The 144179-nt window shown below is 22.3% G+C and overlaps 12 protein-coding genes across 14 annotated transcripts in view; 7 read left to right on the forward strand and 5 right to left on the reverse strand.

Annotated features, from left to right (window-relative positions):
• Positions 1-4741: 4741 nt before the first annotated feature.
• On the reverse strand, positions 4742-6181 carry LOC129614649 (coiled-coil domain-containing protein 130 homolog). Its single transcript, XM_055529378.1, has 3 exons — positions 6046-6181; positions 5446-5960; positions 4742-5366 (listed from the first exon to the last, which is right to left on the reverse strand). The coding sequence occupies exons 1-3, from the start codon at positions 6101-6103 to the stop codon at positions 4836-4838; spliced, it is 1104 nt and encodes a 367-aa protein (XP_055385353.1). The 5' UTR covers positions 6104-6181; the 3' UTR covers positions 4742-4835.
• A 913-nt stretch (positions 6182-7094) lies between these two features.
• Positions 7095-10761, forward strand: LOC129614627 (methionine--tRNA ligase, cytoplasmic). Its single transcript, XM_055529348.1, has 7 exons — positions 7095-7279; positions 7343-7620; positions 7692-8164; positions 8230-8433; positions 8493-9749; positions 9821-10247; positions 10318-10761. Exons 1-7 carry the CDS (start codon positions 7177-7179, stop codon positions 10462-10464), a joined length of 2889 nt encoding a protein of 962 aa, XP_055385323.1. The 5' UTR covers positions 7095-7176; the 3' UTR covers positions 10465-10761.
• Positions 10762-15270: 4509 nt separating this feature from the next.
• LOC129614659 (uncharacterized) lies at positions 15271-51828 on the reverse strand. 2 transcript variants are annotated; one of them, XM_055529390.1, is made up of 13 exons: positions 51691-51828; positions 33993-34621; positions 32729-33894; positions 31577-32652; positions 30806-31106; positions 30575-30718; positions 30280-30514; positions 27567-29176; positions 26698-27027; positions 26353-26559; positions 25926-26213; positions 16772-17500; positions 15271-16652 (listed from the first exon to the last, which is right to left on the reverse strand). In XM_055529390.1, the coding sequence occupies exons 2-13, from the start codon at positions 34255-34257 to the stop codon at positions 16425-16427; spliced, it is 6579 nt and encodes a 2192-aa protein (XP_055385365.1). In that variant the 5' UTR covers positions 34258-34621; positions 51691-51828; the 3' UTR covers positions 15271-16424. The 2 variants fall into 2 exon arrangements, with proteins under 2 accessions (XP_055385365.1, XP_055385364.1); XM_055529389.1 differs by having other exon boundaries at positions 30806-31118.
• A 32572-nt stretch (positions 51829-84400) lies between these two features.
• LOC129614644 (protein seele) lies at positions 84401-85502 on the forward strand. Its single transcript, XM_055529374.1, has 3 exons — positions 84401-84608; positions 84792-85111; positions 85187-85502. The coding sequence occupies exons 1-3, from the start codon at positions 84497-84499 to the stop codon at positions 85346-85348; spliced, it is 594 nt and encodes a 197-aa protein (XP_055385349.1). The 5' UTR covers positions 84401-84496; the 3' UTR covers positions 85349-85502.
• Positions 85503-85518: 16 nt separating this feature from the next.
• Positions 85519-86507, reverse strand: LOC129614645 (cytochrome c oxidase subunit 7C, mitochondrial-like). The gene is made up of 3 exons (XM_055529375.1): positions 86315-86507; positions 86139-86258; positions 85519-85620 (listed from the first exon to the last, which is right to left on the reverse strand). Exons 1-2 carry the CDS (start codon positions 86399-86401, stop codon positions 86142-86144), a joined length of 204 nt encoding a protein of 67 aa, XP_055385350.1. The 5' UTR covers positions 86402-86507; the 3' UTR covers positions 85519-85620; positions 86139-86141.
• Positions 86508-87005: 498 nt separating this feature from the next.
• LOC129614621 (probable methylcrotonoyl-CoA carboxylase beta chain, mitochondrial) lies at positions 87006-89331 on the forward strand. Its single transcript, XM_055529338.1, has 7 exons — positions 87006-87193; positions 87270-87322; positions 87382-87496; positions 87546-87631; positions 87685-88434; positions 88490-88758; positions 88817-89331. The coding sequence occupies exons 1-7, from the start codon at positions 87062-87064 to the stop codon at positions 89155-89157; spliced, it is 1746 nt and encodes a 581-aa protein (XP_055385313.1). The 5' UTR covers positions 87006-87061; the 3' UTR covers positions 89158-89331.
• LOC129614619 (H(+)/Cl(-) exchange transporter 7) lies at positions 89249-93211 on the reverse strand. The gene is made up of 10 exons (XM_055529337.1): positions 92615-93211; positions 92384-92494; positions 92094-92292; positions 91763-92016; positions 90833-91702; positions 90699-90774; positions 90313-90623; positions 89798-89956; positions 89648-89734; positions 89249-89587 (listed from the first exon to the last, which is right to left on the reverse strand). The coding sequence occupies exons 1-10, from the start codon at positions 92729-92731 to the stop codon at positions 89459-89461; spliced, it is 2313 nt and encodes a 770-aa protein (XP_055385312.1). The 5' UTR covers positions 92732-93211; the 3' UTR covers positions 89249-89458.
• Positions 93212-95977: 2766 nt separating this feature from the next.
• LOC129614657 (heat shock protein 27-like) lies at positions 95978-96747 on the forward strand. Its single transcript, XM_055529387.1, has one exon. The coding sequence runs from the start codon at positions 96028-96030 to the stop codon at positions 96589-96591; it is 564 nt and encodes a 187-aa protein (XP_055385362.1). The 5' UTR covers positions 95978-96027; the 3' UTR covers positions 96592-96747.
• A 2861-nt stretch (positions 96748-99608) lies between these two features.
• Positions 99609-100337, reverse strand: LOC129614658 (heat shock protein 27-like). Its single transcript, XM_055529388.1, has one exon. It carries the CDS (start codon positions 100278-100280, stop codon positions 99726-99728), a length of 555 nt encoding a protein of 184 aa, XP_055385363.1. The 5' UTR covers positions 100281-100337; the 3' UTR covers positions 99609-99725.
• A 3525-nt stretch (positions 100338-103862) lies between these two features.
• On the forward strand, positions 103863-108736 carry LOC129614656 (PX domain-containing protein kinase-like protein). 2 transcript variants are annotated; one of them, XM_055529385.1, is made up of 8 exons: positions 103863-104163; positions 104832-105117; positions 106276-106768; positions 106831-107009; positions 107069-107308; positions 107386-107603; positions 107691-107988; positions 108091-108736. In XM_055529385.1, exons 1-8 carry the CDS (start codon positions 104062-104064, stop codon positions 108264-108266), a joined length of 1992 nt encoding a protein of 663 aa, XP_055385360.1. In that variant the 5' UTR covers positions 103863-104061; the 3' UTR covers positions 108267-108736. The 2 variants fall into 2 exon arrangements, with proteins under 2 accessions (XP_055385360.1, XP_055385361.1); XM_055529386.1 differs by lacking the exon at positions 103863-104163 and adding an exon at positions 104461-104582 and having other exon boundaries at positions 108091-108729.
• A 16361-nt stretch (positions 108737-125097) lies between these two features.
• On the forward strand, positions 125098-133485 carry LOC129614655 (dynein light chain Tctex-type 5-B). Its single transcript, XM_055529384.1, has 4 exons — positions 125098-125432; positions 129046-129078; positions 131183-131385; positions 133320-133485. Exons 1-4 carry the CDS (start codon positions 125343-125345, stop codon positions 133483-133485), a joined length of 492 nt encoding a protein of 163 aa, XP_055385359.1. The 5' UTR covers positions 125098-125342.
• Positions 133486-143890: 10405 nt separating this feature from the next.
• Positions 143891-144179, forward strand: part of LOC129614618 (protein hu-li tai shao) — a 2848-nt gene continuing 2559 nt past the window's right edge. The window contains exon 1 of the mRNA XM_055529336.1: positions 143891-144179. This exon is cut by the window's right edge and continues 2559 nt beyond it. The gene's annotated coding sequence lies outside the window, so the exon portion shown is untranslated.

The following is a 144179-nucleotide window of genomic DNA, read 5'->3' on the forward strand; positions in this document are numbered from 1 at the left end:
TGCAAGAATGTTAACTAACTATACTATTTTAATTGTTGTGATTTTCTTTTAATATTCACAAAATATTTTTTTCTTATTTTATTTCATTATTTTAATTATTTTGATTAAATATACAATTTTTTTTAATGTATGAAAGTTATTCACTGCTTTAATACCGTAAAAATTTTATCGTAATATCGTAAATATATCGTATATCGTAAATTTTTTTTTCTATTATTATTAAAAATAATTATTTAATTCTAAAGAATCAACTATTGTGAATCTACTATTTTAAAAACAAAATTTTAAATATTTTATTTTTGTATTCTTTATAATTTCACGTATAATTTCCAAGTTGAGAATAAAATTCTAATTTTACGTTCTTAGGAATCAAGTTTTTTTAATTGCACATTCATATTTTGTTATACTTAAGTTTCAATCATACATTTATAATATATTTTAATGAAAAATATTATGTTAATTAACATAGAATTGGAAAAATTTATAAATTTTTTTCTTAAATTATTTTTCTGATTTCTAAATATATTTAAAATAAAAAAAAAATTATTTTATTATTACGCGATATTAAAAAAAAAAACATTATTTTCACATATTTTATTTCAAAAAATATTAAAAAATTTTCAATATTTAAAATTATTTTTGCATAAAATTTAATATTTTTAATTAGAATGCATAAAAATTTTTAGTTAAGTTTCAATTAAAAATAAATAAAATTAAAAAATATTCGAGTTATTTTCTTAAATTTTTTTTTCAAAATTATTTTAATTTTTTTTTAAATTAATTACTTTAATTATTAAATACAATTTATTTTATTATATATAGATATTCCAAAATATTTAATTATTATTTTTTTGCTATTAATTTTATTGAAATTTCCCAATAAATAATTAAAAAGCAAAAAAAATAATAAATTTTCAAATTATTTAATCAATATAATTATTGTGCTATTCACTCTATATTTTGTTGTTGCTGTAATTTAATTCCAAATTAAATATATTAAAAATAATCCCGTGTTCAATTCAAAACTCATATAAGCCACGATCGTAACTAAAAAATAATTTTAAAAAGAAATTCAAGTTATTCAGTTTTTTTTTTCTTTCCCTTTTTGTTTTGTTATTTTTTTTTTTATTAAAACATAAGAAATAATACTTATTATTAAACAGGCTTTTTTAAACACTCAACTCAGGTGAAATTGATCCATCCGCCATACTTTTGAGTATAATTTTTTTTTTCTCTATAAATGTTTACCTGTATATATTTCTATAATAAAATACAAACGCACATATTATTTTAGGTTGATTATTGCACAAAACGAAGAAATCTTAAAGAAGAAATAATAATAATAATAAAAAATAAAAACAATAAGAAAAAAAAATATAATTTTCTACTCATAAAATAAGAAATAACACAATAAATAAATACTTTTGTATTTAATTGTACTCAAAAAGAAATGAGAGGAAATTGTTTGTAAAAAAAAAAACTTTTTACTCAAGAGATTTAAAAAAAAAATTGAATACTCAAGTTTAGATTAAAGAAAGAAATTGAGAAAAGAAAACAATAGATTAGGAGAAAAATGTCTGTAAAGAGAATTTGGTAATATAATATGGTTATGGTTAATAATACAAGAGCGTGTTCGTTTTAATAGTCATTGTAGTATATGTACTCTTATTTGCATGCAAATGTTTGACATTTATCTCAATTTAGTTTTCATAGTCTACAATTTTTTGAATATAATTACCGTCTTGTTTTACATATTCTTTTTGCTGCAAATTAAAGTAATATTTATGGTTTTTTTTTCTTTAATTTTAATTAATCAGAGGGAAATTTGTATTATTCAGCTTTAATATTTCGGCAATTATATATTTAAAAATAAAGGTTATACTGTAAAGGTATAATGTGTTATATTTAAAACATACAATTAAATTATTTAGTAATAATTTAAAATATGTACTTGATTTCAAATCTAAAATCAGTAAATTCAGACCAACTTTAAATTCTATAAATAAATAAAATTCTCTATATATAATAAATTTCATATTCTATAACTATTTATTTTAAAAAAGGACTTTTATAAAGCAGATTTAAAAGCTCAACTTATCGGTCGTATTTATTATCGTAAGCTCATATTTAGGCTCATATTAACCTATATATATTGTTATACTAAAAATAAATAAAAACCAAAAATTAATAATTATCAAATATAAAAACACACCTAAAAACAAATATTTTATAATATAAAAATTTTAAATGAAAGTTGTAAAATTTTTTTTTTTGTTAATCAGGAAATAAAATTGTAATCATTGGACTAATAACTTTCAATTTTATTTTTATAATATTTTTTTTTTTAAACATTTTTACTCCATTTATAAGTTTAGTGTATCTCTTCATATATATATATGTATACCTACAAATTATGTGTATGCAAATATAATTTTTTAATAACATATAATTTAATTTCCAATATGTTAATTAAATTTCAAATAAAGAGAATAAATGGTCTGATTTAAAAACTCGATACAATTAATCCACTTCTTGCAAATTAAATAACTTGTATATACTTGTACACTCTTATACATATATAAGATAGACGACATAATTTTGCATATGTTTACAAGCTAATCTCTTTAGTATCATATACATATATGTATGAAATATGTGCATTAATTATAGAGTAGATGTAGACAGAAGCTTTATATACTATAATAGTAAATCAAATTCTATTATACTATATAATAGTAATTTAAACTTCATCATCATTCATTAATACAATCGAGATGTTAAAAAAATATATTAATTTTATTTTATTTCACTTTTGAAAGATTACTGAAAAATAAACGTAATGAAATTTTACAATAACAGAAAAAAAAAAAAATTAAAACATTTATATAAACATTTATTTTTTTTTTTATTATTTTTTAACAATTCAGTACGACATACATGTTAAAAGATATGAATATTAACGTGCGACTCTTATAATTACATTCTTTTATTTTTTAAGACTTTCACTTTTTGACCAGACATAAATTTGTTTCAGATCTTTAAACATATGTACACACACTAGTACTATAATTATAATATGTACATCTACTATAATATTATATATTATATATATATATATATATATATATATATTTTAATAATATTAGCATTTAAAATAATGTGATTCAAAAGATAAGAAATCTATTAGAGTAATCAAAATTAAATACAATTGATAATATAAATTTTCGAAATTCATTGATATTTTCTTCGGTTCATAGACTATTTTATATGAATCGAATTATGCTATATAGTTAAGAATATTACATGTATATTACATGAATATTACATGGCAAGATGTAATGGAATGAGACTTAGAACAAAATTATTATCTATATAAATAGAAGCAGAGAAGATCATGAAAATTTTAACAACATCTCGCTAAAGAGATGTTGCAGTACATGGTTACCCCAATCTAAATCTCAGTCATTTTGCTATAAATTTCTTCATCAAAAATAAAATCGAAAAAAAGGATTTCTCACAAACAATAATAATTTTTCTTAGATGATAGTTTAGTTATAATTTCTTTCTTTAATTCGGAAACTCCATAACATATGGTCTTTTATAATTGAAACAAGAAAATTAATAATTAAAAAATATCTAACAAGTTTCAGAGCACGTATTCAACATAATATATTTATAACCTGTACGTGTACATTATATATAACATAAACATTTACTAAACAAAAAAAAAGACTAAAATTAAAGAAAAATTGGATAGCTATATGTATGTATATGAAATCATTTGATTTATTGTCGCCGGATGAAAATTGTTTGTTATCTTCAGTTTTGATGCCAGTTTTTCTTCTCTAATATGGAATTTTTCTTTAACATAAATTATTTTTTTTATTCGTTTTCATATTGAAAACTGGAAACTATAATTTAAATTTTATTTATTTATTACTTACTTGTTGCATTTTTTTCTTTTCTTCTTTTACAAAAATAAATTTGTATCTTACTTTCAACTGAAGAATTAAGATATATGTACATATTTTTATATTAATTTAATTACACATAAAATCATACAAACCTGACATATTTAATTTAAGCTAACAAATAATTAAAATAGAAAATATAAACAATGTTGCATATCATATTTAATTAAAATCACATGAAGAGGGTGATTTTTCACAATTATTATGTATATTAAATTGTTATAATAATTGAAAGTAAAAGTAAGTATATATTCAGCATGTTTGTAAATATATTTCAATGTCTATTTGAATAAATATTAAAACTGGATAAAGTATAAAACAAGTTCCAATGATTTAAGTTCTTCTCTTAAATCTTTTGTTAAAATAAATAGTTAATATAAATGTTTGTACTTTTACATTTATTTTATGATATCAGAAATTTATCTCTTTAATTACGTTCAGTTTACATAAGGAAAACTTTTATATTTTATTTTGTTTTAATCATTTTATACGCACTTTTCTTGAACAGACTAGATTCTAAAAATTCTAGTGAATTTTTCATTGTCCCTGCTATATTTTGATTCTAAATAAGACTTTTATTAATTTCAACAATTGTAAAAAAGTAAAAGAATTGTAAAAGGTTCTTTTATTTACAGACATAGAAAGTTTCTTAATATCACCAATTAAAGTTTTTAAACAAACACAAAATGAAATCATTTCATAATAAAAACTATTATTCCTAAAATTGTTCCAACAAAAAAAAAATACAGTCAATCAATTTGTTTACAATTTATATTTTTAATTATACTTTTGTTATCAGAAATATTTATCATAATTTTCTAATATAAAAATACAGTAACAAACAAATAGGAAGAACTTCAAGAACTATGAATTACTTTCCTCTGAACTAGAATAATCACATACTAAAGCCAAACTTTTCGCTTCAAAATTTTCTTTTGATAAATCTTTTGCTTTTTCTTTATTTATTTTTTCTTTTATTTCATTTGTTTCTACATCATTTTGATGCTCCAAATTATTCTGTTTATCCTCTTTATCTTCTTTTACAGTATCTTCTATTGTTTGACCATTTGTATTAATAACTTCATCAGGCAACGATTCATCATTAGTTCTTTTTCTCTTAATTCCAAGTTCGGATATACTTAGTTTATTACTAATCAATTTGTGCCTTTTTAATCCACCAAAAGTTGTTATTGTAGCACTAGGTAATGCAGGTTTTGTTAATATATCCAAACGTTTGACTTCATCGTTTTCTTGTGCTGATCTAGTTTGTAATTTCATAAGTGCTGCTATTCTTTTATCTTGGTCATTTTCTGGTAACAAATCAATTTCTAAGCTACTCTTTTTTAAGAGTGCATCATCTTTCTCTTGTTGTAATTTTATATCTTTCTTTTTACTCTAAAAATAAGACAAAATATGTATTTAAATATCGATATATGTATGTTAATTTTAAATAAAAGCAAATTTAAAATATTACCCTAAAATCTGCACGTAATTTACAATTCAAATCATAATTGTCATACCAAACATCTAAATTTCTATCATATAATTTAACTAGTTCTGGTTTTGATTTTTCAGCTTTTTGTTGATCCTTTATTTGATGTTCTAATTTAAACATAGGATCATCAACTAATTTCTTTTGCAATTCTTTGGTTTCTGGTACAATTTGCTCATTTGAGTGAGGATCCCAACGATTTTCTTGTCGTCTAGCTCCGGAAACAATCACATAATCAAGATTAGCTGGATCAGTCTTTATTTCGAAATGGTTATCGCATAAATGGCATTTCATCCGAAACTGATAAATTGGTGTAGAATAGTAGTTACCAATTCTTGTTTTTTCGGCATTATACCTAACACCCATTCCAATATGATTATTGCATCCCTCGCACCATATATTATATGGCATTTCAAAACGTATTATTATAATCCCTAAATGGATTTTTCGGGCCCGCTCTCTCAAGGCATGAGTGCCCAAAAATTTATTAAGTCCACCTAAAAATGATAAATTGAAAGCAATTTATGTAAACTTAATCTCGTAATTTTATGATGAATATACATTAATCAGATACATAACTACCTTTTTTCGGATCATAATCCGGCGGATAATATTTATTTGTTCCTTTTCTTTCACCCATTTTCAAAGAATTTCACTACTGCACAGGAATACTAACTACTTCCAAAAATATTATCATCAAAGCCAATTATAAATAAACATTACTTTTACTTAAACTGACAGACTGACAGCAACACTGACAACTAATTTAGAGTGGGTATCATAAATTTGGAGTAAATATCTGTTTGTTGAAAAAATTTGGTATGATTTCGAAAATTGAAGCTAGAAGTAATTAGACGTTACATTTTGATCGTAATTTTATGCTTTATTTTGTATATACAATAGATAAATACAAATTAAGGGCTTCAGTCCTGAATCAGCTGGAAGCTGTAATCAGCTTGTAAAAATTTATAAAACATTTATGCTTCTTTAGATATAATTGCATGTGCACGCTATTTAATATAAACTTGTGAAACGCAAATAAGGAATCAAATAATCTCATAATCATAAGCTCTAAGTCACGCAGTTACATTTATAAAGCATCGCTAAATTCATTTTAAATAATTTAGAGACATGCGTTAATGACACAGTAATTTTAACTTTTTTTTTCTTAATTTGTATGGACGTATTGATGCGTAAGAACGCAGGCACACAAGCAATTTTCAGTTTTGCAAATATTTGATTGCTTATTTTTATTCCATAGATTCCATTTTCATTCCTTCAAGCGCTAACACATGTAACTGTATTATCGAAATTCGCAAGCAGTTAAGCAAACAAACCGTTTTAATGGTATTTATTACAAATTGATTGCAATTTTTGGTTAACGCAATCGATTTGATTTGAAGCAATATAGCTTAGAAGTTAAGCGCAACAATTGCAAAATTTGGGTTTTGCATTATTCTGGCGTCAAACTGCATCGAAAAATCAATTTCGAAATTCCGTAAACTTTTTAAGCCAACTGTCAAATTATTACATATTTTGTTTTTTGTTCCGTTTCATTTCAACTTTATATTTTAGATAAACGTCAAAAATCAAAACATTTTTGATTGATTAATTTTTATAACCAAGTGAAGAGAGCTTGTGTTCTGAAAAATTATCTTGAATTGTTTAATATTGCCACGTTATCTGCATAACAAATTGAAAACAAGGAACAGCATGATTATTTATACAAATGAAGGTAATCCATTTGGATTAAAACTGCTGTTATTAGTGAAATTTGCAGGAAAGGAAGCTGTACTCAAAAAAGTTAACCTTAACGGTAAGGCAATCTAACACATTTCAAGGATATATTCCAATCAAGTATTTTAATATTTTTGGGTAGATCCAGCTATAAATGCAGTTAAACAGTTGCCTATATTAGAATTAGATTCAGGCAAGCAATTATTTTCTACTGATGCTGCGGCAAGATTTTTGTTCCCAAAAGAAGGAAATACCGATTTGCGTAATCAGTGGCTTGAGTGGTCCACAATATTATTAGCACCAGCTTTAGCACATAATATGGGCGTAGGACATAGAGCAGATCCAAATGCTTTGCCATTATTAAACTTCTTGGTTAAAAAATTGGACGACCGCCTCCAAGAATCTCCTTTTCTAGCTGGGGTATACTTAGAATAAAAAATATACAATACCTAAGTATATAAAAAACAATCTCAAATTCAAATCTATTGTAGGAAAAAATAACATCTGCTGATTTATCAGTGTGGAGTTTACTAGCACCAGATGGGACTTTAAAAAATGCCCAAAATATTGATAATTTAATTAATTGGTATCGAAAAATTAAAACAATGAAAGAAGTTGAAGAAATTTTAAAAATTCAACCGTTAAATGAGTTATCGTTTGGCTCACTAAAAGATTCTAATAAATTTGGTGGTTTACATCATATTGTACTGCCTCATATTGATGATCAGTCTTCAATTTTGGCGGAAACTAATAGAATAACAGAGACAATTTCTAATGAGGAATTTGAAATTGCAAAAGATTCATTTATATTTGTTGATAAACCAGAAACAAAAGAACCTAGAACTGTTTTACCCAAGAAAAACGAAAGAAATGTGCTAATTACGTCAGCCTTACCATATGTGAATAATGTACCACATCTGGGAAACATTATTGGATGCGTACTTTCAGCAGATATTTTTGCGAGGTGCTTTATTTCATATTGAAATGCATTAATCACAAAAAAATATGTACATTTAAAATAAATTACAGATATTCGCGCCTTTGCGGGTATAATACTTTATACATCTGCGGTACTGACGAATATGGTACTGCAACAGAAAATAAAGCCCTCGCGGAAAATTTAACCCCAAAAGAAATTTGCGATAAATACTTTGAGTTACACAATGCAATATATAGGTGGTTTGGAATTGGCTTTGATTATTTTGGAAGAACAACAACCAAGGAACAAACCGAGTAAATTTTTAAATACATAAATATTTACAAAATTTTCTTAATTTGCTATTTTGTTTTAGAGTTGTTCAAAATGCATTTGAAGAAATCAATCGTGCAGGATTTATACAGAGAGAGAGTGTAGAGCAACTTTTATGTCAAAAATGTGATCGCTTTTTAGCTGATCGTTTTGTTGAAGGGACCTGTCCTCATCCTGGATGTGGATATGAAGATGCACGAGGAGATCAATGTGACAAATGCGGTAAATTAGTCAATGCCACAGAGTTAATTCGTCCACGATGCAAAGTTTGTAATACTACGCCGGTTATAAAACTGTCAGAACAGTTATTCTTGGATTTGCCTAAAATCGAACCAAAATTGCATGATTGGGTTGAAATAAGTGACGTTGGCTGGACCCATAATGCTAAAGTAATAACTAGATCTTGGCTTAAGGAGGGGCTAAAGCCACGTTGTATAACAAGAGATTTAAAATGGGGAATCCCAGTTCCGTTAAAAGGTTTTGAATCAAAAGTTTTTTATGTATGGTTCGATGCACCATATGGTTATGTGTCTATAACTAAGCGTTATACAAAAGAATATTTGCAATGGTGGCAGCCAAATAATGATGTCAAGGTTGAATTATTTCAATTCATGGCAAAAGACAACGTTCCCTTTCATTCTGTAATGTTCCCAGCTAGTTTGTTGGCTATTGACAAAGGACATACTCTTGTTTCTCATATAATGGCAACCGAATATTTAAATTATGAAGATGGCAAATTTAGTAAAAGTCGTGGTATTGGTGTATTTGGAAACGATGCTCAAGATACAGGAATACCAGCAGATATATGGCGTTTCTACTTGGCTTGTGCAAGACCTGAAGGACAAGATTCCAGTTTTAGTTGGAATGATCTAGGGGCAAGAAACAATTCAGATTTACTAAATAATTTAGGAAACTTTGTAAATAGGGCTGCGGTATTTTGTGAGAAAAATTTTAATTCACAAATTCCCCAAATGAATTTAACTAACGAAGAAATTCAATTATTGGCCTTAGTAAATCGAGAAATAAAAGGCTATGTACATTCTTTAGAAAAAGCAAGGCTCAGAGATGGAATTAGACATATATTATCAGTTTCAAGACATGGTAATCAATATATGCAGTCCCAACAACCTTGGGTATTAATAAAAGGCACGGATGATCAAAAAAGTAGAGCAGCAACTATCATTGGAATATGTTGCAATTTATCTGCAACTTTAGGAGCATTATTGTTTCCATATATGCCCAATACAGCGAGAACTATCTTTGATCAACTAAATGTTAAACAATGGCACATTGAACCGGAGTAAGATTTGTTTGATTTTGTTTTATTGAATCTTTAAAAAAATTAATTCATGAAATTTTTATAAATTTTAGTTCACCAGTTCAAAGAATGATTCTGCGACCTGGACATAAAATTGGTAAACCAGCTCCCCTTTTTGCCAAAATTGAACAAACCCGTATTGACGAATTAAAAAAGAAATTTGGAGGTGTTCAAACTAGTGAAAATAATTCAATACAAAAATCTGAAAAGACTAAAATGCAATTCACTACAATTGCTGAAGCCGAAGAGGCAATTAAAATTCAAGGGGATAAAGTAAGAACTTTAAAAACCAATAAAGTTGAAAAGGCTGTATGGCAACCGGAAGTAGACATTTTATTAGAATTGAAAAAACAATTGGCTGTTATGCAGCAATCACAGGTTTCAAATGGAATAGCTCCTCAAAGTAAACCGTCAACAACAGATAAACCTTCGGTTTCTGCTGATAAAGTGAAAGAATTGGAAGAAAAAATTGCCAAACAAGTAAGAATCAAAGTTTTGTATTAGAATTCTATACATACTAAAATTTTATATTTGGTTTTTATTTATTAAGGGTGAAAAAGTACGTGAACTTAAAGCCGCGGGTGATGCCTCCGTTTGGAAGCCGGAAGTTGAAATTTTACTTGCATTTAAAAAAGAATTATCAACATTAACTGGTGTTCCAGAACCAGCTACTGGTAAAAGCAAAAAGAAGAAATGATGTCCAATTAAGTGTGTCTCAACTCTGTGGACACCAAATTACTAAAAACCGAAAGAAGAAACATTAAATCAATCATGAAATCATTTCTCATCGTAATTACATAATTCATTCAACGCAATATGAAAAATATTTATATAATGAAATTTTGCTAAGCATTAAATATTTTTAATATTTATTATTTGATTTAAAAATATGCATATGTATTAAAAATCGCAATGTTTTCTTTTTAATATAAAACAAAAACTTCTTGTTAAGGTTAAATTATTTAAAATCAAAAAAAGCATATAAAATTTAAAAAAAAATATATGGTACATGTAGCGATGCAGTTAAATGTTTTATTTTTAGATTAGAAATCAAAAAATTTCAATTTTAATTTCAAAAAACAAGAGAATTACAAGCTTATATCAAAAATATCAAAAAACTTTAACAAAATTTTTTTTTACGAAAGGAGTACAAAAGCCTATTACGAAATTTCTCAACTGCCGACTTTGAAAGCTTGTTTGCTTTGAGTTAATTGCTTTAAGATGCTTAATAGAAGAAAGTTCTAGTTACGAGAATAATTTCCATACTTTTAAGAAGGGAACTTGAACATACATTTTGCTTATTAAAAAATATAAAAAGATATTAAAAATCTGAAAAAGTAAACTAATTAGTTCCTGTAGATCTATATAATGATACAAAAAAAGTTCTAGTAAAAGTTTAACTTAGAACTTTAAATGCACGTCTGAATTATCAAAAAACCCATTACATCACGCATTACAACTTAAATTTCAAAATCTATTTCTAATAGTATAGTTTTTTCTTTAAAAATTTCAACACTTCTACTATTTTATAATAGTTTCAGTTTTCTTTTTTTGTTTTTCTTAATTTTTATTTTTCCTAAAATAGAATTTTCAACTATTTAACCGAAATGAATAAATTTTTTTTTTGCTAACAAAATTTTGATTAATTAACAAATGAACACAATATTGAAAATTCAAAATAGCAAAAATTTTTATACAACTGTCAAAAACATAATGCGTATGTATATCACATTATTGTTTTGCAGTATTGCGTTTATGAAAATCGCTAGTTTTGTTAAATGTAATTATACTTTCTTTTAAATTTTTCCATTATATTGCGAATCGATCCATGACGCCACAAGATATATTGATAAATATGTATGTGTATAATATACAAATTCCAATATTCTCATAATTTAGCAAAATGGATTGGGAAATGTTAGGATAACTCTAAAAATCTTTGTTAGTGTTAAGAATCTTTAAAGTCAACTTTCTCTTGAGTTAAAATTCTTTGAGTACTTTCATTGTTGCTATATTAAGTACCTTTTTATTTCATGAATTCTATTTGAAATTAAATTTTTTCTATACCAAATAAATAAAATAATTTCTTTTTTTTTTTAAGTTTTAAGAAAAATATTCCAATTGGTAAGACAAAAAAAAAAGAAGCCTGTATTATCATTATCACAAAAAAAATCAATTAAAGAAATGATGAATAAAAAACTTCCTTTCCAAAAATCCAAGAATTAATGGTGGTAGCTCACAAAATTCTGAATGCTAAAAACAATGATGACCTCATATTTAATAAAATAATTTACTAAAAGAAATTCTAATTTTAAAATATTTATATATATTGGAAATTAAATTAATAAAACAATAAAATTTTATTATTTTTAAATATATATATATATATTTCTAAAAATTGTTTTTCTTTTTCACAAATTGATACTTTTTTTTTTTCATATTTTTTCAATTAAAAATTGTTTTTTTTTTTTTTTTGTTTTTTTTTTTCTTTAGAAATTGTTTACAACAAAATTTATTATTTTTTCTTTTTTAATCTTAGAACTTTTTTGTTTTTTTTTTTTTTGTTTTAATTAATTATCATATCTAATATTTAAAACTAAAAAAATTTATAATTATTTATAATAAGATATAAAATTAAAAAACATAAACGCTTAAAAATTATAATGAAGTTTTAATTTTTTTTGTTTTTTATTTTTTTTTTTTTTAATTTTTCGTATTTACTTTACCTTTTTTTCTCATATGTATATAAAATTTCAATTAATAATAATTTCAATATATTTTAATAATGTTTTTTTTTTTTTTAAACATAATTGCTTAAAAACTTAAAATTTTAAAAATGTATTTTGTGAATTAGAGCAAAATAAAAATAAAAATAAATGAGAAATTTTAAATTTTATTTTTTTTTTTTTTAAATAATAAAACTAAAAATACAAAAATGCAACACAAATAAATTATTAAAAATTTTTTTGTTTTCATCTTTCAATTTTTTCTTTCTCTTTGTTTTTTGTTAATTCTAGTTTTGTGTTTTAAATTTTTTTTTGTATTAAAACAAATTAGTGAATAGAAAAAAAAAAAAAAAACGTAAATTGTTTATAATTAAATATTATTTTTATTAAATTTCCAACTTTCTTAAAAATTATGCGCACTTATTTACAACAGAATTTTTGATTTTATTTTTTGTTTTTTTGTTTTATTTATGAGTTTTTTTTTTTTCATTTTTTATTTATATATTTTATTTTATTATTATTTCATTTATAATGCAATATTAATTACTAAATATATATAAGCATATATACATGTATGTATACATATATTCTTATATATATATATATATATTTTTAAATGAATATATGTATGTAGATATATAAATAATTTACACTCTGGAATTACTAATTAAATTTTTTGTAAATAAGAATTAATATGAAAAAGGAGACTATAATTTATTTACAACAATAGTATGTATGTTTTTTTGTGTTTTTGTTTTTTTTTTTTTTTTACCATTTTAAATAACTACCTTTGTCTTAACTATGCCTAAAAATATCTAAAATAAGTTATGAAGAGTTTTATATACATATATATATATACATATATGAATTTTATGTTTATTTATATATACATATATATATATATGTATATATATACATATACTTATTGACACATATATGTATGGATATAAGTATATTGAGATACTTTTGATAACTCTTAATTATTAATTTGTAAAAATATTAAATTTTTTTTTTTTTTTTTTAGTTTTTGTGTAGTATAAAATTACAATTTTGCAGAAACAATTAGAATTATAATGAATTTTAATATATAAATTCTATTTTTTATATATAAAATATATATATATTTTTTTTTTTTGTATAAGAACTGAAGAACAAGACATTAATTTTTAGAGCAATATTGAAATTAAAAATAAATTTTTAAACAAATTAAAAAGTAACCATGACAATAATACAAAACTTAATGAAAAAAAAAAAAAATAATTAAATATTTTTTTTTGATAATAATTTATACATGAGAATAATATTAATAATAATAGAACTTTATGCAAATATATTTATTATTATATCACATTTCTTTTTCATGTTTTTGTTTTTTCTAAATGTATTTTATTATTTCTTATTTATATATTTTACAATATATATATATTGAATATATTTAAAGACTACATTTTAAATTTAGCACTTTTATTATAATTTAACCATATTAATATGATTTTATTACTTAATAATAAATAACTTTTCCTTAATTTTTTAATACCAAAAAAAAAAAAAACAAACAAAAATTTTTTATATGTAAGATAATTTTGTACGTTGTGAATTTTTTTTTTTTTTTTTGAAATAAAAATATGATATATAATTTAATTTGTATTATTTATTGAAATAATTTTCTTTGTTTTTTAACAAAATTGTAAAACAAAAAAATAAACAAGTCAATTTTATTAAATTCCATTTTAAATGAAATTATAAAATTTATTGTGTTACAACGAGTAACCAAATTGAAAAAGTTGAATACGAAAATTCTAGTAATTAAATTTTTATTGAAGAATTTTAATAATTTTGAGAATAGAAATTTTTAAACTGAGCTTGAAATTTTAATTTTATTATAATTATAATTTTATAACAATTATTACAAAACAATATCGAGTAGCTTGGTTTATTAAATATTTTCAAATTTTACAACCAAAAGTAATTAGTTGTAAAATAAATAAGCTATATCAAACGATTTATATTAAAAAGATTATTAAAAGAATTCCAATAAAATAGTAAAGAAATAATATTTTTATATAAATCTTAAAAACTTCTGTGAAATGGAGTAAACAATTTTTTTTTTAAATAATTTCTAAATTCTTCTTTTAATAATTTCTAAATAAATTTATTCTTGATATTAAATTTAAGATTTTTAATTAATATTTTTCAATTAGAATAATTTTAATAATTTAAATAAATATTTTTGAAGAAAATTACATGTATAAGTTAATAAAACATGAAATAATTTCTTTAAAATTTATAATGAAAATAAATTATAAAATTAGTATTATCTTAAAAATTTATTTTTTAAAGTTATAAATATGATTTTCGCCGCATAAATTTAGTTACATTTTTTATTTATTTATTTATTATTTTCGTTTCATTTTGAATCAAATTTAATATAATATAATTTTTTATTTACATGAAATTATTTCTTTTTATATACATTATAGATACAAAAATGTACATATAAGTTAAGTGATATTGTAATGGTTACATTTAAATTAATTTTTGGTAAAATTTTTAAATTATTTTTAAAAAATTTTAATATAAATATTACCATGAATTTTATGAATTAACATTAAATTAAAATAAAATATTAAGTTATAAATTTTCCTAAATAAATATATAAAACATATATAATTTTTACTTTGATAATTTAATATTAATTTGTGATCTGGCAATTTATTTTGAGAATTATTCTTAATTTCGGAATTTTAATGTTACAGGAATTTACGAAGAGTTCGATTAAAACAAGTTTTTATATTAACAACACTGTCTAAAATGATTATTTAAAAAATCTTTTATTTTTAATATGAAAACAACAAAGTGAATAAAATTTATGCTTTACAATTATATTATATTATTATTTTTTTTTTATTTATCGTTTCTACAAAATTGTAATATATATGTATGTAATTAATAGATTAAAATATTAATTTTTAATTTCAAATATGGCTACTTATTTAAAATATCTACATTTTAATTAATTTCATTAAATATTCTAAGAAAATTTTACATGAAAATTTTTATTGTAAAAACTAAAATAAAAAGCAATTTATTGACAATAATATTAACTTATTTTTAAATTGAAAGTATTAGCAACCTCTCGCATAATAATTGCATATTGTTACATTCTTGCAACAAAATAATTTTACAATTAAATTTTAATTCTTTTTTTTTTTTTCTTATTTCTGGTCACTTATATGTATTAATTTATTTTAAATTGAAGTAATCATTGTACAATTAAAAATCATATTTACTATACGCTCTATCTCTCATAGTCGTTTATTTCACGTACATGATACTTACGGCTTAAATATAAATTAAAAAAGAAACAATTCTGGCAAATCAAAATAATAAAAATAATTTATATGAAATTTTAAAATATTCTTTTTTTTTTTGTTTTACCTTAATTATTATTAACATAAGATAAATTTAATTTAACATAAAAATTTTATGCCACGGAATTTCTTTCTTATGAAACTATTAAAAAGCAAAATTTTTTTCTTCTTATTTATTTAGTAGATACTGTAATAGTTTTGTAATGGGTATAATACCCTAATTACTACCATTTCTATCAAAACAAAGAAGTATATTATTTTAATTTTTTCACTTTTTTTTTTGTTTTTGTGTGTTTTTTTCGTTATTGTATTACACATTTCTTAAAATTTAAATGTTAAAATAAAAAATTACATTCTTATTTTTACTTATGAATGAAGGAGAAAAAACAAAATGAACATTTAACAGGATTTAAGAAAAAAATTTTTTTAAAATTTTTATTTATTCAATTTTTATGTTTCATTTATTTTCGTCCTAAGGTATTTCTAGAAATTGTAATATAATTTTTTGGATTTTTATTTTTACATTGTTTTTTTGTTTTCTCTTTTATTTTATTTTAATACTAACTTTCAATTCGTTCAACTTTATATCTATTAAATTTTTTGTAAGGTGTTCTTCTTAGATCATTTTCTTGAAAAATTTTAGTAACATTATTCGCTAAATCAGGACAACGACCAACTAACCAATCATTACAACGATGTCTTTGCTGTTCAGTAACATTCTTTTCCAACCATTTTGCAACAAATGCATTAAAACGTTTTTGCATCCTATATGTTACGGTTGCATGTGTCTACAAAAGTATAAAAAAAATTAATAAATGGTAAATAAATTAATATAATTTAAACATTTATTATATCACTATTATAATTAAATGGTATTAAATAAATAAAATGCCCAACTTAAACATACCTGTTTTGCTTTTTTCAATGAGTTCTTTTTATATAAAGTAACATCTTTATTCATTACAAAGAACATTTTGTACGATAATTGATTAATTTTAACTTCTTCCCGATCATTAACTATATATTGTTCATTATGACCATGACAAGTACCAATTCTTTCTGGTAATCGTCTATTCCAAAATGGATCATCGATTGCAGCAAGGTTTATTGCTGAATTTTGTTGAACACTAGAATTTATTGGTAATATTACATTACCTCCTTTATTACCATTATTATTATTGTTATTATTATTATTGTTATTATTTTTATTATTATTATTATTATTGCTATTATTACTACTACTATTAATTAAATTTATATTTGATCCATTATTATTTGATATTGTCATATTACTATTACCACCCATCATTGTTGAATTGGGTATCGTAATACTTGATGTTGGTGTTATCGTTTGTTGTTGATGTTGTACTATAGTAGAATTTAATCGATTAATTTTTGTATCACTTATAACATTTACTGTTCCAGATGACACTAATCGGGATGATGAATGTTGTTCAGTTGATGTTATTGTTGTTGAGTTTGCCATCGAGCTCGTTGTAATTAACGAATTAACTGATTGATTTATATTTTGATTTCCCATTAAATTTGTAATTGCAGTCGATGATTTTGAATAACGACTATTAAATTGTCGAATATTACGTTGTAAAAAAAGTGGTTTCCGCGGAATCGACATATTCTAAAATTTTCCAAGAAAATAAAAAATGAACATAAATTTTAATTAGGTTTTATATTGCATATATTATATTAAATAAAATTATGTAAAACTAAAATTAACAAACATTTAGGAAGGAAAATTGAGTTAAAATGTCAAATTAAAGCATGAACATAAAATATAAATTAATTATGAAGAATCTAAATACAAATACAAATTAGAAAATTTGAGAGAAAAATGAGCGTTTTTTTTTTATTAAATTATATTCAGATTATTAATTAAAATATTTAAAATTACACCAATGTTTTCAACAAAAAAAAAAGTGCATGGTTCATGATTATATTAATTTCGGTCAAAAATAATTATTCAATAGCACATTTTTCTGCCAAATGTAACAAGAGTTTTCTAAATATTCAGATAACGCTTAATTTTATCTAGTCTTGCAAAATTGCAACAATAGAAATTCTAAAAAAAAAGAAAACATTAAAAAAAATAATTTGCTGTTAAGAAAAACCAGTTTTTTATAATAAAATTAAGCGTTTTCTGATTAAACATTGAAGATGAATCAAACGTACAAACATTACGAAAGACAAATTCAAAAAATTAAAAACATATTATATGTAATCCCACACATTTAACTTAAAAATACATGAAATAAAAAATAATTTTACTTATTTTATTAATTCTTAATCTATTTAATTTTCATTGTAATATATATTAGTTATATTGATATCTATAACTAACTTTGATATTGATATATATATATTTAGCAATAATAAATTTCAATACGCCAAGAATAATATTAATTTTAATTTTCTGACAAAATTATTTTATTTAAATTAGATATTATTAAAATTTTTTTTTTTACTAAAATTGCCTCAAATTAATTTTGTTTGATTACGTTTCAATTAAAAATTGATTCGTAAGTGTTTTTATTTCAAATAAATTGCTATATTTTTATTAAATCAGAAATTGAATACAATTCGTCGCTAATTATTTTTAGTTAAAAATATATATATATAAAAATACTACATTATTTGAAAAATATAATCAATAGAAATATGTATAATAATGAAGAGATGACCATAAGATGACCATTATATTGAAAATATGAAATTATTTATTTTAAAATTCAAATTCAATTTGTTTAAATATTGCAGAATATAGAATAATTACAAAGTAAAAATTAATTGAAATAATTTTCTATAAATTATTATTATTTTTTAATATTATATCGAAAAATTATTGATTCGCTATTCAAGGCATAAAAGATTATTAAACAGTATCCATATTTGGAAATAAAATCGAAATTTTATATGAAAACAAACTCTTCTGATTTTTTTTTGAAGTGATAAAAATTCTAATATTATGATTATTCTGATATTAAAATTAATCTTGTATTGATATGAGTAATAAATTTAAGATTTTTTAATTTTCTACAGAAGAATTAATTTTAATATAAAAATAAATGTTATTAATTTTAATATTTTAACATATTTCAGTTATTTATTTAGTTTTATTTTTTTTTTAATATTATTTTTTTTTATTTTTTGTACCAGGTCAATAAAATTTATTGATACAGAAATTTTGAAAGTAATTGATCTTAATTTAAAAAAGAAAAAAGTATAATATATTATCTATAACAAATACTCATATGTATATACATATATAAATAATAAAGAATTAAATTATATAAAAAATAATTATAAATATTATATTTTGTATATACATATGTATATTTAAAATTTAATTTATTGTATTTCATAATTATATTCTTAATACTAATTGTTTGAACGAAAAAAAAAATCAAATTTTCTTAATTACAGAAATTAAAAATAAATCAATAATTTTTTTTTTTTCAAATTTAAATTACTATTTTTTCAAAATTCTTATAATTAAAAGTAAATTTCCAATCACTTTTTTAATTTAATAGAAAAGAATAACTACATATAGATTAAACTAATTAAAAAATTAAATAAAATTAAAAAAAATATTAAGTAATAAAAAAAATAATGTTGCTACATACAATGGAATGATTTTAAAATTTTGTAAATTTTTTTAAAAAAAATTATAATAAAAAACATTTATCATGTTAAAACTTTAAATAAGTTTTATAGTATCTATCACCTATAATCTATTGCATATATCATTGGTTGAAATGATGGAATATTATTCAAAAATTTTTTAATTTTTAGAATAAAATGATTAATTTGGAAATTAGAAATTCTATAATGAAAGCTTCCATAATTTTAAATAATGTTACTATTTGCCACAAGTGACCTTTCAAAATGAATATAATAGGTGTATAAATTTGAAAATCTTATAGAAAATTTCAATTATAAATAAAATCAATAATAATTATTATTTTCATATTTTTTTGATATCTTTTATTATTGACTTAAAAATTTCACTGTATTAATATACAATCCGTTAATTTAATTACAATTCATAATCTAAATTGTACATTAACACTATGTATTATTGCAATTTATTAAGTCATATTATTATAAAAAAAATTGTATAGTGATAGTTAGCTATCAAAATTACTTGTTTCAACAATATTATTATTGACATTTTACTTAAACTGCTATTTATCACATTTATGTGTCATATAATTATTAAATTATATTAATTAGCTTTAATATAAAACTATAAAATAAATATAAAAAATTAAAATTTATTATTTTTAAATATTTAACATGATAAATGAAATATTGATGAAAATTACTATACAAATATTATATAAATTTATTATTAAAATTATCCCATTATACGTGTATATAACCTAAAATTAAAATTAAAATTAAAATTAATATTAAAATTGAAATAATAATAATAATAATAATAATAACAATAATAATGATAAATTATTCTAATTTAAAAGCTTATTTCATAATTTTAAATAATAAATTTTCAACAGTACTTAAAAATTAAAAAATAAAAAAATTTGTTCTCAAAAATTAGTAAGAATAAGAAAATCTTAAGTAAATATATTTTTAAATTAATGAATAGTAAACAATAGAAAATGTTTTATAAAAAAGAACGACTAAAATTGCAATTAGATTTTTTTTTTTTTTTTATAAATTAACGTTATATTTTTTATTTTTTTTTTTTTTGTGTGAAATAATATTATGGACGAAATTTAAACTTACCTTTTTAAGGGCATTTATTTTTTTATATCTTATTATAGTTTATTGTAATATTATTGTTTCAATAAGTCCGATATTCCGATATATAAATTTTTTTTTTTTTTTAATTCAATAGACAAATTCAATAGATAAAAAAAACTAATTTTGAAAATGATTGAAAATAAACAAAATGAGAAAAAATAAAACATAAAATTTTAAAAAAGGACGAAAAAAAAAAAAAGAATGTTAACGAGTCCAGCAACTTCTGTCTTTAAAGTAAATAAATGAGTTTAATAGGAAATTATATAAAAAATTTTACCTAAAATTACAAAAACAAAAAAAAAACAGAGAAATTAAAAATTGAATTTTATTCTTATTTAATTTTTGTTTTTTTTTTTTTTTTATTCAAAAACAGAATAACAAGAAAATAAAGAAAGAAAAAATCATAAAAAACAAATTATTTTAATCATAAAAAAAAAAGGAATAGAAAAGAATTATTTTAAATTAAAACTGATTTGATTTCTCTTAATAAATATTGAATATTTTTAAATAGCGATTGCAGACAGGTGATTGATTCTTTTTTTTTGTTGATTTTATATTAATTTATGTATCTATATAAATTATTCACATATATATATATTAATATTTTCTTTTCGAATGAATTTAAGATGAAATACCACGAACGCTTGATGTTGTTTGATTTTTATTTGTTTTGGATTTTTTACAATTTTTTGGGATATTCAACAACAACCCTCGAACCTGTGGACAAAAATTACAAAAAAAAAAAAACATTTGTTTTTCTTGTGTCACAAAAAACATTTGCAATTTTTAAAAATAAATAAATAAAAAATCTTTTAACTTTTTTTTTTTTCTTCTCTAAAGATAATTGGGAATTATAAAATATATTAAAAAAAAAAAAAAAAGAAATTTTAATTAAAAATAAGTATAACATTTCCTCCCAGTTATTATTAAAATAACTATATAGTTATCATATCATATACATATATATATTTTTTTTAATATTAAAAAAAAATACATACACAATGTAATTTAAAAGAAAAAACAACTTATTATTATGTGTTTAAGTTCTAGAAAAAATGTTATTTTATTTTAAATTTATTAAAAAAATAATTATTCTGATCTTTAGTATATAAGATATATATATAAAAAATAAAAGCTTAATTAGTTGTGATGGATAAAACTCAAATCATTTTCGAAGGGAATCAAGGAATCTCTTCTTTATTAAACAAATATTTTATTAATTTTTTTTTCACAGGGAATTTTTTTCTACCAACCGTTTTTTTATTTTCTATTTATTTAGAAAATAATATTTTCACTAGCGAGATTTTTATAATAGTAATCCTTAAAGAACGATAATTATTATGATTGTTAATATTTAATTGATTATTAAATGTTAAAACTATAGACAAATATATGAAAATGGTTTCTTTTTAAATTCGCTCTTCAAGATTTTTCAAATAATATAACATATTTTCAGTTATGCAAGTAAAATAGATTGAATATAAAATAAGGTGAAAATATGCCGAACCCTTTCATTCTGTGCAAAACTAAATTTTTGTATAAAAAGAAATTTAATATTAAATTTATTGGAATCATTAATGAAATCGAATAAAATCTATAGTAATTATTAATGAAATCGTATTTATATAATATTTACAATTATTATTAATCGATATTTTTTATGTTTACAATTATATTTAAATATTGATCCTTTACTAAAAAATTAAATTGTTATTAATTTCTGTTTTTGAATTTATTTCGAAACGCAAACTTATGTTTTTTCTTTAATATTTAAATGTATGTATTATTTTTTCTTTATTGTTATTTTTTTTTCAATTTGTAGATCTAAATTTAAAATAAATGTTTAAATTGAAGAAACATATTGAAAAATTCTATTCTATAACTACTTTTTATTTTATAAAAAATTGAACTTTATTTTGATTGAAAACTGACTACTATTTTAAATTTTATTGATTAATTTTTAGCAGTGAATGGAATAATTTAAGGAGAAATATCATAAATTTTAAATCCTATGATATCATTAATTTATGTTATCGAGAAAGCAATTGAATATTAACTATTTGTCGAATTTTGTTTTTCTCCTTAATAAAATGTATGCGTATGGAATAAAAAAGGATAATTAAACGAGGATAGTCACAAATTATATAACATCTTTTCATAAAACTAAATCAAAAATTAAGTCGTATTTCCTAGTCGGAAGGATATTTATTATATACACGATAGTATTCAAAATATTATTTAGCTACTACCACAAAATGACTAAAAATATTAAAAATAAAAAATAATAACAAAAAAATTAAAATAGTAGATAAGTAAAAAATTAAAATAACTAAAATTTACTTAAAATAATAATAGAAATTACCATTAAAAAACATATGAATGCAAATATCAGTCATTAATTTTTTTAAACAATTTTTATTTATTCTAATAGTTATTTTCTACTACATATACATATTTTTGTTTTTCATTTTAAAATTAATAATAGAATTTTGAGGAAACTATCTTAGTTATATTTTAATTTTGTTTTTACTCTATTTAATGTATTTGTTTTCCTTTTTTTTTTATAATTTTGATTATTTCTTTATTTAATTCTTTTTATATCTAGTTATTTATCAACTATATTAATGTTTTGAAATAAAAACTTAATGTAGAAAATGCATTTTACTAATTACTATATTACAATTAGATTGCGATTTAATTAAAATAGATAATAAAATTATAATTCAAATATTTTTTTCTCTTATTCTAAAAAATTGTATTGGTAAAATATACACAAGCAAAATTAAAATTGTAACAAGAATATTAAAAAAAAAACTTTTTGAGGGATAACATTTTTATTACAAATGTAGTATAAAAGAAAAAATATATTATTTGCAATTTATAAATAAATAAACCAATCAGATTCTTGTAATCAAAACTATATTAGATTGAGTAAGTTTAAAAAAAATTCAACCATAGGAAATGGTCTTATTTTTTTCACAAATAATATTAACAATAATATAGAAATTGTGTAAATTTTATATACATGCACACATTTCATAAATATGTGTGTAGAAAATTGTATAATCAGTAGAATACATAATAATATAGTAGTTATTATTTTAAAATTATTTAGAAAAAATTAATAAGAGCCCTACAAAAATATTAACGAGATTTAACAAGAAAAATAATTACGTTTTCATTTGTCATTTAATTTACATTTTAAATTTGACCTGGCGCTGTTTTACATATTTAAGCTATTATTCGGAATTTAATTTTAGAATTAAAAATTATTTTTGATTTTGACTAATTACAAATTATAAATATCAATTGAATCAGTAACGATATATATCACGAACTATTCAATGACCTAAATTATATTTTAAAAGAACAAAAAAAAAATTTTAATTTATCCCTCAAAAATTTATTTATTTAATTAAAAAAAAGAAACAAGTGAAAAAAATAATCTTAGAATATCTCTTTGAAATAAAATTTACATCCTGTGCATTTTTACTTATATTTTTTTATAGATAAAAAAATATAAACAATATTCTTTAATAATATAAATTTATATTAATGAATCGTATGGAATACTATTAGTTAAAAAAAAATTATTCTATAATAATGATTTTTTTATTTAATAAAATATTAAAAATAGCATGACCTTTTTAAAAAATAATGCGATATTAATTTTTCAAATTGAATAATAAAACTTAATTAATTTAAAAACAATATTTTCTTATTACTTATTCAATTAAAAATAAAACTATACAATACTTCTTAGTTTTGTTTTATCTAAAACAAAAAAAAAAGGACATATATTTTTTTTCTTTTTAGAAACTTAAAAAAATTTTTTTTATTATAATTTAACTATACAAATATGAATTAAAAATAATAAAAAAATTTTAAATAAAAATTAAAAAGTAATTATTAAATTAAAAATTGTTACAAATATTTAAATAATATTTTGTTTGTTTTTTTTTTTCTCTTTGTAAATATTTATCGCAAGTTAATTGCTTTAAGATTTACTTTATTAAACATTTATAAATTTATTTTAATAAATCTTTATTATTTTTAATATTTTACACATTTGTTTTGACCTGGTACTTTATAATGAAAAAAAAAAAAAAAATAATTTAAAAAATAAAAAAGAAAAATTGACAGGGAAAGATAGAAAAGCTGTTAGTTTTTGTTGTTATTAAAATGAAATAAATAAAATGCTTATTTCTTGTTTTTTTTTTTTGCTTAGTTTTAATTCTTCAGTAAAAATAATAATGAAAATAAAATATTTAACAGAACTTCAACAAATTTATAAAAATAAAATTAAAAAATTTAAGAAAATTAAAAAGTAATTAGCTATTGTAGAGCATTTCGTGCTAATAGACTAAATAATATTCGAGTAATTATCTGCGATATAAAAAAAACAACTTATTAATTATGAGCATTTTATTTCTAAAAGTGAAAAATTTTCATTATCTATGTTATGCAAAATTAGCACATTAAAAAATTAAAAAATGTGCAAAAAATTTTGCGAAATGTAGGTTATTTAAAATAATCCGAAATTTAAGAAAGTTTATAAAATTAAGAGAATATTTTGACAATATTATAGTAGTACTCTTTATCATAAAAATAAATTATAAAAAAAAGTTTACAAAACGTTTAATGAATATAAGTATGTGTTACTTAAAAAAAAATAAATTTAAATTTTTAACTATACAATAATAAAAAAAAAAAAAGCACAGTAAAATTAATAACACCGAAATACGTTTTTGAATCGAACTAGTCAAGAAAAAAATCATAGAAAAATAGATTGGTTTTTGTTATAAAACCCAATTCTCATTGGATCTAGATTAAAAAAATTAAGAAAAAAACTAAGCATCATTTTACTATTCTTTGTCTGAAATTTTATAATATTGCATATTGTTTATTTTATTGTTATTATTATTATTTTAACAAAACTAACAAATAAAAAAATTATTTCAAAAAAAAAAATTTTTATGTATGCTTAGGAAATTTTAAAATTTATATAATAAGAATTAAACAAAATAAAAATAATAATTATAATGTAAAAGGCAATGAAAATGCAAAATTAAAATAATGAAATTTTTTTAACTCAAATATTAATGACAATAAATATAAAAAATATCAAAAAAAAAATTAGAAAACTTAAGACCAAAATGATAAACTTAATTCCTTAATTAAATTATTATTATATACATATATATGTATGTGCATAACCGCACATACCTGTATATAAGTACATACATTTACTATATTTACAAAATTTTTTATTTACTTACCATATCATCATCTAATTTTTCTGTCTTTATTTCAACATTATCAACATCAGCCCCATTATTTCCATTTCCAGATTTATTTACATTTTGATTAATTGCGGTATTATTGGTAGTATTATTACTATTATTGTTATGATTATTACCATTATTTGAATTTGTATTGCTGCTTGATGCTGGATTTGTCATTCTATCAACTACTTTCGCCCATGTCTGACTATTTGCTACATTTTTTTCATTTTCATCATTTTCGGTGTCAAGTAACTCGATTGTGACACGACAATCAATTTTATACTAAAATAAAAAAAAAATAGTAATATTAAAAACGATTTAAAATTTAGTGTATTGAATTGAAGAATTTTCTTCTATTCAATATTATTGATTCTTGTTCCAAGAATCAAAAATGCAAAAATAAAAATTTTAAAAAACTTACAATATAAACTTTGAAACAGTTTTCATCTTGTAAACTTGTTTCAGCTTTTCTTTGATATGCTAGTTCAGCTGCAATACGTTTATTTGCTGTCCTGCAAAGACCACCAGCGCCACCTTTTCTTTGCTCACAATGAAATAATTCTACGCATTCTAATGCACCACGTTCTGTAACACAATGTTGAAGTTGCCGTACAGCATTTGATACCACCTAAAATCAAACATTTTTTATAAATATACACATATATACATATATATAAACTGTAATATAATAGAAATTTAATTTTGTTTTTATTTATATTTTAAAATAATTATTTTTAATACATATTTCGTAAATTAAATTCCTTACCCTATCTAATGTAAATGATATATATGCGTGTATACCAAACATTTCCCTTAATGAATCCTCATACGTATTTGAATCCATATTACCATCAAGAACATTCTTTAACATATCCAAAAATGTTGGATAATAATCTTCAACTTGTATTTCACTTTTTGGTTTCAGTCTTAAAGCAGTTGCTGTACTTTCACGACGATTTGTCTTATATTTCTCCTCTTCAGCCGCTAAAATTTGTGTTCGTTCATACATTGTACGCAGTCTTTCGCACAAAATAGCATGTAATCGCAGGAACAAGTACCAATTATTATTCACGAAAAATAAAGTGTAAGCTTCGTCCTAATGAATAAAACATTACGAGAAAAAAAAAATGTTAATGAAAATTTGTAGAAAAAAAAATTTTTTTATATTATTTTTATGATTTTTACCAAGTATGCTGATAATAAAATGAAATGCTGACAACATTGAGTGTTGTAGACAAATAAATAAAATTGTAAGTATAAAATTTTTTATAACAAAACTAAAATTTTGCCAAAATATAATTTTAGCTAAGTTAGCATTTATAACTAGTTCATCGTAAAAATGTCAGAATAACGTTTAGATCATCTAAATAATAATTTTGCGTAAGAGAGAACAAAAGAAAAACAAAGCAATTATTTGTCATTATACGAATTAATATATATGGATGTATATGTATGTATGTATATGAAGTGCATATATATACATATATAATACATATATATATATATGAATATATATATAAACAATTACTGTAATCACTTAATCAGCATTATGATAGTTATATAAACAATTTACATTTTTTTGTAGTTTTAAATTTTTTATTAAATTTTTTTTTTTTAAATTTTTATAAAACTTACAGTATGTTTACTAACTGCATGAGCTGGAAGCGGTGTTGAATCTGTTTCATTTTCTAATTTTATATCAATTTTATTTGATGTTAAATCACATTTATTATTACAATTACTGCTATTATTATTTCCCATTGCTATTGAATTCGTTGAAGTTGGTACAATATTATTATTATTACTAATAATATTACTATTATTGCTATTGCTATTATTACCACAATTATTAAAATCAACATCAGTAGTTAAATCCGATATACTTTCACTCTTTATCACTTTATTATCACTAGTGGAATTCATTTTTCCACTGTTATTATTACTACTATTAGCACTATTGTTATCGTTATTATTGTTATTGATATTTATGATGCGACTATCATCGCGATTATTATTATTCACATTGCTATTACTATTATTATTATTACTATCATTTCCACTGTTATTAATATTATTTCCATTGTTACTATTACTATTATTCATAATATTATTACTATTATAATTATTATCTATCATATTACTTATAATATTACTGTTGTTATCCTGATTATTACTTATATTGTTATTACTATTGCTATTATTAATGCCGCAAATTTTATTATTGCTATTGTTATTATCACTATTATTATTATTATTGGAGCTATTATTACTAATATTGTTATTATCATTAATGTTATTATTAGGGTTATTAATATTATCATTATTAATACCAATACTGTTATTAGTATTATTATTACTATTACCGCTATTTATAATAGTGCGGTAAGTATTACTATTATTACTAGCATCGTTACTTATGTTGTTATTATTATTATTATCGTTGTTAACATTATTACGATTACCACTGTTGTGATCATTATTGTTTCTATTATAATTATTACTGATAGTAGCATTGTTATTACTATTGTTGCTAGGGTCATTATTCATACCAGCACTATTACTTCCACAAATATAGTTATTTGGATTATTATTACTTATATTTTTATTTTCATTATTATTGTTACTAGTATCGTTATTATTACCGGATATATTAATATTTGTATTAATTATACTACTATTAGTTTCTTTATTCTTAAAATTGTTACTATTGTTGTCATTATTATTAATTGTATTACTATTAATATTATTATTACTATTAATATTATCAGTTATTATATTTGAAATAGTACTACTAGTGATTTTATTACTCGATAATAAATTACTGGAATTATTTCCAGATGATGAAATTATTGTAGAGCCAGATGTTGTAATTACTGTTGTTAACGACATTTTGTTATCATTATTGCCTCGTACTATATTAATTTCGCTGCCGTTGTTCTTTACAATACTACAAGGATTTATTGCCAACCCGTTTGCACTATTTTCATTTTTAATTTGGGAAAATTGAGTAGCTGTTCCACCAGTTGAGAAAGGCGTAGTTATTGAATTTGGTTCTCTCGGAGAATTCCTTCCAATATTAGTACTACTATTACTTATAATGTTACCACCACTGTCCCTTAAATCCTCAGTTTTTATAGAGGCCGACGATATTTTAAGCGATGACGAATTTGATTTTGTTTTTGTTGAATCTGAATCTGATGGGTCAACATCCATAGCTTCCTTGTCATCTATTAAAAATGGGAATACTTTTGTTTTCAGAATTGGAAAGAAATAAAAAACCAAAAGTTAAAGAAAACAGAGCAAGAAAACAATACAAACAACGTGTTATTATGACCAGGAATTTGTGAAAGGAATAAGGAAAATAGGTTTTTTTTAAATTAAAAGTAAAAAACAAATGGTAATGATAACAAAGAAAGAAAACACACGTCTAAGTTAACATTTTAAAATATTTTTTTTTTTCAAATTTAAAATTTAATGATTAATAAGCATTCATTTGACTTTAAATTTAAGTTATCATGCTCAAAAGTTATAAATTCAAACTGATAATAAATATGCAAGTTGTTTACAAAGTTTTTCTTAGTACAGTAAGAAAAAAAATGTTTTTTGAATAATTGAGAATTATAATTATTGAAATTGTTCATTATTTAATTATTTAAATGTGATTTGTGTATTAATATAACAAATATTATTACAGATCATAAAAATTGAAATAGACACCTTTTTGTAAATAATATATGAAAGTTGTAAGTTTAAATAAGTCAAAATCTTTTCATAATTTTTTGCAGTAAATCTACACAATTGAAATTTTGCACAATTTTTATTTCATTTTGCAAGGCAAAAAATTTGTGTATACAAAAATACCTAATAAACAATTTAAGATTTTAATTGAGTTCAACCAACTGTAAAGAATTTTCTGAGGAATTAATTATTAAATTCGAGTTTAAAAAGTGAAAAATAATAACTTTAAAGGGATTGGAAGTACTGGTGGTGTATACTTAGATTCTGGTATGTACACGGCCTTAATGTAGTTTGAACTTAAGTTAACACATTGAATTAAAAAAATAATTTGTGCATAATTTTTGTTTCTTACAAATACTTAGTATAATAAAGACTTTTCGCTACAACCAAACTATGTGGGAAAGTATCAACTCATATTTACAATCTTAACCTTTTTCAGTATAAAATATTTACAAAAAAGAAAAACTATTTAAACTACATTTTTCATTCATACGTTTTCGAAAAAAAAATTTACTTCTTACTCAATGTGATTAGTTTATTTTCATTAAAAATCAACCGTAAGATTTCGAAAAAAAAATTATTACAATAATAAAATAACTTTGGATCTTACCATCATCCTTTTCATCGTCACTTAATGGCTGTCGATTTGAGAAAAATAAATCTGGCACAAACTGTCTTAATATATGCTTGATTTTTGTTTTTTCTTGCTTTTGAATACCAGTTTGTCTTTTAACATGATGAATCAACAAATTTGCTGCATCATCTAATATTGTTTTATCTTTATATGGCAAAATTAAATGTGGTCCAACAATTGGCTCCGATGACTCTTCATTTTGCTCATGACGCTAAAAGTAATTTTTTTAAAATGATTATATATTAATTTTTAATTGATAACTCGTACTAACCTCATCATATAACGTTTCGATTTCATTGAATAAACTTTTAGAGCGTAAAGCTTTAATATCATTTGGCTTAAAATTGATAGCTTGATGGTCCAATGATTTTAAGTAATACTTTTCATTTTGCTCTCGCCATTGTTTATTGAAATTCTAAACACATAAAAAATTAAAAAAAAGATTAATAAATTTCGTCAAGTATTTTACAATTTCATCAATAATATAAATTATTTAGTTTACCTTCTGAGCCTCACGCCATTCTTCTTCTTTTGCTTTCAAACGTCTTAAAACTACTGGAACTGCTACAACAGGGTTCTTTTTAAGACCCTGAATAATTTCATTTGCTTTGTCACCATAAATACGTCTTAATGAGCGTTGATGAATAGTTGGTGAGCTACCACCAAGGCAATCATCTAATCTAAATCGTTGAACTTCTTCTGGAGACATACGCGACAATTTTTTTTGTACACCTTCTAATACGCGTATTGTTGAACTATTTGTTTCAATTACAACGTCTAACTCAAAACGCTCGTCTTCAGTCCTGTGAATGGCCCTTGTTTTAGATAATGTTTTTGGTTGTGATTTGAACAATAACAAAAAATGAAACAAAACAAAAGGAAGGAAAAGAAATAGACAAAGCTAAAGGCTGGCAATCAAATTCTTTTTTCTCTTTGTTAAATATTTAGTTTTAGTATTTTTGTTAATACATTTGCGTTTAGAAAAAAAATCAACAATTTTTGAACATTTACGTAGTGAGAGATGCCTATACAAAAGTTATGGTTTAATTTAATAGGTAAAATTGCAAATTTATAAATTTCTAAAACAGTTTCCAGTTAAAGAGTTAAAATATTTTTTACTATAAAAAAAGGAAACTTCTTTTTTTAAACTTTTCCAATAATTAATAATTAACAACATTTTTGTAAAAATAATGAAACAAAATATTTAACAAAAACAAAAACAACTTTAGTAAAAACCAATTCCATTGTCCAAATTGGTTACCATCATATTTACCTATATATGATTTCTTCGAATTGGGTTTTCCTTGATGTGACAAATGTAGAATCTTCACTTGCCCATGTTGGAAATGAAACCCATGTGTCATTTAAAACTTCACGGCATAACTGTGTTCTACCAGAGCATTTCTTAGGTTCTGTTGTTTTAGGAAGCGCACAATAACTAGCTCCCAAACGTTTACAAGATGATAAATCTATTTCTTGAGCCAATTCCCCACCTTGGTTACGGTCTTGTCGTTGGGCTGCATTTAAAGGTATTCCTTCTGGTGCTGTAGCTGGTCCTAAAAATTCTTGGAACCATCTATTCAATTCTGGGAACTTACTTAAAAATGGAGAAACCAATAACTGCAATTCGGATTTTGAAATTATTTCTTGGTTGAATAACGTAAGACATCGTAAGAAATTGTCATAAACTTCTGGACTACGCAAAGCTTTACGAACTTTATCAAAAAATGCGGCATCTGCTAATGTACCATATCGAGAAGCTTCTAAAAACGTCACATCTCTGCTGATTGGTTTATGACGTTTTGTTGGTGGCGCACCACTCTCATCAGGTCTTCGTGATGATATATGAGTGCTAACTAACATTCCGCTATAGCTTGGAGATTTCTTAGATTGTGATAAATTATGACCAGTAAACTTATTATTATTTTGTCGTTCTTTTTCTCTTGGCATATGATAGTCTTTATCATAGTGATCACGATCCATTCGAGACATATTATTTTGATTATTGTTATACGGCTTCATCGGCCCAGGTGCACCAGCAGGAGGTCCATGGGGTATGGTTCCACCTGGAATTTGAGAGGACATAATTTTTTTATGGTCATTGTGCGCTTTGTTCATATATTGAGTTGTTGAATGATTAGTCGCATCTGGAAGAAATTGTCCAAATTCACGTAATAAATCTTCTTGTTGATCAAATAATTTGGCAACTTGAGTATACACTTCAGCTTCCGTCAAAGTTTTTGGCTGTTGAATGTTAGCTCCCTCTTTTAAAACCTTTTGTTCTTTTTGATAAGTGTGTAGAATCTCCAGAAAGCGTTTATATTTTTCAGGTTGATTTTGAAATCGATTCTAAAAAATAATAAGAAATTAATTCATCTAATTAACAATATAATACTAATATTTTATTAGTAAACATCGTTTTTACCTTAATTTTATTGACATAGGTTATTGCGTGATTGAATTCCACTGGTTGATTTTGTTGGCCACCAGATTCACCCATTAATATAGACTGATGAGCTTGAGAAATATGATGTAAATTGTGACCACTAGCAGGTTGATTGTTTATATCGCTTATTGGAGTTTGAGGTCCACCAGAAAACGATGATGTTCTTTCACGGTGGTGTTGTGGCGGCGGTAATGATTGTTGTGCATGATGATCTCTTGAATAATTTGATGGTACTATTGTTTGTTGTGGCACAACACTTTGAGACGGATGAGCTGGAGACTGATGTGGTTGTACCGAATGTGGACCAGAACTCATAGCGCCAGCCACATTTGAAGGCGGTGCAAGCGACCCGCTACCATGCAAATTAGCCGAAATGTTACTATTTACAGACACATTACTGTTGCCTGTAATTGAAACACTTTGATTTGAAGAATGTGTAATAAGATTAACCGGGCCAGAATTTCCACCAGATTGAATTTGATGAACAACCGTTCCACTACTTGGAGTTTTATGAGTAACAGTATTTGAACTAGTTTGTGATATAAGGGAAACAGGAGCTTGATTGGTTGGTTCCCCAGGCATAGAAACTACTGGAACGGATATGCCTTGATCGTTTGATTGTATTTCAATTTTATAACCAGGAGGTAAAAACATATTAAAACCATATATTAATTCGGTATGTCCCTTAAATAAATTTGATACACGTTGAATCACACCAGGAGTATCAATACACTGAGATTTAAATTCTTTCATAATATCCAAAAAATTATTATAAATTTGCGGTTGATCCGCATATTGGAATTTAACTTGATCTAAATAACTAAGAGCATCTTCAACTTTAAGTCTTGGTGGAGGGCCAGGTGGGGGACCAGTTCCTTGTTGTACTTGTGGATTTATTTGAGAGTTAACATTTCCGCCACCAACAGAATTCGCTCCAGTAATTGTTGTTGAACCGACGGAATTGGGTGGTGGTACTCCACCTGCTTTATGTCTCATAACATTGGTGGCACTTGTTACATGAATGGGTCCACTACCAACCGATTGAACATCTGCACCTATTGGTACGCCACCACCACCAATTATAGTACCAGGGCCTCCTTGAGATTGAGATTTTAGCCCAGTATTTATTGGTGTAACATTATAAGCTAAAATATATGAAAATAATTTTTTTTTAGCTCACTTTTTAATAAGAATGCCTAATTTTTAATAAATGTTAATTTTATTATTCAAATTATATACTTACAAGTAGAATATTGCACAGTTTGAGATTGAACAACAGCACCACCACCAACACTTCCAGTAACCTCGGGTACATTTGTTGTTTTTAATACACCAGCTGGAGTTGTTAATTGATATTGTATAGTTGGACCACCATGTTGTTGAGCTATTATACGATGATGTGGTGGACCAGCTCCAGTACCAGCGCCACCACCACCACCAACAGTGCCGCCGCTTCCAGTACGTGAACCAAATTGTATATCATCTCGTTGTCGTTTCATCATTCCCATATAATGATCAATTTTTATAATTTTCTTTATAAAATTTGAATTTTATTGAAAATTTAATTTTTATTTATCTTTTTATTATTAAAATTCTCTATTAGAATTTATATGATTTAGCTTTAATTTTTTTTTTCTTGCAAATTTTTTATTTAAAATTTTATATTAACTTTTTTTATAGATATTATAATTTTTTTTTAATTTATAATTAACATTTAAAATCATTGATTTTTTTTTTTTTTGTTTTCTTACATAGAGAAATGAAAATTAATTTTGGAATCACATTAGTGACCGTTTTATTATTATTATTTGTTGGAAATAAATATTATTGAAGATGTTTTCATGAGTTTTACTCAAAGAATACATCGGAACTCTGAAAGAAAAAAAGAAAAAAATATTTTTAATTAATCAATAAAAAAATTATTATTAATTAAATTTATAATTTTATTTAATTTAAATTTATAACTAAGTATAATATTTAATGTAACAGCTTTTAAAAACCTAATAACTTTAAGAAGTCTAACAGTTCCTAAACTAAAAAATTATATGGTATTTTTATGCCCCATAAACAAGGATTTTGAAGTTTTATAACAGTAAGATAACAGATAACATTTTTTTTATTATAGGTACCTGCTTAAAATAATATTTAAAATGAAATAATAAAAAACAGGTAGGTATCTTCTACAGTAAGTTCACAATTATTGCATTATGCATAAATGTGTAATAAAAAAAACTATTATTTATATTATAATTTAATCAGAAAGAAAAAAAAAAATTTCATTTAAATTTAAAATGAATTTAAAACATAGCTTTTCTATTACATAATTGTGTGTATACATACAATGTATATTACTACTTATTTTATATTATAAATAAAATTTACATACAAAAATTTAATTAAATATCGTTAATTTAATATAAAATTTTTTTATTAGAAAACTTTTTCTCCTCTTTGTAATTGGATTGATGACGTAAGATAAATAAGTAAACAAACATTACATGATCGAAGATAAATTTAAAACAAAAAAGCTAAGTTTGTACATAGATACAACTAATGTGTACGTAAGTATGTACATACTCATGGATATAATAGATATGCATATATATAAATATATTATTTACACACATATATACATACATAATATACGTAGTTCATATTGTAATTTGAGGTTATGTAAATTATCAACAAACAAAACATGTACAACCTATACATTCATATATAACAATGTATTATAATTTTTTTTTTTTATAAAATTTTCATTTATTTGTAATAAAATAACAATTTTTTTCTATTTATAGATTTATTTTAAATATTTAAGTAAATAATTTAAAAAATTATTACATATTAAAAATACATTGCATGTAACCATTAGCAAAACATTTTCATATACAAACATACATACAAATAAACAAACAGCAAATTCTAACCTATAAAATGTTGGTATGAAAAATTTTGTTTGTTTATAAAATGTAAATGCGCAATTTATTATTAAAAAAAAAAAGAAATAAGAACAGCAAAAAAAATAAAACTAGAAAAAAAAACATACAAAACAGACAAATTTAAAAGAAGGTTAAATTATTAATAAAGCTAAAAAAAAAAATTAATTTTCGGTACAGTTTTCTTTTAGTTTAATATGTTGAATACTACTTGCTTTTTTAATTCCGTTTTTTTAGGTTATGTATGGTCACGAAACACAGGTAAATAAGTATGCATATTGTAAATATGAAAGTATTTATATATTTATACATACATATATATAGTAATAGTTTCACTATAAAAGAAATTTTTTAAGCATGAAATTTAGCTAAATTATAAATTCATAAAATTAAAGACACAAAAAATGAGAAGAAAATGGATAAATTTAATAAAGTTATAATAACAGTATAACAGTATTTTTAATCATACGAATATGAATATTCATACTTAGATGATAGTTCGTTGGTTAATAGAAAAATAGTTAAGAGGAAAAAATTTCTCAAAAAATATAATATATTATAATAATCTATATGTGTATAATAATAAATTTATATATATACATATGTATATACATATGATTATGTATTTAGGTACATAAATATACTGCTTTATTCAATCAGTTTAAAAATATTGTAATTTTAAATATATATTTTCTAAATTTATATTTTATTTACATATGTATGTACAATTATAACATTTATTTGCAACTAATATATGTAGGTATGGATGTATAAGATACATACATATATTTCTTTAAGTATAATGTATAATCATTTTCACATTATGTATAATCTTATAACATTTGTATGGACATATATATACTTATATATACAATATACTATTATGTATACGTACTTATAAATATATTTAAAATTAAATAAGAAGGGTTACCTTATCATATTCAACTACCACGTTATTATATACTGGCTTATAATATGTATACATATTATATTTATATACATATATATATATATATGCATACATATAATGTAAAGGTATAATGTAATATATGTATACATATACACATATAATGTAAAGGCAAAGAAAAAAACTTTGTTTCCTTAAAAAAAAAAAACACACAAAATTGTGTTAAAATCGCTAAAGCATATCCTAAAGGTGAAAATAATAATGTTCCGTAAAAAAAAATTTAAAAGTAATAAAAATAAACAATTATAACAGTTATAAAATGTGAAAATATAAACTAGCAGCTGGAAAAAAAAAACTCGCACTACCGAAAATTAAAATAATTTTTCTAACTTCTTATTCATTTTCAAAATAAGGCAAATTTAAATTTGTTTTCCAGTAAATCAGGGAATTCATTCATATTACAATGGCAACTTGTTATAAAACTATAAATTATCATATGTATATATATGTAGTTATATCAGTACTACATTCATATAACATTGTGGCGATTATGGTACAAGCTCTTAAAATTTTCATTCAAATTTTTATAATAACAAAAGTTTGTTAGAACAGAAATTTTAAAAAATGATTAAAATACTTAAAATTTATATAAATTTATTTGTAATTTTTTAATAACAAAAAGGAATAGGTGTCTACGCCATCTATGTACATATATTGCATCCATATTTAACTGAATAGGTACATATGTATGTCACAATAAAACTTAAAGATAAAAAAAAAAATTATAATGTAATAAAAAAGATCCCTCTTTTAAAAATTTTTTTTTTATTAAAAAGTTTATGTATGCGCTTCACTCTTAATTTTACGTTTACAATTTTTCTCTTTTCCTTTGTGTTTCATTACAAAAAAAAAAAAATTCTCATTCACTTACAAGAAAACAAAAATAAAACACAACCAACAAACAAAAGAAGAAAAAAAAAAAAGAAATAAACGAGAATAAATAAAGGTCATTGTACAGTTATCACAAATGTCATCAATTTATTATTAAGTATGTGCTTTATAAGAACATCAACACGGGAACAAAACAATTACGAATAAACGCATTACATGTAAAAAAGTAAAAAAAAAAAAAAAACAAAGTAACAAAGAAAAAACAATTAAAACAAATACTGAACATGTTCAATTAATTGATTTTCAAATTGCAATTTTATTATTTTAAAATTTAATTAATTTTCCTTTAAATTTCTTTATCAATAATTCAAAAATAATATTATTAATATAATATATATATGTATCTGCATAAATATATGCACATGTTGTAGCTATATAAAATATACAGTGTTGTATCTTTGAAATTATGAATATGTACAAAAACTACACAGACACAGCCTCACACACACATTTCATATTTAAAAAAAAAATTTATGTTTTTATTTTATACTCCAATTACCATAATAACAAGTACATATACTAAAATTTCCTCAAAATTGATAAGATAAAAGAGAAAAATTCGAAAAAAAATTAAAAACAAAAACAAATAAATATGTAGGTATTTTCATAATACCTATGAAAATGGTATATCATAAGTATCTACAGTGTGTTTCACGAATATTAATCTTAAAATTTAATTCGTAATATTTAATACAAAATATTTTCAAAAGAATTCTTATCATATCACAAAACAATATTGGAGAGGAAAAAACATTTACGGATTAAAGAATATACAATGATAATAGTAAATGACTCCGTCAAAAAATATCAGAAAACTGAGATTTTTGTAAAAAAATATTATTGAATATAAAATTATGTTTGCATTTTTTAGCCACGTTTATCGTATATCTGTAAATGTAATTATTTGTAAAACATGAGCAAAAATACGGTCACATTTGATTATTCTTACGATAAAATTTAATTTTATTATTTTTTAATTTTAGTATTCTTTTGCAATTATTGACATTGGTTAATTGTTATTGTTATACACTTTGAAAAATAAAATTTTATTTCTTTAATTTAAATTAGTAAAACAGTAATTTTTTGAATGATATAAATTGGTATGTTCATCAAATTATGTTATTTATACAAATAGTATTTTACAAAAAAAAAATTTTCGAAGAACTATTTATTAAAATTTAAAATTACCTATATAATTTAAAAAATAAAAAAAAAAAATCCAAATTTTACACGTTTTAATTAAAATAGCTCTAATTACGATTAAGTGCTATAAATACTTAAGTGCAATTATTTGAAATTAATATTATTTACAAATAAATAAAATAAAATTTAATTATATAATTTTAATCATGTTAATATCAACATTATTATTTATATATTTCATAATAAAACAATATTTTTTCACTTATAAAATTTACCGGCAAGAATTATAGCGATAAAAGCCAAGAGAGAAAAGATTAAGACTAAAATCGTAACAAAATAAAAAAAAAATTATAAATAATATCTATATAAATAGGTATAACATTAACATTGATAAAATAACATTAACATTTATGCATATAATATAATGTATGTATATTTTAAGATAGAAAGATATCTACTTGGGTATTTCTATAAAAAAAAATAATCTTTAATGTTATCCTAAACCACAAGAATATTGTTATCACAAAAAAAAAAAAATTTGCGATAATTACTTTTAGTTGCTATTTTTATTGTTATGTACTTATTATATATACATACATACACATAACATTAATATTGTTGTTTTTTATTTTTGTCTCTGTGTCATGGCTGTTATTGTTATTGATAATTTTAATTTTCTTTTTTTTCTTCTTCTCATTTTTATTATTATGCATTGTGAATTGAAAAAAAAATAATAAAAAATATTGTTATTAATAACATTTATATATGTATATACATATATATTATGTGCAGCTTATATATACACATATATATAGGTACATTTTATTATATATGCGTATAAAAATAAATTATATTATTAATACATAGTAAAATGTTCTATATATTTACAAGAAAGTAGTAAAATATAAAAAAAAAACTTATCAAACTGTATATCTCTGCACATAAAATTCCGAATCTATATAAATTAATATAGAAAATATAGAAAATTCCTATATACATATGACCATGTATAATTAAATATATATATACATAATATGTAATATATAACAGAAATATATTTTTTAGTTAAAATTGGAATTAAAAATAAACCGCATGCAGAGTTTTTTAGTATTTTATTTATAGAATATTTTTTTTTTTTATTTATAAGAATACTAAATACTTATGTACGTGGGTATATGCATGCATTTATAAATATTATTCCTAATTATATAATAACAATAATAATAACAAAAAAAAAAGTGCATTATCGTTTTGATGGAAAAAAAATAAAATATTTTAATTTTTTTTCGAAAATAATTTAACAAAATTCCAAAATTCGTTTTGTAAATGAAAAGTTCTAATTAAAAAAAAACTAAAAATAACCATGTACAAAATATAAAAACAAAAATTTAATAAAATACGATTAACGCCTAAATATTACCCACCCACACTCACTTTATTTATTTTATTTACTTACTTATTTTTTTTTTGTTTCGTTTCTTGCAATAATAATTAATAAAGAATAAAATACAATAATTTTTACTCTATTATAAAAGAGAAAGAGAAACGAAATACATTTTAGGTGGATTAAATTATTGAATTTATTACAAAATTTATTAATTTATTTTAATTAATTACAAGAGTGCAGTGTGATCGTTTTATATTTATTAGAGTTAAGAGTTGAATGTTTTTTTTGAAAAACAACAAATCATATTACGATGCGTTGGCGTTCTTGTCTAGATTTTTTTTTTTGGTGACGAATACACACTTATAAATATATGAATCATAAAAATTATAAATATATTTTTGTATTTCATATATAAATTGTATGTTATGTATAAATAAATGCATATATTATAATATTTATATTAATGCATATACTTTTAAATTTTTCAAGCGGACAAATTCAATTAAGAAATATTTTTGTAAATAATATGAAATTATTTTCATATTAATAATTAAAAAAATAAATAATATTTATTGATTATTTAAGAAAAAACAAATTCGTAATTCGTAAATTTTATATATGCACATGTAGTACGTGTGTGATCTGCTTAAATTAAATTATAGAAAATATTAGGACTAACAGATAAAATCTCAACATTATTGTTATACATGTTTAATGTAAAAGTCTACAGATTCTCTGTAAATAAAAATCTAATCTAATAAGTCGCAACAAAATATTTCAATATGTAAATACAAAAAATATTTAAAATGGATTCTTCAATATTAGACTTCTCGAATTTTTTCTGCAAAATATGAACAGAAATAAATATTTTCAAGACCAACTAAGAGATATAAAAAGTTTAGCAGCTGAATGAACCTGTTACTAATCAATACCCATTAAATTTTAATAATTTGAAAGTATAATTTGAGTCCAAATCCCTATACCGGTTAAATTCAAACGAAGTCAGTTTCTGTTACATGAAGTGTCAAAGATAATTAAAGCATAAAAAGTCAAGGACCGAAGAAATTCCCATTTTGGTTATTTTTTTGTATATAATAAAATGCTATAAAGTTCCACATACATATTTTATAAATATACATACGAAATTGATTTTGAAAAAAGGAATATTCCAACTTCATATAAAATTAAATTTATTTAAGTTCTAATAAAAGAAGCTTGTTTACAAAAAAAAAAAAAAAAAACTGTTATTTGTATGTATTGGGAAAAAAAGCAAAAAAGTAGATACGAAACAAGATATGACTTCTAAGTACACAAATTTTCATAGTTACTTCAAAAATAAAATAAAAAAAACTACCCTTATCTTATGTGATACAAATTAAAAATAACAAGAGATAAAAAAAAAAATTAATTATACCGCAATTTTAGCCGCATAATTAAGTGCTTTTTAATAATTTTCTTTTTTTTTTTCTTAGAAATGTTTTTCTTTTTTTATTCAGTTTTACTATTTTAGTTCCGCTCTAATTAATTTAATTTCACAGATGGGACCTTGAATTAAAATTTGTTTAGAATTTTGAAAATTGATTAAAGACATTAAGTATATATATATATGAACATGTAAAAGTAGTTGTTTGGAGGTAAATAAAATTTGAAATCAATACAGGGGTAGGAAATTTTAAATCCAACCTTATCACCATTAACGAAACAAAGGCACTAACGACGAAAATTTCGAGAAATTTGCAATTTTTGGAAAATTTCAAATGAATGTAATTCCCGTAATTAACGTCAATTTATTAAGAATATTAATATAATAATCAACTTCTATTATCTTTACATGTACAAAACTCCCAACCAACATAAACCAGTAGAATTGAGTAGTTATGAATATTTATTGCGATTGATAACTCTACATGACATTTTTATATGTAACCGTCAAATGATTAATACTCGAATTTTAAAAACATTATTATTTACAAGCAATATAATAAGGATTTCTTCTACAATAATCTACACAAAACAGCATTCCAATTATAAACTTGTTCGAGGTAGGAGTTAATAGGGACCCAAGGTAGAATTGCTACCTTAATTCTATTTACAAATTTAAAAATATTCATACAATTTAATTTTCATATTTAAATCATGCACCAAAAGAAAAAAATATGCTTTAGAATATAATTTTAATTGATTACGTAAAATATTTAAAATAATCAAGTGTTTAGAATAAGTAAATAAAAACTCCGATATTTATTTATTAAAAAAAAAAACATAAATAAATAAAAAATATTGAAAAAAGCTTTAAAACAACCAAAAAAAAAATTAAAAATATAAACGGAAATATTAAAAACAAAGTCATTTGGTCTGTCGTATCTTTTACTTTTATGATTACAAATTAAAATAAAAATATTGTATATTTGTAAAATTATCAAAAAATTAGAAAAAAAAATAAACAAATAAATAAATAAAAAAACCGAATAGAACCGAATTTCCATGTGATTTTCATTTTTTTTTTTTTGTTTTATTTGTTAAAATCATAATATGTAAGTATAACAAATTATCAATATAATTTTGTTATACTTATTAATAAAAAAAAATAAAATAAATACCTAGCTACTTAAGGTACAAATTTCATATGACATAATTAAAATTTCAAGTGTGTGTGTGTGTGCACATATAAATAAAATTAGATTAAATTAATTATTTATTTATTTTTTCTTTGCATTTAATAATTCAATTAAAGAAAACACAATATTCATAATGAATTTATTATTTTAAAAAGTAAACATTTAATAAAAATTAACCTATTAAAGGTTTTATACAATAAAGTTTTATAAAGAAAAAAGAAATTATTAATAGAGTGTCTCCATACCATAACTAAAATGAATAATTTCAAGTAAATCTATGTAAAATACGGCACCGGATGTCCCATATGACCAGATTAATTCATGTGTTTTCAATGAAAAATAACCTTGAAACCTTAAAACCCATAATGTCGATGGTCAAACAACAATGTAAAATTAAATACTTTCCGAATACATTTTTAATTAGTATTTATTATAATACTAATAAGCATTATCTCTATTGTGCAATGGCAAAAAACAAACATTTTATTGTTTTGACATTGAGAACCGCAATAAATCATATATGAAATGTCAAAAATGAAAACACGAAAAGCAAACAAAGAGAGAAATGAAGCACTCGTTATTAATTTATAAAAATTTAAATATATGTATGTATGTACTTAATATTAGAAAAAATTTGACATGAAAATTGATTAAAGAAATTCTCAGGTTATTTAAAATATAGACTCTCTTTAATTAACACAAATTTTTAATTAAAAATTTGTTCCAAATTTAATTTCACATAAAGAAATTTCTTTTTTCGTTCTTTTAATAAATTGGTCATCCCAACAATAAAAAATATAACCGAAATTGAAATTGAGCACAAAAAAGTAATTTTAAACCATATTTAAAGTTCGGTTTCCGACATTTGACATAAGTTGAACAATCTTTGATATGGTCTAAGTTAACTCAAATAAAAACTTAGATATAAAATTTGATCAAATAGACCAATCAACTTCCTATCACGAAAAGAACGCTTTCCCTATTGAAAACTTAAAATATGAAATTTTTCTACCATCACTTCACTTCTCTTAATGCATTACATATCATGTATATCGAAAAATAAATGTCTACAAAAAAAAATAATATTTAATATTAATTTAATTAGAAGAATTTGTCAAAAATCACACATCAAAATTTAAACATAATACCCCACCAAAATATGTGTAAATTTGTAAAAAAAAAAAAAAAAAAATGGTAACAGGAAATATCAATATGTAGATTTACTTGTAAATTCTATATTGTTTACATTTTTTTTTTTTGTATAAACCGTACCAAACTCATATGATCTGATGTAGATGTATAAAAATTTGATACATTTAATATATACATATATAGATGGCCTTAGTTTATTATTGATAATGATCTAAATAGTTCTTTATATATGTAGAGATATGTACATATTTACATATACATAAAGAATTATTTATAAAATGTTTTAAGATGTCAAAGATAAGAATAAGTAAGTACGTAAGTATACCAAATAAAAAAAATTATAACGATAATCGCACATGAAAGAGATTTTCTGCTTGGTTATTACAGGAAATAGTAATTATTTTTTTTTATTATGAAAGAAAACTTCTGTTTTTTAAAATTCTAAATTGAATTGAATTTAAGAAAGAGTAAGAGAGCAACAAAATAATTGAACTTCAATGCTATTCTTTTAATATATGTATCTAATCTACATACATATATACCAATATATATATGTACTCATTACTGATTTTTATTTTTCCCCCCAAAAAAGGTCAAGATATTTATTATTTCATTTTGTTTTGAAATATTTTTATATTATATTACAAATTCACAAATAAGCAAAGGTGGTTAATTAAGTTGGTAGTGGTAATTTTTTTTATAAAGTAAAAGTATAGGTACAATGAATTTATACCTACATAATTTGAAGTCTCTTAAAAATTTTCATCTAAAAAATTTTTAACACAACAAACCTACCAAAAACCAACCAAACCCAAACCAAATCACATCTTTTATTTCTTTGAGCATTTTTTTTTTTTATTGTATTTTTCTTTTCTTGTAAATGAGTGAATGATTCGCATATTAAATGTGAATGAATAAAAAAAGGAAATAATATAAAAATGATTTTTAATGTGCGATCATTATTATTATACACATGTGAATAAAAGAGAGAGAGAGAGAGAGAGAGCGATTTTTCTTTGTTTTATTTTCTTTTATATTTTTTTTTTTTTATTATTTTATTTTCTATTTTGAACTTTTTAATAATAATAAAATAAAAATTTTTCCATAGGGGAATTTTATAATATTATTAAAGTGTGTTGTTATTGTTTTTTTTAATGTACACAATATTGTACACACTTCCATATATATATAAAAAAAGATAAATAAGAAAAAAATAAAAAAGTCGATTGTTGAAATTAATTTTATGCAATATTTACGTGCTTTATTGTATGAACATGATTAAACATGTTTTTTTTTATAGTATTTTATACTTAGTTTGTTTTATACTTAATATTTTTTTTATATAATTATTTTTATTTAAAAAAAAATGTTATTCTTATACAAGATATGTGTGTGAAAGGATGTGTATGGAGATAGCCTAGATTTTTGTTTGTGTGAATGTATTTTATAAAAACTTATACTTTTATTTATATATTTTAATTTCGAATAGAGATTTAATATAAATAATTTATTTTATAAATAAAAATAATGTATACACACAAATATAAACATGTATGTATGTGCATAAGTATAAAAATATAATAATATCAAACTAGGTAGGTATAATCTTTACGAAAAAATTATTCAAATTTAAAATTAAGAACTCATATTTAAAAATTAATTCATAAAAAAAAATAATATATAACACATGTACCTGAATAAACAGAAAAATGGCGGGAAAAATTTATTCACAATATGACAATAAAATAATAAATTATTTATTGTTATAACAGTTAATAAAATTATTTTTATTAATTATTATTGATTCTAAATTTATTTGTAATACTTGTATTATTTGGATTAATTATATTACATAGACTTTGATTGAACATCTTTCACAGGAACATTGTTCTAATAATTTATACATAAAAAAAATGTAATTAAGCTTCAAAGTTGAGGCTCACAGTAAAAATTTACAAGTGTATTTAAATATTCTGTAAACTGTTCTTAGTACGTACCCCTAATTAAAAAAGAAATATTAGCTTAGGTGGTTATGTATATCTGTTCTGAAATATTTAAGTATGTAAGTATCTTGTAGAAATTTAATTGTTATAAAATTGCAATGAAATCATTCTTAATTTATTTATTAATTTGAAAAATAAAGTAAGCATTTTAGATTCAAAACTCTAGGCAATAAAATTGTACTAACTTACAAAACCGGCAAGTATTTATTCAGGACTTTTATTGTATTACAAATTATTGAAAATAAAAAAAACACTATATTTAAAATAATATTTAATTCTTATTCAAATCAAATATTTTAGAATTTTATATTCAAAAAGAATAACAATGCTATTATTCATCGGGAATCGTGACATTTTTTTATAAGAGTCTCTTTATATAAACGTAAAATATAATAATTCTCAAAGGCATTAAATGTGTGAATAAGTTGAGCACATGCACAAAAGAGACATAATACTTTTGTAGATGTGTAAAGGCATGCATTTTGTGAAAATCAATTTTTTAATTTCTAAAAAGCAGACGTCACATTTTTTTTTTAATCTTATTTATTTCTTTTTTTTTTTCATATCTATAAAATAATTATTATTTCTATTTATCTTCAGTTTTTTTTTTTTTGCGTAAAAATAGAATAACGCCTACAGGTAAATTTTTTTATGCAGGCAGGACTTTGCAATTTATATTTAAATTGTATACGTAAATATGTATATAAGAATGTAAAGTTTATGAAATATAAAAAATGCATTAAAAGATTATCATTTAACTACAACTATACGTTGGTATAAACATACTTTCTATTTGGTATGAATATCAACGTATACATATGCATACATAGATTCTTATATGTATGACTAATTTAAATTTTTTTGCTTTATTTTATTTTATATAACTGTGTGTGAGTACGTACAAATCACTTTATGTTATAAAATGAGTTTATATCTATTATATAATACTATATGTATGTAAATAAATATATTTAATTAAAATGTTATATTAAAAATAAAGGTATGCGATGACAGAGAAATTATACTTAGTAAATAGTTATACACTACACAACGCCAATTTGTATTTCGAATACTAAACTAAATCTACATATACAGCCACAACAGTTATAATAACATGAATATGTGTTTGGAGTGTCTAGATACACCACAGATTTGATACTGAAAACTTGTAACATATGCTATTTAAACCATTGAATTATTCATATAAGACTTTGTAATACTAGATAACATAGAATATGCAAATGGAATAGAGTATTAGAATCCCGAAATTCAATTAGGTTTGAAATAAAATAAACTGAATTTAAAAAAGAAAAAGCATTGAATTATCGTGTGGCCAGAATAACAGATCAACAGTTTGTCATTTTGTTTAGTAAACCTAAGTATCTATGTAATGTATATTCGTAAACACATGTGAAATTTTTGCTGTAGTCGAAATTTAAAATTTAATGTCAATTAAATATTAATATTAGATTTTCCGTTGACAAAAATCATTTTCGTTTTGTAACTAATTTCTTGACTTGAAGTAACTAAATGTAATTTTATTTATTTATTGAAAGACAAATTGCATATTATAAGTCAAAAACTTTATGAATTTCTACCAACATTGTATAAAGAAAATTTTTGTACTACATATACCTGAATATACTAAATCTCTAGAAATTCACTTCTAGAATCTAAATTTCTAGTGACGTTGTTTTAAAATAAAAAACTTAATACTCATTAGCGCCACTTGATTATTGATTAATTATAAAAATTGTTTTCTTAATAGCAATATAAACTATTAGCGTTAATTTAGAAAATTTTGATAAGTAGCTACTTTTCAATATAATTTCAGTATTCTAAAATACGTTTGGTATTATAAATTTTTTTTTTTCCAAAATTATTCATGAAAACATATGACTTAGTATGATTTTTATAAAGGTTGGATTTTAAAAACTATTAAAAAAAGGCGGACGAATCCATAAAAATATTGATAAAAATTCAAAAATTTTACATTAAACACTAAAGAATTTTCTATAGAATAGATTCTTATTATATTTGCTAATAAATTTATTCTATATGGGTATGAAAAATGCAATTTCTTGTATGTATAATTACTTGTTAATTATATGGATGTATGTATATACTTATATTTATATGTATGTATGTTATTTTCATATTTTTTTGACTGTACTTTCACAATATAACAGAAAATATATTAGAATAGAATAAAAAAAAAAAGTCGAAAAAAAAATATATGTAAGAATTACTGAAAATTATTTTCTTTAAAGAAAATCAAAAGAAAAACATAAATATCCTTAAATCATAATATGTACATACACTTGTACATATGTGCATATAGCCATACATATACGTATGCACAAATAAATCAAAAGGAAAAATTTACCTTTTAGAATGTAAATGTAAAAATAAATATAATAGTATAAGGAAAATAATAAAAACAAATATTTTTCTATACCTACTTACACCTTTTCCATAGAAGAAAAAAAAAACAATTTTTTCTTAATTATATATTTTAATTTTTTTTCTTCTTTTTCTTTTAATATATATAAAATAACACACAAATTATATTTAAATATATGTAGGTATATACCTACTTTTAAATATATTATATGTACATACATATATTAACAAAAAAGGGAAATATTTACATATAATATACTACACTAAATTATTGATATATTTTGGATTTATTCTATATTGAAGCATATACATAAGTATATAAACATTTGAGTGGTATTTTTGTATTTACATACATACTAACATACATAAACATACCTATTTATATAAAACAGATTTTTATGTTTGAACTCTTATAGAAAGAAACATAAAAAGATTTAAATAAAATATACTAGAAAATATACTATAGAATAATCATAATATACATACCTATATACTCGTATACATATATAATACATATATGCCATTAAGAAATTAAAAAATATAGTTAAAATATTTCGAATATTATGCATACATACATACATTCTTATGTATATTCTTAAAAATATCAGCATTTCTGGTAAAAAAAAAAAAAATAGTAATAAAATATGTTTAAAAAAAAAGAAAAGTCAGGACATGAGCACTATGCAATAAGAGTACATATGTATATGTACATATAAATCTACATATTATATACATTTTTAGTTCTACACATTCAATTTACTGCAAATATATAGAAAGTAAAAAATATAAAAATAACAGAAGAACAGTCTTTTTTTTTTTATTGGAATGGCTTTAAAAAAAATCTTTAAAAAAAAAAATAATAAAAAATTTACCTAGTTGCATAAATGCACACTATTGCATACATATAAGTAAGTATCAAATTTTCTTGTAAATAAATGCATTTAAGTACTTCAGTATGTATACTAAACATGTACTCGTATATATACATTGTTACATACTATGTAAGTGTACAATAAAATAATTTTAGTTTTCGGATAAAATTAAATATACATATATGTATTATGTATGTTAATATAGACTTAGAAAAATATCTTCTAAATTTTTTTTTATAATATTAAATAATTTTCTTTTTAAATCGAAATCGGTAGTAAAACAATTTTACCAGAGCATCATCGCAACATTATAAGACCAATGGAATATCTACGAACTCAATATGTATCTAAATATGCAGAATGAGGAGAAACAGTAATAATATAATAGATTAAAATTAACAATTTAAAAAAAATATAAAAATTAAATTTTATAATATCCTATACATTATATAGGATTATGTATTTAAAAAAAAAAACCATGATCAACAGTAGTTGGTAGGATAGTATGGATACCAGACATGATAATATAGCAAATATGCACCCAACATAATAATATACTTATGTTATGTATATCATAACATAAGAGACAACTTCAAAGGAGAGAAAAATACAATAAAACTTGATTCGAAAAAAAAAAAATAAAGAAAAAATTTAATATTAATATGATAGGTTTGCACAAAGAAATAAAAAAATAATATGAAAGCAGCAGACAACAGCTAGTAGGCACACTATGATGAAAATTCCAATATAATGGAAATAAATACATAAGGGTTATTTATGTAACATTTAATAAAGTTAAATGTTACACAAAAAAAAATGTTGTTTTTAAACATTTACCTAAATTTTTTAAAATAAAATTAATTCACATTCAATTCAAAAATAGTTATTTGAAAATGTTAATTTAAAAACTTAAAATAAATTAAAATAAATAAATTCCAAATTATTTTTGAATATGCAAGTTGGTATGCGGGTACTATCATTCACTTTATATTTTGTGTACACGCAAGGTACAATAATTATCACTAAATATTTTTTTTTTGCAAATTATAGATAATAATGGCGAATTATTCAAATACAACGCAAGGTTCAAATTTATAGGTTATATTGGTGAGTTATTCAAAAATAACGCAAAGTGCACAATAATTATCACTAAATATTTTTTTTTTTCCAATTTCAGACAATAATGGTGAGTTATTCAAATATAATAAATATAATAATTATTCTTTATATTATATACATTGCAAGAAAACCAATAAATTACATACAACTAAAATTTAAGAATTTGAAAATATAAAAATTAAAAATAGGCACAATTCCAACAAAATATTATAGTAAAAAAAATTTTTTTTTAAAAATTAAATCGTGTAAAAACTAAAAACAAAATAAAGAATAACTAAAATATTGAAATAATAATAATAAAAAATAAAATTTTTACTATGTCATTTGACTCTCTTACATAATAATATCTTTGATATACAATCTACATACAGATAAACATATACTTATATACATGTTATATAAAAAGCCACGCTACAAAATTTTAAATGATAAAGTTGCCTAGAAATTTTCATACTATATTCATATTTTTTTATTGTTGTTGTTGTTTTTCTGATTTATTCATAATATTTTTTTTTCGTTCGAATTCTCTTGTAATTAAAATAAAATGTAAAAATTTCTTATGAATCAAATATTTGAGATATTATTTATCGTAAGTATACTACCAACTTAATTTAATTAATAATTATTTTAAAATTGTGTAAATTTTATTTAATTCTAATCTTAAAACAGCTAAAATTTATACTTAATAATAATCATAGGAAAATGTCATAATAAAATGTGAGGGAAAAAAAAAATATTATTATTGTCAAAATTTCGAAACTTAACCTAAATTGAATTTTTTTTTTTTTATTTTTAAATAAAAATAGAAAAAATTTCTTTTATTAAAGAGTTTTTTTTTTTTTTGTTATTTTATTTTTTATTTTTGTTACCCTATATTTTATTCTGTATGTACCTAAATACCTGGCATGTCATTTTTTTGAGTACAATATTTTATTATTAATAAAAAAAAATAAAGAGAATAATATCATGTCGGCAATAATTGGCAACCTACATTCTAAATTAAAATTATCTACTTATAGAAAATAATAATACATACTTATTAATTTAATTAATTTTGAGAGAAAATTTTATATAAATTTTTTTTTTTTTGCTTTAATTAACACAGATACTAAATATTTTTTATTAATTTGCTTCATTTTTTTTTTTTTAATGAATAATTAATTTCAATATTTTATGTACATAATATTATCATAAATGATTATAAAAGTAGTAGGACAAGAGCAAGAAAAAAAAGTAAGGTTATGAGAAAAAATATAATTTTTTTGTTTTTTTTTCATTGTACATTATCTACCTATGAATTTATGTATATATATATAATTTTGTATATAAAAATTATTGTTAAATTTTTTTTTTTTTTGCTATACGTATGCATTTTATAATGTAATAATGATAATATGCTAATTAAATATTTATGTTTGTTTGTTTGTTTGTATATATATATAATATTTACCTTTTAAATTTTGAATATATAAGCATATTGAATGAGAATATTTATGTATATTAATTTATTAAATTGATTATTTATAAAATTTTAAAATAACATATAGAGTATTTTACACTTTTTTATAAATTTATAATTAAATACAAACACACGTACACACACACATTCATGCATGTATATGCATATTAATTATAATTTTTTTTTTTATTTATTTTTAAATTGTAGTGATTTTTATATTTTAAACATTTAAAATTTTGAATTGATTTTTACACATTTCAAAAAAAAATTCAATTGAATATCTTGAAAAATATTTTTCATTTCAAACTTTGCTTAAAAATTTTTTAACACACAACTCTTTTCATTTTTTTCTTGTTTAATATTATAATTTTTTAGTTGCTGTTGCTGCTGTACGTTGTTGTTATTATTTTTGCTTTTTATTAATACTTATAGTTTTTTTTTTTCTGGTTTTTATTAAGTTTTTACATATATAATATATTTATATACATATATTATTTTAAACTAAACGTTTTATATTTTTTCTCTCGTTTAAAAAAAAATGTTTTTATAATTTAAGTATAAGAAATTTTATTTTTTTTTCTTGTCCATATTAAAATTGGACTTTCATTGGCATTCACTACTAAACAAACTCTTACACACATTCATATTTGAAAATATTTATATTTATTTTTCTTCTTTTTCTTTTTTCACTCTACATGTACACTACATATGTATTATTTATATTAATATATATATATACATATGTTGTATATAATTTAAATACAATATTGTGAATTGTTGTTGTTGTTGTTGGTTTTATTTTATTTTTTTTGTTTGCATTTTTTTTTTTTTTTGTGTTGCTGCTGGTTCTTCTTGTATAACTACTTTTTTTTTTGCTGTTCTGTCTCTCTTATTATTGTTGTTTGTTTTTTTGTAAGTTTTTTTTTTCTTCTTTTTTTTTCATAAAAATAAATTTAAAAAATATATATAATATTTAGTTATATATAAGATAGTAAGGGCATAATATATAAGTATGTTTGTATGGATATTTTTGTTCATACAATATACACAAAGTTAATATATTTTATATTTATACATACATAAATATAAATTGTAGAGAAACGAACATAAATATGAATATAATAATATTAATATCAGTTTACATATATTTATATATTTATTTTTTTTATTAAAAATTTAGTATACATGTATATTCAAGTTATTACTTTTACTATTATTAATATTATTATTTATATAAGTACCTTATAGATTAATATGCAATATTAAAATTACAATGTATGAATGTGCAATAATATAATTTTTCAATAAGATAATATAATTAAATTGTAACTATATACATTTTCAATTATATATATAATTACATTTACAATTATATATATATATATATATATATATTTATATATATACTACACACATTCTCATTTATATGTATATTCATATTATTTTACGTATTCACATACACACATTTAAGTATAATATATAAAAATATTCGTATAACATATATGTATGAATAACTATAAATATGTATATAATATATTTTGTAATATTTTTGAAAATATATAAGTAAAAAAATATACTTAATATTGGAAATTTTTCTATATTTTCAAAAACAAAAAAATTTTTGTATTTAAATTAAATTTATTTTAATAACTTAAAAATAAAAAATAAAATTATTTAAAAAAAAATTCTCATAAATTTTTTTTTTTCTTATATTTTTTTTTTCTTTAAGCTAGTTATTGAACTCTTTTTTTTTCGGAACAAGTTTTTTGTTTAATGAAATTTAAACGGGAAGATATTTTGAAAATATTAAATTGTTTTTACTTAAATATTACAAAAATATTATAAAAAATTTAAAATAAATGATTAAAAGCCATATATATCTTATATATACCACATAATAATATATATGATGTATATACATATATAAAAAAAAAAAAAACACTGAAATTTTTCACATTTAAATGAAATTTTTTTTCTTCTTTTGAATCTATTAATATTTTTTAAATTTTTTTTTAATAATATTATTTTAAATAACCTTTTATTGAATATTTTAAATATTTTATTAATATATTTTACAATTTAATATTTTTTTCAAATTTTTTATCACAGAGATATAAAATTTTCACTTTAGAAACTCACAATGTACGCGCGTTAAATGAAACGCAAAGAAGAATCATAAAATAATAATAAGAAAAATAAAAAAACAAAAATAAAAATAAAGAAAAATGTATATAATATATGTATATATACTTAAATTCATACATATATTTATATAAAACTGGAAGCAAAAAAACAACAAAAATAAAAAGAAGCAACGAAAAATTCACGACGTAGACATTTATTTTTATATTGTATTTTTAAACACACTTACATACTACATAATGTAAATATCCATTTTTTTATATATATTCATACATATATTAAAATATAACATATTATATGTATAAATAATTTTTTTTTTTAATATATAATAACTAGTTATACACACTCTTAAATACAAATCACTAACCCATGTATATATTCTTATTTTATAATAAATCGCGGTATATATCATCATATTAGTAGGTACATACATATTTCATATAATATTTTTCTATAATACATATGGGTGAACAGTACTTTCGTGAATGTATACATACCTACATATATCATGCACTTTATTAAACAGAAAAACAATATGAAATTTTAAAGTAAAACGAATCAAACAAATTACAAACACATTGAAATAACTAAAAAAAAAAAGAATGAGATAACTATAAAATTAAGCAATACATTTACATTAAACTCTTCTTACATTTGCATTTGAATAGGAAAAATTAAAAATATAATAATAATAAACAACGAAAAAATTCATCTGAGGGATAAATAATTTTCTGTCTTGCTTTATTTTTATTATCATTATTTTGTCAAGAAAAAATCTCCATTAGTAAACTACATAATTCTCTCTCTCTCTCTCTGACTTATTTTTTTATTTTCATGAATTTATATTTTTGGATTGAATACAAATATGAGTTTTTAAAACAAAACAGCAGTTCCTTATGTTTTTTGTCCAGTTTTTGTTGATTAGTGATTACTTTATAAATTTATAAATTTTTCTTAATAGATTTCATAATATTCCGCAGTTTATAACATATTTTAATAATTATAAATTATATATTTGACAATCATCTGATTTTTATCTATGATAATAATTTTGTGTGATTAGATATAGTTTTATACAATAAATTGATTTTCTTAAACAAAAATTGTCAGATGTTATATATTTAACAGATAAAACGATAAGATTATATTTAAATTGACAAAAAAAAATAATAGCAAATAAATACTATAAATAAAAATTTGACAGATGACAAGTGTTTGAAAGCTTAAAGTTGAAATGATAGAAATACTATCATTCAATTTGTCACATTTTAAAATATTAAATTGATTTTGAATAGGCAAATATTATGTTTCAAACGTTGAATTCTGAAATCCAAAATTAATTTTTAAGGAAGTTATACTTTTTGAAGTAAATTTCTAAAATCAATTTAAATAATACACTATGACGCAATACAGAAGTCAAGTGATTTGCAGTACAAACGTCAAAACGCTTGGCTTCTGTAAATAAAGACAAATTGGCTGTGAATTAAACGCAGTACAATTGGCTTAATTTGACATTTGCAATGCATATAAAATAAATTTAAATTAAAATAATGAAAACCCGTTTATGTTTGTATGCAACAATTTTTTAAAGCATTTTCAAAAAAAAAAATTTATAAAACGTTTCCAAAACAAATTTTTTTTTCTTTTCTTCATTATTATTTTTCATTTAAAAAAAATGTTTGGCTGCCTGCCTAGTACATTAGTAAAGAGTACCTACATATTATTATGTACATCGTATTTTCCAAATATTTTGTTGATTGGTATTTTTTAATAAGAAAAATAATAAAAATATAGAAATTTACACATCTATACATCCGAAAATTTCTCATAAAAAAAAAAAAAATTTCATTACTTTGTATAGGTAAAAGATAAAATATTTACATATTACATATGTATGTATATAATATAATCATGATTACCCACCTATGTTGCATGAACACAAAAGAAAAATTAAAAACAAAAATTCCCGTTCTTTTTTTGTTTTATTTACTTTATGTTTTTTTTTTTTTTTTAGTATATAAATGATGTACAATATCCTTCTCTCCCTTTCTAGCTAATTTAGAGAAAAAGAGATAAAAGAGCAATGTTTGTGTTCTTTTTTCTTTTCTTCTCTCTGAAAGAGTATTTAGTACACTATATAAAATTATAATATGTCCATAGCTATGTACATATAGAGAGCATAGTAAAATAAATTAGGTAGGTAAATTTGGTACATAACGTATTTGGAAAAATATTATTAAGAGAAGAAAAAAAATCACAAAAATTAAAATAAAATTTTCAATCATATTTTCAACAGCGCAGAACACAAGTCTTTTTTCTTTCTCTACAGAAAAAACTAGCTCAAATAGAAAACTCATATGAAAAAGTTTTTGTTTTCGTGTTTTTATGTTTTTTAAATAAAAAGTACATATTTAGTTCAATACGGTTCCCCATATATCATTCTTAATATACACATGTATACACATGTTTTGTTCGTGTATAACAATAAATATACACACAAGCATACATCCATACAAGTTATATAAATAATTTATTTTCTTTGTTTCAAATATAAAATTAAATTATAGCATTAAATATCGTTAAAAAAAATAAAAGTATTCTAAAAAATATATTGAACGTTTTAAAATAAAATTTTTTTTTATAAAATATAAAAATTAAAAGTTTTTAATTTAAATAAATTAAATTTATTAATAATATAATTAAAATAAACTACATACATACATATGTATGTATATTTGTGACATATTTTTTTAATGATTTTTCTAAGAAAAAAAAAAAACAAAAGTGCCATAAATTTTCATAAAAAATTAAAAAAAAAATTTTTAGTTCCAAACCGTACACACATACTTATGTATGTATGTATAAAAATACACATAATAGATATTATATAGTTATAGTAGATAAACATATAATATGAATGTATGTAATAAAACGGTTAAACAACATATCTTGTATCTAAAAAAGCATAAATATTAAGAAAAACAAAAAAATAAAAATTACAAAGAATGTGGAATCAGTTTGTTGCCTTTAAAAAGAAAATATAAAATATTTTTTTTCTGGCTTTTTTTAATAAATATACATATGTATGTAAATAAGAATGAGTGAGTAAATTGATATTGAAAGGAGAAGGAAGGAGCGAAAAAAAGAAAAGAGTTGTGTTGTTGATATTGAAGAGGAAGAAGAGAAGAAAACCAGGAAAAAGTTAAACACTAAATAAGCTACACAACAGAAAAATGTTATGAGTTTTTTTTTCATTTTTCTTCTTTATATACACACATACATACTTTTAACTTGGTTTTTTTTTTGTATTAAGTACGAAAAACTAACCTGATGTTGACCTTGTTTGTGTGATTCTTTTTTTTTTTTGGTATAAAGAAAAAGAAGGGTAACCAAACTTAATAATTAACTGCTTAGTTCACAAATATTAAAAACAAAAGAGTATGAAAATTTATTTTCAATAAAAACTTGAATATTATGTATACGAATTTTTTTTAAATATAATATTAAAAATTTTAAAATTTGATTACCGAATGAGGTAGCTACCTATGTAGTTATTTAGACAAAAATTAAAAAAAGTATGTGTATCATTTACTCTTTAACTTATTATAATTATATGCCTATTATAATATTAAAAAAAAAATAGCTGCCTACAGAATTATTAATATGGTACATTATAATGTAAACGCTAGACTATACAAAATTATACGTATACATATATACATCTGTATGTCAACGTGATTATAATAAGGTAGACAACAAAAGTTTTCACTTTTTCATTGTTAAATTTGGAATGTTTTTTTTTCCTATTCTGAATTTAAAAATTTTGTTTTGTATTCCAAAAATTGACCTTTAATTACATATAATAATTTAAGAAGACATTAATGAGAATTTAACAATATTCTAACACAAACATTGATATGAATAGTTCCAAAAAAGGAGTTAAAATCCATATCTTAGATAATATCTTACAAAAATTACTAAAATATCAATGCGAAAAAATATTTTTACGTATAAATCTAAAGCCTTCTTTAATTGAATCCTAAAATTTTTCAAATTGCATATATATTTGAAAAATTGCAAACATAGCAGTAATTACAAACATAAAAGTGTTAGTCTTGTAACAATTTTTATATAAAGTGATTTTAATATGAACTATTTTTCTTTAAAATAGTATATTTTTAAGATAATATTTTTAATAGTGAAAATTGTGCTATATTTATGTTTATAAAAAAATGCAGCTAATAGTTTCTTCACAAACATTGCTAAATTTTCGCAAAATTTGTAGCGTAACTATTTCATAATAATTATGTGAACAAAGGTAGCGCATTTAAGTTAATATGAACTGTTTTAATTTTACAGAAAAATAAGTATGTATATAATAAGTATGTATGTAAATTGCATATTAATCACATTATGTTTTTGCAGCATGCATTTCATCTCACAGTTATTGTTTTGCAGTATTTTGTTTATGAAAATCTATAATATTATTATACTATATTTTGAATGTTTGAGTATCACACCCTCATAAGTATTTAATTTATATTTTATCTTAAATGGTCAAATTAGCATTGAGTTGTATGCTAATTTGACGAATCACTATCATAATAATACCGCGTATTACTGTTCTTGTTTTGTAATTTTTTGTTTATACGTTTTTTTTTTTGAATTACATAATTTCTTATACATACAATACATATAATTTTTTCCTAGCCTTAAATTCAAATTAACAAAACCAAAAATTTATTATGAATTTAATTTTTTTTCCAGCTAAAACAGGATATTTTATAATGAAATATTCATAAAAATTTTTCGAGAATATTAATTAAGAATTTAAAATTTAATATAACAAAATTATAATAAATTTAAAATTATCAAATATAGTTCAATCTATAAAAAATAAAATTAGTGTACATGTTAATATACATATGTATGTATGTATAAATGTACATGTGTCTACATACAAATACTAAAATTATAATTTTATTTTTTATTTAAAATTAATAGTTACCGGTATAACAAATTATTGATAAAACTTTTCATTTTACCTATATATTATATATTTTTTCATATATGTATATTTCTATAAGTAATGTATATACATTATGAGCTATTTAAAAAAAAAGTACACCTTTATTTTATTCAAAATTTCGAATGTAAAATAATTTAAAGAATTTTTAACATTATTGTTGAATAGCTGTAACAACATTTGAATTAGATTAAATTAGCTTTTGATTTGATGAATGGGGGTCGGTCAATTTTAAATAAGATTTTTAAAGGAAATATTTGGAATTTGGAAATGAACGTAGAAATTTCACAAATTATATAAAAAAACCACTTTAAAAAATTTCAAAGTGAAATTAATAAAAAAAAAAATATATCACGAATATTAAATATAAAGTAAGTTTTAGTTACATATGAATAAGTTTTTTATTTGAAATGTTCTTAGTTTGATTTTAATAAAACGCACATACATATTTCGTTCATAACATAGTTTTTTCTTAAGATTCGACTTAAACCATTTTTAACGAGAAAAGTTAACCGTGAATCATTTGTACATAACGCGTTATACGGAGATCATACCAGCGCGTTATACGAGAATACTCCTACAACGTGTTTTCCTATGACGCGGAACGAATCTACCGAGTTATAGAGGGGATTACTGCAATAGTACTTGCATGCATTAAAATGCTTGAACTTACACTGAGAAAAAAATTATAATTTACAATTGCCCAATTTTTTTTTTGTTATAAGAAAATTTACAACAACTTTAATTAAATTTTTTATTGTGAAAAACGAAACTAATGATACTCCGAAATAAGCGGAAGTTTTATTTGGTTACCTCATGATTAACATTGACTATTAAGTATATTATGGAATTATTGAAAATAATTAAAATTAACATAAAAAAAAAATTGTTCATTTCATAGTTCATTAATTCAATTATGATCAAAAAAAAAAAATTAATTTTAATTGAAACAAAAAGATAAATGCATACACAGATCTTATACCCATTATTTTTATTAATATTTTATAGAAATATTTACACACATTCATGTGCATATTTATAAGAATTATGTAGGTATACCTATATTTGCTTTTATGTATTTTATGTGAATAATATTTTCTTACAATTTATTAATTTTATTTACATACTATCGTAACCTTCTTATTCTATACAATTATTAAAAAAAAATAAAAATTTAAGATTTCAAATTAATAAAAACAATTAAAAATAAAAAAAATTAAAGAAATACAATCTTATATTAAATACAAGATTACACACTCTTGATTGTACATAGGTATGAGATAAATTTTCATAAAAAAAAAAGAAAATTGTAGGTAGGTAGGTATTTTTGGTTTATTTTTTCAAAAAAAAAATAACATTTATACATACATATGTACATAATTATTTATTATTGTTCTTATTTTTTTTTTTGTTGTGTTTTATTTTAGCGACGACGACGACGACAAAATAAGCATAGCAAGTTTTCTGTGTAAAATATAAAAATTAATATTTTCTCTCTTTCTATCTTCAATTTATTTATTATCATGTACAAAAAAAAATATTCAAAAAAAATAAAGAAATATACAAAACATTCAAATAAATAAAATATATGTATGTATACCTATGTGCTACTTAAAATATAAGATGTACATTTTACATATATGTATACGAACAAATATCTACACCACAAAAAAAAAAAATTCTTTTTATATTTACAAAATAAAAGGGAATTTATTAAAACAAAGTTATTTTTTCATTTATTTTCACATTTTATATTGCGCAAACTCTCTTCATCTTATACTTTAATATTTTTGGTATCAAGGAGTTCAAAGTTTCATAAAACAAAAAAAAGAAAAAAATTTGAAACAAGAAAATATATTGTTACTTTTATAATACAACAACAAAAAGAAACGATAACAGTAATAATCACAATAACAACACAATAATAAATATAATAAAAAAATAAAACAACAAAAAATAACAATAATAATAATATACGGATAAAAATAAATAAAAACAATAACAACAATCTTTTTACCATCAACAATAATATTGAGAGAAGTAGCACAAAATACGTACATACTTCAATAACTGGTTGGCATTAAACATAATATAAGCATATTATGTAGATACTTATATACAACATATGTATGGTAACTTGTATGGATATATGATAGATATACTGATATTGATACATATTGTGCATGGCTATGAATTTTTTTTCGAAAAATATTCTTGATGGTAAAGTGGTATAAGGTACGAGTAAAGAGATATTGAAACCCATTGTTTATTACAAAATTTCTTTTCTTTCATTTATTTTCTCTCTTCTTTTTGTTTTTTTTTGTTTTGTTCCTTTTTGTTACTCTACCATCCAAATGGAATATTTGAATCCCGTTTTGGATGAAACAAAATCATACATACATTATAAATGTATGTTGAATATGTACATATGTATATTATTTTTTACTGTGCATATTTTGTATTTGTATCAAATATCCAAAATGCTAGTATGTACAAGATAAAACAAAAAAATAAAAGTTTTTTTTTTGAAAAAATCAAATTAAAAAAAAAATCTTTTATAGTTTCTTAAACAACACGAAATTACAACCGGATATAAAAAATATACATTATGTACACACATAGCATCCATACATATATATATGTATATATATATATCCAGATTTGCTTGATGTTGTCAGAAACAAAGGAATGGAGGGAATATCTGATTCAATATATTAACGATACGAGCATCAAAAGAAATACTCACACATAGCACAATATCACGGTAACAACTACAATAGAATGCAATTTCTAAATTTGAGAAGATGAATGAAGTTTATTGACCATTTTAAAATGATCTTAAAAAAATAAAATAAAATAATTTTATTAAATTTTAATAAAATACAACAAAAATGGTTTTAAATACCTTGCAATAAAGATAAAAGAATTAAAAGTTCTAATATTTATAACAACGTCACAATATCGGTGAGAACTAGATTACTAGCATCCTTTTTATGAACATAAATGTCGCGAAATACTTATGGAAACGTCTAATATTTTCAAAATTAGGCCAATTTTAAGTACATTTAAGAAATTATTATTCTTGAATTTTCCAAACGTATTTCATAAATTTGTACAACTATAGTTTGTTAAGGGTAACAAACGAAATCATGACACACACAAAATTATTGACAGTAAAACGTTAAAATATTTATGTCTATAGATGTGTTACTTTATCCGCAGGAATACTTTTCTAAGAAACTAACAAAATTTTTAAGAAACAAAAAAAATATTAATGCGAATAAGGTATGGGTACAAAATTTTTGTTATATATAAGAATCTAAACCAAAATAAAAGGAAATATCAATGACTCATTAGAATTATTACTCATTCATAACAACTAAAGCATCAATTAATAATTGCGTTCAAAATTGAAAATAAAAATTTGCGTTCACAATAAATAACCTAAAACTTTGACTTAGGATAATGACAAAAATTTATTTATAAAGGATCAACAACAAAATTCAATATTATTGTCTTATCATATTAATTTTCCCGTTGTAGAATATACAGACGGAACAAGATATTTTATTAAATCATAATGAAAATTTCACTCAACAATTGCAACATACACTTTTTTAATTAAATTAATATTATGGATTAAAAAACATTATTTGCCAAGATGTATTCGTATTTATCATTTGATAAAATGCATAATAATCTAGTGCATATACTCACAAATACACAAAAATATTATTTGTATATATTAAATTAGTACATTACAATATAAAATGTAATTATGAAAATGTGAATTCAATTTTCATAATGAAAATTAAGTCATTTGAAAAAACACCACAAAAAGAAGAAAGTAATCAATGAAAATTGAAATCCAAGTGAATATTATTACTGAATAAAAACAAATGGCAGAAGGTTGAGAAAGAGGAGAAGGGCCGGAGGGGGAGGCTTTTAATTCAAATGAAATTTGAGGATTTCTAACACAATGTAATCTTGTATTAAGTACGTGTCTGCATAAATTGTAACAAATTTTTTTATAAAATTGTATAAAAAAAGATTCTTTATACTTTATACTTGTAGAACTTCAGTAAATTAACACAAAAAAAAAAAATGTAATTTGAAAAATTTTCTATTCTTTCAAGAATTTTTAAATTTGATATTAACATTGTATTTTTATATAATAATTAAAAAAATAAGAAAAATTTTAACAGAAATACACAAAATTTAAAATATTAATTAATTATAATAAATATTTTTGATGAGCTTAAATAGGAAATTAGGAAAATCCAAAATTTTTCTTCACCACTAATATTGTTTGCTCGTACGTACAGGTGAGTAAAAAATTTTAAACACAAAGAAAAAAAAAACAAATTACATAAACATTTAAATTTCCAGGCTTTTTCCTCATTTAACCCTTCCACGTCTTCACAAATTTCTTCCTTTTTGTTATCTTCTTCTAAGTCATATTTTCCTACTTCCTTTTCTATACCCGCTACCCTCCTTATCCTGTTCCCTCACTCATCCTTATTTCTTTTTATACTTCCACCGTCTCTTTACTATTTTTGTTCATAATATTTTGTATGACACCAAAAACATCTAACAATAAAAAAAAAAAAATAAAAACAAATAAAACAAAACCTTTGTTATGAAAATTTCTCTCTTCTCTTTTAAAACAATATTATGTTACTTAGTAAAAACAGAAAATAACAACAAAAAAACAAAGAAAATTCTAGCTTAACAAACAAAATAAATAAATAAAAATTCACACTATTCATATAAAAACACACTCATATATTCTCACAATTTTTAAATATAAAATAAAATATGTATAACAAAACAATATAAAATTTATTTAGTTGTGTTCAGGATAATCAAAAGAAAAACAAGAAAAAAGAAAATTTTTTTTTGTTATAGAATTTTCACCGAAAAAAAAAAAAAACGAAAACACAAGAAATTTTCTTTCAAATAGAAAACACAAAACACAAAGGATACGACGGACAAAGACGACGACGACGATAACAACAACGACGACAACAACGGCAATAACGAGAGTATTTTTCGATTATTTTTGTTTTTATTTTTCATTTTCAAAATAAATCATTGCGCATGATCAAATACTGTTGTTATGATTGTTCCTGATTATAGCTACTAGGCTAGGATAATTTCTTAATATTTTTCCTATATAGGTACTGTTATTCATGTACTATTTAAATACTCTATTTTATATTACATAGGTAAATTTGCAGCGTTATATATAGTTACGTTATGTATATTTATAGAAAAAAAATTACATATATATAAAGTAAATACATAACAATATACAGTGTATGTAAATATGTATTAGAATTTACAATACTTATATAACAAAAAAAAAAGTTATTATAACTTTATTTTTTTAGTTAATAATCTTATTTTGAAAATTATATAGCTAAATGTAAATATTTTCTTTCTTTTATATATTATTCAAAATTTATATATACATTATACGAGTATGTATATAAATTACATAAATGAATAAAGATGTTTTTGTTTGCATTTACATTTCGACATTATTATGTAAACGATATTTTATACACATATGTATATGTATACTTACAATATATTGGGTATTTACAATAGTATAAACATTCACAATAATTGATGTTATCAAAATTATATTGTAATTCCATTTAATAAAAGTAATAATTATAAATATTATAAATTGAATTTTTGATAAATTATTAGTAAGAATTTTATTTAATTAAGAAATCATTTTCTTTTAATTCATAATTATTTAATTAAGAATAGAAAATATAAAAAATGAAATTGTGAATTCAATTCAATTCAATTTTGTTAATTAATATGAAAGAAATATGTAATAAAAAAAAAAATAAACTGTTATATAAACTGTATTTATTATAAAATATAATTTATATTATTTGTCATCAATTGAACATTATTTTAAATTATTATTTATATACATAATATTATAGCATAAATATACTTTTTCAATTATTGTAATTTATTCTATATATTTTATATTTTAATTTCAGAAGATAATTTAAGTATTATATTATTGATAATTAGAGTAATATTCTTATTTGATTGAATAGTTTACTAATAATTGTCAAAAATATTATAATAATTATTTTCTGAAAGTACAATATAAAAATATAGAATTAAAATTATACAATATATGTAAATTTATGTTACTAATTTCATTTTCTAAAATAATTGAATTATAATTTTATATTATTTATTGATTTCCCTCCTTTATTATGTTTAATATCAAAAAGTGTCTAGCTACTATAATTATTAGCATCGGTTTTAATATGTTATCATTTTATTGTTTGTATAGAAATTTCTATATCTAGGAATTTCCTTGCTTTGAATTTTTTTTCTATTGTAACACATTATAATATATATATATATATAAATAGTATAATGATAATATTATTAGTCATAATGAAGGTATACTTAACATGTAATTGATTATTGAAAATATTCAAATTAATATGACATTAATTTACATAGGTAAATTGAAAAGTTATTAACTCAAAAAAAAATTAAGGTTATAATTTAGAAAATGGTGTTAGAAAAATTTACGTGCATAAAATTTTGTAGCAGATATCTACTATTTTAAATCAAATTTATTTAAATACCCTATGAATATCAAAAGTTTTCCAAATTCCATAATTTAATGCATGCAAGAGAATTTTTTACAATAAAATTTATAGGATATTAAAAAATGTAATAAGTCAATTTCTCTTTGTAAAAGCCAATTATTTTATTTCAATTACTTATTTCCCATTAAAAAAATTTATTATATTTTACTTTATAATTTAAATTAATAAAACATATTTCAATAACTATTTATAGTATTCAAGATTTATTTTAAAATTTCTTCACATACAAATAAAATATATTGCAATTTTCAAACATATTAAAACCAGTACAGTAAAAACAGTAAACAACAAACGGTATGGTTTATAAATTTAACAAACTCCCAGAAGTATGCAATGTCTGTAAGTGTGTACTTTTATTGTAAGATTTTAATGTGTGCATGTAGGTACATACAACAAAATCTTTTCTAGATTATTATTTTTATGCCTCTGTTTTGCGTTTAATCTATTTTGTACTGTCTAAGCAGGTGATTGGCCTACTGTAGAAGACCATTTTTTCGTCGTGGTAAGACGTCGCCAGTTTTTTCCGCCAGATGTCGCTGCGGCTATACCCATCCCTGACGTTCAGATGTTGACGTTGACGTGGTGTTGTATGTCAGATGTCAGTGTCATTTATTTTTACATATGTTTATTGTATTATTATATTATTTAGATAGGTTATATTTTGTATTATTTATTTGTTGCTGCTTACATATTGGATATAGAATTATAGGTAATTATTTTATATTAATTTTATACTGATATTAGATATTATTTTTTAGCTATATTGGTACCGCTGTGGCGATAGAATGCATCATATAATTAATGCGGCACCCGTGGGATTTGAACCCACGCTCCCCCGGTTGGTTACATATCTACAATCTAGTGTTTTACCACTAGGCTACCGGGGCCACTTTATGCCTCTGTAGTGTACTTAAATTTCTTGTAAGCTAGGTTTTTTTTTATATTTTTACATTATTTCATGGGCCTATTGAAAACTTACAATAAAATATCGAATATGAGACAATGCAGTAAATTAAATACATGAAAATGAATACATACTCTTATACATATACATAGCCATGTACATATATAGTATTTTGTATTTATAGAAAACAAAAAAAATTTATCACCTGTACAAACAACATAAAACGTTAAAAGACAACAAAATGAAAATTTTGCATATGTTTAGAAATTTTTATTTTAAATTGTAAGTTTTATTGTTATTGTTTCACTTTTGAGGTTAACTACACATTATTATTCTTATCACTTCTCTTATAAAATTAAAAAAAATATATATAAATTTTAGTTTTGTTGTTTTTTTTTTTTAATTTAAATTTTTTTAAATTGTATTTAAAAAATTATAAATTAAAATTGATTTCTTTTTTATCTTTTCATTTACATAGAATAAAATATGTAATGAAAGAATTTGAGTTGCATATTTTCGGGAGTAAAAGCTCTAAATCAGTACTAATAAAAGGTAATTATTACGAAAGAGCTTAATTATATTCATAAGTCTAATATTTTTGTATGATATTACATAACATAAAATTAAATGGCGAAACTTAGTTATAAATTGCGACTTCACCCATGAAATTCATAAGAATTCATTATTATTTCATTCATTGAAATTTTTAGGCATCCAGTTCATCTAATTTTTAGTATATCAATATTAATATTAATAAAACGGATGACACTCGATCATAACGCACTTTTTTTGCCTTTTTGACTTTATTATAGTTTATAGAATAAGTACTAAATGCATAATTTAAATTATTGGCTAACAATAACCAATAATTATGGTTATCAGAAATTAATTATGCTTAGACCAAGCATTAACTATGTGTCATGGAAAATAACACTTCCACGAAGAACTTGAAAATTCAAAAAAACAGCTGTCGAAATTAGATGTAAATAAAAAAAAATAATCCATTATTTGTTCCCACCTTTTGTATAATGCCTAAAACATTCTATTTTAGGCATTTACTCTGAAAACTCTAAAGATACAATTTCTGCTTTTATATGTACATATATAATTGCAAATTTCCTTTAATCCAATTAATTATAGTTGATATAAAATTTTAAAATATAAATCTTAATTATCATTTACATATTATATCCAAATCAAATACATAAATATCTATGTAAATTTTAACAATATATTATATATGTAATAATGATAATGATAACAATATTATTAGGTAATAAAAACTTAACATTACTTATTCCCTTCTCCCCGGCTCTCCCACTCTATGTTATCTGTTTACAAACATACATTCAAATAACAAACAAATCTAATAATCTATCCTTCTTTTTTTTATGATAATAAAATATTTTCTCTTCTCTTCTTTTCTTTTAATATACTATTATTTTTCTATATTACATAAAAAAACTCTCATTCCTCTGTAACTTATATTACAATATCTCTGTCATTCTATAATAAAATTCTGTTATACATATGTATAAAACACGTACATTTTATTCTTACACTTGTGTACATATTATTTTAAGCAAGTTACATTATAAAAATTTTTTATATTAATAGTAAAAGATAGAAGCAGTTTTCCTAATAAAATACAATTATAATATAATTATATACTTTTCAATTTGTATTAAGACATAATGTGTGTTGTTTAACACTTATATAAATTCTAGAGATATGATGTAATTATTGAATAAATGTATGTAAGTATGAAAAAATGTTTATTTTTTTTTTTCTTATAAGTAGCTTTAGATTTTGTAGTAATGCAAAAAAAAAAATTTGCGCAGAATCAATGGGTACCTATACTGTTCTAGAAGTGCTAAAATAAACAAAGAATAAAATTCTATACTAAGTACATACATACATAAATTTTCTATTCATACATACATTTTTTATATTAATACCATATTTTTGTTATTGTTCTTATTATTATAGAAATATCCAATATTCATAATAGAGAAAATATTACAGTTATGTACATAATATTTGAATAGGTATAAGGAAAAAAAAATCAATAAAGTTGAAAAACGAAAAATAAAGAAGGTTTTTCTAATATTTTGTTCTAGAAAATTGAAAAAACAATATTTTTAATTCCATTTCTAAAATTAAAATTAAATTTTAATACTTTTTGAATCATAATTAATTTTATGTGTATAGTGTCGCTTGTTGATAATTATTATAAAAACAATACTTTATATTATAATCATAAATTTTAAGGTAAGAGAAGGTATACACACACAATATTTGGGGACAAAGAACAAAAAAAAATTTCTAATTTTCAACGCTAAAACGCTAAGCAAAAAAAAAGGAGCTCAATTATGACGTAATAGACAACGAACGAAAAAAGAAAATACAAATTGGGGTCAAAATATGATAAACATAAGTATACACATATATACATATACATATAACCATAATACTAAATAATTTTAATAATAAAAAGCACAAAAAACAAAGTTCTAAATTAACAATTATAACATTAAAAAAAATATATTATAATTAAAAAATAATAATTAAGTAATGAAAATTAAATAAAACTGCAAATTTTATTGGAGTAAAAATTAACGTTATGCGGGTATAACACTATTTTAAAAGTTTAAATGTAACAAAAACGCGATTTTTAATTAAAAAAAATATTACGTAACATTATTTACTAAAATATTTTAGAATATTAATAAAAAAAAATAAATAAAAATAAAAATGTAAATATAAAATAGAAATTAAATACGTTCACATTATCTGATTCTGTTATACACATATGTATATACATATATTGATATGTATATAATTTAATTACATTATACATGCAAAATAATGTGATATACTTATTCAAAAATTTTACTGTGTTTGCCTTTATATTTAAAATAATATAAATATGTATAATAACATTTTAATAAAAAGTCAAACCATAAAAAGATTAAGTTAACGTAAGTTGTAAGGGAGGTAACAATAAATTCGATTATGTATACTAGAATGCCTAAACGTTAAACCAAAATAAAAATAAATTTTTCCTATAAAGTTACAAATTTTGACTATATTTCTAGTAACCTATTGATCTGTTTCATTTATGCCAAGGAGTTTTTAAGAGGGGTAATTATGCATATTTATTCTGATTGAGAGTTATTTCAATTTTTTATATGTGGAAAATGTTAAAATCTGGAACATTTAAATTTACAGTTTAATAATTATATTTGCTATAGGATTTCAATATAAAATCAGGCTTCATTTACAAATTTGGTATTTCCACTTAGGTGCTTCAGATTAGCCTAAATTATTATGGAAATCAGATGATTTTTTTGAATGGCGTTATAAAAATAAAATCAAAGCTATAATTTTTAATTTAATCGTTATAACTATTTCTGTCACTTTTAATTTTTGATAAAAATGTAAAAGGAAAAGTCAAAATTTCATAGTCATGCATAGTAAACATATGTTTTCGGACATTCACTACATTTTAATTATAAAAATCTTCTAAAATTAAAATAAAAAATGAATTTAAAGATAAATATAAAAAATAATATAAAAAATTTTTAAATAAAATTCATTTTGAAATTTCAATTAAAATTCAATATTTTGATAATAATTGAAAACAAATAACATCACTGGCAAATAATTAATATTATACATAGTATATGCATATATACATAAATATTTAAATACCTAATATAATTAGATACAAGGAAGTTCAAAGGCTTCTTAAATATATGTATGTATGCTCAAAATTTTCGAATAAACAATTTATCCTTTTTATTCTTTGTATGAGACGCCACTAATTTAATTTACTCCTATTTTTGTCACTGAAATAATTTTGATATATTATTAATCTTTTAAAATTTCTCCTAAAATTTCCTTTTGATTGAATGAAAATTTTAATTTTCTTTTTTTAATTATTGAAATAGAAGCATTTTTCATATCAGATCTCATATTTCTATGAAAAATATAATTTGTGCATAATGATATATATATATATACATATATATATATATATATATATATATATGTATATCCAAATATATTGTAATTTAAATAAGTGCATATGAGTGTGTATGGTATTTTTACCCTGAAAATCTTTTAGTATTTGTAAAAATACACGAAGCATTTCCAATACTTTTAAAATAGATAGCTAATCATATGTGTATTATATTGAATTTCTTTCAATTAACCATGTTAGTTTGTATGCAGTTATATCTTTTGTAAGGATATTGAGATGTTTGTGTGTGTATATTTTTATTATTGTAAGAAGAGTAGTACTTTAAATAAACAAGGATTTTTTTATTTATTTTATCTTTCTATTTATTTATTTCAAGTCCTCCTTTATAACTTATTATACACATGCATACGTTTGTACTCAAAATATAAGTATTAGATAAAAATTTACAAGCTATGGATTTGTTTTAAAAAGAAATTTTTCATAAAATCTAATAAAAAATTTGATTTTTATTTGAAGAACCAACAGTTTTAACACACATACACGAACACTCATTCTTAGTTTTTCCATTCATGATTTTTATTTTGGAAATTAAAATACTCTAGATAATTACAATATTTCAACTTTATCTTTCCTTTTGTTTAAAATACGACAGGTGGAAACCAAAAAATTTACAATACAAAATAAGTAGGTGCAAAGAGAAAATGGGTAATTTAAACTGGTGTGTATTGAAGTTATGATAAAATTTATGAGTAAAAGGTGAATTTATGATAAAATTTATGAGTAACAAGTATTACAAAAGAATTAAAAATTAATGAATAATTAAGGTAATGTTGAATTTGTAACAGTTGGCATCCAGTACATGTTTAATTAATGGCAATTGAATATTATCATAATAGTAGGTCTAGAAAGCTTAGACAGTAAACAGTGTCCGATATTCAAAGTATGTACATCATTATTAAAAAAATTGAGTAATTACAGTTGATTCGGCCCTGTTAATACACTTAATTTTGATTAATATTTAAGTATAAATTTTGTTTCTAATTGAGTTTTATATTAAAAATGAAAAAAAAAATATATATATTTTTACAAGAGATTTTCGGTTATAACTGAACAGTTTTTATTACTTTATTTAAATTAAATTATGAAATAAAATCAAAATTTACTTTCATGCCAGTCTCATTCAAAACAAATTCTTGAAACCACCTTTAAACAATATTTTAATTCAAAACTAAATACAATGACATTGCATTAAACGAAAACCAAATACGGAATACTGCTACTATCATAATACAGGATTCGACTGTAACATTTTCAAGCAAAATATTTTTATACATAAATACAATTCACAAAAATTTATTGAAATAAGGAATAGAAGTTTTCGTCATAAAGTATGAAAATTGGAAAGTTGAGATTTTCATGTGCACCAGTTGATAATATTATAAAATTAAATTTTATTGAAAATGTTTCTATATAAAAGTTGAAGAAAAATACAAGACTATGTAGATACAAATGTACATAGTATGTGTGCGTATACTATGAGTTATCTGAAAAACAAGTATTGAGGTATATAGAGATAAAAGAAATGAAAAACATACAACTATTTTATGCATATTATTCTATTTTTAGCATAAAAAAAAATCAAATTATTTTAAAATATCAAAATGAAAAAAATATGTAAAATAACGAAATTTATTCTTTATATCTTTCTTCTTTCTGTAGTTTGTTTTTTTTTTTTTTGTTGTTGTTAAAACGAGAAACCAGTATTAAAAATGTTCTGATTCATATGCACTTTTTTTTTCCTAAAAAAAAATAATAATAATGCCATCTTTTTCATACATAACACATTTTATTAAAAAGAAAGCAATTCATTTTAATAATGTATGCACAACGTATAAAATATAAAATTCAACACACACACACGTACATTAATATACAAAATAAATTATTTGATTAATTTATATTCATGTATATGTATTTTTTATACTCATATATTCATACACACGCTATATTTTTTATATTAATTTTATATTTTATATAACAAAATATAATTGTTTGTGTTTTTATACCATTTTCGTATAATAATAAAAAAAAAAAAACAAAAAAAATTGAAAAGTAATAATCGAATATATATATGTACGTATTCTACTCGTACACATTCATACATTAGAATTATTGTATCTGAAAAATCAAAATGACTTCATACACAGCAATTAGCAAAATACATATACCCAAATGTACGTATACAAATTCAATACAACTAAAAGAATTTATAAATAAATATTATATGTAAAATAAAAAATATAAGGGAGGCAAAAACAAAAAGTACTATATATATGCAATGTGCTGATGACTCGGCTTCTGCCTACTTTAACCATAACGTTATATTAAACTTCTATTCATTTTATTCAGTCAGCAACGAGCAATCTCCCAGAGAAGATTTCTAGTAGAAGGAAAAATATATACATTATTTTTTTATTTTTTTTTTTTGTACTTAAAATATTTTATATACATATACGTATAATACGGTATGCATGTGTATTTGCATACAAACATTATTACAAAAAATTAAAAGTTGATTTTATTTTTTCTTGTTCTTCTTCATAGAGATATTACGCTTTTATTTTCTCTTAAATTTTTTATTATTTTGTGAATTTAGTTTTTTGTTTTATTTTTATAAATGAGAAGAAAAAAATAATATTATAGTGTTTGTCAATGTATTTATTTTTGACATACAATGTTTTATAATAAAAAAAAATAAGGTGAAAAGTATGAAGTACTATATTAAAAAAAAAAAATTACATTCACATATGAATAAGATATTTATTTCGCAGCAAATATGGAATATATTTATTGTTTCATCAAAAAAAAAATAAAATAAAAAATTAAAAAGGAAATGAATGTACTTAATATAATATTCAATTTACCTATACATACATATATATCTATGCATAGATATTGTACAAAATATGTGCTTATTATAATATTCATATTGTATATTAATATAAATGCATATAGATAATATGTATATTACTCAACAAATTATTATATATAAATGAAACATAAATACAATATTAAAAAAAAATTATTTAATAAAATAAATAATATTATACAAAAATATACAGAAAAACCTAAAAATAAATGCCTGTTCATTAAAAAATATAGATAATAATGCACGTAATTACTACAAGGTGTTAAAGAACAAAAAAAAAAGAAATGAAAAAAATTGAGGTTATACGAAATATGTGTGTGTATGTGTATACCTACATATCTACATTCCTAATTATATAATATTATAATAAGTTCAATAATTGAACATAACCTTAATTTCATTTTAATAAACATATTAATATAAAACTTTATTTTTAAATTATTAATGGGAAGGAGAAATTATTTAATTTCAAAAAATAAAATTTAAAATTAAAAATCAAAATGAGTTCCATTTATAAATATGGAAAAAAGAAAAAAAATTAGCATGAGTACACATAGTAAAATAATGGCAGCACTGAACGAGAAAACGACAACGGCAACAATTTAGCTTAAGTATATATATATAGCTACACATTTATAGTGATGAAAATACATGCATAACACAATTATTGATGACGGTGGGTGCTGCTGCTACTCTAATGATATGAATATATATTACATACCACTTATATATACATTCTTACATATCAAATATACATAATAATATATAATGTATAAATAATATTGTATGTTTATGTAGAAAAATTTTTACAAACGAAATTTTTTTTATGTACATATCTCGAAATATAGTAGTAGGTAATAAGAAAATAATAAATATGAAATTTATAGATTTATATAAATTTTTATGTATGTATATAATAAGTATTTATGGGGACGTGTGAATGTGTGCGCGTGTATGAATTCGTAAAAATTGCAAAAAAAAAAAAAAAAAATCCTATATTTATTGTTGTTCGGTCAATTTCGATTCGTGCATTTTTTTTTTTTGTTTTCAATAAAACTTTTATTTCGGTAAAATTCGGATTTGATTTTCGAGATTTTTTTATGTAATTTTTTTTTTTTTTGCTAGTTTAGTTAGTTGCTTAATTAAAATGTAAATTTTAGTTGTTGTAGGTACATTACTTTTTTTTTTTTCGTTTTAACTTTTTAATTTTTTTCTTTATTTACCTTGTTTATAATCACTTTTTGCTGTACATACACACATATTCATATATGCTTAACTAAATAAAATATTATTACTATGTTTTATATTTGTACATACATATATATAATTTGAGTATATCTGCATACATACTTATGGGTACGTACATACATGCATAAATATACTTAATTTTCGATTCGATTCGAAACCAAAATACAATTTTTCTTTTTTTCGAAGCGTTTCAGATAAGAATTTTGTATTATTTTTATTTATTTAATTTTTTTTTTGTTTTTTTTTCTTGTCATTTTTCTTACTTAAAAATTTAGCCATTTTTATTTTTTCTCGACAAGTTTTGTTTTTACTTGCTTTATTTTTTTACCCCCACTTTTGAAAATACATAAATTTTAAATTTGTACGAATGGATGTACGAGAATTATGTATATACGGATATTTATACTTAAGTATATTTTCACCATGTAGAGTTGGAATTGTATTATATACATTCATATTTAATGTATAAATAAATAATATATGTACATAAATATATTCAAAAATGAATTAAAAGTAAATTTTGAAAATTGTATATTTTTGTAGGAATACAAATATTATATACATATACATATGTATGCACATAATATGTATCCGTCTACTTTTGATGCATGTATGTATATAAAGGACAAAAAAAATTTAATTAATATATTAATGTACATACATAATTTTATAATAAATGTGTATATATGTATATGATTACATTTTATATACAAATAATATGTTAATTACGCATTTAATTTAAAAAAAAAAACCGAAGGAAAATAATTATTGAAAAGCATAATAATAATAATCACAGCCAAATTGAAATTAAATAAACATCAAGTGATATAATATACATAGTTGAAAAAAAATTTTTTTGTTTAAATGAAAAATATTTCAAAATATCAAAAAGAAATTAATTATTATATATAAATATCTATATCTATGTACATATAAATATACAATATATGAATATAATTTATAAAAAAATAAGTATGCACTTATTGTATAACACAATATATAAATTTGTATAACATGAGTGCAACGTAATGCAATATAAATTAAATTACATATTTGACGTGTACATACATACATATATATTTGACATTAATACAAATATTAATTTAAAATTAATTAATTTTTTTTTTAATTAAATTTCATTTAACTTACAAACTTTCTTTTCTGTTTGTGAATTTAAATTGCATTACGTACGTATGTATGTACGTATAGACATATATTTTTACTTTAAATTAAAAGTTTTAAAATATTAATTTCCTTATTTTGAAGTAAGGAGTCTTCTTTTTTTTCTTTTTAGTTTCAACAAATAGCCTAATCAACAAAAATTAAATTGGTAAAGTTGGAAGTATACCGAGAACAATTCAAGAAATCGAAAATTTAAGAAATGGAACTGCGTTTTCAAATTTTAAATCTTAAAGCAGTAAAAAATAAGTAATGCTTGAATAAGTGAGATCTAGGCGATGGTGAAACCATAATGTATTCAAAATTTTTGGGGCTAATATTACTATGTATAACTTATAAGAGAATATTTTTTTTTTTTATTTTAATCATACTAAGTCCTAGGGATACGACATCTGCCAATACGACATTTCGAGTTACGACATAATATAAATTTAAAACATTTTTATTCGGCTTTCGACATTGTTCCTGATACGACATTAAAAATTTTTTAATTTTTTTTTTTTTATTTGTCAGATTTTACTGATTTTTGAATAATAAATCTATATCGAATTTAGTTATAAGGCAGGTCTAAAGCACATACTTCAATAATGAAACTCTTTTTAGATAAAAATACTAGTGAGTAGTTAAAAATACAAATTGAAGTGATATAGATATCAACTAAATCAGATTTTATTTTATTTATTTTTGTTACAAAATTGAATTATTTTCGGTTTCGTTATTATATTTTCTCGTTTCTTTTTTTAAATTTTGTTATATTTTTTTAAAAAACAGTTCAATTATATTATAAAATAGTTTGTCTAATTCACTTTTTGTTTCCAATACATCTTTTTTCCTCTTCAAACGACAATTCGAGTTACGACATAAATTTCTGGAACCGAAAATGTTGTATGTCGAGGACTAAGTTATATTTATATTTAAAAGTACTCATTTTAATTTTTTTTTAATTTTAAGCTTATTTTAATTAAATTCTCAAATTCAAAGTAATTGTGCAATAATTTCTCAAATTTACAATCAAATTTACAAACAATAGGAACTGATTTATTTTACAAAATTATAACATTAATAGAATTTTGAAATGAATATCTGGTACATATTTACAAATATTTATTTATAATGTATTAGTTTAAGCTAATTTAATAAACGTACAATATATAAAAAGAAATATTTAAAGTATTAAAGAAATTTATGTCATTATTTTTGATTATCTCAATGTAATTTTCATTAATTAATTTCATATAAGTAATAATAATTATACTATTCATATAAGTACATGTTTATTTATTATAATTTTATACGAAAATTATGAATATGCTTCGAAAAAAGTTCAAAAATATTTAATTTAAATAGAAATTCAAATATTTAATAGAATATTGTTTAATCTATTGAATATAGAGTTGAAGAAAGACAAAATAAAAAATAAATTGAAATAGAAAACATATTTTACAATTACAATTATTGATGTCTCACATAATTAAATTATGTTTTAAAAAAATCATAAAAAATTTACATTAAAAAGTAATTACATATAAATACATGAATTGTAAAAATGTTTGATAAATAAATTTTCAATAATAAATTTTAAAAATAGTTCAAATTAGATTTAAATTATCAGTTAAGAGATTTTATACACCAAATTTTGTATATATTTCATGCAAATTTAAATTTGAGAGTATGAAAATATAAAAGTCTGACATACAAATCAGAATTTTTTTTTATTATTGTAGAGTAAATTGTTTGTAAGTTTTTGTTCAAAAATTGGAAAAAAAAAATTTTTAAATTTAAGTATTGGATCTAATAATTTTTTGAATTTTAAAATAATTTCTAATTATAAAAGTACGTTCATTTAGTCTCCATTATTTAATTAAAAATATTAATAACACAACTAGTTTCATAATAAGTATGAATTTCAAAATTAGTTTGTAACAATTGTGATTAATATTAATTATTTTGTTAATTAAGTTTAATCTATACAACTTGTTTATTAAACAATTATTTTCATATTAAATATTAAATGATATTTCAAAAAAAAAAAGATTAAATACAAATTGAATATTATTTTCAAAATTCACAAAGTTGATTGTAATATGAACTTAGATTTCCTCTACTCAAATTTATTGATTTCACAACATAATATAAATATATTAGCTACCGATATTATTAATTATTTGAAGTAAAACAATAGTTTCGTTGAACAAAATGCTACAATATATATATATTTATTATTAATAATACTAATAATATATCAAAACTATGTTTTTGGTTTATATTATATTGCTAATATCAAGAGAATAATTTTTATTCAAAAAGAATATAATTAAAATTTGCCATATTTCTCTAAATTGTTTTGACTCAGAATTCGCATTTATTAGACATTTAAACATTATAGTATCATTAACAAGTACGAAAGACAAGACTGAATATATTTTATTAATTAATATTAATTTTTTCAAAATAAAATTTTTATTTAATTAATAAAAGTACGGATTTTTGATATAATATTCTCATATTTGCGAATACATAATTTAAAAAATTAAGATTTAGTTAATTACTTTAAAATTTAGTCCATCACAAAGGATTAATAAATATACAATTAATTGCCGGTGTTCAATGAAAATTAGCAATTCTTTTTATTAGAAATAAAATAATTTTTAAGATTTAATTACTAGATGCAATACTTTAATGTTACTACTGGTTTTTATTACATTTTTGTAATGGTATGAGTTAAGTGTAATTTTTCATCATTACATTTTAAAATAATACTAATATTTTAGTATTCACCATTTAATAATAATATTTTAGTATTTAAGTATTTTTAAGCTAGTAAATTACGGCAGACTAGTCACCTACCTAGTTAACTCTATGAAGCTATGAAACTAGTGCATGATATAATGCACTAGCCCTATGCTCCTCCTTAAGAGTGAAGAAGGAAAAAAAAAATAAAGTGATATTATGCACTTCCAAATAATGTTGTTTTATTTCAGTAATTTATATTAATTTTATTTTGTAAAAAATAAAACTATTGAGGCAAAGCAACTTTACAGTTTATGTAATTTTTTCCGATTATGGAGGTTTATTGAGTTAAAGAAATATCAATATAGAATCTTATCGGCCCCTATATTAATGTGAATATTTAATAAGTACCTACTAAAAAAAATAGTTTGCATATTCTTTGAAGGATGTTTTCTTTTACCAAAGAAAAAAAAAAAAAATAAAATAAATATTATAACTAGCGTAAAATAATTTATTTTATTAGACTTATATTGAGCTAATGGATTAAAATCAATAAATTTTGGGTTGAATTAAGATAACAAAATGCAATTTATATTATGCGATCGGCGAAGCGAATGGAATTTTTGGCTAATATGAATTTTTGGTATTATGATAAGCGAATATTTCGCCTATATTTTAGACGAATGAGCTGTGAAATCTGTGAATGAAACCAAAAATCAAAATAATACATGTTTTTTTTTTTATTGGATATTATAGAACTGATAGTGATATAATGGAAAAATCTAAACTACCTGTAAAATGAGTTCATGAAATTCTACAAACTATTGTAAATATTGCTTGTTTAATATTAACTTAAGCGTGAAAAAAAAGAACCAAAAGTAAATTAGAGCATTTAATTAAACTAATGGTGAACAACCCTGACATTACTTAAGGGATAGGAAAATTCAATTGTTTTTACAAAAAGCAAAAACAATTTACATATATGGTGTTAAACTAATTTTTTTTGGTAGGTTTTTTGCTGTTTTGCGGTAGCAAAATTTTGTATCTAGCGAATGAAAGCATTCGCCCATCATAATTTCAAATATCATTCGATTCCCCTGATCCAGTCGACTCGCCTAGCCATTCGCTTAATCGATCATAATAAGAGTAATTGTGTTTAACGTATTGCATGTCATGATTAAAAATTTCATATCAGAAGATTATTAAATTATTTTTCATTCAACATTTGAGCTTGTGATGTTTTGTTTTTTTTTAATTAATTTATGATGAGAATTCATAAAGAGTTGATTATCAATAAAGAAATTATAATGAAAATTTTTGATAATTTACCTTCAAAGACATTTTTTTCCAACGTAAATTAAAAAATTTGAAGGTAATTAATATTTTGTTTGTTTGTTTGTTAATTTTAATATTCTTGTAAATCAGGTGAATATAATAAACATTATTCCAAATAATGAAGAAAAATATGATTGTACGTATATGTGTGTGTACCCTGAAAGATGTTTATGGGATTTATGGGATTTACTGGAAAAATTGTACATACAATTATTTAAACACAATTTAAAGCAACTAATTTGTACTTTGCTAAATTAATAAAAAAAATGTGATAATTTTACTGATGTTTTCATTTTATTAAATATTCATAATAAAGAGGTTTTAGGCAAAAGAAAATCTACACTGTCGAAGCATGGAAAATTATTTGAAACATCGTTAGAAAAGATGAAATTAAAAGAAAAAAATTTTAACTTAGTAGGTATTACATATTGCTATTTGGCATAATGTCTCTTTTATATTATATTTCGTATGCACTTTAAAAACTCAATTTCATTAATTGATACCATCAACCCTAAGTTCCATTTTGGTAATCGCAGACGCGATAGTTGAAGTAGTACCAAGTTCCTGAAGAAAGCCTTTTCTCTAAATCTTGAAATAATTAAGAAATCTAAAAAAATGTACATACGTTTTATTCTAATATTTATTTTATATAAGTAAAAATTTTTTAAAATAATGTAGGAAGTTGAAAGGAATTAAGACTATTGCTTTAAACTTAACCTAAATACTTTTCACATAACCTAAATATTTTTCACGTCATTCTATTTTCGGTTTTGCGTGACATCACATCAGCTGTTAATGCTACCAAATTAAGCACATTTTTTTAACGCCTTCGAAGAACTTCAAGTTGACGTGACGTAATAAATATTTTTATCACGGGATTAACAAAATGTGGGTGATTTATTTTTTTAATATAGTTTCTTAAATTTTATTAAAAATCAATCATACAGCTTATCTATTCAACTGCCTGCTTGCAACAAATTTTCTTTCACTTTTTTAAATTTCATTCAAAAATTTTCAAAATTAAAAACTCGACTAATGATATTTCAAATTGAGCAAAGTGCATGAAGAAATTCACATTTAATAATTTAATTTTTCTAAATACCAAAACAAAAATTTTAAACCATTTTGATAAACGGAGAGACATACATTGCTTAGATGGTAGGTAAGTAGCTTGTTACCTACTGGTGCTGTTGTTCCTACCTGAATCATATTAAAATAGATTTTTAGTGGTTGTCCCAAATTTGAATACTAAATAAATTGCTATTTACATTATATCAATCGAATTTTCACGAATTCCGACCTTAAAATTTTTAATAGAATGAGATTCTTCAACTTTTTCCATATCCAAAAATTATTCTACATCGGCATAGACACCTTAGTTATTATTACTAACCATTAGTTTTGTTATTACTAACCATTTTATTATTATTAACCGAGAATAATGGAATTTTGAATTAAATATAATTAAAAGAAAAAGTAACAAGTAAAATATAGCCGAAAAATATTTTGTTCTTCCAACTGTGCAATATGTTTTTTTTTTCTTTTCTACAAAAAAAAAATTTTTCTTTACAAAAAAGTCAATGCATACACTCTTATGTCAGTAAAATTTATAAAGTATTAAATATATATACATATTTTAAGTTATACGTATATATAAATTTGTGTGAATGATTTTATATCACACACAAATATAAAATTCAACTATCGAACTAGAAATTACTAAATTTATATATGTATTAGTGTAGTTTAATAAACATTTATATATATATCATAAATTTATGTATATATGTATTTTTGCCACATATTTTTTTAAATTCTACATTCACATACACATATTCGTCTCAATGTATATATATATATATATGTATGATTTGTTAAGAAAGTATTCAGATATTTATGTATGTATATACGCTTATATGTAATATTTTTCTAACCAAATTTAAATTGAATAATTTCTTACTTATCATAATGTTAAATTAGAAAATGTTTATTGAAAATTTATAAGAATTTTCATGAAAAACTAAAAAAAAAAAACCATATTTTTATTATAGTTTTTGCATTAGAAACTGATTGTATAAGAGTTTCAATTATATATTTTATTAAATTGGGTGGCTGGCTATATTATAAAAAAGTGGGGAGATTTAATTTCCTATTTTATAAGTTTAACATTAATCTTTTAAAACACATTTTCTTTTTATGAAAATCTTAAAATTAATAAAACCTTTCATTGATAATTTTTTGAAAATTTCCACAATTTAAATAAATATGTGTCTATCTACCTACCTACATACATACACTAATTATATATAAGAACAACATATGTACGTAGATGTGTTGTACGTGCTTATTAAAACAAAGCCTTTTAATATTTTGTATTAATTACAAAAATCTAAATATTTTAAATATTTCATTAATTTCTTTTTTATTAATAACCCGAAAACAATTTTTTATTTTAAAATTAAGACCAAATAAATTTGCAATTTATTTTTATTTTCACATTTACGAATGTGAGAAATACGAATTGAACCTAACCTAATTTTTTTTTCTCTTTATAAGTACATATATGTACATACCTACATAATAATATAATATTAAAAAAATGACTTACCTTAAAAAAAGTTCAATTTTATGTTGAACAAATTAGAAAATTTTTAAAGCTAAAACTTTTTTTTTTAGCTATTAAATATTTTGAATTTTGTTGAATATTTTCATTGAAAAAATTATTTTATTTCTCCATAAATTTGCGCTGCAAATTTTTTCTTTCTAAGTTACCAAAGCCGCAGACTGATTACCTAAGCCTCCTTTTTTCTATTAATTTTTTTTTTTATTTTACATTAAGCTTATTCTGTTCTCTTTTTTTTTATTCTTTAAGTTTATTCTAAGTTAACCAAATGAATTTTTAAAATAAATTTAAAATTTTATTCATTTTGTCAATTTTGACTTTTCCCCAAAAAAAAAAAAAAAATTAATGTGTTGCGTTTTGAAAAATTGTCATTCTTTGAGGAATTTTTTTTAAAATTGAATATAAAATTTGATTTGAATTTGCTTTCAAATTACTACAAAACTTAATTAAAATTTATTTAACAAAAAAAAAAAATATTTGCACCTTTTTTTTTTTTTGAACAAAAAAAAAATATTTTTCACTTTTATTTTTCTTTTTTCTTTAGTTTTCACTTCATAAATATTAATATGTACGTCTATTCCTTGCCTAACCGGATAAAAGACTAAATACTAAAAAAACTGCTGCTCGCTGGCTGACAAGGCAATAGAAAAATGGCGCGGGCTTGTGTAGTTATTAAGAAATATATACATACGTATATGCATACTTATACATATATTAATCAGAAGTTTTTATTTATACACATGATTAAATGATTTGTAAAGGAAATTGTAAAAAAAATCATTTGAAATTCATTTTTTCCTTACGTTACATATTTCTATTTAAAATTTTATATATTAATGTAGTATTAACATTTTCATTATTACAAAATATTAAAATGAAACGCGACCGATATTTTGCAGTTTTCATCTTAAAAACGAAACGGTTAGCTTCAAGTTCAGCTAATATAATATTACATGTGTAGATGTGTGCATTCATATAAAACATGAAAAGTCAAAATTAATCATCCCTGCTACATTTGAATATGACATAAATCCAAAATACTGACAATCCTACATATGGATTGTGAAACGTCAAAATTTTTCAACTTTAATAAAAAAAAATATTTTAATATGACATAAATTTGATTTTTTATTATTAAAAAATTCCAACTTTTCAAAATTTATACGTTATAATTATTATGACTTCTAAACATATTAAAACTAAAACGCGTTTCATAAAATCTTAGCAATATTGTATGGAAATATTTTGAAAATATTCATGTGAGTAAATTATAAAAATTATTGAGTGAAATCTAATTAGAACGCGCGTTTTTTTTTGCATGAGAAAATTTAGATTTGTCAAAAAAAATGCGCTTTCGTTTTTCATCTTAGAGCTAAATGTTAATGTTTTTTTTTCAGATTTTACAGAACTCGTTATGTCAAACACAAGAATGAAAGTGTTTAATAAACAAACCTTATGACGCTTTTCAAGAAGAGAAACTCAAATTTAAAATTAAATTGTATTTCTAAATTTAAAGTATTTCTAAAATGACTGGATAAGTTATTTCGGGTTTATTTTTCCAAGCAGAGCTCTCAAATTACGAATTTTTTCATCTGATCTAATTTTTATAAGCGCACTTTTACAACTCTGAATAAAATCCGGCTCAATCTAAAAAATAAATGCTCAATTGAAATACTGAGTTGAAATACTAACATAATACTGTTGCTATCTTCCTAATAAGAAAATTTGTTCTGAAACGGCAACATTATAATATTTACTTTGAATTTTTGACATTTAAATTCTGAAAATATTATTATCATTACGTGTATATAATATTATAATTCACTGTCATTTGGTCATTTAGCCAAAAAACCATTAAGAGATCATATTTATAGAAACGTACTTAATCAGTTACTACTTTTTTATTAATACATGTGAGTGATCAGGGTAACTATTGTTACAAGTACTTGTTATGATAAATATATAAACCATAAGACAACCAGGACTTAGTATCTGTGATAAAAAAATTTGGGTAATTTAGAAAAACGAAACAAAATAATGAGTAAATTTTTCAATATCATTCTTGTTGGCTTAATATATTTTAATTCAATTAACTGCCAACTCAATACTGTTGAAGAAGAAGTCGATGCCAAGCTAGTTAAATGTGAAGGTAAAAATTGTCACATTTTTTTATATTGTTTTATATTATTTAAAGTTGTGATATTTATTTTAAAGCATTTGTATAAATAAATAGTAAATAATCAAAAACAAATATTGTTAATGAGGTTGTTAAATCCCTAAAAATTTATACATTATATTATATTAGTTAAACTATTTGTATTTTAATGTATAGTGTGTAAAGCTACTGTACAAGAAATTGAAAATGCTGTTTCAAAAGTTGATACTGGAAAAAAGGTTGATGTTGGGGGATTCAGAATTGATGCTCACGGAAATACAGTTTCTAAGAGTGTTCAATTATCAAAGTCTGAAGTATATTTGACAGAACTTATGGAAAAAATATGTAAAAGACTAGAGGATTATGCTAAAGTTAAACATAAAAAAACACATAAAATAGGAGTAATTCAAATGATGGTTGATGGCGCATTAAATGTTGATGTTTCATCGTGGGATTTTGTACAAGATGGCGATTTAAATAAAAGTTTAGAACATTATGTAAGTATAATACTAATATTTGTATAAGTTGCTTTCAAATAAAATGAGAATAAAATAATTCAATTTAATTTTTAGTGTCTGGAAATTCTCGATGAATTTGATGAAAGTTTTACTGAAGAGTTTATGAAGGAAACACTTCCTACAGATCTTGATTATAAATTATGTACAGAAAGAACTAAGTTGTGTAATGATCCACCACCACTTCAAGATGATTATAAATTAGAGGATGAATTATAGTAAGTTTCAAAATAGTTCAACAAGTAAAAACATCACTTTTACGTGCAATGAATTTAATTCGACTCCGTCAGCTCTATTGCCTTCGAATAAACCACCATATTTTTCTTTTTACTTTTATAAAGATAGATAATTTTATATTGCATACCAATGTCAATAAAAAAAAAAATAAATTATTTGGTTTTTCTTTTATTTTATTTTCACAGTAAAATATTTAATAATAATTATCCATAATTTTTCTGGATTTAAGCTAATGTTGAAACATTCATCTCTACCTGAAAATAGAATGTTACTTTAAATAAATTGGGCAAAGATAAAATTAAGAATTTTAATTGACAAATTAACTAGAAAATTGAGGGATGTATGTAAATATGTAGATATACATGTACATACAACAACGAGAACTTTGAATTAATACTGTATTATATTATATTTGAAATACGATAAACCTTTTGTACAAAATTTATCATAGAATCCAAGAACAATCATTGAATATTGTTAAGGTTTTGAAAGCACTTCAAAAAAAATTTGTATATATTGCCGTAATAATCGGCAAATTAATCAATGGCTTTTATATATTTTCATTCAGTTTATTTATTGGCTTTTACAAACTTATTTGTATTATTTATGAACACGTTTGAATAACCATCTTTAAAATTTAAACTTTTGTAGGATGTATGTATGCATACAATGTTTTCATATGTACATACATATATGTTATACATTATATTATGTATATATATAGCACTTTTCCTATGAAATATATTCATAATTTTTTTCCATTTATACTTACAGTTTACTTCTTAAGTAATTGATGTCTAAGAACAAGGAATGGAGCAGCCAATCCAGATCCGAAAAAGACCACAAAAAGTGCAGTGAATCGGTATCGGTTTTTAAGAGAGAAGGGTAAATTCTGAAATGAAAAATTGCTTTTTATTATGTAACCAAATTATGCATTTAAATTTTTACCTCTCCAATAATTCCACCATGAGATCCATGGCGAACAAAATTGCCTAATGATTGACGTACTAATAATTTACTTGCACTGCCAAGCATTTTTGTAATTTTTGTTAATTTTTTTTATGAAAATATATTTTGGAAATGTGATCGTCTATTTCCTAAGTTGGAACCGATTGCGAGTGATTGATTAATTTCTTCGTACAAAACGAATTGTCAAATAATATTTCTTTGAACTGGCAGCAACGAATACTATTGAATAACATCGAGACTCGAATAATACCAATTATTTAAACATCGTGCATAAGTAAACGCGATATGCGGCATGCGGTAGACATTTTTTCAAATTTATGTACCAAGTATATACAAACAGATCATTTTGTAAATATATACATACATACTTAGTAACAGGGTTCGTTTATTCAATATTCAGAAAATTAAGTTTTGTTAATATATGTATACATTTTTTGCTCATATGATAATATTTCTGGACGAAAGTTCGCTCTTTCACAATTTTTTTGATACTCATTATCACATGAATATCAAAATCACCGGCTTTGTCAACCGGCTTTGGCAATTTCTTCAAAACTAAATAAGAGTGCTTACGAGCACTCTTATTTAGTTTTGAAGAAATTTAAGGTTTTGATAACAAATGTCAAATTTTAATTAATGACATTTGCCAATTCGCTATTTGCCACATTAAGTTAATTTTCCATTTTTGGTTGCTAATAGGATATTTAAGATTTTTTTTTTGTAAATATGTTTAAAGCTAACTTTTTAAGAAATTGTATCAAGCACTATTGTGGAAAGTCGAGTACTTTCAGATATGTTCATATTAGCCAAGCCAATGTTATTGGGAATCCAATAGATAGCTCATCAGACGAGTATAAGGTATGAAATACCTTGATTTTTGGTGGTATTATTACTATATGTATATATATACTTATATATATTTATTTTTTATTAGGAAAACATGACCGAAATGAAGAAAGTAGTTACCCATCTTAGAAACGTAACAAGGTTCGCCCCAATGATGAGCATTAATAATTTGAATATTACTAATCTTAATTTATTTAAAGAGACGTATTAAAAGGTGGAGGAGCACATGCAATTGAGAGACATACATCTAGAGGGAAATTACTTGTTCGTGATAGGATAGAACGTCTAATAGATCCAGGAACAACATTTCTTGAGGTAAACATTTTTAAGTTTTTGTGAACAAAAAATAATTTGCAGATTTAAGTTCAGTGCCTTAGCCGGTTATGAACTCTACGGACAGGAAATTGTTAATGCTGGGGGTATTATTACAGGAGTAGGAAGAGTTTATGGGTAAAAACATAATGAAGTTCACTTAGTGCCCTTATTAATATTTTTCTTTTTAGAACGGAATGTGTTATTGTTGGAAATGATGCTACAGTGAAAGGTGGTACATATTATCCTATCACGGTAAAAAAGCATTTAAGAGCGCAAGAAATTGCACAAGAAAACCATTTACCTTGCATTTATTTAGTTGACTCTGGCGGAGCTAATTTGCCGCGCCAATCTGACGTGTTTCCAGATAAATTACATTTTGGTAGAATATTTTTTAATCAAGCAAATATGTCCTCAATGGGTATTCCACAAATTGCTGTCGTTATGGGCAGCTGCACTGCAGGTGGAGCATATGTTCCTGCTATGGCCGACGAAAGTATAATAGTAAAAAAGCAAGGAACAATATTTTTAGCTGGACCTCCATTAGTAAAAGCGGCTACCGGCGAAATAGTTTCTGCTGAAGAACTGGGTGGAGCTGATTTACATTGCAAAACGTCTGGTGTAACAGATCATTTTGCAACTGATGATGAACATGCTCTTTATTTGGCACGACAAACAATAAGAAATTTAAATCTACCTTCTTCAAATAATTATAATGAAAGTCTTCTTTATTCATCAAAGAATTTGTCAAAAAACGCAAAAGAAGGACTGGAAGACACGGAAGAGCCCTTATACGATGCCAAAGAGCTTTATGGAATAGTTGGCACAAATTTATTAAGAAGTTTTGATGTAAGAGAAGTAATTGCACGTATATTTGATGGCAGTAGATTTAACGAATTTAAAGCTATGTATGGCGAAACACTGGTTTGTGGTTTTGCAAAGTAAGTTTAACATAACATAAAATTGACTTAGAACTAATGTCTCGAAACGTTGAAGGTTGTACGGGAATTTAGTTGGAGTTATAGGTAATAACGGAGTACTTTTTTCTGAAAGTGCTCTTAAAGGAGCCCATTTTATTCAATTGTGCGCCAAGAGAAATATTCCTCTAATATTTCTCCAAAATATCACTGGATTTATGGTTGGCAGAGATGCTGAAGCAAATGGTATAGCTAAAAATGGAGCTAAAATGGTTACAGCTGTAGCATGTGCAAAAGTTCCTAAACTCACGGTCATAATTGGGGGATCATACGGAGCTGGAAACTATGGTAGTAAAATAATTGAAAAAAATTCTCTTTTAAAAGTCTAAAAGTGAGTTCGTTTTAGGCATGTGTGGTCGAGCATACTCACCAAGATTCTTATATATGTGGCCAAATGCTAAAATATCAGTCATGGGTGGTAGTCAAGCAGCAAACGTTCTGGCGCAAATTACCAAAGATCAATATGAACGAGCAGGAAAGACTTTTTCCGAAGAAGAAAGCAACAAACTTAAAGCACCAATAATTGAACAATTCGAAACAGAAGGTTCCCCATATTACAGCTCCGCAAGACTTTGGGATGATGGAATCATTGATCCTGCTGATACTAGAAAAATTTTGGGCTTAAGTTTGAACGCTGCTTTAAATAATGCCTCCGAAAAGACAAATTTTGGAATTTTCCGTATGTAATAAAAATTACGTTTTAAAGCCAAAAAAAAAATATCTTATGAGAAAAAGTGCATTTACTAGGATTTAGGCTAGTGTTACTGTAAACAATACATTGTTTTTTAAAAACGTTATTTGCAAGTTTATTTTTGATAACAATATTGTACATATTTAGATAAAATATAATACATATTCGAATTATATGCATGAATAATATTTAACTGATCTTAAAATAGGATAATAATAATCGACTTAAAGTTTTATCGAACAGTAATCGAATCACATCTTGGCATTTAACAAAAAAAAAACACCTTTTTAGATGCAATTAATTTTCTTTAACCAGGAAATCTCGCCGTGTTATAATTCCCGAAACTACGTTATCCTTGTTAACAACAATCATATGACGTAGAGCAAGAGCTCTAAATATTCCAAATATTCTAGGAACAGAATCACACTAAAATATCAAATAGTATTTTTTACTCATTATAAAAACTGGTTATGTATTTCTCTTTACCTCATTGATTCTAACAGGAGATGGATTTAAAAATATTTCCATGTTAACAGTGAAATCCTCTTTATCGTGCCTATTGAATTTTACGTCCTACGAAAAGACATAAAATAAATAAAGTACAAGTGCATTTAAAATTTTATCATGTTATTATACCTCTATTGATGGAAATCTAGGGTAGTAGTTTCGGAAGTCTTGAATGTTTACTACTTTTTCCCATGACCGTCTATTTTCTTCAAAATATCCTTGAAGTAAAATTACAATTAATTGATACCTCAAAATTATTCCACATAAGCGACCATTTGTTCGATTGTCCTATAATATTATTGAAATAATTTTTATATTGTGCTTGTTAAATATACAAACAACGTGCATTCACTCCGTATTTTACGATTTCAGTTTTCGGAGTGAGGAGAATGTATTAAATTGGAATTTTTATTTTTATTCTTTTTGTTTATGTCTTGTTCGTCATGTAGAAATGACTAAACATCAACTAAACTAATTTCTTTAAAACAAAAAGACGGGAATTTGCATTTATTTTATATTTTTGAGAAAAAAAAACACGCTATAAAAAGGAAAATATTCTTCTCACTTTGAAATTATATTACACCACGACTAATTGAAAAAAAGTAAGACGCAGAGTGAAGCCAAAATTTCAACAAATTATTTACCCCATCTATTTTTTCAACCACTGGAAATCCATTATGTTTGCAATTTTTTAGAACTTCGTAAATATGTCTTGCTTTTTCTTTCATATTAAAACATACCACATTTCGACTCATAATTTCCTCCGCGTTAACCCCATCAAAAATTTTTGGTGGATCCCATGTTAACATTGGTACATGATTTACTTTAATATGACTATCATATATTCCTTCATTGAAGTAATCTCCTATCCATTTTGCTGTCACAAGTGTAATAACTAATGGAAATGTAAAGGAGGTTTCAACACCTGTTGTTTCAATTAAAATAACACTTAAACCTGCAAAAAGATCAAATAGTGTTTATGAAAAATAAACACTATAACCAAATTAAATATAACCAAAGTATAATTTACTTATTGTCATTCTTAATACTCCTCCAAGTTGTGCAGCAGCTCCAATAAGAGCATATTTACCTGGAACAAGAAACCCCTAAAAATATGTATGAGTAATTATTCATTTGAAATTTATTCATTAGAGTTTGTTTTACAGCTTCCGGAAAAAAGTAGTATATTAACATTCCTAATAATCGTCCCCAAGCAGCTCCTGTAAGTACCGTAGGTATGAAGATTCCAAGGGAGACATTTAAACCGTAAGTTATGCATGATAAAATGAAGTATATAACAAAAAATATTGCTAATGTAAAGATTTTATGTGATCCTGGTGGATCATGTAATAAAGATTTAACCGTTGCTTCTGGAGTTTGAAACCAGAGGGCAGCAACAACATTATACTCCGTATCTTCACAAAATAATTGCACAGGATACTCGGTTGGATCATTTCCAAGGGGACGACAATCGTTAATTAGGTACATCATACATGCTGCGGCTGTAACACCAATAGCAGCAACAAATCCAGCTTCTACTACTTTTGCCCAACTTTTTTGTATAAATCGAGCACGAAAACGATTTACTTTAGTGTTAATTGAATTCCAGGATGCTCCAAACAAACCACCAATGACTCCCATCAAAATAAATATAGGTAATTCAAAATATTCAAAATGCAAAGATTCAAATTTTCCCAAATTAAAAAGACCATTGAAAGTGAAATCTTGCAAACCATGATATGCTGATAAAACCAAACTAAGAGTAAAGGAACTGATAGTTGATGCTATCAAAGTTCGTAAAATTAAGTTCTGATTCCAAAAACTAGCTGCTTCTTCTAATGAAAATAAAACACCTCCAATAGGGGCACCGAAAGCAGCCCCAACCCCAGCAGCTGCCCCGCCTAGTACAAAATCTCGTTTTTCATGATCATCACGAAAATATTTAAAAACATTTAAATCACGGTTAAGAGTTGTACTCTTTCCTTGGGAAACTCCAGCTGCAACAACAGCTCCAGCATGAATCATTGGTCCTTCCTAAAATTAATTTTAAATTTAAAATTTAAATAAACTAGATACCTATGTTCATTATATTACTTTTCCTCCTGCAAGTCCCCCAACAACAGATGTTACAACACCAAAAGCTTTCACTATTAATGTTTTAACCCTAACTATTCTAGGTACTTTGACTCCATTCAAATAACATTTAACAATGGGAATTCCACTACCAGCGGTTATTGGTTCTATATATGTTACTGCCGCCGCTCCTATCATTACTGGAATAATACTACTGAGTAGCCAATATATATATGGTACAGTTAAATTTCCAGCAAGGATATTTGAATCTACCGCTGTAATACATAACGTACATATAATTTATATGACAGAAAAAATGAGATTTACTTTTTCAATAAATTATCAAACTAACCTCTCTTCAAAGCATCGTATTTATAACCTGAGAATTTTTCTATTACAACATCTATAGAACATGCCACTAGCGCGGTTAATATCCCAATTATAATGAAAATGAGTAAACGGGCGAAATTCTTTCTTAAAGTAAATCTAGCAGGTGGGGTTTTCTGGTCCAATCTCCATAATTTATTTTCACACACGTCATAATCTAAACTCTAAAAAGAAACAATTGTACTTTAATTGTTAGTACCTATGCATAATATGAAAATTAAATAGCATCTAAAAAAATAATATAATTATAGATACCTCGTATATTGAAGATGCGGGATCATTTATTTTCCTTCTTCTTAGATTGGTTTCCTCTTCATTTTCTTCGTTAACTGAAGTTTCACCAACATTGATTAATAACTGAGGTTCCTTAAAAAGAGGAAAATATTTATTATTGTACGAGTACTCTACTGTATTAGAATTCCTAGACCGTGTTTCGGAAATATAGAATACTAACTTTTGAAATCATAATAATTTTAAACCACTTACATTATTAGAACCTGATGGAATTTGGTGATCTATTAATACATTATCATCGTCTTCTAATATATTATCTTCATCTTTGTCATTATTAGCGACACTTTCGAACAATTTTTTGTCTTTCATGTTTTAAGTCTAAGTGGTAATACTTGTATAAATTATATTCCGGGAAATATGTATGTATGTATGTATGGTTTCCATTAACTTTTATAATGTAAAGTTTGAGATTTTACTTTTTTTTTTAAATTTTAGCCTCCATGCAAATTAGGAAATAAACATGTTAAAATCCTTTTAAAATTTGTAATATATAGCTACTTTCTAAGTTGTGAGATAAGTACATATTATAAAATTCTTAATACAAAAGCAATTGTTCTATTGTTGCTTTGTCTAATGGCGCTGCAATATTCAGTGATTCCCCTTTTAATCAGTTTCCTTTAAATTGAATTTGAATTGCACATGTGGACTCTGTCATAAATTGGGAATGTTTCTTTTTTGTTGATCGTTTATAATAAAATAAAAATTTTGTTGAAATAAAATTTTAAATTAAAACTTAAAACTTAAAAATTTTAATCAAAGTTATGATTTGTTGATTCACTATTTTAATGATTGTACATTGTCTGACAATAATTGAGTAACAGTCAAGATTACAGTTGCAATTTGATGTTTTCTTATCAGGGATGAGTAGAGCCAATTTTTTGCCAGTTCTGCTCAACTGCGCACAAATATGTCGTCATCGGCTAAGAAATAAAACATAATTTAAGGTTTTGAGTAAAACGCATTTGAAATTTTAGACTGCAGCATAAATATTTTACACAATAACTTTGTTATGTGTCTTTAACTTCTAATTGTCATATTTAAACATTTTCTTTCATTCTCTGTTCGTTTATTTTTTTTGTTGTAAAAACCAAGTTGCAATGCAATTTTTAGCTAATTCTTTAATCTGCCTTTGCTGTAAGAATTACTTATGTTTTCCATTTACTGTTTTCAACACGTAAAATTGTTAGTTGACTAGATAATCAAACATTTGATGGTTGAAACATGGTTGAAGAAAATATTACATATTTTGATATTTATAGGGGTAACTTTCGAGTACTCTACCTTTCTATGTTATATCAATATTACAAAATAAAATAATGATAATATTAAAAATTCATACATATTATGAATTTTGCAAAAAACGGGTATGTATAAGTTTTTGAAAATTATTGCAAAAACAAAAATTTTATAAAAGTTTTAAAATTTGAATCGTTTATTTTTTTATTATTTTTTTTTGTGTAACATGTATTTATTTTCTGAATAACATTTTAAATAACGCTACAATCAATGAACGGATATATTTTTTGTGAAACACGCAAATTGTTAAAAATTATTGTGAAATGTTAGGTAAAAAAACAAAATTATAATATAGAGGGGCTCCAAATATCTGACAAATCAAGATATCTCTTCAAGATTGGCACAGCTGTTGGCCTTTTCATTTTTATAACATGAAATTTTTTTCAAAAATTTACAAAATGACAAACTGTTAAGTTACTGTTATCATAAAATATTAACATAAAAGAGTGTTAATAGAAAATACGTATCACAAATACATGTTACAATATCTATTGTAATATTTTGTAAACATCATGTCAAAAACAAAAATAAATTATGCTAAATTTTTTTTTTCTGAATAGTGCCTAAGTATTAAAGACTGTCTAAGTGTTTGATTATTATTGAAAATTTTGTATCCCCTTTTCAGGTTGTTTTTCTTCTAAATTATTCCCAACGTTTCTAGAATTAAAGGACTAACCTAATAATAATCGATATTATTGTTACCATTATTATGCTTATTTAGAGTACCCGTTTCGCGTCATGGCATAAGTTTTATGTTGCTTGTCTAAAAATCTAGTGCGAAAGGGAATATAACGTAATGTCAACCATTGACACAAACGTCGCATAAATGCAGGTATACAGATATTGTGGTGTGCACATATAAGACAAAATCTATGCAAACATAACAAGGTGAAAGTATCTGATGTGTCAGAGCTTAGATTTAAGATCAAATATAATTTTTACAAAAATTGTAACTAAAATAAAAATTAACTGATCTCTGTTTAAAACTGCCGCAAAAAATTGCGCCATTTTCAAATTGCTATGAAATCATTTGGCGCAAGCATTACGCGTTATGCGTCCATCGAAGTAAATGCCATTGCATTTGAGTCTGTTGAAAGCTGTTAATTTAAATACTGTTTGACTTCACACATTTTCTGAGAGCATATAAATAATAGAATTACAATATTGTCATCAGGCTTACAGTCAACTTTTTTAAAAGCGAAATGACAATTAATTTTTTTTAGAAAGTATGATACAGCGGTCAGCTGATTTAATTTTAATACATATTAGTCTTAGTAAGAAAAGGCGACCTCGCCAGTCACCCCTGCAAAACTCATGCGCTCAAGACATTAAGATGTCCCTTCGGCAACCCTAAAATTAACATTCGACAACCCCCCCTGCAATGTAAATCATAAATACCGTCTACTGGAACCAACCTCCTTAGTGAATCTCAAGAGCCCGCCCAAAGATTCACCGACAAATTCGCAAGGCCATCATAAAGGAAAGACCCTAGAATGGGTTTTTCATTTCAACATCTAGATTGGTAAATAACAATGGAGAAAAATTTTCATGCAGTAGATAGATTTTAGATAAAAATTTCAAAAGAATCAAAAGCAGATTTCAAAGAAAGCACCTGATTTTTTTAAATATTACAGTTTGAAAAGTTGATATTAATTAAAAAAAAACTTATTCAAAAAAACTACAAATTTAGTCAGAAATTTTTTATTTAATATTTTCAAAAAAAATACATATAATGTATTTTATCGACATAAATTCAATATAAGTATCGACAAAAATTCATGATAAACTAAATCATTAATATATGTACATACATATGTGCTATTCAAAATATCCCAGAATATTCTTCAATATTCGATTTACAACATATTAGCATAATATCATAAATTTTCTTTAACACAAATTTATTCTTTGGAATATGTAGTAAAATTGCAATAATACCCGGTCATTAGCCTCTTTTTTTTTTTAACTTTTTGTTTACTATTTTATCATTTTTCTCGAAAATACGAGGAAATGCGAGAATTTTCGATTTTAAAATTCATTATTTTAATAACATCATACAACATACATTTACATACAGAAGCGGCAATGCATATGTCATGTAATTTATTTAACAGAAAATAAAAATAAAATGTTATTTTGAAAAAACGTTATCTTGTAGCGAACTAGAGAAAGTATAAATACTCGAAATATTTTAGTGCCTCTTCAGTATTAAATTAGAAATCGCAGAAAGGAAAAACTTCAAGGAGTTAATCCAATAATAAAAATAAAATAATTCTTGTTTGTTGTACCGGTGAAAATTACAAAGAAAAATGTCTTTAATTCCATTTTTATTGTCAAATTCATACGATTTGGTTGATCCTTGGGAATTGAGGAGACATTATTCAGGCAGACATCGCCAAATTTCACCATGGGATCATTTTGGTTTAGGAATAACACCAGCAGAAATTCAATTATTATCAGCTATTCCATCCTTATTGACAAATGAAACTGATGGGTTAACTAAAAAATTGGAGTCAAATTTACCACAACCCGTTGTCGGTAAAGACGGATTTCAAGTTCATATGGACGTTCAACAATTTAAGCCAAATGAAATAACTGTAAAAACTGTTGATGATTATATTGTAATTGAAGGCAAACATGAAGATAGGCAAGATGAACATGGTTACATATCGCGCCATTTTGTTCGAAAATACAAGCTGCCAAAGGGTTACAACAGCCAACAAGTTGTTTCATCTTTGTCTTCAGATGGTGTTTTAACTATTAAGGCTCCGTTACCAAAATCGATTGAAAACAGCAATGAACGAGTTGTCCAAATTCAACAGACTGGACCTGCTCATTTAAGCGTAAAAGAAAATAAACCAGAAGAAAAATAAATTTTTTTTCTTTTTAAATTGAATCCTATATTCCAAGTGTTTTAAGTAAATTACTTGCGACTGAATTTAAATGTTTTTTTATATTTTAATCTTTATGTTTTTTTTGAAGTACCTACACACATATTTAATAAAGTTTTGATTAACTTAAAAATAAAAGAGTTTTTAGTATTATTTCATCTAATGATCCTAAATTATCAATAATTCTTAAATACAATATAAGATTTTCAGAATATATTACTCCAGCCGGGTTTTGAAATGCATAAGTTTAGTTGATTTGACTTACAGTATGGAGTAAAGAGTTTTCGATGGTTCTAAGCTGTTGCTTAGGATAAAAAGATTTTACATATTTGCAATTTTTATAAATGCACTTTAATACACAAATCTTATCCTTTAGCAACTAACAAAAAGTATGAAGAGAAGATGCTAGTGATTTTGAAGAGAAATGGCTTAGTGGTAAAAAATTGTTGAATCATTGCAAGTGGGATACTACTTTCTTAAAAATTTGCTTTTATATATGTATACATATATACGTAGGAAATTATCCTACATATATACATATATTTAAATTACATAAGATGAGAAGTGAAAATATGAGCCCTAGATAAATATGTTTATCATTTAGTGGAAATGTAATTTTATTATCGTTATTGGCGTTTTACCATTTAAACTAATAAAAATGAAATTTAAAAAACAAAACCTAAAGCATGAATTAAAAGTACGAACTAAAGAGGATATTAACGTTGCAACAATTCTAGATCAATTCTGACCAATTTAAAAAAATACCTTGATCTAGAAGAACAAATAGTTTTTTTTTTAGAAGAAACTTAAATTTTCAATTGCTTCACTACACCGAATTTATAAAAATTTAATGGCTGCCAATTTAATAAGTTTTTAGTGTTAAGATTTAGGGGCCAAAAAATTAAAATGCTAACATAATTGTATGTTGGATGTGTGACTAAACTAAGATTAAAGGAACTTAAAATTAAATAATCTATATACGGGTACTTACATACATACAAATAAGAATTTTAGATGAGATTACTTTAGAAAATTTCCCGACTTCACAATTTTAATCTCCCGCTTATTTTGTATTATGCATCCCGCTTTTTTAAAAATATGCAAAATTTAGTCACTTAGTTTAGGCGGCGTTATAAGTTCTGATATATTTGTTATAATTGAGGGAAAGAGAATTTCAAATCCAGAAATATTTTAAACAGCAACCGAAAGTGCGAGATACATACCGAGTCTAATTATTTTAATTTTTTTAAGTTAACAATTTGTCATCCTTATAATTTCATAAATCATCTGCAATATATGTACATACAATGGACATACATATATACATACATATATACAGTTCTCCCCGGTTAAATGCACCACGCTTAATTGATTTTCCCCTTTTATTGAACGAAAAACTAAGGCAACTTTAAATCCCTATTAAAATATACATGAATAACATCGTTTAATTGAGTCCCGTTTAATTGAACAACTCGCTTAAATGAATCTCTTTTTTTGGTATTACCTTATAAAAACTGTGAAAAATTCCCCTGTTTATTGACCTGATAATTTGTTTTTATTTTTGATATGAAATATTTATTTTTAATTTTTGTTATGTTATGTGATATAAAAATATTATGGTTTACATATTTTGAATTTGAATTCACAGTTACATTACTTAGATGGATTTAAAATGATGAAAAATTTAAGTTTTAAAATTTTGAAATAAAGAAAAATTTAAGTTTTTAAATTTTGAAATAAAAAAAAATTTAAGTTTTAGTATTTCATTAGTGTATCCCCTATTTTAAATATAGCTTTTTACCTAGGATATTTTGATAAGTATATGTAATAGGATATGCTTCCTATTGTTTTTATTAATTTTATGCAGTAGCAGGATCAAATTCGTTTTTGCGCCTGATCTTCAATAGCGAGTACATATTCGTTTTCATGCGTAAACGATTCAGTTAAAAAAATTCGTTTTATTGCACCAATTGTTCAATTAAACGGGATTTTTTTAATTGATTTACCCGCTTAATTGATACAAAAAGTGTGCAACTTTTCTCGGTTCAATTAACCGGGGAGAACTGTATATATATATGTATTGTATGCATCATCTATCTCATAAATTTTATAAATGGCAACGTAATTTAAATTATATTTTGGGTAATAAATAATTACAAAGCCAGGCAGATACACATATGCATGTACATATGTTTGTATTAATGCGGATTATACTGCTATTAATTTTATATTTCTTTATCTTTAACATTGTTTTTGTATACATATATAAACTAAAGAAAAATATATTCAAAATCCAAATTAAAGCTTTGTTGACGTTGTAGGTAGGTAAAGAGAGTTGTTGTAACTAAACAGATGTCATTTATAATGCTGGAGTTCACAAAATTCTATTCAAAGATATCAATAACTTAAATTTAAATATAAAACTACGAAAAAAAGTAAGTAGTACAACACACTTACTCAACAAAATTAAAAGGTACTACGTTCTAATTTAGATCTTAATAATTAAATATTATCATATATCAAAACAGCAAAACCTTCAAGTGTTGCATGCTCAAATTCTTCAATTCCAAAAAGAAAGAAGCACGTCAAAAATCGCAGCAATGCTAAAGTTCTAAAGCACTTTTAAAGATTTTTGTTTCCTGTTACATAGGAAAATGTGGTATTAAAAATCTGAAAAGGTAAACTAGTTCGTGTAGATTTGTAATGATGATTGAAAAAAAAGGATTTTTTTTTATTTAATTTAGAACTTTAAGTGCATACACCTATATGAATTACCGAAAATCCCCATAAACTAATAGAAACTAATAGAAAAAGGATCTAAATTTCATGAAATTCTCAAAATTAGCACTGAATACAATTTTAGTATATTTGCCTGCAAAATCAATTTTTGAATAAAAAAGTTTAATATATATTTTAAACTTATTTTATTAAACAAACATTAAATTATTAATATAAGCCAGTCTTACTTTATCATTCAAGCTACAATTCAAATAATGTAGTATTAAAGACATTAAATTTAAATTATATAATCTAATCAAACTTTAAAGTGTCTCTAATACACAATATTATAATTATTACAAACTATGAGTACATATATAATGAAAATTGTTAAAATCTTATTTATTATTGTCTTTTTCCTTTTCTGGTGTTTCTTTACGATGTAATTCACCAGTTTGCTCTATTTTAACAACACGTTCATTATTTTCTTCAAGCTTTTCTAATGATGGTGCTTTAACTGTTAAAATTCCATCAGATGATAATGTTGATATTAAATCTTTAATATTACAATTTTCGGGTACTGTATATTTTCTAATAAATTGACGTGATATTAAACCATTTTCATCAGGACGTTCTTCATGTTTTCCTTCAATTACAACCGTATTTCCAACTGTTTTAACTGTTACTTCATTTGGTTCAAATTGTTGAACATCTATACTTAATTTGAATCCATCTTTGTCAACGATTGCTTGAGTTTCCATATTATTTGAGTTATTTTCGGCTACTCTCATACCACTAAATGTTGGAAAAGGATTTGAGAAAAACTTTATTTCTTCTGGTGTAAAAAATCCTTTCATCATAACATTATCATCACGTAAAAAGTGACGCAATATTTCATTTTGTTGGCGCAATTGCCAACCCATTGAACGTAACATTACTGGTAAGAATGACATTATTAAATATTATAATTTTCACAATAGAACTCCAATTATTTCTTTGATTTTAATATTTTTTTTGAAAAATAAATCCAATTTTAAAGTACAAAGCAAAATATCGCTCGTTTCACTTTATCTATTCGAATTTCTGAAATTAACTGAAGAAAACGAAATGTTCTTAATATTTATAAGAAAAATATTAACAGGTAATTTACAGATAACATAAAATTTCTGTTTTTCTATTTCACATTTTACATTTATATTTCTACATTACAATATAACATTCGTACAAAAAATATTTTTGCTAAAGAGATAACATTAAAAAATTCCATTAAATTACAGCTGTTAAAAATTTTTACATGAAATTTTTCGTTCTTTAAAAAAAAAAACAACCAAATTTTGAAATTGAGAATTTTTGGGAAACTTCAAGATATTTCGAGAAATAAATCAAATATTAAAAAAAAACTAATTTTTCTATTTTTATTTTTATGATTATTAGTTTTTCACATCATTTTTGTTATTCATTGCATGCACTTACTACATACGTACGTATATTATTGCCATTGCGATAGATATGTATGTAATGAGTACTCTATATAATGTTATGTTAGTTTAATGTTTGACTATGTTCAAGTTTCTTTATTCCTGTCCTGTCTATATTTGTCAATAAAAATTTAATGCATCTATGAATATTAAGTGTGCAATTATTTGATTATTTTCACAATTTTTTTGAAAACAAGTTTTATCAAATTTAAATATGCATGTATGTAATTTAAAGTAACGTGAATGCTAACGCAAATGACCTAATCAAAAGAATACTTTGCCACATTGTCGCAGCTTTTGTTCTTAGGAGAAAATTATCAAGTCATACTAGATCCGGGACAGCGATTCAATGGCATACGTGGTCGCCCACAAAATCTATTTGACTTCCTTTCAGTGAACCTATTTAGAAATATGATTAGTAAGGTTAAGTTCAAACTTGCAATCCTAATTTAAAACTTTAGCTGCAGTTTGATTTTATTGTACTGTACTGTAAAAATCAATTTATTTTAATTTAGAGCTTTGCAAAATTCTATAGCATGATTTGCAGCAAAACAATTTGGTTATATAAAATTGGTGCAACATTTTATTTATTTTTATTTTGATCGTATTTGGTTTGCTTTTTTCGCCAGTTTTCAGTTTTGACGTTATACTTGCAAATAAACCTCCTCTTGTAATAGTTCTTATTGACTGGTTTTTCTAAGGAAAATGACAGGAAAATCATTGCATATACTACTACTTAAGTTTTTAGAAAATCCTTTGATTTTTGAAATTTTAAAAATAATATTGGAGCATAGGTGCAATAACTTTTGTATGACATATTTTCTGAAATGATGAAGATTCTTTCGATGCACATACATACATATGTATGTATGTATGTATATTGATCTTATTATATGAAAGATCAATTATTCGGAAATTTTCTAGAATTAGCTGAAAATTCTTTTCGATGAATTGCAAATTACGACGAAAGTAAAATTTTCGTATATTCTATATTATATTCGAAACTTCATAATATAATAAATTGCCTTAAAGGTTAATGAACGCAAAAATAAACAAAAACGTACCGGCTTTTGCATTCATATACTCACATATACATGGGTGTGTAAAAACATCGATATATTCATATACATTATATATATATAAAATAATGTATGTAATTGACAAACACTCATATGATTCAAAAAATACGAAACCAAGGTCTGCAAATATTATAAATAACAGAAAAATAACATAACGTTATTCAAAATTTAATTAACAGAATAAGAAATAACAACATTATTGAGACAATTAACATTTAGCAGCAATCAAAAAGCGATAGACAAGATATTATCTGTTAAAAATTTTACATGTTTAGAATCTTTAGAAAAAAATTTCACCATTTACTTTTATTTTTCGTCATAAAATTTTTAATCTAAAATTAGGGATGATTCGATCCAAGTATTATGTCTGATACTTTTTGTTAGAAAGCAACTACTCTTGATATCGATACTTTCGTGATCGAAAGAAGTTTTTTTGATTTAGTCATTAATTAGTTATAACTTTTGCATTAATGGTTCATTTCAAAACTAATTTTGTGGAGAGATTTTTTTGAAGCACATTTTCGACACAAAGTATTTTTGACAATAGATAAAGAAAAGTTGTACACTGAACTTTTGAAAATTGTTGTATTTCATTTTTTGAGTTTTGCTATAAAAAAATTAGTATATATTCTTTATAAAATTCCCTAGGTTAAATTTATTGAAAATCCTCAATATACACCACTTACTTATTCTATACGCAAAATTAATTTAGGAGTAAAAATTTTAACTTTTTAAAGAAAAGATTAATTAAATGATCATCCTTAAATTTTTAAAGGCAGAAAATCAAAATATCATTGACCGTTCAACAAAATATGTTTTATTGCGAATATGTAACTCAACATGAAGAACATTAACAAAAGCAAAAATGGAATATCCGAAATATTTTGTGGCTTTTGCTTTCAATACCTGAACTGTTTTAATTTTACCCCGTAAGGCTTCACTAAACATTATCAATGGATTTTGTTTGATTTGGATAATAATTTGATGAAAGTTGATTGTGTCAACGTTTGTCTAAAGAGTTGAAAAGATTTTCTTATGACATCAAATTGGGCTAAATGACATCAGATCAGCTTAAATATGACAACAAGTAAGATTTCTTCTGTACTACCATGCGAGAGATTTTTGTTTTTTTTTTCATAAGTTTTTGTTTTTAAAACCACTTTTGTGTCATTGTGTTTTACTTTTTAATATCATTTTATAATTTTTTGTTCTAAACGTTATTTTTTGTTTCCTTAATCAAAAAGTTGACAAAAGCTTTTGGAACAAAACTTTGATAATTGTCCATGAAAAAAGTTGTATGGGTAAACGTTTCTTAATTGTATAATTGTAAAAACATGATCAAAGCGGTGAACGCCAACGTCGGATGATTTTCGCTGTTAAGGCAAAACAATAGCTGAAAATCAATGGTGCAGTATTTTGAATATAAAGTCACACTGTGACTCACATAGAATTGGAAACAGATAATGCCAAAAAAAAGCTCATAAGGCGGTAAAATGGTCCCATTTATGTGTATATGAATTCTGACATTTCGCCACGGAAAATCGCTATTGTTCTGTTTTCAGCTTAATTGTAACATTCTTAGTTTTATAAAAGGTAAAAAAATCTGCATAAATTATTGAAGTCATATAAACATACTTTTGATTAACTGCATCCATTAATGAAATATTATGTAATTTATTATTCACGAATTAACAAAATATTAAAAAAAAAATATTTACTTTATTTGGCAATGTTGTTAATAATATGCGTTTTATTAAAATTGGATTGTCAAAACAAAAATGTCAATAACAAGATTACGACGATTTTTGGAATGTCATTTAATATTATCGTAACTTAATTCGTAAATAAAAGAAAAACAACAAAATACATATCATTTTCATATACATACATACATGGGTACATGTATGAATATGACAAACAATCTTCTCAAAAAGTCATTTACTTTGAGTTTTTATAAAAAATTTGTAGAGATTTTGTGTAGAAAGAAGATTTTATAATCCTAAAATTTTAACATAAAAATAATATAGATTTTTATTACCAAATAGAAATGAAATTATTCTTTAATAAATTTGTGTTCGATTCTCAAGATTCAGACTAAAGAAAGAGTTGAAAAAAAAAATTTAGAATATTAGTATAAAAGCCGTAAAAATGTTTTTTACGTTGAAATTTTACTGCAAATGGCTATATTTGAAAGGAAAATTGAACGCAAAATAAAACTAGATGATACTCAGTGTATATCTTGTTATATTGAAACTGCACAAACAGTTAATAATCACACGGTAAGGGCACATAAATTTCATTTACAAGCGAAAAAATAAAAAGAAAATTTTACAAATGAATAAAATTATTTAGTGTTTTTGTGAGTGGTTTTTTTTATCGCTTACTCTTTCATTGGAACAAATACTAATTAATTATAATATTATAATATAGACTTGAAAATAACATATCTAATTTTTTAAGTGATAAGTGCCTACTTACATTATATAAAATTAAAGAAATTTTAAAAATTTATCAAAATTTGATAATTATCAATTTGATTATACATTTAAAAAAAAAAACCAGCATTTGAAAAATATTGTGTCCCTTTTATTTTTTTTTTTATAAATACATAGGTACATAATACATAATGTATAAATGGGATTTTTTTTTTGAAAACTGATAAAAATCAATAATTTATGACTAACATCATCATAATATAGTAAGAACCTTTTTAATATAAATTTCAGTAATATAAGGTTATATATAAGTATGTATATATGTATATATATAGTTGTACACATAATTATTATAATAGCCAATATAATTTTTATAATATTAATATAAAATTAATGTATATAAAACAAAATAATCATGATTATTTCAACGTTTTTATTTTGTAGAAAAAAAAAAAATAAGAATTTTCAATTTTGAGTTTTTTTTTTTTTTTTTTTTTTATATATATATGTAGGAATATGTTATTAGAGTTCAAAGGGGACCAGTTAAAGAGAATTCTTGGAGAATATTAAGACGTTATAATGAATTTGCTAAACTTAACAAAGAATTTCAAATATCCGGCATACAGTTGTCGTTTCCTGGAAAACGTATTATTGGTAACATGCACCCAGATTTTATAGCTGAACGACGTAAAGCATTACAAGAATTTTTAAACGAAGTCCTAATGAATCCGATATTGGCCTCGTCGTTACCTACAAAACGGTTTGTTGACCCGGATAGTTATTCTCAATCATTTCATGGTAATTTTTCTTTGTTTTTTTGATTTAATTTATTTACCGTAGATACATGTATTTAGGACTTCTATATTCGATATATTTAGGTATAGAGAAAATTAAATAATGTGGATATTAACCTTAGTGAATAATAAATTTAAGTAGGTACCTACCTACCTACCCAAATATAAATTTTTTATTATTTTTGTAAATAAATGTAGGTATAATTTATATCCTTGTTATTATTGATGTTAAATTAGGATTCGATATTAAATTTAGTATGTATGTATTTAAAATACTTTAATTAAATATCAAAATAAATAACTAGGACCTTTTACATAGAAACGTTTTTTTAACTCATGCAATAGAAATTTTAAAGAATTTATTCTTGTATTACGAACCTTTTTCATATTATAATGTACAGACTATTATTGCTTACTTGAAATAAAATGAAAAACGTTGCTTCTTAGTTTAAATATTGTTCTTTATAAAATATTGGAATTTTGCAAATATTTGCCAAAAACAAAAATTATTAAATAATAAATAGTTATTTCTGAATACCTGATATCCTTTTCATCAAACATGTGAGGAAAAATACTTGGTAATTTTTTTAAATTTAAAAAAGAAAACAATGTTTTTTAAATATTCTATATTTCATTGAGTGTTAAATTAATTTCTTTCACTTTTTTATTGACTAGTATCTTAACTGAAATCCCGGACGTTAGAAAATAGAGCTAAATTATATAAAACTACTGAAAATTTCTGTTCTTTCCAGAAATTCTGCTCTTTGCTAAATAAAAGATCCTAAAAAATTTCGATTTAATGAATTATTTATAATAGCAAAAGAAAGTGATTACTATTTACTATGGTTGTCATTTGGCAAAAATATTTACGTGAATTACTATATTTAGGTAAATATTTTATCAGTTAGTTCTGTTAGCGATTTACGTCCTGAAAAACTGGATATATGTAAATAATATGTGTTATAATTTGCTGAATAAATTTCAAATAATTTAGATAAAATAATAGATTTTTTTTCTAATTAAAATTCTGTAGTTTGGTAGAGTTTTGTGATAAAAAAAAATAGAGATTTTTCAAAATATTTTGAATTCAATAAAAATATTCTAATCCCATTAAAACCCCATTTTTATTTAATATTTTTATAAAAAAATTACTTAAATTTAGATAATGCCGTTCAGGGAGCATCATTATGTCTTCGCACTGATGGTCTCTATACTCTTGGCCAATCAATGGGCCAAATAGGCTGGAGATTACGTAAACATTATTTTAAAGTAAGTCCAAAACCACCACAAGAAAAATCGTCGCTTGGTAAACATTTGGTAAAATCAAGTTCTCAATCAAACCAATCTAAAAATCAACATCAACAAAATACAAGCAGTCATCAATCGTCTACTAGTGGAAGTTGTAATAGCAGTAGCAATGTAACAGGTACCGGAAATTCATCAAACAATGGAATCAGTGGCACATCTCATTCTGGAAGTAGTAGTAATCAGCAAACCGAATTGGTTCTAACATGGACTGAATATGGTCCTGATAAATATATGGAAGAAAAAGAAATTCATAGTGTTCTTAAAAGTTTATCATCATTACAACATTCATATATTGAACCAATTTTATTTAGTGGATGCAATGACAGCGGTGCGCTAGTAATTAGAAAGTAAGGAATTCAAAGAAATCAGGAGAAAATATTTTATTATACTTTTTCTAATTTATTTGCAGATTTCATGGACAAGGAACTCTAAAGGATCTAATTTGCTTATCTACACCAAAAAAAGCTTATTTAAGTAAATATGGGAGTTGCAAAAATCGTGTTGTATTGTCATTAAGACAAATTGCGCTATATGGCTTCCAAATTTTAGATGCTTTAAGATTTTTACACTCAAAAGGGATACCATTTGGTAAATATTATTAATAATCTACCTAGAAAAAAGTATAATGGATTTAAATTGGATTTCAGGCCATTTGCATACTGGAAATATTATTATTACAGATGATGGTGTTCGTTTATTGGATATTGAAAATTTTGTATTAGGTGTACCAGCATTTTATAGGCCATTTTTTGTTCAACATAGCAAAATGCATACAATGGAAAATATAGATGTTTATTGTTTTGGGCATGTTTTATTTGAAATGTGTATGGGCTATCCAATGCAAGAGTCAATAATGCGTCAACCACTTGATATTCCAGAACCATTAAGTAAAAAATTATAAAAGTATATAATTTTTTATTTCAATGTAAATTCGTTTTTTTCTTTTGTTTTTAAATATGTAAAGAACAACTTCTTGAATCATTGTTATCGAAAGAGGCTTGTAAAAATATGTTGCCAACCCTTGAACAATTGGCTGAACATAAATTTTTTAAGGAATATTCTAGTCCGGATGAAACTTTAGTTAATACTAAAGGACATTTAAAATTATCAACAAATGCCAAAGAACAACTCAAAATTGCTATACAAAAAACTGAACAACGTTTACAAAATGAACAAAAATCTGTAAGAATTATTTTTAAAAATAAAAGTTGTTTAACGTTAAATAAAATGCTAATATGACGTTAATTAAATATTATTTGTGTATTAAAGGTTAAAAATCAGAAACGTTTAGTTCGTGTCCAAGAATTAATGAGTTCTGAAGAAGAAAAAAAGAAATCAAAACATAAAATGAAAGTGGAACAAAAACAATCAAAACTAAAACAACAAACTTCATTACAAACACAAAATGGACCATCTTTGTCATTAGCATCTACATCATCATCATTTGCTAGTCCTACCAATGAACCAGAAATAACAACGCCTAAATCATCAACATTAAATAAATCAGAAAGTATTTTTAGTCAAAGTACATCTCAAGAAACTCCATTATCACCACCTTCATCTCAAGGTATATACGGAATTTTTTAAATATGATTTCTTATTTTTTTTTTTAATTTCAAAAAGTATTAATGTAAATACAATAAAGTGTTATCATTTTTTTCTTATATAGCTTCATCTCAACTGTCTCCGCCACCACCACCACCAGCGCTTCCAATTGATATTCCGACTATAGCAAAATCAGCCGAATCAATAGTTGAAAATAATAAAGAACGTTCTGCATTACTTGAATCAATATGCAGATTTAATAGAAGCTCTTTGCGTAAAGTTAAATCTAACGATGAATAACTAAAATATTTTAAAACACAATACAAATATCAAAATAAATAACAAATATTATTATTGCAACAAAAATAAAAAAATTTCATACAATTTCTTATATAACAAAAAAAAAGTAAAAAATAGAGTAATAATAAATAAAAAAAAAAATTTAATATAAATACAAAAAAGATTTTTGGACCAAAAAGACTCGTAACATGTGTGGTTAAAATTAAATACATAGACATTTAAATAACACTATAAATTATATTTCAATAGCTATAACATGAATTGTAGAATAAAAACATTATAAAATAATTAAAAGTAATTAAATGTATATCAATGTATAGACTAAAATTTAAAATAGTAATTTATTAATATATAATACTTAATATTTAGTAATTTTTAATATTCCCAACAACACTTTGTTGTACTGTAGTTGAAAAGAAAAAAAAAAACTAAGAAATACGCAATTTTTGTTTTTTTAAATATAAAATTTAAAATATGGGAAAATAAAAAACAAGTAATTTTTATAAAAATTGTTAACAAAAGATAACAACACTTGTATATCTACCTTTTTGATAAACTATTTGTTGCTTTTTTTCTATAATAATTCAATTTAAAATTTAAGAATATAAAAAATATTTACAAAACTCCTAATATGACTGATAACAAAAAAAAACAATGAATAAGTAAAGTTCTTTAAAAAAATCCTATGAAATTTAAAACTAGATTCAAAATGCATCTTCAATTTTTTTCATCTAAAGACAACAATTAGACAAATTTTATTACTAAATAAAAAATATTATGTATCACATATATATATACATATATAAAATAAATTATACATAATATATATATATATATAATATGTTAAACTTTTCTTAATTATTATAAGATTTTTTATTGTAATACAATAAAATAGATAAAGAGCGCTTTTACCCACATTATGAGCTTATTACCCGATTTTCTGAAAATATATTGATGTATAAAAAAAAAAACTTCTGAACTTTAGTGCTTATTGTTATAATATATAAAATTAAAAATACCCATAAAGTTTATAGGCAAATAAAACATGCATACATAAAAAATATTTTAATTTTTGCAACAATAATCTATAAGGACATTTCTAAAATAACTTTAAATTTGAATAATTTCACCTACAATCTATTTTTAAATTTAAAGGTTTTTATTATTTTTTTTGGAACAAACGGAATTTTTGATAATTGAAGTTTTTATTTTTATTTATACATGGTATTTAAATTATGTTATTTCTTAAATTTCATTTTACTTTTCGTTAATATATTTTAATAAAAAAATATTCAATATAAATCGATCAAATGAATATGCATTAATTTAAAAAAATAAAATCTCATTTTGAAACTATTAGCTTAAGTTTCACATTTCGGTAGAATTCAAAGCTGGTGCTTAAATGTTAAAGGTGCTTAATTACGATTTCTTAACTCTCAACAGAAAACAAATTTAATTTTTTGTTTTGAACTTATTTAATCTTATTAAAGTCTTTTAATTATTGTATTAAAGTCTTGTATTCTGTTCTCATACTGTTTTCAATACTGAATTATTTGTTTTTGTCCTATGAAATTATGATTTAGAGAACTTAAGCGTTATTATTTTTACTATTTTGGAAGTAATAAATTTTTTCTTATAGCTGATCTATAAAATTTTGAATTATCTATAAAAATTGAATAATTTAAAGAAAAATTTTAGTTAATTAATAAAGCACCGATGTTTATCCGTCTATATCTTATGTTTGAGTAATTTATTTTTCCAAGTAAAATATTATGGTCTAAATAAATAATTAAACTATTTACATATTTTAATGTAATTAAATATAACGAATATTATAGTTAATTATAAAATATTCTAAATAATATTTAATATTAAAATTTTTGTTTCTCGATTTTTAATTTTCATAAATTTTGTATTTATATTTTAGTTTTGTTTGTATTGAAGTAATCGTTATTTCTATATTTTAATAAAATTTAAAATTATTTTATTAATTTTTATTTTTAATTTGTTTCTATTAAAAGTGATATAGTCATGTACAATTAAAATAAAAATAAGGAAAAAAAAATAAATTTTTATTCATTATTATTTAAAAATTAATTGGTTTTTTTTTAACTTGGTTTTTTTTAAGTATTTTTAAACTGTTAATTCTATTCCTTTAATGGAGTATTAATTAATATTATTTTTTATAGGGTTGATTTTAATGAAATTTGAAAACTTTAAAACAAAATTATGTTAAAAAAGCTAATTTACTTTTTCTTTTACCAATTAATCTAATTTATTATTTAGAAGGCATGAAAAGAAGTGTTAAAGTAGGATATTTTTAAGAATTAGAAAATATTTATTTAATTCAGCTTAGCAAGCGGGGGGGCAAACAAGTTATAAGTTACACACGTCTTGCACTTTTCATATCAAAACTCATTCATCATTTGCGCTTTACTAACATACGATATTTAAATTCAAGAGTTTAGTAAACTACAATCATTATCTTAAATATTATCAGAAGTTGAATTTTCACAATTTTTGATTTAATAATGCTTTCTTGTTTTCTTATGACTTATCTAAATAAATTTTGGCAAAAAAAAAAAATTTAAAAAATAATGAAAATAAATCTTGGTGGTTAAAATCATTACTAATTAATTTATTACGATTTTCTAGTTTTTAATCCCACCGAGATGAATTAAAATGTACAATTAATAAATATTATATTAAATGGTTAATTTATTAAATTAATGAAAATTTGCTTACTATAAAGTCGAAAACCGAAAAATATAAAAATATAAATTCTTATAATAATATTCAAATTTATAATACAAGTACATTAATATATTCATAAATACAAAATTAAATAATTTTTATTTTTTCCCAACATATTATTATCTTTATTTTTTGTTTAATATATTTGAAATTCATATAAATTTCATTAAAGTGCCTAAGTCAAAAACTCTCATAATAATCTTCAAAAATTAATTTTTATATTTTTTTAAAAATCGTATAAAATATTTCTTCAATAAAAATATAAAAATTAATTCGTATGGAGAAAAAAAAAAAGAAAGAAAAATTATTTAGTAAATATAAAATTATGATGATAACATTAATTTAAGATTAAAAATATTATATTATTGCCATTAATTTAATGTTTAAATAATAATAAATTGGTAAGTGTTAAATTGTGGAATTAAAAATTATGAAAATTTATATTGAATTAATCTATAAACGAAAAAAAAAATAATTAATAAAGATATATATATATATATATATATTTCTATTAGTAAAAATATTTACGTGTTTAAACAAGGTGTTTATTAAATATAATAATAAAATTATAAATGTTAATGTAATTTGTATTTCATAAAATTTTTAGTCAAAAAAATGTAAATTAGTTTTAATTTAAGTGAATAACAGATCACAGCAATTAAAAAAAAAATATTGAAAATTTATTAAATAATTTTTTTTTTATTTTGCAAGTACGTATAAAAAAAAATATTTTTGTAAAAGAATAAAATGAAAATTTGTAACAAAGAAATTTTTATATTTAATAATTAATTAATTAAATTTTAAATTAAACTATTTTTACTAAAAAAAAATTCGAATATATTTTTATAATATAAATTTATTTTTCTACATACTTAATTAAGTTCATGTAGTTTTCACCTGTTTCATGAAATCTCCGGTTGATTATGCTGAAATTATATTTTTGTTTTAATTAAAATATTTGAAATTGATCTTAATTATTTATAAAAATTCCATAATAAATTAAAATTATATTCGATTAGGTTCGATTATTTCTTTATAAACGGATTCAATTTTGATTCCTAAGTAAAATTTTAATAATTTTAGGGTTTTAAAAAACTAAAAAATGTTTAATCACCATAATATTTTGGAAACAGGTGGAAATACAGTTTCACATATCATACAATTTACTTTAATATATTTTTTTTTAAATTTTAATTTTCTCAAATTATTATCATCGAATATGATTTTATTATGATTTAAGTGATAAAAATTTGAAATTATAAGAAATTATATAATATTATGTTGTATAAAAATTAATAATTTTGATAACTTTAAATTTTTAAGGCTAAATTGTGTATCTTACATTCTTAAAACTCATCGAGTTGGTAAAAATCGAATAAGTCTAATACAATTTGTATAAGAAAATTTTGGGAGTTGAAAAGAATTGTAAAATGTAGACAAATTTTAATCACCATCTATTCACTTTGCTTTTTGAATGTGATAAGTTCAATTTGATAATTTGAGAAAAAAATGTAGATTTTTACATTAAAATGACTTGTTCATAAGAAAAATTACTTGTTCATAAGAGAAATGACAAGTGAGATAAAAAATTTAGATACACGATTAGGCTATGTAAAATTTGTAAAAAAATGTAAAATAATTTTTAAAATATATAAATTATTTTAATTATTTTAATATTATTATTTTATTTACATTTATATATTAAACAAAAAATGTTAAATTTTAATTTATTTATTTTTATTTAATTTAATTATTTCATATATACCTACACTATCAACCTACATGTATACACTACAAGCATTGTAATATTTAAAACTCAGTTTTAAAGGTTTCTTTCCACAATTATTTTTATTAAGTAAAATAATATTAAGAATTGGTTTTTTAAAACTTGTATTTATATCTCACTAAAAACTAATTTATATATGTATATATATATATATATATATATATATATATATATATTAAAAAATTAATCATCATATAATCAAAATTAAAATTATACATACAGTAATTTATTTAAATAAGTGTCTAAATTTTTAATAAATAAATTTTATATTTATATATGTATATATATAACATAATAACAATATAATATGATTGTAATAAAAAAATTTCTCATTTATTAATAAAATATCACATATAAAAACACTTGCATATATATTATATATGTACATATATATAATAAATTTAATTTGTAATTATCTTTATATTATTAAATGAACAAGAAAAAGTCAAATATTTATGATTAATTTTAAATCGAGACCCCCTATATATATGTAATTAAAAAGGCTTTAAAATTTTTATATTTTTATTTAATAATATTAATTATTATTTTATTATTATTAATTATTATTAAATTATTTTAGTAATAAAATTTTATTTATGAAAAATTTTATTAGAAATTTATAACAAATATTAATATTTTTCGGGTCTCTAAAATTACTTTATAAAAAAAACAAATGGCGGTCTATTATAAGTATTATTAATATTTAATTTATATGTGTAAATTTTAAATTAAGAATTAATTCAAATTCTTTTTTATAAACATTATAAAGTCTGATGTTATAAAAAAAAACTATGAAATCAAAATAGATTTTAATAAAATTATTTAATACAAAGAAAAAAATACAAAAAAATTATTTCTTATCAATGTCAAAAACAAACCAAAAAAACAAACCAAATTAATTTAAAAAAAAAATATTAAAAAACTAAATATAGTAATTAATTAATGTTGTAATTAATGTAATTTAAAAATAATATTCTCTTTTAATTAAATTCAATTATAAATATATTGTAAACATGTAATTTAAATTTTGATATTTCATAGTTTATATATAAAGAAATAAATTTAATTTTTTTTTTTTGTATTTAGATATTGAATATGAGAAAAAGCTTTAATTTTTTAATAAAATTATATTTTTTCTGTTAAATCTTTGTAAATATGCTAATATAGTAATTATATATCATATATATATATATATTTTTAATTATACAGTTATTCCTCTCACTCTATTTACTCTCTCACTCTTTAAAGTATTTTATTATGAAAAGTAGTTTGATTTTGTTTTAAGCTAACAAAACAAAAGATTAATGAAGAATAATTAAGAAGATCAGTTTCCTTAATTCAGCTCTAAAATAGCATGTTCGAAAATTGTATGCTGCGCAAAAACTGAAAAAAAATTACTCCCTGTAATAAAGTGCATTCCGAATTTCATTTTGTAATTAAGAAATATCAGAATTGTAGCGCAGACATCTAATATCAAAATTTTGAAGGAACAAATTTTTAGTTGCCATATAAAATTGTGTAAATAAGAATCAAAAATGATATTAATTTACATTGAATATAATTATAATAAATATTATGTGTAAATAAAATATTGTGATGTTTTAAAGACAAAAGAAAATATATTAATTAATTATTGGAATAAAGATAATTTTATTTTTTAATTGAATATATTGCAGTAAAAATTTATATTTAATATTTAAGTATGTAAAATTTTGAATTATTTATTTTTGTAAAATCACTTTAAGTACATAATTTAAAATTAATTTTAATATTTTAATAAAAGTAAACCGTTTGCCAGTATATCAAAGATTTGAGGAATAATGTCAATCACGAAATTTGCTTGGTGGCAATTATCCATTGTGATCAAGCTATTTTTCGTAATTGACACTTTTAAAAGCTTATATTTTTCATTTTGTCGCATCTAAAAAATAACCAACACACCAACCTTTAATCAGTTGTGTTATGGCATTAGAATTTATAATCCGTACATCATGGTACGTTGGAATTTATGATTAATCTCAGTTGGATGCATTCAATATACTGGAAAAATGGTCGTAACGTTTTAGGTTTTTTAAATTCAACATCTATTCTTGTTGTTTTATTTAATTTCTATAAAACAAAAAAAAAATAAAAATTAATATTATTATAAATATTATAATAATTATTATATTTGTATAACAAACATATTTGGCTATAAATAAATTAAAAAAAAATGATTATTGATATTAAAAATATTTTATATTAAAAGGAAAAGAAGAAAACAAAAAAAAACAAAATTTAATAATATACCTATTTTTTTTTATAACTTGTATAATTTTGAAATATTTTCATTTATAATAATATTAATTATTAATTTTTATAATTAATTATTACCAATTATGTAATACATAGCTTTTAAATTACATTCATACATATATCATATAATATTATTTTATATTTGTAAAATTATATGTTGTTATTGTGCTTCTTAAAAGCCGAATAAAATTTATATTGAACATGCGATGTGTAAAATTTAAATTAAAAAAAAAATGAAAAAAGAGAAAAACCAGAAAAAAAAATTTAAATAAATTAAAATTAAAAATATACATACATGCAAATATTTGTATAAATAAATATATTTAGTAAAATTAATAAAAAATAAGATAAAAAAATTTAATAAAATAAGCAAAATATAAATGTTGTCGCTAAATGTGCTTTTAAAACAAAAACAATTATTTATGAATTTTACATTAAACAAACAAAAACACAACACACAACACATAAAAATATTTATACAATTATAATTAAGAAAAAATAAACTAATATATAAATACATAATTAATATAATATAAAAAAAAACAATATGTATGTAATTTCTTACAATTATATAAAAAATACGTATATATATATAGAAATTATATAATAAGTGTTTTAAGGCAAAATATTAAAAATAAAACATAATATAATTATAAAATATTATATCTATAATTAACAATTCTTTCACTATCATAAAATAAAAGAAAAAAAAAATTCACAAAATTTTATTAAATTTTTAATTTTAATTTTAATTATTAAATTTTTATTTCCTTAATTTTGTTAATCAACATAATTAACAATAACAAGAAATTTACATATTTTTAAATTGAAATAATTTATAATTGTAAATTATTTTACCACGAGATCTGCTGGCATTGTGTTTTCATCACTCAATTTTTAGCAGACCTATATATCATTCGTTTTTCGTATTATATCATTAAAAATTGAATTGTCAATAATAGTTGTCATTGTTTATTGTAATTTTATATGGAAAATAAAAAAATTTGGTGGCATCATTAAAATATTTAATGTTTATTATTAACTCATTTCTTCTTTAGTGAAAGGAAATTCTTGCCTTTCATTCATTCTTTCTTTCATTAATTTTCTTGTGACAATGATGACAGCTGCTCATATTTTTTTTAAAGAAATTCAATTATTATTAATATTGATAATCTGATTGATTCTGATATTCTGGTACTAAAAATATTTTATTAAATTAAGATTTTTATGGGCTATTTTTCGATTTTAAATTACGATTAGTATAACTTAAATTTAAACTACTTATAAAATTTAAATTTTCTTACAATTTTCTCTTAGACGAGTCATATATATTATTTGGTTTGATTTCAAATTATAAATAAAATCATATTATTTTAAATAAATTATTTTAGATAAAATGTAAATTGATAATAATTTGAAAAATATATGATCCAGAATTTAAAATGCACGTAGTTACAAAATGGAGTTTTATATTTTAAAAAATTTGTCAAAAATTATATTTATATAAAAATATAATAAATTAATTAAAAAAAAAAACAAATTAATTCAATTTTTTTTTTAATTAATGATGAATTTTGAATTATTTAAATTTAAATTTTGTAAGAATTTATAAATAATTATTATTTTTAAGAAATTTTATATGAAAATATCATGAGATTTTTAAATTTATTGCCTATATTTGGCTAATTATTTGATAATAATTTTATTTACTAGTAATTGGCTAAAGAAAATTTGACTAAAGAAAATTTAACTCTTAATTGGCATGTTAGTTTTCATTTTAATTTTGAAATATTTAAAAGCTGTCATAAAAATCACATATTTTTCTTTATATTTTTGAAAAATGTTTTTTAAAAATTTATTTAAAAAATTATAATTATGAAAAAATTTCTTGGAAATATTCTGTTTTATTTTTTGAAAAATATTGGAATTTGTGTGCATACAAACAAATTCAAGACGGCCTAAAAAATTGCTTAATTAAAAAAAAAAATTTAATTTTAAAAAAAAATTTTCCTAATAATTTCCAGCATCTGCGTTTTTAATAAAATAACAATGAAATAAAAAAATAATTTCTTAATTTAATAATTAATGCATGCTGACTTATGAGTAAATTATATAAATCATATTAATTAAATACTTTGAATGTAATAAAGTAGCAAAAGCTTAAAAAAATATTTTTAAAACCAAAATAATATTTCTTTTTTTAAAAAGAAAAATATTATTGCCCCAAAAAATATTATTATTTTATTTTTAATTTGATTTAATAATTTTTTAAATGTTATAATCAATAGAAAAATAATTATAAAATCCAAAAAGATTCGCATTTTTTCTTTTTTGTTTAAAATTAAATGTTTTCAATTATACAGAACAAAATATAAAATATTATTTTATTTATACATTAAAAAAAAAAACAAAGAGCACAAAACAGTCAAATAACAAAATCCATTCAAAATTCCGTATCCATTAGCCATTTTTACACTATATATATATATATAAAAGGATTTTTTGAATTAAAATATTAATAATCAACCATTAAAAAAATTTAAAATAATTACTTAACAAAAAAAAACAAAATAATTTAATTAAGTAAAGAGAAAAGAAATATTGCATATATACCCGTAAATAAATGTAATTTATCTTTAAATATGTGTAGATTTATATATAAGATATAAAAGAAAAACAATTATATATATATATATATATATAAAAATATGAAATAAAAATTTAATGTGGATATTATAACTAATTTTTGTTTAATTTTATAAAATTATTTATTAGATTAGTGCTTAATATTTAAAAAATGTCTGCACAATTTAATTCAGTTAATTTTTTTTTCAGATTTTATGAATGAGTGAAAAATATTGTTCTAATTGAGAAATGATTCTGATTGATAATCATTTGGTAAAGATGAAGATATTTTTAAATAAAATAATCCTTTTAGAATTTTAATGTTATGACTGCAAATATTATGATTGTGTACATGATGGATAACAGCTAACTTCACGGTTAGCATTGTAAATTCTAAAAAAAAATAATAAAAAATTGTTTTAGAAATATATTAGAAAAATTGGATAGAAAAAAAAACGAATGAAACATGAAAAAAAAACAAGTTATACTATATGTATTTAGTAGAAACAAATATAATACGGATATTTTAAAAAATGGCAATACATTTCAAAACTCTTCTAAATTCATAATAATAAATTCATTAATTTTAAATTTAATTCTGCAAAAAAAATTTGGTTCCAAAACTCAATTTGCATTGATTTTAAAATTACAACTAATACGGTATCTATACATAGTTTAGCAACTTATATTATATTATTTACTGCATTTTTTCAAATCACGGAAGGTCTTGAAAATTTAGAACAGAATTGTCAATTTGTTGGGAATGCAATTTTAAAATTTAAAATTATAATTAAGTAGTTAGACCAATTAAGTTTTTCTTTTTTGTTTTGAAGGCACTATACATTATCAAACCTTTATTACAAACAAAATAAATGATATTTTGGGTGTTCTTGGTTTACTGTAAATATTTTGTAATCCAGAAATTAAAATTCGGACTGCATTTTTTAAATACTCTAGGCTAGATCTACAATAAATTTTTAGAATTGTATTGTAAGATTTTATTTTGAAAACAGTAAGTACTGTGATAAGTTTAGTAATTTCAATTACATATGTATATGAAGAGGCTCCTCAATAAATTCTAATTTCTATTATTTGAAAATAATAAAAAGTGAAAGTGTACGTGTTGTGTTTTTCACATCAATTCAAAATTGGTTTATTTTATTTATTTATTGCTTAATTTGCAATGGTGAATATTGTGGTCATTACCACTTTACTAATGAAAAGGGTATGGTGGGCAGGAATTTTCATTATTACAAAAAAAAACAAAGTAGGTGAAAATTATTTAAAATTTATTAATGTAAGTAAACATTGAAAATTCATTTTTATTTTTCATTTTTAACATTTTAACTTTAAAATCATTCTTATAATATAAAATTCGAATCAAATCAAAGATTTTTGTGTTAAAATGGCTGAAGATCTTAGAAAATCGCATTTATCAACTCGTATGTCAATTGCATCGAAAAGTTCATTGAAACGAAATCGAAGGAAGTCGGTAAGACAAAAAATTTTTTTATTTTTTATTTTTGCCAAATATTGCTTAAAAGTTATTTTGAAAATAAAATATGGATCAACAAAATCTATAAAAGAAATTCCAGTATTTATGAACGTATTTTTTTTTTTTAGTTATAGATTATGCCATCCAATATGATGGAAATAAACTAAAAATAGCTTATACAGAAAGTGAATATGTATGTATGTATTTGATTATGTATATAAAATTATATAGAATTTGTGTAGGTTAGGTGTGAATAACATTTACGAGAAGATAATAAATTATCGGGTTACGATAAACTTTTCTTATGAGTAAGATATAAATAGAGATTATATTTAATTTTAAATAAGTATATTTAATGAAGTATTTTGTTTTGGGAAGTTCATACCTGAGTACATAACTTATATGTATGTATATATACAAGATATAAATTATTTCACCAACTGTTGATATTTTTTTTTTTGGAAATAATTGATTTTTTATTGAAATATTGTACAAATTTACTTTATAAAATTATTAATTTTTCAAATTGGTCTGCCAGTTGATTTTAATATTCATACATATAGGGAAATGTGTTATTAATGTTATCATGTATGTGAACATTATGTAATTATTTACATATACACATACATATATAGAATATTTGGGAATTTTGACCTTTTAAATAGTGAAAGAACATGCAATTTTAAATCGATAATTTCGAATCAGTATCTTATTAAAATTTATGTAAATCTTGTTTCAGATTTCAGTTCATTTAGGCGGTCCATTTGGGAAATAACACAATTTCAATAACACATTCAATATTATTTTCTAAAACTGTAATTGGTGACGAATAATTGTTTTACAAACATTTTTGGTAATTTTATTTAAAAAATTTTAGATACATACATACATACGTATTTGTAGCTCCAATGACAATTATCTAGGCGGCTGTATTGCATATTTTTGCTTATTAAACGATGGGTCCCAAATGTGAAATTAATTGAGCATCTAACGTTCAATAGTTTCGAGTTCAATGTTTCCATTTTGAAATGGCACACCAAACAGAATTGATTTGACGTTGACAAACTGTAACAAAACATGTTTGAAGTGCAGTCCAAAATAAAAATATAGAAAAACAAAGAGTACATAAAAAAACCCATCTGTTTTGAGTAATGTATGTATTGTTTTTTTATATTTTATTTTCAATATGTTGGAGCCTTAATGAAAATCTAAAATAAAAAATAAAAAATGAGCAGCCAGATCGCGTATTCAACATTCCAAATATAAGTTGCAATTTTTCTATTGACAAGTATGACTAATGTACGTAACGGTCTTCATATTTGATTAAATGAATGTTACTTAGGAGAATTGCACTAAGAATAATCTATCAAAAAATTCAGCTTACCATATTTGTGTAACTGCAATTCAGTTTTATTGAAATTTTGACCCTATCTAGGAGAGTAATATGATTACAAAGTATTTCAGTAGAAACGCTAATTTGCATAAAGCAAATAATTATTTTACAGATTATTTTCATAAGAGGCTCTTTCTTTACTCAACGCAAAAAAAAATTTAATATCTTATCTGATCTTATGCAATATAGTAAGCATTTCGTGGGCTATAAATTTCAAAATATTGTGAATGAAAGTGTGGTGCCACATAATTTATCTTTTATATTTTTTTCATGAAACAACGATTTTAACAAAAAAAATAAACAAAAATATTTTCATGAAATTTAAGAATTTTTTTTTTTATTTATTTAGATTTATTTATTGTGCATAGGGAAAATATTGTATATAGAAAGTTGCATGTTAATAAAGAATCAGTTCACATGTCAACAAATTAAAGGGCTAAATTAATGTGACATGCTTTCGCAGTTAATGTTAAGAGTATTTACTTATTTATATACTTATGTATGTAAGTTTATATACATACAATAACAATAAATAATATTAGAAATTTTTTTATTAAATGATATTCAATATGATTGACAACTTGTTGATTTAATAAGTATTATACTATAAACGCCTTGTGTAAACATTCAATATTATAAAATTTTTATCATCAGAAAATGAAAATGAACAATAAATTTATAAAAAAACACATTCGTTTATTTATTTTAAATGAAATCGAAACACTATTAATAAAATATAATGTATCATCATAAAAACATATGAAACAAGGTGTCCAGAATTTTTCGAATTATATTCGATATAATTGTAAAGCATATGGGACCTATAAATTATAATCGGCAGAACGAATTTCAATTTTGGTGGATATGAATTTTTTGTACTAAGATTAGCAAATTCGCTTATATTTTAGAGATAATAAAGGTATAAAATAATAAAAATTTTGACGTTATGACAATGTAGTTTTTATATTTTTCGTGATAGCAGCATTTCGGCGCGTCAAATAATTCACCAATCATGATTTGAAATGTTACTGAATTCGCCATATTAATTCGATTCGCTCAATCATTCACTGTTCCAATCTTGATACCCTTAGCTCACTATTTGGAGTTGTATAGTTCTTGATGTTTTGAAATAGAAACTTTTTGGATCTATGTTGATCCAATTCGCAAAGTTCATTCATTTCGCTTAACGATTCGCCTAAAATTAAAAATTTAAATTTATGAAAAAACTTAATTTTGACCTTTTTAGTTTTTCAATGTCATCCAATTAAGATTAAGGCAATATTTTCAAATATAACTACAAGCTACAATATTTTCTATACGTGCATGTTTAAAAATTTTGCTCCATTAACTGCAATTACTTTTGAAGTAATACAAAATTACAAAACTAGGATTTTCAATAAAAGTTCCAATGATCTAGTTACAAGTAAATTAAAAGAGCATGAAAAGCAAAATATTCTTTCTTCTGAATCCTCTAGGTTTACAATGGAATGGAAATAATCAATATAGTTCATCGTTACATCATTATTATGCCATTTTAAATGTGCTTTTATATTATGTGAATATGCAAAAATGCCTTTAACCTAATTTTCTTTTCAACATTATTTTATGCCAAATTGCTTAAATTTTTTTTTTATTAAAGTTTTCGTTAAAATAAGGAATATTGTACTTGTGTATTTAGTCTACTAAAGAAACTTAATTTATTTTTATTACTAATATTATTATTATTATTATTTTAAAGTAATTTCTCGATTTTAAGAACAAGTGCAGCAATTTTTTGTAAAGTATTAATGAACACAGTATTTGCTATGGATTGTGTCCATGAGAAGGGAGGTACTGGGGAAGTACGTGCTCACTTTCACCAGCTGCTCACTTTCACTACCAGCCCTTCAAAGTTGCTCGGATTCATTAGAAGGGTGGGTCTCGAAGGGGTGTTGTAGGGCTTTGTCCCGCACCTAGTTGTATGGTACAATAGATATATATTTTCTGGTCGCAGTGCACAGTTACCCCTTCTTTACAATCGCAATGGATATAATACAAACACAATCTACAGTGGACTGTGTATTAAGATTGTACAACTGTAGATTTGTATTAGCCCCCTATGAAGCAAATTTGGTATCATAAAATAAGTCAGGGTCACAATTTCAGCCCTCTATGAAACAAATTTATTATTTCGAAATTTTAAGAATCACATATTTTAGTGTCAAAAATTTGTGCTTTAATGTAGTACAAAAATACCATTCTTAGGTCAATTCAAATGTTTTGCCAAATTTTTGTTTTGCTTACTGATATTTGTCATCGCCTTTGTCTACACTGATATTTCATACCTACATAATATGTATGTCAATTTGAACAACACATGTCATGTACATATATACTTAGTTCAAGTGATCGTGAGTTTGCTGTTTCATTATTAAAGTTTTATTTAAACTTTTAAGTATTTATTTTTTATTATGATTTCATTTTTATTTTCATAATGCAGCATTTTTATTATATAAAATTATGTACATACATATATGTATATTACCTGTGTTTATTCATTGTATGCTATATGAATGTATATACATATGTATGTATGTATGCTACGAAAAGCCCATGAATTTGTTCCTCCTTAAGAAAGGAAAAATAGTACAAATTTCATTATAGCACCCACTACAACAAGTTGGTGTCTTCTTAATCTACATGTACATATGTACACACATATGTATAATATGCTAGCATATAGAATATGAAAATCGTTTTAAATCGATTAAACTTGTTATTTTTATTTTTTTTTTAAATAATTTTTCCTTGCATGTTACACTTATCCACCTACATAAAGTTGATAAAAAGAAATTAAAAAGTTTTTTGATTTTGTTTTTCTTTTCTTTTTTTTTTAATAAGTATATAAAAATGTTAAAAGTCGTTGCCATATGAAATATCACCATAAATCACAAGAAGAAATAATATTATGGTTAGAGGCTAGAGTGCAAAAGATCGAAAATAAAAATATCGAAGTTTTAAAAATAAAAATAGGGGGTTAATTTTGTTTTTAAATTTAAAATAAATTTAATTGTAATTAAATTATTATGCTTGTTAATTTTAGATACATGCAATAGGTTTGTCTGGTAAAAGAAACTATATAAAATTTTAGTATACAAAGCATCTGGGTATAATACTTTTTGAAAAAAAATTAGAGAAAATAAGGACGTCAGCAATTTGTCAACGTTTGAAGTTTTTTTAAGCTCTATACCAGATTGAACTAACATTTTATAATATTTGTATTTGAATTTACAACGTATTTACCCATTTGGTTCAGGTTGAACTTATTGCGACACATATATAGATTATCAGAATATAAATTAATTAATCTTTTCTTGCATTACAATTTTAAATGAGGCAAAAAACTTTTCTTTTTACGCAAAAAGTAGCTTTTAGAGTGTAATTTTGTCCAATATTAAAAAAATTGATATTTTAAATCAATAAAAATATTAAAGTTAATAAAAATTATTCTTTTTCTTAAATAACATATTATATAATACATTGGAATATAAAGTATATATTTAACGACCTCTCGTTATAACGAGAATCTCTATTTTGCGATAATTCACTTTTTTTAACGATTCTCAAAATTTTGTGTACTACTTCTGTAATTTTTTCAATAAATCTTAGGCGATTTTGGAATATATAGAATAATTTTCTTACATTTTCGAAAAATACTCCTATTGTATGAAAATGATTTTTGCGGTTTATTTAGTGAAATTTAGTGGAAAATTTATTTTATTTCTTGGGTACTATAATAGTTATGTTATGTGACAATGCAGAATTATTACTATTCCGATTTCAAGATTGTTTTGCAGAATTTAGCTTAAATATTTACAACCTAAATGATTATTATCAAATGATCATTTTAAGCACAAACTGTGCCTAATTTATTATATTTATTCAAAAGAATAAAATAATAAATATTATATGTATGTAGTCAAATATAATTCGATAATTTGATCTTTGATTATCTGTCTATAATATTACATGATTTCTTTTGGAAATTAAGAAGAAGAAGAAATTAAGTACACACATACACACACGAATAAACATTTAAATATATTTTATATTGAAAATTAAAAAAAAAAAAGAAAAGAAAAGAAAAATTTATTTGTGTAAATTATGGAAATAAATAATGATATGTATAAGTACTTACTTTATTGTTTTTTTTTCCTCCTTTTGAATTTTCATGTACTCTTTTTAAGATTTTTAATATAAAGAGAAAACAATAGTGAAAGTATATTGTATGTACATAAGTTAAAAAAACTATCGATTAAACAATTCTTAAATCTCATATATGCATATAAGAAAATATTTTTTAAATGCAAGAATAAAAAACAAGTACAAAAAACATTTCACTTTTCATCAAAAAATAACATAAAAAATAATGTTTGTAGAAAAAAATCGCAAGTGTATAAAATAATAAAACTATTTTAACAAATTAACCTATACTCGTTTATTCTTATATATTAGAAAGAAGAAAATAACCAAATATTAAAAATTATAAAATTATTAAGACGAGTACGCTCGTAATAGTAAAAATTTCACTTTTACAAAGGCAACATTACATTATTGCATATAGGATAAAATAGATTTCAGGATCAAGAGGGAAAAGATTATTTTCATTTATAATATTTAAATTAATTTTTAAATTATAATATAAAATTTAAATTTTAAATACTAAAGAAAGATAAAGTAAAAATCATTATGGCAACTAATTGGTCAGGTTTTGTAAGAAATTTTCATGATTTCTTTAAACAACAACAGCAACAGGATCAACCAGAACCATTAATTAAGGTATACCTATATTTATCTATATACACTGTATATATATCTATATAAAATTCTATAAAAAATATTTATTAAATTTAAACATGAAATATGATTTTATTTTTATATTAATTTAATTTACGTAAATAAATTGTCAATATAATAAAATCTATTATACACACTTACCATATACATATGTATATTGTTATATTAATATATGATTTAGATTTATATTGAAATTTAATAAAATAAATATAGTTATTTGTATATAATAAATTTTATTAAATAAGTAGAAAACTAAAAAATATACAATTTATGTAGTGATTTACAAAAAAAAAAATTTTAAGTTCACATGAATCAAGCGAAAAGTAGCAGAAACATTAAATAATTTAGAGTTGCGTTTACACTTAAATGCAAAGTCAAATTTGTCAAATTGATTTATGTAACAATACATATACAATACGCTTTGGTAAAAAGTCTCATTTTACTTATTCACTTAAAATATATATGTTTTGCACTTATGAATATACAATATCTTTGTATATGCATATATAATATTAATTATTTTTTTAAAAGAAGTGTTACATTATAAGAAGGATAATAAAAATTCAATCAAATAAAATTGTATAATAAATCAAAATTAAAAAAAAAAAATATTCAATAACATACTAGCAATCTGTTATATTAAACAAAATATACAAACAAAACATGGGTGGAATATAACAATAAATCAAAATGATAATGAAATTATAGCGAACAAAACGATAAAATATAACAAATATTCTTATTGTATTTTATTTTCTATTTATTTTTTTTCCTATTTTATGTTTTTTTTTTTTGAGAATGAAAGTTTGAATATTATATACAGTAGACTCACAGCTAGCTGATATATTTATTATTTATGAATATGAGCGATCAAATTATGTGAACGCAAAATTATTTGTATTGATTACTCTGTTATACAAACTGTACTTACTTATTTGACATAAAATTGAGTAGTTAATCTGTGATGGCTATCAATTGATTAATTGACAAATTTAATATAGTGGTTACAACTGTAGTTGCTAGTAAATTATTTAATTAATCCATAAAAATTGCGAGTCTATACTGTATATACATTGTACATGTTCATTCAAAATAATAGAAAATGTTCATTGAAAAGTGATAGGTTTAGTGATAGAAAATTATACAACAGTGTAATAAAAATTTTGTGTTTTTTTTATATATTTATTCATAATATGCATAAACAAATTACAAATTTAAACTTTTCTTTTATCAATAATAAGCGTAAGAATGCAAAAGGTGGATCATTTACGATTTTCAAATGTTCTAATACAAATAATATCGAATTCGAAAATGAATTGGGTAACTTCGATAAAAATCGAAAAAAAATTGTCAATGTGTCTTTGTGGTGATGCACAATAGTATCGATTGTTTGAACATATAGTTTGATTGTTATCGATCTTGAACATGAACCATTATTTGGCGTTTATTTACATAAAAAGTGTTAATTTTAATATTAAATATTTGCGTTAAAATAAAAGAAAATGAACATTTTCCTGATTCTAATTAATATTTTCTTTCACTTTTTCAAATAAGCTCATTTCTTTTCTTAATTTGACTCAAACAGAATCGTTACAAAAGATATAAAAAATTTATTTATTTTAGTGTTATAATTTATACATTTATTTTACGGTTAACAGAGTCAGGAATTCAATGTCAAATTCCGCAATATAGAAATTACTTTAGTTTAATTTATTTAGTTCCTTGTTGACATTTCAGAATATTAAACGACTCTTACATTATATGTAGATGTATTTCATGAAAAGACTGTGTTTCTTGTCGGTTTTCGAAAATTAATTTCAATAATAGGATTTTCAAAAAAAGCAAATGATATATGATCCACCCTATACAGATAATCATAGCACAATATACTTGTATTTAAATCTGCTGTGTGCTATATTTAAGACTATCAGAAAATTTTCCAAAAATATATTATAGTCACTTATAATTTCAATTAAGACTGTCAGTCAAAATGAATTCAATAAACTTTTCTCCTGAAAAATATTCAAATAAATTACATTATCTTAGCCAATTTATTACACTATAAAATTGTTATTACACTCTACAGTTTTTGCCTAAAAATCTTTACATACATGTAAAAATAAATAAACGAATTTTGAAAATGGAAAATTATTAAATAATAACTGATTTTGTTTAACTTTATATATACGTACATGTTTTGCGTAGTAGAATTTATAATAAAAAGACACATGCAGTGCACGTGAAATTCATTTTCGATACATTTCAAACAATATTTATAAAAAAAGTAAATTAAAATCAATCACTGTCTGCAATTTATTTATTGCGTGATTTTTAAAAATTATGCAGATATTAAATTTGAATGTTCTAAAAGTGCATTATAATTGAGTAAGTTTTATCATCTAAAATATTTTTGATATAAATGAATTAAGTTGAAAATATTACAAATATTTGGGGTGTCTAAAAAAAAAGAGTATCTAAAGTCAATTTAACTTATTCAGCAATTGACATTATATTGCTGAATGAATGAAATGGACGTTTTATCTTAAAAAATAAAAAAAATTTAAAATTGTTATTGTTTGAAATAGTGACAAAACAAATTTTAAATGAATAAAACCCTGAAATGATAAAATTGTTATCATTTTACTTTATTCAGCAATTGAATTCACATTACTGAATAAAATAAATTGACAACAAGGCGTGATTTATAAACTGCTATGATATTGTTTTACTATAGAATTTAGCAACTCATATAGAATTTAGCTGACTTCCGTATTAAAATCCCGTTGCGGCAAGTTTGAATGAAGTCAATGAAATTAAAAATTTTAGACAACGTAGAATGTAGTAAATACTTGATTTAAACAAAGATACATATGTATATATTTTGATTCATTTTTCTAGATCGCACAATATATTAATTTATCTTCTGGCTAGCAATAATAGCAAACTGAAATTTAACTTACATGCCTATTTTTAATGACCTAAAGAAAGCTTAACGTAAATTTAAGAACTATTTATTGTGACAGTAAGTTTTTTGTGGTGCCATCTTTATAGTGTAATTATACATTATATGTGTATTAAAAGTTTATAACAGTTCTCATAGTTAATTTAAGTACACGCATATCACAGCATGAATAAATAAAATTTTCTAAAATTTTTTTTTTTTTTATATTTTATTATTACTGTCAATTTGATTTAAGCTATAAAAAGTTGAAATATTTTGCATGCTAAATTATCCAAAACTTTTATATTATTTTTGTATGTATTTTGTTATATCCTCTTTTTTAGATCCTTCTTTATTTTTGTATACATATCTATTTTTCTTATATGAAAGAATGTTTTTTTTTCATGAAATATAATTTATTTATTATGGCTGTTATAGTTTAACTTTAATTTTACTCAAATAAATTTATAAAAAATATAAAATAAACCATGTGAGCGAAGAGGAGGTGAAATGTTTTTTATGTTTACTTTTCATAAATGCTTTACGTTCTAAAATACTAAACACATTTTATTATTTTTAAATATATTTTTTATATTATATGCATATATACCTACATTATATTGTACGTATGTAATCCTCTGTTTTTCTTTACAGTCATATTTTAAACGAGGATTGAACAATGTTAAGGTAAGTTTATAGTTATTTGTATTGTATGTGTACTTAAGAAACTTTTTAGTCAAATTTTAAGTGCAGTGCTGGACGAAAATCTTAAAACTAACCCATGTTATATTCTAGATTTTAAGGTAAAAATGTTATTTATATGATTTGCATTTTTTTTTATATATAAGATCTTGCATTGCATGATTTATTTAGTTCTTTCGATATAACATTTTAAATCTATATTAATATTAATGTTATCTTAATTATATCTTAAGCATGATAAAAAAAATTCATATTTTATATATCCTTAAAAACATGAAATGCATGAATATTTATTTTCCTTTTGTGCTTAAAAAAATATCAAAAAAAAAAATTAATTTTTCCAATTTAGTTCAATATCTCAGGGTTTTAACAGATTTTAAAATGTAGGGTTTCAAAATTTTAAATGAATATCAATTGTCTGACGGCTCTGCTATACTAACGTATTCAGGCCACATATGACAATGATTTTGTCAAATAAACCACTATATGTTTAACATTCAACTTAAATGTATGCGGAATGCGATATGCGGTAAACAAAATTAATGGCAATTGCACTGAATGCGATGCAATTATAAATGTTTATTTATATAAAAATATGATTGTTGCTTATATAAAATTATTTGATTACGTCTAATGACGTTTTGTAATGTCCATTTAGGATGTTTGTATAAAAACTATAACAATAATTTTTTTGTTGAAATATTCAGTTCATTTATAAAAATACCGCATAACACATTTACTAACTTGTTTATATATAGGACGAAGTTAACATACTCATGTTTATTTTATTCTTGATCGAATGTTTGATTTTTATATATGTATACATAGGTAATAAGGTGTTAATGAATCTTAAATTTTGCATTAGATAGCCATAATTTTTTTTTGTGTTTAATTGTTTTATACGAAATTTAACTGAGTCTTTGCGTAAAATTTAATTATTATTATCATTATAATTAGCAGGTGCGGCCACTTACCTAAAAAATTAAATTATTTTGAAAAAAATTTAGAGGTTTCGTGCAGTTAGATACATAAATTAAGAAACTAATTAACTGAATTTAAAAAATTATTTAATCACAAATATTAGTAATTCATTTTAATTATTAATATTTTCTGTATAATTATTGCTTTAAAAAATATACATGAAAAGAATATTTTTCATCTCCTTATAATTATCACACTATTTTTTAAATTTCTTTTGAAAAAAAAAATTTTTTTTAAAAGTTTTTCCTAACCTACACTATACATTTTTATGTTGTTTAAATATAATATAAAAAATAGTATCAAATTCATTATGGTAAAATATTTTAGGGACCTAATATTTAAACACTTTCCAAAAGGAAAAACTATATAGGCTTTTACCCCATATTTAGAAAACATACACAAATTTTTGAAAAATCATTCATGATTTTGTACTGTAGAGACAAGACTCAATTTATTTAAGAGAATTTTTATTATATTTGACATAATAATAAAAATTGTTATAAAAATTTTTATTACTTTCCTTCAGTACTGTGCGTCTCTTATTATATATGAAAAAAATATACACAATGTGTATGTGTGTATAGTTGTATATTTCTCTAATATATACTTTAATTGTTGTAAATACAAACAAACTAGCGTATTTATGTAGGTACAATAAAAAAAAACTAAGCTAAACGTATATAATGCAAATTATAATATAATTTTTCAATGAAAAATATAAAAAGCAAAAAACAAATTGAGGAAAATTCCGAAAAGAAAAAACAGAAAGAAAAAATTAAATTTCAAACTTTTTGATTTTCTAAAGAAAAAAAAAATAATAAATAAATAAATAAATAAAAGAAAAATATTATGAATTTTTAATCCTTATTTTTAGTTTTATAAAAACTATATTTTCCAGTTAGGTTACAATCCTTTAACTGTTAAGATGAATAATATAACAAATAAATTAAAAAAAACTGATAGTAATCTTAGTATTAATTTACAAAATACTAATAATAATTCGAATTTAAATAATGGCAATAACAATAATAATAAAAATTTAATTTTAACAATACAAAAATCTACAAATGATTTACAACAAACAAATTCTCAACAATCACCACAACAGCAAACACCAACTATGAAATATTTGCCAACATATCGTCTTGAATCAAAGAAACCAGTTAATAAGGAAACTGTTGAAAAAATGATGGAAAAAGTTATTACAAAATCATTTGAAGATTTTCAATATGAATCAAAAGCAGCACAAAAATTAGCAAAAAGTGTTAGTGAAGAACTTAAATATAAATTTAAAACATTTGAATTTGACAGGTAAGTAAGTTCAAAACATAAATATTTTTTAATGTTTCGCTATATTTTTGAAAACACATTTTATATTTGATGGTGAAAATCGCTTCTTGCTAAATTTTAAAATTTCTCTAGTATACATACGTATAAAATAATTTCCATTTTCAGTTTGGACAGGGATTTTGTTTGAATTGAGTTTCATCAGAAAAGAATTCCAACATATTCATAGCATGCAGTAGAGTATATCTGTCATGTACTCATGCTCTTTATTTTGTCAGAGTTTTCTGACAGCTCTTATTTAAAAAAAAAAGACGACTACGATATTCCTTCTATTGTATCGCAAATTTGTGTTCAAATTGGCACAGAGTTTTGTCAAAAAGTTAAAAAAAGTAATGTCAAAACAGAATATGAGATATAAACAGAATATTTTTTTCGAACACATTATAGAGTGTAATCTGAGTATATCTATAGCAATAACTAATCGCAAAAACTAAACACTATAATGTTTGGCACTGAACGCTCTAGGCAAAAAACAAAAGCTGACCTAAAATTTGACAGATCTAGATATGCTTTGATAGAAAGAAATGAAAACGCCCCTATATTAGCCTCTATCAGTTTCTTTTTTTAATTTTTTTCAATGGTATTCTTATTTCTTATTGCTGTTTAATTTAGATCAAAATGGTCAGAACTGATGAAATAGCTACACATTCAGATGCTGCACACCACGCGCATATTAATATTCAAAAATTCAACTCATGAGTTGGAATTGTTGAACTATATACCATAACGATTGTATAGTAGTAATACCGTAATTTTTAACTGACGGGCACTTAAATCGTAAATACCAAAATATAATATAAGAATTTGACATTTTTCAAGGTTATATCGTAAATAATTTGCGTACTATATGGTAACCCTAAACATGATATATTTTTTGTTATGTCTTTTAATTATATAAATTATTAACATTTATTGAAATGCAATTAATATATTTATTTATTTCTAGAAAATACAAAAACTCATTATATGATTTTCTTTCAATAAATTAATTAATTATCTGTAATAAAATTTGGAAAAGCATGCATATAATTTAACCTTGAACTTCTCAACAAAATTTTCAAATAAATAAAATTTTCTTTAAATTTTTATTGTAAACTATCAATTCTGGTGATGATTACTTTAATCAATTGGAATCAATCAATTCATTTTGTTGAATCTAGTATTATTCAAGTATAAAAGTATATAGATAGTAAAATAATAATGCTAATATTGTTGTAATTTATAGGAAGTAAGACAACAAAAAAAACATTCTTATTTGAATAATTTTAAATAAAATTTGTATTAACATTAACCTTCATAGAATGTTAGATCCGTATAACATCAATAAATTATAAATATATTATATAAACGGATGTATGTATACTAAGTTTTCGATATTGTGCGTGCAAAGTTCAATAAAATGTTCGATTACAATATTGTATGCATAATTCAAAAATAGTATTCGGGTAGGTCATGAAAATAATTGAATGCTTGAATTGTTCTATATATAGGCTTGTAAAACCTTTGGAAAGTTTTATTTCAATTTGAATTTATTTTAATTTAAGAGAAAATTTTTCTAAATTTAAAATACGAATGCTGTAAAAATTTTATATTATGTATTTAAAGTTTTTGAACTTGTTCAAATAACTGTTTTGAATCAAAATTTCAAGAAGATCATGGTCGAAGACCGACAGTATTCTATTTCATTTTTTGTATATAAAGCAGATTTTATAAAGCACAGTATATAATTATTATAAAATTTATTTTCTAAAAAAAAATTTAACCTCAAATATCTTTGTTAACTTTGCTATAGATTTCATTATTAAAATTTTAGTAAAACACACTTAAAAATAAAATCACACCCCCAACACGTTCTCAAATGTTATATGTATATTATTTAAATATTATTATATTTTCAGATTCAGAGTTATATCAATTGTTACAATTGGTGAAAAATTTTACCAAGGTATGGAATCAATGTGTAGTTTTTTATGGGATCCAAATGCTGATGGTTTTGTTAATTTTACATATGAAACACCACAATATTTTGTTATTGCTACCTTATATTATATATATTATGACTGAAATAATAATTAAATAAAATTTTCATTAAAATATTTTAAAAAGAAATTTAATTATAATTATAAAATGCAATTTGAATTTATAATTATCAAAAATTAACTATCAATCGTATGTGTAAACGTGCCATGGCTATTGAATTGTATTGAGAAAGTTTAATTCAATTAAAATATTCAATTTTGGTCAAAAATATTCAATTTTTGGAAAGGTTTATAATGTCGAAAAAAGTTTTCTTATTTTTTTTTTAATTATTTTATTTTATGTTATAATAGCTTTCAAAATATGTTCGAGAAATTGACCAGGTGTTAAAATTTAATTGTATATATATAGTGAAAATTATTCTATTTAAATTTGCATATTATTTTGTACATGCTGCGAGAGCAATGTGGAATAATTCATGTTTTTAAGAAATTTTTAGTTATATAGTAAGTTTTTATATAAAGTATATTTGTACAAATAGGAATTACATTAAGTAATTTACATTCTGTGAAAATATTCTATTCGAAGACGATAATGAAGACGATATCATATATTGGCAGATTCTACGAGCTCCCGGTGATTACGGGAGCTTACAATCGCTCTTTCTCTTCTAGTTTAGCCAGAAAAGGCGTGTAAAGTTTTTCAAAAGATTTCAAATATCCTCAAAAATATTTTTGCTACAGCTTATTATCGTATATTGCAGGATTCTGTGAGCAGTTAAGGCAAATGATTTGTAAACTCTCCATTTTGGATTTGTCTACAGAAAATTTGAAGGAAAATTAGCCACAATAGCAAAGGAAAATAAACGCATATATCGCGATTTAAGAGGTACATTAAATCACCAGTTTCCTTAAGTTCTCCACAAACATTTATAATGAACTTCATAAATGCATATTAATTATGATTTCTTTCAAAACGATACAATCTAAGTCAAAATTATTATGCATTTATAGTGTCCTTGATTGAATTTTTATAAAAAGTGAGAATTAAGTGATAAGTTTTCGGTTTAATGCTAATAAAATGTTACAAATAATAAAAGACAAAACTTTATTGCATACTAAAAGTCCATAGATTGATACATACATTCCTTAAACATTATATAAATGAAGAAAGTGCCAAAGTATAAGAATTCTATTTTAATGTTGGAATATCATTAACGAATCCAATACAAATGTGGATTACATATATAGATAATATCAGATATATTATATGGACTCCGTGTTTGTATACGTTATGTTACACACACACACATTAAATGGGGTCAATTTTTAATTTCATCTTATAATTATAAAAGTTTACAAATTGATAAGAAATCTTATAATTTTTTTATTTTATGTTGTGTTAAACTTAATTATTTGTTTATAGAATTGAAAACAACACTTACATTTATAAGGTCGCAATCAAGTATTTAAATCGTGTGTAATTTTTATGTTGACTTATGTGTTTAAAATGTAGTCACCATACGCATTACATGTTTTTACATTATTCTGTTTTAGTAAATGCGTATTTCCAGTTTATTTTAAATATTCCTAATTTGTATGAATTTCAATATATTCCAAATTTGATTTCATTGCCCATATTATGTAATTTTACGCATAACATGTTTTTATTTTTATAATTTTATTATATAATTTTACATACTATAAATATAACTTACATAATTTTACATATAAAATGTAAAAATGTCATTAAATTCAATTTTTCAAAAAAAAGTGGACAACCTGCCGGAAAAATGACAAAAAATTGGTCGGATCCCAGATTCTGGGTTACTGGATCTAGTTTACCTCATTTGTAAATTTTAGCCACTGCCAAGGAGATATTGTTTACTCAATGTTGTATCTCAACTTACCTACTTCCTATTGTCAGCAATTTAATTTTTTATAATATTGATTATCATACACAAAACATAATTGCAAAAATAATTTGATATTTACGAGTAATTTTCGGGGGAAAAAAAAACAAAATTAAAAAAAATTAATCTAACCTCAAATTTTTTTACTCATTTTTTTATTATTTAATTATGTTTTTTTTTTAATTTTTTTTATTACTCAATTATTTTCTATTATTTTTTAATTCATGGTTTTTGTCGTTTTGCGCAAAATCAGTCGACTTCAAAATTCAGCATCAATAATGGGTTTTGACATAACCTTGTAAAAAAAAAAATTAAGGTATAAATTATTATTAAAAAAAAAATATTAATTTACATAAATATTTAAAAAATTCAGAAAAAAAAAAAAATTATTTCAGGTTTCAAAATATTTTTATTTTACTAGATTTTGTCCAATTTTCACATTACAAAAATAAAAATGAGATGAAAAAATTACGTAATTTAGAACAATAAAAAAAAAAACTAAATAAGAAATACACGATATTTCATCTAAATATTCAATATTATAATTTATATTTTCTAATTGCATATATATAGATATTCTAGATCTAGATTATTATTATGTTATATCAAAACTGTTATAAAATTTCGCAAAATTATATATGTATATTTTTTTGCAAAGATATTCATGTGTTTATATTGTAGTTCATAGAATTGTATTTACGGAAATGACGTTCTATATACCAAGATCTATCACAAATTATAATTATGGACATTCTATATAATGTATACATATACAAAAGAATCAATTCTTATTCTCATTTGTCTATCAAATATCGTAGATTTTTAATTATGTGACATAGTAAAATTAATGAATGACAACGATATATGAAAATAAAAAAAAAATTCAATATTGTTATAATTTTTTTAATTATCATAATTTTATTTGACAGAATATTGACATCATTAAAATGGGCACAATCAATTATATTGATGGTTGATGAATTATGTTCATGTTATTCAAATTTTGTATTAAGACTGTATATGTATAATATTTAAGTTGTCTAACTTGCAATCTTTTTATTCAGAATTTGTTGCAAATTTTTTAAGGTTGAATTATATATTTTTGAATTTTTGAGAGACATTTCAGAGCAAAATTTTTTTTGACTTTAAAATTCTGTTTTCCAGTACCTACTGTCATTTAGTTTGCATATTATATTGAATATTCTAATCTCTGAAAATTGACTATAAAAGGACTAATTTCCTTTACCCAATATATTTTTTTTTGAAGTTTCTATGTCATACTCTTGAATAGTAAAATATTCCCTTATTGCATACTTTTAGGGTAACACAGTAAAAAAAACATTAAATGGACACTTATTCATGTCAATACAAGGAAAACAATTATACTTTTTGATAAGACTTTCATCTCTTATTAATTGCTTTTCTAAAAATGTTGGAAAAGATTACAGTTTCGGAGCAATGGGTTACCGAAAATTTAGATTTGTGGTGAAACGATAACTTCGAAAGGGAAAAAGTAAAGAAATAAAAATTATTCTAAAAAAATAAAACAGTTTAGTAATTTTTAGTTTGTTTTTTTTTTAATTTCTGTCAATTTTTTTTTAAGAAATTGTTAGAATCATTTAAAATTTGGACAATTATAACTTACCAAATTAAAATGAAGCTTTTTTGTCTTTTTTATTTTTTTCTTAATGATTCGGAAAATTGAAAAATTTTTGCGATCTCGATACAATAAATTCTCAAAACGAGAAATTTTTAGAATGTGGTGCGACCTATATAACTTTGAAAAGATTAAAAAATTTTCTTCCATCAAAATAATTTCGACATACACCAGCATGGTTTTATTTGTGAATAAATTTTTAGCTTCCTGCGTACACAGGTTGGAAAAGTAGTATAAACTGACGCATATGGCGGTCATAGTGAAACTTATAAGCATATTTTTCGATTTTGTTTTGAAATGTACTAAAAATCAAAATATAGACGATATTTGTTCGATTGACTTCCTTATAGATTTCTTTTCTTTTTTTTTGTAAACATAAAATCTTGTGATTTATTTTATAACCATAATCATATTATAACCACTTTTCCATGACACTCAATTTATATAAGGGGAAATTCCTATAAATTGACAAGTCTGATCTTTAGTCTATATATACATATGCGTCTCATTTTTTTCTTATAATTTTTCTTTTTTACTTAAAAACCAGATGATCTTAAAATTTTTATCATTTGTTAAATTTAATAAACATTCTTGTATTTGTTTTTGTTATTTTTTTTTTCTCCATTATTTTTACTTGACTTTCACTCCATATTTATTTTTATTAATGAAAATATAGAATGCTAAAAATAAAAGAAGAACCATTTCAGATCATGTTTTAATTAAACTACAGCCTTCTATTATTATAAATGTATTATTTATGTATAGTACGTATATGTATGTGATATATAAGGAGATAGATAAATAAACAAACTAAATTTGTTTTTACTTTCATTAAAATTATTATGTTGAATAATATTTATGGTTTGTATTCAAAAAGCAAGAAAAAAAACAAGAGAAAAAATATTGAAACTCACTGGAGGAAAAATACACAAATATTTTTTTAATTTAATTTGTTCTTTTTTTTTTTTTGTTTATGTACTAAGAAAATTTTTGTGAATGTTTATACACCGTGATGCCGTGTATACAAGTAATTTGGCTCAGTGGTATAAAATATGTATTGCATTTAGAATATTCAATGTGTGAGGTCATGGACTTGAATAATATACCAAAATATAATCGTATTATTTTGAAAATAAATGTTTTTGGAAGAGTAATCATTAATATATAACATTAAATACAATTTTTTTTAATACTATGTGTACGAATAGAAACCCTGAAATATAATATGTATGTATTTAAAATTTAATAATTTTTATTATCGTTAACGCTTTTATTATCGTAAAGATCTGAAATATCTAATGTCCAAAATATGATAATATAAAATTTATTAATTTACAGTAATTTCTCGGAAAATTTCTATATTGTTGAAATTAAAATGATTTGAAACGAAATTCAATTTTGAAATTCCTTTTATGTGCTTAAAACTGGAATTGTCTTTGTCTATAAGTTCAAAAAATTCTGTTATTGTTTTTATTTCTTATAAGATTTTTCAATATTGTTTACATTCCACGATTTTAGAATTAAATTAATATTGTAATACTAAACAATTCAGCGATTATATTTCATAAGCTGAATTAAACTCTTTTTACATATAAGCTCAGTTCAATACGATTTTCAAGTCAAAAATGGATTCATTTATAAGAATATTGTGAAGATTTCAATTATATAGCTTGACTTCTAAAATGCAGTAATACGGTATTAATAAACACTTCAGCTTATAAGAACAAATTGCTGAATTGTGCATTATTATCGTATTATTGCAATTTTTAACTTAAAAAATGGATTCATTTATAAGAATATTGTGATTATGCCCTCAATTAATGGCTATACTGTATTCATTATTATAATAAATAGAATGAATATTCATATTATTATTACACTTAATTTTATGTCCACGTATCAGATATTATGTAGGTATATGTATGTATGTACATACTTAGATCTAAATATACATAGATGTGGCAAAGTGGCAAAATGGTTAATTTTCTAATAATTTTCTGACATCACAATTTGAAAATTTTTTCCATTCAAATAAAATTTTTTTCTTTTTTTTTCTTCTTTTCATTTACATATTTATTTTCTTTTAAATACATCATATAATGAACTTATATATATGTATATGTATGTGCATTTGAATATTTTGTTTTTTATATAATTTAGTAATATCGTCTGTGTGTTTGTAATTTTTAAGTCGTTCCATGAATTTATCGCATTTATATGATAAATGGTGGAATCCGTGAACTGTCATAATCATTTGGTCGATTTTTATTTTAATTTTTTTATTATTTTTGTTTTTCTTTTTATATTTTGTTGGATTTACTACCCACTACCCCACTTTAAAACAATTTTCTGATGTTCAAATTAAGCTTAATTTTTTGTTTTTTTTTTTTTTGGTTTTTTTGGTTTTTGTTTGATTTTGTTTTTTTAATAGTGTATTTTTTTTTATTATTATAGTCTGTATATTTCCTGTTGAAAAGTATATTTAGTTATGCATACGCTATGTAAATATATTTTATGTATACACATACTCATTTTGAATTGAATTACTTGGATTATAATATGGAACATAGACCGAATATTATATACTTGTGAATTTGGTATAATTCAGTATTATAATGAGCTTACTTTAGTTTATAATGTAAAACAAAATAATTTACATTTTTTTAAGAATAATATTGGCAAATCCCTTGCTCCGTCTTATTTAATGAAAACCCTTTGCCGTTTTCCGAAAATTTTTTTTCATAAAATTTTCAAATCGATTAATCACGATCATTCTGTTGCTCTTTTGCATTGATATTAATTTTAAGATATTTTATTAGAGTCTTATAAAATCGCCAATCTTTACTTTACAAAGGTGATAGTAACCGTATTTATGCGTCTCATAGAATGAGAGTGAATATTTAAGGAGTGGATTTTATTTATTATAAAATTACGTTATTGTTACGATTTCAGTTCGAGTTTAATTGTAGTTACGATCTCAATTACTTTCGAGTTTTATTTTGTATTTTGTTAATTAAATTTTACCCAACACCTTAGGCAATACATCTAAAAGAATATGATAATGGGGTACTTTAAGAAATAATTAAATAGAATTTTGAATATTAAAATTATTACCTTAGAGTAGAATGAATATCATTTTAATCATAGAATACACAAATAAATAAAGAATTGAAATGAAAAAAAAAACAAATAATAAATAAATAAATTAGTTTCTCTTGTAACATTCATGCTAATTTTTATTATGTACATAAAATAGAATTGAAAAAAAAAAACAGATGAATTTGGCACTTTAAATTTTCTATGACTGAGTTTCTTCATTTTTTTTTTTTGTTTTTTTTTTTGCTTTGTGTTTAAAGTCCTACAAACACAAAATTTTCAAGTTGAGAAATTGTGTTTTCTTTTTTTTTCTGATTCAATTACAATATTGTAGTTTGAAAAAGTCTCTTTATTGTAGACTTACTTCATGTACATACTATGTATGTTTGTATGTGTATGTGTCGTGTCTTACATATTAGGTAACGATAGAAATATTTAAGATGAAAATCATTATTAACTTAATTATATTTAATTCGAACTTTTTTTTTTCCAAATGAATTAAATTGAATTTTTGATAATTTAATTAAATAAAATTTTTATGTTTAAATTGGATTTCAGGTAGAGATTGGTTAGATAATTTTTGTAAAGGAAAATTATTGAATTTAATTTAAAAAATCATTTTTTTCAATCTTATAGTATATCAATTATTTTCGATATTCCATTATTTTAGAAAATACATAACAGAGTATAATTTCAAATAATTTTAATTAATTTAATAAACATTCATCGTTTCTGGAAGTTTTAGTTGAAAACGTTTGGAATTAATGAAGGAGAATTAATAATTTGTTAAGTTCTTAATGGTAGTAGATTTGCAGTATTACGAAATGTACATAAAAATTAATGATTTGATCTTAACGGCAACACATAGTGTTAGTATTTCATTTGCATTAATAGTATTTTATAATTTGAAATTTTCTAAATTGCATACAATTATTACTAATGTTATAACTAATTTATTATTAAACACACACTTCAGTTTACAATAATTTCTTATAATCGCTTTAAAAATCTGATCTAATTTTATTTTTTCAAATTTATTTATTACATACTATATAAGATTAGCATTAAAGATAATAAAGCCTTAAAGATAATTAATAAAAAAATATTTATATTGAAAGAAAACTCAATTTATTTTGTATGTATATAAAAAATATTTATTTACTTAACAAAAAACAAACCCATAAATATTTACATTATAAATTTTTTTGTAACATATACTACTTCAAAAAAATTACAAGGTGCTAAATAAATCGTTTTACATTCTAGAAAAATGTAGTTGTATCTGTTAAATGGCACTTATTTTCAAATGCTGCAAAAGCGAAATTACTTAAATTCGTGCTTAAATATACCTATGAATATTGCTATTTTAACCATCAATATGTCCATAAAATTAAATTAAATTTTGCTAATTAATAATAAAAGTGCAAAATTTCACGTTTTAATACCACCTGATTGTATTTTTACAATTAGCGTTATTCCATAGAAAATATTTAAACTATTTTTAGAATATCATTAATGCTGACTTGGAAAATATAACAAAATCAAAGAAATAAAGTAATTCCAAAATGCTTGTAATATATTATGTACGTTTGTAAATAAATAGAAAATTAAATTTTAGGAATTTTGTTCAAAACTGGTATCAAAATTTTTTGCATATCTATTTCAAAAAAACTCTTAAATAAAACTCGATTTAGCGCTATCTAACGTTAAATAGCTTAACATACAAGAAAGTTAATTACATCTATTTAAGTATATACATTATGTTGTATGTACAAACGCATACAATTTACTCTTTAAATTCACGTGAATTTTGAATTATGTATAACATATTATTATGTGACCTACAAAGGGTATAGTCAAAAGTATAAAGGTGATTAAAGGATCGATTGAACCCATAAAATATCGTTGAACCAACAAAAATTTTAAAAGTAAGATGAAACATGAAATGAAATTATACCTTAGTCACACCCAATTACGCCATCTAAATTATTTACTTATTTATTATTATTACTATTCTTTTTTTTTTATTTAAACTGAATACCTAGTGGTTGTTATGTATTTGCATAAACATTTATGTATATAGGAACATCATGAGTAGTAAGTAGTAGAATATTCATACCAAATTCAATTAACTCAATATAATAAATATGTATGTATGTAGTATTATATATGTTGTATGTACATAATATTGAAGAGAAGTAATAAACTCTTTCTGGACAAACATGCTATATAAAATGGTTTTATATAAAAAAAAAGAAAAATAAAAGAAACATTGATACATAAGTTGTTTAGCCTTTTTCTCTTATTCAAATATTACGTGATTAACTCAAGCCACTATATTTCTTAAGCTACACATTAACTGAATATGATATTTTAGTTTCCAATTTTTTGGTATTGTAGGCGAAAACGAAATAACCAAGATGGTATTTCCGAATACAAAATTAAGAAGACTCTTTCATTAGAAACATTTATTTCCGTTTAATTTCTCTCAAATTTTGTGATGGGCATACAAAAAAAAATTAAGGCCCAAAAATTTTTGTATAATATGCATGATTAAAAGATTAAGCTTACAAGTCTGTTTCTTGACAAATATTGAGAACTGGCCTTCGATAGATTTTTTATGAAATTAGAATTTATAATAATTAATAATAGAAACTATCAGAAAGTTTGGGTTTGTGCTTAAATTTATAATCATATATTTACAGGGTTATTGTAAACTTACTTAACAGTTAAGTAAATCATATGTAGCGGTTATATTTTAAAACTGACTGTTTAGCATTTGAACTCAAATAAAGGCACATAAACAGGTTTATGTACCTACATACATATGTAACAACTTATTTATGTATAAATTCATTTACTTTTAAGATAAGAGCAAAAAACTTATCGACACGTAAGATAAGACAAATAAATACATATCTTGAAAGAAACTTGAATAATAACCCCCCAAAAATAAAAATATCCAAACATGACAGGTTCAAATGTTTGGATACACATGAATAAAATTTTACATTTTTCTATTGCGCAAGGCACAAATAAATTTGTTAAACACTCGAAAAAGCTTTTCTTCTATTTATATAATTTGTGGTATGGAGATGATGACATCATTTTTAATTGACAACCTTTTGAGAGTGGTTAAAAAGTGACATACTGTAGCAGAAATACATTAACTGTTTACGTTGCTAGAATTGTTAGCAACACTTAGCAACATCAAATTTATTTTGTTTATGACATTATGTATACAATATTGGTTTAAAAATTGTTTGAACATTACAAATTCAAAAATAAATTGAAATAATTGACGAGTTCAATTTAATTTAAAGAAAACACAAATTTTAATATAAAAGGCGAAAATGTACGAAAAGCGAAATTTAGAGTGAAATTGTAAAGAATCATTGGTTCTTTTGGATTAATCATGTTTGAAAACGGAACTTACCTCAATTTTAAAATAGTGATAAGCATGTTTTTATGCACAAACATCTATTTGCTGTGCATTTTATAGATATAATAGAATTAATATTTGTAAGTTTGGTATTAATCAAATAAGAAGAAGAAGTTGAGTGTTCAAAAAATAATTATCAACAAAAATATTATGTAAAAATTTATTATACTCGGTAAACAAGCATATGATATGGAAAAAACAAAATTAAAATTTATTGATTATTTAGGATAAAAACAAAGAACCAACAGCTAACGAAAAAAAAACAAATAATGTTTAAATAATCTGATTATTTTTGAATTCGTTTGCTCTTCCAACAACAAAAAAATTTTTGTTGCCCACACAATTAAATGTTGCTCAGAATTTTTAAAGTAGCCATTACTGTTTTAAAACCATTGCTAATGTACGCTTCGTGACGCAATCCAGATCAATATTTAGGGAGATTGTGAAGATTGATTTCAAATTAACTAAGTCAGAATTTTCTCCACAAATAAGGACGAAATCTTTATCTTCCGGATACACGAGTGGATAAAAAATACGGTCGATAATTAATTAAAAAGCGAATAAAAACGAAATAATTTCAGTGTAATTAAAGTTTGACTCAGAAAAAATAAAAAATTACATGGGCGTATGCCATCCGCACAACACATTTACATATTTAGATAAAAATTTATAGC

The sequence above is a fragment of the Condylostylus longicornis genome, unplaced genomic scaffold (genome assembly GCF_029603195.1).
Source record: "Condylostylus longicornis isolate FDR11 unplaced genomic scaffold, ASM2960319v2 ptg000114l, whole genome shotgun sequence".
In the NCBI taxonomy this organism is placed as follows: Eukaryota; Metazoa; Arthropoda; class Insecta; order Diptera; family Dolichopodidae; genus Condylostylus; species Condylostylus longicornis.

What these genes read in the sequence shown, in the direction of transcription:
- LOC129614649 (XM_055529378.1), bottom strand. Translation starts at nt 6,103, where the DNA reads ATGGGTGAAAGAAAAGGAACAAATAAATATTATCCGCCGGATTATGAT. An exon ending in GGATTATGATCCGAAAAAAG is followed by an intron (nt 5,961 to 6,045) that starts GTAGTTATGTAT and finishes TATCATTTTTAG; the next exon opens with GTGGACTTAATAAATTTTTG. An exon ending in AATTACGTGCAGATTTTAGG is followed by an intron (nt 5,367 to 5,445) that starts GTAATATTTTAA and finishes TCTTATTTTTAG; the next exon opens with AGTAAAAAGAAAGATATAAA.
- LOC129614627 (XM_055529348.1), top strand. Translation starts at nt 7,177, where the DNA reads ATGATTATTTATACAAATGAAGGTAATCCATTTGGATTAAAACTGCTG. An exon ending in AATCTCCTTTTCTAGCTGGG is followed by an intron (nt 7,621 to 7,691) that starts GTATACTTAGAA and finishes AATCTATTGTAG; the next exon opens with GAAAAAATAACATCTGCTGA. An exon ending in ACAACCAAGGAACAAACCGA is followed by an intron (nt 8,434 to 8,492) that starts GTAAATTTTTAA and finishes ATTTTGTTTTAG; the next exon opens with AGTTGTTCAAAATGCATTTG.
- LOC129614659 (XM_055529389.1), bottom strand. Translation starts at nt 34,257, where the DNA reads ATGGGAATGATGAAACGACAACGAGATGATATACAATTTGGTTCACGT. An exon ending in AATGGCGTGAGGCTCAGAAG is followed by an intron (nt 30,719 to 30,805) that starts GTAAACTAAATA and finishes TTATGTGTTTAG; the next exon opens with AATTTCAATAAACAATGGCG. An exon ending in CATTGAAAAAAGCAAAACAG is followed by an intron (nt 16,653 to 16,771) that starts GTATGTTTAAGT and finishes ATACTTTTGTAG; the next exon opens with ACACATGCAACCGTAACATA.
- LOC129614644 (XM_055529374.1), top strand. Translation starts at nt 84,497, where the DNA reads ATGAGTAAATTTTTCAATATCATTCTTGTTGGCTTAATATATTTTAAT. An exon ending in CAAGCTAGTTAAATGTGAAG is followed by an intron (nt 84,609 to 84,791) that starts GTAAAAATTGTC and finishes TTTAATGTATAG; the next exon opens with TGTGTAAAGCTACTGTACAA. An exon ending in ATAAAAGTTTAGAACATTAT is followed by an intron (nt 85,112 to 85,186) that starts GTAAGTATAATA and finishes TTTAATTTTTAG; the next exon opens with TGTCTGGAAATTCTCGATGA.
- LOC129614645 (XM_055529375.1), bottom strand. Translation starts at nt 86,401, where the DNA reads ATGCTTGGCAGTGCAAGTAAATTATTAGTACGTCAATCATTAGGCAAT. An exon ending in ATGGTGGAATTATTGGAGAG is followed by an intron (nt 86,259 to 86,314) that starts GTAAAAATTTAA and finishes TTTTCATTTCAG; the next exon opens with AATTTACCCTTCTCTCTTAA.
- LOC129614621 (XM_055529338.1), top strand. Translation starts at nt 87,062, where the DNA reads ATGTTTAAAGCTAACTTTTTAAGAAATTGTATCAAGCACTATTGTGGA. An exon ending in CATCTTAGAAACGTAACAAG is followed by an intron (nt 87,323 to 87,381) that starts GTTCGCCCCAAT and finishes ATTTATTTAAAG; the next exon opens with AGACGTATTAAAAGGTGGAG. An exon ending in GGAGTAGGAAGAGTTTATGG is followed by an intron (nt 87,632 to 87,684) that starts GTAAAAACATAA and finishes TTTTCTTTTTAG; the next exon opens with AACGGAATGTGTTATTGTTG.
- LOC129614619 (XM_055529337.1), bottom strand. Translation starts at nt 92,731, where the DNA reads ATGAAAGACAAAAAATTGTTCGAAAGTGTCGCTAATAATGACAAAGAT. An exon ending in AGTATTAAGAATGACAATAA is followed by an intron (nt 90,624 to 90,698) that starts GTAAATTATACT and finishes ATCTTTTTGCAG; the next exon opens with GTTTAAGTGTTATTTTAATT. An exon ending in CTCCTGTTAGAATCAATGAG is followed by an intron (nt 89,588 to 89,647) that starts GTAAAGAGAAAT and finishes TTGATATTTTAG; the next exon opens with TGTGATTCTGTTCCTAGAAT.
- LOC129614657 (XM_055529387.1), top strand. Translation starts at nt 96,028, where the DNA reads ATGTCTTTAATTCCATTTTTATTGTCAAATTCATACGATTTGGTTGAT.
- LOC129614658 (XM_055529388.1), bottom strand. Translation starts at nt 100,280, where the DNA reads ATGTCATTCTTACCAGTAATGTTACGTTCAATGGGTTGGCAATTGCGC.
- LOC129614656 (XM_055529385.1), top strand. Translation starts at nt 104,062, where the DNA reads ATGGCTATATTTGAAAGGAAAATTGAACGCAAAATAAAACTAGATGAT. An exon ending in AAACAGTTAATAATCACACG is followed by an intron (nt 104,164 to 104,831) that starts GTAAGGGCACAT and finishes ATATATATGTAG; the next exon opens with GAATATGTTATTAGAGTTCA. An exon ending in TACAAAATGAACAAAAATCT is followed by an intron (nt 107,604 to 107,690) that starts GTAAGAATTATT and finishes TGTGTATTAAAG; the next exon opens with GTTAAAAATCAGAAACGTTT.
- LOC129614655 (XM_055529384.1), top strand. Translation starts at nt 125,343, where the DNA reads ATGGCAACTAATTGGTCAGGTTTTGTAAGAAATTTTCATGATTTCTTT. An exon ending in AACCAGAACCATTAATTAAG is followed by an intron (nt 125,433 to 129,045) that starts GTATACCTATAT and finishes TTTTCTTTACAG; the next exon opens with TCATATTTTAAACGAGGATT. An exon ending in GAGGATTGAACAATGTTAAG is followed by an intron (nt 129,079 to 131,182) that starts GTAAGTTTATAG and finishes TCACCACAACAG; the next exon opens with CAAACACCAACTATGAAATA.